The following is a 144179-nucleotide window of genomic DNA, read 5'->3' on the forward strand; positions in this document are numbered from 1 at the left end:
GAGGAAAGTCTTTCTGATGATTCTCTGTAAGTTCCAATAGAATGGTTTCTGTAATTTGTGTTATGTTGTTTCTCATAACATTCAGATTTTGTATTTCCTTTGTAAAAAATGAGAGAATCACAGTCAGGCCTCAGGCCTCTCCACCTCAACTGGTAGTGAGCTCTGTTTTCCTAAGTCATAAAAAAGAACGGAGCCAAAATTTGGGTTCCTTGCAAACTGTGGATTTATTTGGCAGACACTAATGGTTTCTTTCGGTGACTTAAAGTTTGTCTATATAAAATCATTGGTTATAATTTGTTTTTTCCTGCCTGGAGTGATAGACACACTAATTTTCTCTCACTCGTGTTTACATGCCTAAAAACTGCATTACTCTAAGAAGTTTATTTGAAATAAAAATTGCCCACAGGGTGGTGGGGTGGCTCAGTTGTTTAAGCATCCAACTCTTTTTTTTTTTTTTTTAATTTTTTTTAACGTTTATTTATTTTTGAGACAGAGAGAGACAGAGCATGAATGGGGGAGGGTCAGAGAGAGGGAGATACAGAATCCGAAATAGGTTCCAGGCTCCAAGCTGTCAGCACAGAGCCCGATGTGGGGCTCGAACTCACGGACTGCGAGATCACGACCTAAGCTGAAGTCGGCCACTCAACCGACTGAGCCACCCAGGCGCCCCAAGCATCCAACTCTTGATTTCGGCTCAGGTCATGATCTCGTGGTTCACAAGTTGGAGCCCTGCATAGGGCTCCATGTTGACAGTGTGGACTCTGCTTGGGTTTCTCTTTCTCTCTTTCTCTCTCTCTCTCTCTCTCTCTCTCTCTGTCTGTCTCTCAGGGTCAGAATAAATAAATAAACTTTAAAAAATTGCACATAGGTGGGGAGTGCTGACAAAAAAGAATATTTACTGAATATAGAAAGAAAAATAATTTTATAGATTTGAAGCGTTTTGGGAAAGAGATTTCAAAGCCTTGTTTATTGTTTGGTCCATTGTAACTCTCCAAATTAGGAAAGTATATGATTACTTTGAAAATAACTGTGGCCTTGGTTATTCTGTGGAGAGTCATAGCAACTCTGTTTTCATATCTCATCATGACAAAGCAGTAAATAACTCTGGCTACCATTGAATGTGTTCACTTTCAATGTAATTTACTCTTAGCTATACTGCATGTAAATAAAGTCTAGTTTTGCGATGTCTGCTTCTTTTGTTAGAACAAGTGCCTGAGTGTAAATTATGTTCAGGCCTCTTCCTGGAATAGTTCCTCCAAACCAGCTTCCCTACATCCTGCACTGACAATATGAGTACATGCTGAAGAGTGGATGATGAAAATCTCTGACCTGATTTTGCAGTCATGAGAGGTTTAGAGAACAGCGATCAAGATCCAAACATTGACCCTGATGTTTCCACGAAGAATTTCAACTTTCTGAGCCCCTTAACTAATATTAAGTTATTTTTATTTGCTTTCTTTTTCAGAGCTTTGCATACACTAACACAGTGTCATGTTTTTGTAACCTATCTCTTCACCTGCTATGTGGGTTCTGAGGAGGTGGGGAGCTCTCCTATGACCCTTTTTTTGTCCTTTGAGCCTTGCTCAGCAACTTGTGCACATTACTGTCTCTATTTATAAGATGGCTAAACATTATTACCACTTAAAAACCAGATACATACCAATGAAATGATCCTTGTTCTGGTCAGAAAGTACTTGCCTAAGATGAATATACCCTGATATGGAAATTAAACTTCTGGTTCTGGAAAGGGTAGGGTGGGACACGTGCACGAGGGAATTACATGGATGTAGATTTTAGCTCAGTCTGAGGAAGAGCTTGACAGTAACTAGCCATTGAACTCCTGCTTCATGATGGAGAAAGAATTTCCCATCTCTTGGATTTTAGGGGAGTCAAAGAAGAAATTTTTCTATTGTTTGACTCCTTCTTTCTTCTGTTTTCTCTGTCATCTATTATTTCTGCTTTTTCTCTTCCTCTCCTCTCGTCTTTACACTTATTCATCACACATGTATCCAATTCCTATGTTGTGTCAGATACTTTGCTTCTTAACCTAAAAGTCTGTAATTGATAAACTACAGTCAATTATGTGAGGAAAGCAGTGGTTGGTGCTCTGGGCTTCACCTATTTCTTTCACCCACTTGAGAATTTTAGAACACATTAAAGCTGATGAAACTAGAAATGCTTCTCCTACAACTATTTTTTTTTTTAAGGAAAATAGAGTCTTCTTTTTCCTTTAATTATACATCTTCATATGTTACTGGAAGTAACAAGGCACACACACAAAGAAGAAAATATGTACAATGAAGTTGGGGAAAAGCATTTAAACATGGGTACCCATGTCCAGTCGTCCCTTCCATTCCTATATTACAAAATAATGAAAGTAATAGGCAATTGTTCGTTTGTTTGTAGTGGGGACAGTCAATAAGATAAAAATGAAATACGTGATGTTATCACTTCACCTTCCTTAGGTAAAAAGGCCTCTGAAGCACAAACTACAATTGTGTCTCCCAACCCCCACCAACAATTTATCTTTCCTTTGGCCATGGTGACAAATTTCAGCCTAGCATATGGCCACTCAGAATGAAGACTACATATCCCAGACTTCCTTGCAGCAAAATGTCATGTGCCTAGGTTTTGGCCAATTACATGTAAGCTGATTATCCTATGGCAGTTTTGTGGAACCTTCCTTAACAAGCCACTAATGCACCCCTTTTGCAGATGCTGCTGTCTTCAACTTTGTGGACAAGTGTCATACTCCAGCTATGGCAGAATGGTGGCTGTAAAGAGTCTGTATGCCCCAAGAGATCATGAAACTGAACTTCCATAGCATCCTAGATTGCTTCCCTTTAGATGTTTCATGTCCTCCAGTAAGAGTAGTTTAAAAAAATCAGTTATAGTATGCAGAATCCCAACAATATTGACACTTTATAGGAAGGCTAAAGACAAATTACATCTATTTATAACTCTTAGATTTTTCATCTGTTCCTCAGCTTTCATAAGAGAAAGGAAACTAACTACTTTCCATCATGTTCTATAACTTTCATGTTGTAGGTATTTTATACTTGTTTTCTCATACTAATCTTCACAGATGGTACAGGGCTCAAACTATGGATGAGAATACTCAATCTCAGAGACATTATACAAACTAAATGTCAAGTCCAGAATTTAAACAGACCTTCTTTGACTCCAAACTTAAACTTTTTCTGATATTTTATATTGTCTCCCTGATCATCTGGTTTAGGGTCCTTCCTCAGTCACATGTTTTGGCTGAAAGACAGGCTGGGATCCATTCCGCCTGTATGCTTTGAGACAAGACTCTGGAATAGGTGAAGCTTCCCTTAGTACTTAAGAGCCAGTGAAGACTTATTTTTAACTTAAAGAGAAAAGATCACATGGGATTTCTACTTGAGAAAGATTTGAAAGGAAATACATCATCTGATTTTATGTATGTCTATAGATTAGTGATCTTAAACTAGTGGTACCAGGCTGATTTCAGACTCTATAAATATTTTGTTTGGGTCACAATATTAAAAAAAAAATGTTAATCAGTTGCTAACTTTAAAAGTCCAAATATTTTAAATAAAAATCTGGATTTCTGGCTTATTTTTAAAAAAATGAAAAATCCAGTAACACTAGCTGGCCTTCCCCCATGACAAAAACTAGCCAAAGCTGTATTAGGCTGCCTTGTGTTGATGGGCTCCCCATCTCCGGTTTGCCACACTTCCTACTTAGCCTACTCCACTCATTTACATTACTGACCTTTGCCTGTTAGGCATTTGTTTATGTCCTTTGTGTGGATGCTTTTCCTTGAACGTGATTAAACATAGAACAGATTGCCATCTGCATCCCTTAAAAAATGATAATTTTTTTGTTGTATATAATTTTCCTTATGTCTTTTATAAAAGAGATTTAAAACAGGCAGTAGGACAGGAAATCTAGATATAGCTGTATATGAGATGTGAAGAAAAAATAAAATTAGTCTTTTTTCTCTCTTCTGGGAGAGTACATCATCATTCCCTTGAAAGTCTAGAGGGAAAACTTCAGTAAATATTGATAATAATCATCATGAATTACACATTCTCTGGAATAGTCAGTTAACTGTAATATAATTAGAACAAAGCTCAAAGGCCTGTTAAAGGCATCCAGCTAGCCCTTTAAATCACTGTTGTGGGAGGAATTTTCTGGGTAGGTACGGTTAAGGATTCCTCTGTGCTCTAGGACTGCGATAAATATTAGTTTGTTGGCCTTCATCTGATGAACACATAAAGGTATGAACTTCCAAGTCTGTCATTATAATGATCAAGGCCAACAGTCCGATGCACTTTGGATTTCTTTCACAATCGCCAAAGACACGGTAATGCAACACCTAAAAATGACACCTTTTGTGCATTTCGAGCTCAGTCATATTTTATTCCATTAAATGGCCTTTTTCCACACCACTTTCACAGTTTAGACACTTTCTATCATTCTGTTAAGATGACCACTTTCAAACCATGATGCTCACAAGTGTCTGTGCTTTGATTTTATGCATCAAGTTGTTCTTTTTTTAAAAAGTTTTAAAATATTTTTATTTATTTTTGAAGGAGAGAGAAACAGAGCATGAGCAGGGGAAGACCAGAGAGAGAGGGAGACACAGAATTCAAAGCAGGCTCCAGGCTCTGAGCTGTCAGCATAGAGCCCTATGTGGGGCTCGAACTCACAAACTGTGAGATCATGACCTGAGCTGAAGTTCGTCGCTTAACCGACTGAGCCACCCAAGTGCCCCTAGTTGTTCTTCTTTTTAATAGATACCTCGGACTCCATGACCCACAAATGTATCATAGTCCTTGTCTCAAAAATTTTGGTCTCCTGTGAATGGAAATTCTTCCTTGATACTTGATCCAAGATCTCCTTGCCCTACTTCTCAGGTTGATGTGGATGACCCCAGCTACATAAAAAGAGAGGTGGCTCTTGACTAGTGGTCAAGTGCCTGGTCTCTGAAGTTGAACTTCCTAGTTTAGAATCCCATTTCCATCTGTGGTCAGCTGTTTGGCAAGTTAACCAATCAATATCAACCTTGGATTTTTCTTGGCAAAATAAAAATAATATCTATTTCGTAGGTTAGGTTTCTGATGAAGATTAAATGTGATAGTGAATGTAAAGAATCAAACATTATATCATGCCTTCAATAAATGTTAATTAGTATCATTGCAGAACCTACAATTTTATTTATTTAAAAATATAGTTTATTGTTAAGTTGGCTAACATACAGTGTGTACAGTGTGCTCTTGGTTTTTGGGGTAGATTCCAGTGGTTCATTACTTCCATACAACACCCAGTGCTCATCCCAACAAGTGCCCTCCTCAATGCCCATCACCCATTTTTCCCCTCTTCCTCACCCTCCCATCAACCCTCAGTTTGTTCTCTGTATGTAAGAGTCTTTTATGATTTGCTTTCTCTCTCTCTCTGTGTAGCTATTTTTCCCTCTACCCTTCCCCCATGGTCTTCTGTTAAGTTTCTCAACATCCACATATGAGTGAAAACATATGATATCTTTTTTTCTACGACTGACTTATTTCACTCAGCATGATACCTTCCAGTTCCATCCACGTTGCTGCAAATGGCATGATTTCGTTCTTTCTCATTGCCAAGTAGTATTCCATTGTATATATAAACCACAATTTCTTTATCCATTCATCAGTTGATGGACACTTAGGCTCTTTCCATAATTTGGCTATTGTTGAAAGTGCTGCTATAAATATTGGGGTATATGTGCCCCTATACATCAGCACTCCTGTATCCTTTGGATAAATTCCTAGTAGTGCTATTTCTGGGTGATAGAGTAGTTCCAATTTTAATTTTTTGAAGAACCTCCACACTTTTCCAGAGTGGCTGCACCAGTTTACATTCCCACCAACATTGCAAGAGGGTTACCTTTTCTCCACATCCTTGCCAGCATCTGTTGGTTCCTTAGTTGTTAATTTTAGCCACGCAGAGCCTGTAAGTTTATACTGTTCTATCAGTTAAGGTTATTGATTACAAGCAACAGAAACAGATTCTAGCTAATTTATTCAGAACTATATTGGGTAGCTCACAGAATCAGCAGCATATCTTGATAATAAGGCTAAATAAAAAATATATGTCAAAAGCAAAACAAGCTAGACAGCAGGAAGTACAGGCAGGGTCTTATAGGACATTTGGGTTAGAATATCATGGCCTGGACACTGTATGCTATCACCATTAGTGAATTCTCAGTCTCTCTTTCAGTCCCTCTTTCCCTCTCTTTTCTTCTCTCTCCCTCCCTCCCTCCCTCCTTCCCTCTGTCTCTGTCTCTGTCTCTCTCTCTCACACACACACATACCTCATGTTCAGTGTCAAAGTTCTGCATAGAGGTATCCAGTGAATTTCTGCCATGCTCCCAGGCCATACCTGCCTTCCAGAGGCTAAGGAGAGAGATCTGATCTCTTTGCCTCCTGCCAAGACTCAGAAAAAAAGGGGAGTCTCTCCCCCAATAGGACAGATGTTACATAGTACTCTAGTATTATAAGATACAATGATATCCTTTATTTTTTATAGATGCTTTTCATATTAGAGTATATAAATTCTAGGAAAACTGAAACTTAGTTTATCTCACACATCTCATGTAATACTTTCTTAACAAATACATGTCAACACACTTTCAAGTTTGATAAATTTGTTTTTAAGATTTATTACTTTTTATGCCCTAGTTAGAGTTTACCAAATCAATGAATTGTGAGAATTTCATTGTGGTATCAGACTGAAGTACAGTTGCCAAAAGGTGATTTCATAAGGATGAGGGAAAACTACAGTGTATTTTTAATATAAATAGATCATCTCTATTGAAATTAATCCCTATAAGGGTAGCGAGTCAAAATAAGAGGGTTGTAGCTTGTAGGAGAATTAAATCCTGCACTGTATAAAAGATTTTTCAGTGAAAGTTATGGTGGAAAATGGGAGTAGCAGAGAAGCAAGACCTATTGTTTTAAAAAAACATTTTTTTTTGGTATGTATGTATGTATGTATTTATTTATTTAGAGCACAAGTAGGGGAGGGGCAGAGAGGGAGGGAGAGAGAGAATTCCAAGAAGGCTCTGCATGCTGCCAGCACAAAGCTGTATGTGGGACGTGATCTCACAACCAAAAGATCATGACCTGAGCCAAAATCAAAAGTCAGATGCTTAACCAATGGAGCCACCCATGTGCCCCTGTCTAAAAAAATTCTTATCATAAAAGTAATATATGACTATTATAGCAAACTTTTAAAGTACAGAAAAACACAAACACAAAATTTTTTCCTAATGTTAACAGTTATTTGGCAGAGATTTATATATTCATGTGTGTGTTGGAGGGTGGTATACATGTGGTTAGTACCAAAAATTTATAACAAACTGGTAAATACTGTTACAAAAGTGTGGTCTTATACACAGAGTTTAGTAATGTGTTGGATATTTATTTTCTCAAAAATAACGATTATTGTTATAAAATAAATGCTTATTTATAAAAAATAGGAAATACAATACAAAAGAATATAAAACATGCAAATCTCAGCAACCCAGAAGTAACCATCATTAATATCTTGCTATATGATCATTAAAATAATTTTTTGTGGCCACCTGGTTGGCTCAGTCGTTTAATCGTCTTTTGGTTCAGGGTTCAGGTCATGATATCGTGATTTGTGAGTTTGAGACCCACATCAGGCTCTGTGCTGACAGCTCAGAGCCTGGAGTCTGCTTCAGATTTTATGTCTGTCTGTCTGTCTCTCTCTCTGCCCCTCCCCTGCTTGCACTTTGTCTCTCTCTCTGTCTCAAAAGTAAATAAACATTAAAAATTTTTTAAGTAAAAAATAAAATAATTTTTTGTATACACAGATTTTTTGAAACACAGTTATATATTTTATAGGATATTTTGTGACCTGCTTTTAAAGAATAACAGTATAATTACCCTTCCATGTCATTGGGTATAGTTCTGCACCATCACAATTACTAGCTTTGTGAAATTACCTTGTGGATATGCACAATTGATTTTCAAAAATACCACAATGTTGGACATTTATTTATTTATTTTTTTTACTTTTTGTTTTTACAAGCAGTCTTTCAGTGAACATCCTACTAGTTTTATTCTCAAACATATCCTTAATTACTTCCTTAGGACAAATTCTCAGAGGCATAGTTAATTCATGCAAAGATTGTGTGTGTGTGCATGTATGTGTGTGTGTGTGTATGTGTAAATTTGAGAGCGGGTGCTCATGTCTCCATGCGCATAGGCGGAGGAGAGGCAGAGAGAAGGAGAGAGAGAGAATCACAAGCAGGCTCCACACCCAGGGTGGAAAAAGCTGGGGCTTGATTCTACAATCCTGGGATCATGACCTGAGCTGAAATCATTAGTCAGACATTCAAACAGATGAGCCACACAGGCACCCCAAGGTTGTGTATATTTTTATGTCTTTGGATAACAAATTGCTTTCTAGGATATTGTACTGATTTGAAATTACAACACAGGATATGGGTATGTATTGTCACAAAATGAAATACTCTTTTTCTTTTTCTTTTTCTTTTTTTAATTTTATTTTTGAGAGAGAGACAGAGTGCGAGTGGGGGCAGAGAGAGGAGCAGGCACAGAAACTGAAGCAGGCTTCAGGCTCCCAGCTGTGGGCACAGAGCCTGACCGACGCACGGCTTAAACTAACTCACTGATTGTGAGATCATGACCTCACATGAGCAAAAGTCGGATGCTTAACTGACTGAGTGACCCACGTGTCCCTGAAATACTCTTCTAAATGAGATAAATATATAGGTTAATTATTTTCGCTCATGATGTAGTGTAAAATGTTCCCATGGGATCAAACATTTCTGTGACATAGTTTAACAGAGTTGTGCATGCCTTCTCTTAAGGAGCAGCGTAGTGAAAGCAGCATGTTGGTAAATCTCTGCATTCACTCATGAATATTTTTTTAGGAAAAAATCTAAGCAGTGATGTGTGTGGAAAGAATGTGCATTATTAACATATAGCACAATGACTTTGGTTAATTTGTAGGAAAGAAATAGTCATACCATAATAGGAAGAGTTCAAAAGAATATATAACCTTGTGTGTCCTTTTGTGGATTAAAAACATGTTTGATCTCTTTAGTCTTATCAAATTATAAATGGACTTTCATTACACATAAAATAAAGAGACATGTATTGTTGTTACCTATAAACCTCTATGATGTGGTCTCTACTTGTCTCTCTGATCCCAACCTTAATACCTTCTAGTCTTCTTCATTGTACTAATGACTTGTGCTCCAGCCTCAGCATCCTACTTCTCTTTTCCTCCAAACTTGTTTCCTCCTGAAACTTTGCACTTAACTGTTTGCTGATCTATTTATGACTCACTTCTCATCATTCAGGTTTTCATTTAAATGCCGTCACTTCAGAGAAGCATTCTGCCATAAGGCCGATTAAAATAGACTGTGATAACCATTATTGCCTTGGACCAATATTCCTAATTCTCCTCCTGCCAGGCATGCAGTAGGATTGCACGTTCCTTCTTCCTTAAAGCTAGTCATCAGCACGTGACTTGCTTTGACCAATGGAATGTGAGAATATACGGCCCGGAGGTGAAAGCCTCCAGACGCCGGAATATAATTTGCCACGTGTCATTACCCATATCACTGTACTTGGTGAGAATCAACAATAAGGCTACCCTCATCCTACCATTTGGACTTTGGGGTTGTTTGTTAGTACAAAAAACCCAGCTCACCCAGAACCATACATAGATTCTTCCTCCCTTTAGGCCATCTCCATATTTTCTTGGTTTACTCTTACTGTATGAAATCATTGCATAAAATCTTTTTTCATTTATGAGTTTTCCCCCCTCTATGAAAATATAAGTACCTTGAGAGCAGAGGCTTTGTCTGTCTTGTTCATTGGTGTATCCCCAGTGACTAGGATAGTGCTGAGTGCATAGTAGGTCCTTCTTAGCTATTTGTTGAAGAAAGAAATGAGTGGAAGATTTCAACTGTATGTGCGGAATCTAGACAAAGATAACTTTTTTTTTTCTTTTGCCAAATGATTGTTTCTAGATTGTTGGTATATATAAAAAAAAAAAAAAGAGGGAGAACACAGAGTTCTGATGGCCAAGAGAGGTTAAATATTTTCTCATTAAAATGTAAGAACTTTTAAATGCTTTAATCATTTAGTCTTTTTTTTCCCTCCTCTAGCAGTATGAACATCTCTTTTCATTTCTGTGGAGGAAAACAACCGTGAGTATAATTATTTTTTAATGCTTGGCTCTCATTAGAGATTTTTTTAAATGAAAAACGCTTTAGCGAGACTTACATATATTCGGTGAAGCGAGAAGTGTATTTTCCCTGGCCATCCAAAGGACAAGATGTGCATTATATTTATAGTGTCCAGATTCTCAAGGTATACTCTTTCAGTTTGTCACTTGCTCATTCTTTCTTTATAACCATTATGTGTCAGCTACCTTATGGTTTGCAGATGTGTATCAATTACAAAAATATTTTGAGTTAATAGTTCCTAAAAGCCTTGAAACAAGCGGAATAGATAGGTTTGTTATTGGGTAGTGGTCAACAGCATTTCCCAGCAAGAGGTAATCGACTTATAACTCATTTCCTCATCTGAAAGCATCTCAACACTTGAGCCAGATGACAATTTCTATTCTTTGGTCCTAACACACACTAATTAGGGTAACTATTTACAGCTGTATCTGTTGGTATCTTCTCAATCAGCATATGCCTTCTCTTGACCAGAAATAGAAAAGCACAGATGGCATTACTACACATTTGTATCTCCCATTTGGCTCTAAAGTCACTTGTTGTCTTTTCACATGCCAGGCAAAGGGAAAGAAAGGGGGGACAGCTCTTCTGCTGAACTGCGACGTGGCCATTTGTTTGCTTGGTAACTAGAAACATATCAACGTGCATCTGCCTTTAGATGATCCATATGCTTGAATTAGCCATCATGGCCCACGATCATCAGAGCTCATTTCTTAAAATAAAAAAGAGTTACCTGGTCCTTTTGTGTTTTGATTTTTTGTAACCTTCTAGAATTCCTTCCCCTTAAATGAACTCTTTCTGATCCTCTCAAACCTGTTTGATGTTTCGTTCTTTTACATTATTGCACTTTTAATTTACTTTGACACTTTGTTTTTAGTTGTTGTACTATGGATCAGGAATTTTCCATGTCTGCTTGACTGCTAAAAGGATACAGGGTAGCCATTGCATTTATAGTGTGGAATCAGTTTGTCCCATCTTTAAACTGCTTTGGCATCCAAAATAGTTCAAGTACTTTCAAGAGCATTATAAATCAGATAAACGTGTATAAATCCACAGTAATGCTTTTTCAGTTCCGATGTGAACTATAAGGAGGACTTTGTAAGTCTTTGGATTCAGACAGTCCTAGATGTGAGTACCAGCACATGCACTGACTATGGGTTTAAGTATGTTATTTAATCTCTCTGGACTCAGTTTCCTCAGATGTTAAGTTAGGAAATGAGTTTTCCCATCTCAGAGTTGAGGTGAGGATTCGATCAGATAAGGCATCTTAAATCCAGGGTCTGGCTTATACTGAAGGCTAAACAAATGGCAGTTATCATCTTACTGAGAGAAATAGCACATACCTAAAAGATGAGTGTCTCGAAGACTGCACTTTCACCAGTGCTGTGACCAAAGCTACTATTACACATGCTATGTTAGTTAGATTCCAATGCACAGTTAAATCAAATTCATTCTAAAGAAATTAGGAATAATACCGACAGATGTTTATTATGAAAATAATAATGGTAAAGAATGTTATATTTACTTAGTACCTTGTAGTTAATTAAACACTTGTACTTGCACATACTTATGTAACTCATATAAGCAGTATGGATTTTTTGGGAAAGAACATTCCAGGTGATGGGAACAGTTAGTACAGCGGTCCTAAGGGAAACCATGCCTGTCAGGTTCAGTAGACAGCTAGGAGGCACGCGTGGCCAGAGTAGAGTGACTGAAGGGAAGAAAATAGGAGACAGTGGTGAGAGAGTAAACCAGAGACTAGATTGTATAGGTCGTGGTTAGGTCCTTGGGCTTTGCTTGGTGTAAAATGGAGAGCCACCACAGGCACTGAGGCATAACAGATCTCTCATATATTTTATAGATGAGCAAGGGTTACTCTCACTGCTAGTTTTAGAGCAGACTGTAAGGGAGACAGGATGGAAGCAAGACCAGTTAAAAACCAAAAAATGGCCCAGATCTAAAATGGTCAGATTGTGGTTCTGTTTTGAAGATAAAGGCCACAGGATTTCCTGATAGACTGGATGTGGAACTATGACAAAAAGCAAGTCAGGACAGCAGTAGCTTTTTGGTCTGAGCAACTGCAGAATAGTGATGTTATTCTTTAGGCAAGTTGGGATGAGTTTCAGAGGAAACATCAGAAATTCGGAATATCTGTAAAGTGGAGTTTACAAGTTCTATCAGACATCCAAGAGTGTGGCTATGTGAATATTCAGCAAGTTTATTACTTGTCTTAGAAAGCAAATAAGTACAACCCCAGGAACAAATATTACCACCTCAAGGTTTTTTTTTGTGTGTGTGTGTTTATTTATTTTTGAGAGAGATAGACAAAGCATGAGCAGGGGTGGGACAGAGAGAGAAGGAGACACAGAATCTGAAGCAAGCTCCAGGCACTGAGCTGTCAGCACAGAGCCTGATGTGGGGCTTGAACTCACAAACTGCAGGATCACGACCTGAGCCAAAGTTGGATGCTTAACCAGCTGAGCCACCCAGGCGGCTCTGAAATATTACCACCTGAAGAAGACCAATTTCAACAGATCACTCATTAGTACTGAGTGATTAACATTCTAGAAAAATTAACAAAAAATACAGAATAATTCGCTTATTTTTCAAATTGGCTATCAATTATAGTACCGATTGCATTCTTGGGCAAAGAGGGAACTCTTTCTATCACTCAACAACAAAGAAGTAAGCGAACAGAACTATCACTGTGCATGGCAGTTCCAAAAGGTTTATAGATATGCCTATAAGAAACAGAAAAATTGCTTTTTAGAATAAGCACAGGTGGAAGATGGTCTTGAAGTAAGATAGTCCATAGGTTTCCCACATCACGGAAGACCTTCCAATTGACTAAAAACTTCTGATTAACAGAAGATAATCATAATAAAGTAATTGACTCTCTCTGCTCTTGACCTAGGGGATGGGAGGGTGATGCCAGTTCATATATACAACCCAAATGTTCAGGTTGAATGAGTCACTGTTACCTAAATGTATATAGTCACATAAAATAAATTAGGATCTTTCTGATAGTAAATGTTTATGTGCTATTTAGAATTTACAGCTTATAGTTTATAACCATTAAGATAGAAGACATAAGGGGCGTCTGGATGGCTCAGTTGGTTAAGCATCTGACTCTTGATTTCAGCTCAGGTCATGATCCCATGGTGGTGGGGTGGAGCCCAGTGCAGAGCATGCTTGGGATTCTCTCTCTCCCTCTCTCTGCCCCTCCCCAGCTCTTGTTCACTCTCTCTCTCTCTCAAATAAATGACTAAACATGAAAAAAAAAAAAGATAAAATACACAAGTAAGTAGTAGTATTACAAAATTTGTGTTTTATCATTACTGGAAAAAAGAAAGAATCTCAGATTTCTCCTTCATTTATTGCATGGCACATTCAGCCTGAGAGGAAAGCAGTGTGACCAGCTGAGGTATGAGTAAGGGCAAGGTAGGATGACTAGGTTTTAGTAGGTTAAATGCCGTGTTAACAAGTTTGAATATTATTTTGAAGACAATAGGAGTCATAGAAACTTTTAAGCTGAGAATTGGTAGGATTCATTTCAAGATCTTAGGAAAGTGCTTTTACACATAAATATTTTGGCAAAATTAAAAACTTAATACGCATGTAATTATAGTGATTTTTACAAACCATCCCATTGTATGTTGAAAAGGTAGTTTATTTATCTAGATACCATTATACAGAAAAGCTCAAATAATTACCTTCACTATCTGCGTCTGAAAATCCAGATTCATATCCTTAGATATTTATACTTAGATGTTTCATTTCCTTCAGCTATCTGAAACCAAACTGATTTTTTCCTACAAACGTACACTTTGTTTTCTGCCTCCATTTCTTTTAATAAGATCACTGTCCCAAGAAGATTGGTTAGAACAAGGAATTAATCTTGGGACATGGGGGTGGCTCAGTCAGTTAAGTGTCTGACTTTGGTTTAGGTCATGATCTCACAGCTTCTGGGCTCCAGCCCTGCTTTGGGCTCTTTGCTGACAGCTCAGAGCCTGGAGCCTGCCTCTGATTCTGTGTCTCTGTCTCTCTCTGCTCCTCCCCAGCTCATGCTCTGTCTCTCTCTCTCTCTCTCTCTCAAAAATAAATAAACATTAAAAAAAAATTAAAAAAGAGAAAAAGGAATTAATCTTTATGTTATCACTACTTCTTCATCACTATATCCTTCCCTGTTCATTCAGATATTAATCTTTCTTTAAAAATGTTTTCCATAAACAGTCATATATGTGAGTATTCTTTCTCCCTTCTTCATAAGTTTACTAAAGATTTATTACATCATATCCATAGAACTTCCAAACTTTCCTTGAAATAGACTTTATCTTTCTTTATGCTCCTACGAATGAATCTGTTTTTGGAAGTAACAGGATACTGTGGTGGAAAGAACACAGACTTAGAACTGGAAAGGTGGGTGAAATTCAAGTTCTTCCATTTACTAGCTATGCCATCTCAGGTATATTCTCTAATTTTTCTGATCCTTAGTTCCTTTATTTGTTAGGATGTAATGTTTGTGTCATAGGATTGTTATGAGGATTAAACAAGAGGCTGTGTTAGTGTCAGAGGCATTGAACAGACTCTTAGTGGAAGGTAGGCTGCACGTGACTACACCCTTGTCTAAGTAGTGGATGGCTCCCTTTGGTCTGTCAAGTGAAATCTAAATCCTCCTCTAGTTACCACCATGATTCTTGTCTTTGTGCACACCAGAGGATGACACTTTTTGTCTTCTTACAGTTAGCAAGACTGATTGGGTGTGTCACTGTTGAGCCATAGCATTTAACTGTCAAGATGAGACCCTCCAGTGCTCTCTTCCTCTGGTGAGAGAAGTTATTGAAGAGTCCTCTTGTTCAGATGGTAGGGCTGCAAGATCAAAGCAGACAAGACCGCTGAGTCATTGCATAGAGGGTTGCCCTGGGGTGTCTTCTGCACCTGCAGCACATTTTATATGAGCAATAAAAAAATTTTGTTATGTTAAGCCCCTGGAATTTCAGAATTTTTTTTTTTTTTTTACCACAACATAACTTTATCTATCTTATTAAAACTCTGGATTCTCTCCATCTTTGGCCTCAGCATAGCTATCTAATCTGATTTCCTCTTGGACTTTATGCCATCTGTCTTCTTGACTCATAAGAGATCTCATTTGTTTATGCCTTTGTATGTTTGCTTATGGTTTTCTTTCTTTACTACATCTCTCTAGACCAAATATCACCCATGTATTAGACCCAGGCTTTCTAGACCTCATAGTTATGGATCAAATAATTTTGCTTTTAAGTGTAAACTACTAAAAACATTTAATTTCCAGGTGCTTTGTCTTAATAAGCCTTAAGAGTTCTATCCAAGCTGCCTATGTCTTTTTTAAATTTTATTTAAATTATAGTTAGTTAAAATAGTGTAATGAGTAGTATTTAATGATTCATCACTTATATATAACACCCAGTGCTCATCACAACAAGTGCCCTCCTTAGTACCCATCACCCATCTAGCCCATCTTCCCCCAACCTCCCTCCATCAACCCCCAGAGAACACTTTGTTCTCTGTACTTGAGTCCCCTATGGTTTGCCTCCCTCTTTTTCTCCCTTTCCGTATGTTCATCTCTTTGGTTTCTTAAATTCCATATAAGAGTGAAATGGTATTTGGCTTTCTCTGGCTGATTTATTTCTCTTAGCATAATACTCTCTAGCTTGATCCGTGTCATTGCAAATGGGAAGATTTCTTTCTTTTTAATGGCTGAGTAATATTCCATTGTGTGTGTGTGTGCATGTGTGTATATTAAAAATATATGTGTATATATGTATATATATATATACATATATACATATAAATTTCTTTGCCTTTTATTATGCTTGTGTCATTGTGAGATAATGGACATTGTTACATAAAGTCAGTATGTGACTTGTGCAGAATTTACTGTAAAACCAGAGAGGGAATGTGTGCGTGTGTGTGTATATATATATATATATATATATACGCCACATCTTTAAAAAAATTGTTTTTACATACATAATTTATTGTCAAGTTAGCTAACATAGAGTATATATACAATGTGCTCTTGGTTTTGGGGGTAGATTCCCGTGATTCATCACTTACATACAACACCCAATGCTCACCTCAACAAGTGCCCTCCTCAATGCCTATCACTCATTTCCCCCCTTCCCTGCCTCCCCATCAACTCTCAGTTTGTTCTCTGTGTTTAAGAGTCTCTTATGGTTTGCCTCCCTCTCTGTTTGAAACTATTTTTTTCCCCTTCCCTTCCCCCATGGTCCTCTGTTAAGTTTCTCAATTTCCATATATGAATGAAAACATATGATATCTGTCTTTCTCTGACTTACTTATTTCAGTCAGCATAATACCTTCCAGTTCCATCCACGTTGCTGCAAATGGCATGATTTCATTCTTTTTCATTGCTAAGTAGTATTCCATTGTGTATATAAACCACATCTTCTTTATTCATTCATCAGTTGATGGATGTTTGTGCTCTTTCCATAATTTGACTATTGTTGAAAGTGAAGCTATAAACATTGGGGTACCTATGACCCTATGCATCAGCACTCCTGTATTCTTTGGATAAATTCCTAGTAGTGCTATTGCTGGGTTGTAGGGTAGTTTTATTTTTAATTTTTTGAGGAGCCTCCACACTATTTTCCACAGCGACTGCGCCAGTTTGCATTCCCACCAACAGTGCAAGAGGGTTCCCGTTTCTCCACATCCTCAACAGCTTCTGTTTTTTCCTAAGTTGTTAATTTTAGCCAGTCTGACTAGTGTTAGAAACTACATCTTTATCCATTCATCAGTTGATGAATATTTGGGCCCTTTCCATAATTTGGCTATTGTTGATAATGCTGCTATAAACATCGGGGTGCACGTGCCCCTTCTAATTGGTATTTTCATATCCTTTGGGTAAATACCTAGCAGTACAGTTGCTGGGTTGTAGGGTAGATCCTGTGTGTCTTCTGCCTTTTTCCAACTCTATGTGCTGGTTTCGTTGTCCCAAATGTCTCTTCCTTCTAATTATGACTCTCTAGGCTTTATCTCTTGAAAGCCTATCTTTTGATCATGGATCTTCCCAGCTCAGAACTTTTCCATGGCACTCCTGTTGGCAAAGAGCTAAAAGATAGAGTTCAAACATTTTAACTTGACATGTGAAGACTTTAGGACCAGTCCCAGAGTTTTCTTCTACTGCTTTTCTATGGAAACATAACTTGAGCATTCCTAGCTCCATGATTGTGTCTATGCCATTCACCAAACTGGAATGCCCTCATTGCAGGCTATAAAAATTCTGTTTCCAAAAAAACTCTAACCGGAATGGAAACGATTGGTAAATGAGACTATATTAAAATTAAGCTTATCTCATTACCAAAAGACTACATCAAGGGAGTGAAAAGTCAATCCACATAGGTCCTGAAAACATATGTGTAATACATATATCCAACAAGTATTGATTTTCATTCATTGTAAAGAACTAGAAATAAAGAAGAAAAAAAATGACAGACAACTCCAATACAGACAAAATACCCGAGCAGCCATTTCGCAAAGAAAAGAAGCCAAATGACCTATAAAAGTATGAAAAAGTATTTAAGCGGTCAAGGGAAGTATAAACAAAAACCACAATGAGAAACCATTACATACTCACCAGATTGTTTAAAATTAAATAATAGTATCTGACAATACTGAACATCAACAAGGAGGTAGAACTGTAGGAAAACATACCAGCAGGTAAGGAAGAACATTATATAGAGTTGCTTGGTAAAAGAAAATTGGCATTAACTTTTAAGGTTAAATATGCACATAAATGATGACCCAGCAATTAAATACTTAAGTGTGATTATGTGGCCATGATTAAAACTCAAAAATGTTCAAAGTAGCACTGTTTATAAGATCCAGAAATCTGGAAACAACTCAAAATCACATCAAAGAAAGAATGGATTAAAAAATAATCAGACAATGTAATACAACACTGAAAGTAAATGAGGAAGTTCCATGGATCTCATGGGTGAATATTAAAACCACAATGTTAAACAGAAGAAGTCAGACTTAGAAGAATGCATACTGCCAGTTTCCAATTTTATAAAATTCAAAAATAGGTAAAATTAAGCTATAATATTTAGGTATGCATACATAAATAGCAAAACTATAAAACAAAGCAAGGATATAATTACCATCGTATTTAGAAAAAAAGTTTTCTCTAAGGGGTGAAGGAATAAACATAGAGATTAATTCTGAGCAGGTAGGATGATGGTTACATGAATATTTGTTTTATAATTTTTCACTTTATGCAATTTCACGTTTCTTTGTTATATTTACCAGTAAGAAAAACAAAATCTTATGCCTATTTAAAGCCTGTTTCTCCTTGGAATTCATTCTGATCACCCTACTCTAAGTTTTTTTTTCTCTTCTGAATATTAAGAGTCATTGAAGGTGTAAATCAATTAAGCATTGCCTTTTGACTTTGCTTCGAAGTATTATGTACCTATTTTATAGTGGCTCAAATAGTATTTTATCAGAGGTCATCCCTCCCATCCACCTCTTAAACCCTATTGCAATGATTTACACATAAAAGATACACATTTTTTTTGTTTACAATAATAACTCTATATTTTGTGTTTAACACAAAATTATAGATCATAGATGTAAGGAATACATTATTCAAGTAGTTATTTCTGAAAAGTTCAGCTGGTATTATATCATGGAAATATTGTGACCTGCAAAGAGTATTATACTGGGGATCAAGAAGTCTGAGTTCGAGTTCTTCCTTTGCTAGATACTGTCTTAACTAATCCACCTAAAATTTGTAGGTATTGAGTTCTTCAATACCTGGGTGTGGTATTTGGGCTGAATTCTACTCTCTAGTTCTAATATTCCAAGAGTCTTTCACATAAAAGGACCCCAGGAAAAATGTTCAGACTCTCTTAAACAAATCATGTAAAAAAAAAAAAAATCCACAGGTTATAAGGGAGAAGTTTTGGAAAACAGGAGACCTGGTATTCTTGAACAGGTAAAAAAAAAAAAAAAAAAAAAAAAAAAAAAAAAAATTTGTAATTGAAGGAAAGTTTAGTATGTTTTAAATAAAAAGACGTATGGAAAATAGAGAAAACAATGTGATACACAACAAACCACTTTTGTTTTTTTCAAGAAGAATGAGGAGATGAGTCATCAACGGACTCTGTGACCAAAACATCACAGAGGAAATTCAGAAACAGAAGCTGGCTTAAGAGAACTGAAACAATCATGAAAGAAATAAAGATATATGTGTTTATTTTTCATGGACCAGGACCTTATGTTTTCAGTTGCCTCAGTTTTGTCATTTTATTTTACAAATTTGATTGGAAGAAACTAGTATATTCAAATTTAGGTGGTAATTATTGGAGATTGTTGATAAATTAAATGGTCATGAAATGATAGTCTCTCAAGAGATAGAAACTTTGAAGGTTGTTTATTCCTCATACCCAGCCATTAACTATGTTTCAATCAGTTTTTTAAAAGCCTGCTGAGTAGTCATTTAGAATATTCCTGAATGTATGAATGTAGTGAATTTCTAATATGTATTAACATTGAGACCTTAGTGACTTCTGTGGTTGCAGTGGCCATTTCAAAGACTATCGTCATCATCACTGTATACGGAGAGATTATTTCACAACTTACCCACAAATCATAGCATTCTTGTTTGTTTTACATCATAATATATACGTCTGACTCTCCTCCATTTTATTTTTTTTATTTTTTTTCTATGTTTATTTATTTTTGAGACAGAGAGAGACAGAGCATGAACAGGGGAGGGCCAGAGACAGAGGGAGACACAGAATCCGAAACAGGCTGCAGGCTCTGAGTGGTCAGCACAGAGCCCGACGCGGGGCTTGAACTCACGGGCCGTGAGATCATGACCTGAGCTAAAGTCCTGAAGTCGGACGCTTAACCGACCAAGCCACCCAGGCGCCCCCCTCCTCCATTTTATTTGCTGTTGCCAGTTACACTTTTATTTTTTATTTTTATTTTTATTATTTTTATTTTTATTTATTTTTTTAAACAATTTTTTTTTAACATTTATTCTTTTTTTGACACACAGAGACAGAGCATGAGCAGGGGAGGGGCAGAGAGAGAGGGAGACATTGAATCTGAAGCAGGCTCCACGCTCTGAGCTGTCAGCACAGACCCCGACGCGGGGCTCGAACTCACGGACTGTGAGATCAAGACCTGAGCTGAAGTCAGACGCTTAACCTACTAAGCCACCTAGGCACCCCAGAATATTTACTTTAGAAAGCTTGCGATTGTAAATTATTTCTCTGCACTTTTGAGATGTAAAATTTTTGGGTTTTTATCAGTTTTATTGTTTTAAAAATTTTTTAATGTTTTATTTACTTTAAGACAGAGAGGGACAGAGCATGAGTGGGGATGGGTCAGAGAGAGGGTGACACAGAATCTGAAGCAGGCTCCAGGCTCTGAGCTGTCAGCACAGAGCCCGACGCAGGGCTCACACTCACCAGCTGTGAGATCATGACCTGAACTGAAGTCAGACACTTAACCAACTGAGCCACCCAGGTGCCCCAAACCAGTTACACTTTTAAGAAGTAGTATTTTCTGAGGGTGGGATTTCATGCTTATATTTTAAAAATTAGCATGAATCCATGATTTTGAGCTCTCTAAACCCTATTTGGTGAGCTGAAATAAACAATTCCTATCCATCTGATTGTCATGGGATGATTCTATTTCATTTTAAATGACTGAATGCAGTTTGACCAAGTCATGGTAAACTTACTTGATGGTTGGTTCTCTAGACACAGGGACCCTTTTGTGTTCAAGGCTGAAATGAAGTTACCTAGAGACAAAGTTAAAGTGTTTCTTTAAAATTTTTAAGTGATTTTTTTTTTTAAATTTATTTTTGAGAGAGAGAGACAGAATGTGAGCAGGGGAGGGGCAGAGAGATTGGGAGACACAGAATCTGAAGCTGGATTCAGGCTCTGAGCTGTCAGCAGAGAGCCTGATGTGAGGCTCAAACTCACAAACCACAGATCATGACCTGAGCCGAAGTTGGATGCTTAACTGACTGAGCCACCCAGGTGCCCCAAAGTGTTTTTTTTTCTGTTGTTGTTGTTGTTAAAGTGAAATACATCTAGATACCACACAGAACACAGAGCTGATTTAAATTACTTCCTCTTTCTATTTTTTTTCTCCTTTGTTACACAGAGTTTCTCTGTAAAGTTGGACATTAGTATCCGAGAAAACATGTTACAACCTTAGGTGTTTTGCTATAAGAATTAGAACAATATTGGCTTGGATAAAATTAACTGTCATTTTGTTTGTCAATCGGTACTCGAAGAAATGCATGCAAGTTAGATGGTTTCTTAAATAGAATGACTGAAAACGAGCAAGAACGGGACAATTCTATTACGTTTATAGAAGTGAGTAACCAAAAGCGTAGTGTGAACACATTATGTGCTTTTAGATTCTGTTGAATCAGACACTCCAGTCCTGATACAATGAGTACCATCCATGCCTGAAGGATGGAGGATGTCCCTGCATTCGATGCACTCAGTATATTTTACTTAGATGTCCAATAGTGTCACATTCTCAGCTTTTTTGAGCTCTCAATCAAAAGGTAACTGGATTCTTTATGAGTCTCATAGTATGTACATTTCTTGCTGCCATAAGTCTTCTTTGCGAGGAATGCAACTTTACGTTATCTCCAGACTCAGGTTTTTGACAGTGACATTTCCTCGTTTAATAGGGCAATTCATCCTATATTATGGGTAGAATGCTTATGACTTTTATCTTTCGTGTATTATTTTGAACATAAACATTTATAGAATTAGTGATTGTTATTATAGCAAAAAGAAAAGTGCTCTCTTTGGAGAGGCTGTTGGACAGCTTCCTACTCAGAGACAACTTGACTGGAGGCTGGAGTTCTCTGTTCTAAGGGGATGATGTCAGTGGCACATCTGTGAAAACAAGACTATCACATTTTCATCGCCCAAGAAAGTCCTCAAATCTTGGCCTTAGACAAATCTTGATAATTTATTTGTCCTTATCTTCTTGATTTCCTCATCATGTAGGTCAATGAGTAGAAGTACTCTGTGTTTCAAGCAGGAAATCCGCAGGACACATAGTGTACCATGTGGAAATCTGTTACCATCGGATTTGTTTGAAGAGCCTATCACATGAATCACAATGCTAATAAAATAAAAATGTTACTGGCTTTGTGATGCAAAAAATTGGCCAACTGATTATGTTGGAAATATTTTTTTATCTCTACCACTTAATTATTTTGTTTGCTGAATTTGTGTTACCTCTGTAGCTTTCTAACAGAGATAAATTACCCATCTAATTTCAGCTTTGACTTCTAGTAAATAAATAGAATAAATTAGGAAATTATATAGTGCATAGGAGATAGGTGCCATGGAGAAAGGCAAATAGACGAGATACATGGCATTCAAGAGGCAGCATGGAGCAGTGTTAAAGTACTTGTAAACAGAATCATCAGGAAAGACATCATTGTAATTTGGCAATGAGATGCATCAAAAATAGTTAATTTTACAGTGTTCCAAATAAAGTATGAGCATATGTGTTTCTATGCAATACCTTTCACTTATAGACTCTGGTCAAGTGCATATGAAGGCCACGCTTGACTGGGAGAGTACTCAGTATTTCCTAAGTGATAACTTTGACATACCTTTCAATTACCTCTGGAAGTTAAAATGTTAAATTCATAATCATTTATCACTTTCATTCTAGCCAGTATGGGAGTTGAGTCAGAATATTAAGTTTTGGAAAAATGACCTGATTTCATTTTATCCTTCTTGTGGCAACTACTTTTTTTCTTCTGTAGATGTCAATAGTTAAGGTAAAACACATAAAAATCAATTAGCAGATGAAGGTTAAGAAACTAAATAATCATTGCTAGATACTGAAATTTTTACATTTAAGCCACATCATTTAAAATAAATTGTTTCTTGGGGCACCTGGGTGGCTCAGTCGGTTGAGCATCCTACTTTGGCTCAGGTCATGATCTCACAGTTTGTGGGTTCGAGCCCCGCATTGGGCTCTGTGCTGAAGGCTCGGAGCCTGGAGCCTGGAGCCTGCTTCAGATTGTGTGTCTCCTTCTCTCTCTGCCCCTCCCCTGCTCATGCTTTGTCTCACTCTGTTTCTCAAAAATAAATAAATGTAAAAAAATAAAAAAATAAAAAAAATGAATTGTTTCTTTAAAGTTCCACCATTTAAAATCCAAATTGAATTTCTTATTTGTATATTTGAGTGAATACTTCATTGTGCTGTTTTATTTTCTACAAGACATTTTTATAAACCTCATTCTTTTCACATATGCTATCCAACTAAAAAAAAAAAGCTAGCAGATTACCACACTGAAGCTAAACCAATAAAATATTTCAACACATGTCTCACAGCCATAAAAATACTAATTTTTTAAAAAATTTATCTTGACCACTTGAACACTTGAAGAGCCAACAAAAATGGACAGCTTACATTAAATAAAAGGGCATCTCATCTTTGTAACATGAACACATCACACACATTTTGAAATATAAGTGGGCATTCTTGGAATAGATTTAGTTTGCATACGGATTTATTTAGGTCATTGCCACTTAAACTCTTCCTGAAAGTGGAGTAGGATCCAGAGAGTAGGATGCAAATAAAATCTCACCTTGTTTGCTTTTAGTTGTTGAATAACGTTCCCTAAATCTGCTCACACGTGAAGTGGTCGTATTCACTCTATCTGAATGTGGGTCTGCTTTCCCTTTCTTTTTGTTTATCTTTAAAGACAGTATTATTTGAAATTGTTTTAAAAGCTTTTAGTGTTACTATGGTTCACTTCAGTAGTGTATAGAAGCAAACATCTGACAATGTGGCAAACAGAGTTATTTGCTCAGTCACTGTCTATTCTTTCAGACTTTCTTCTTTGCCAGTGGAACACCACATTGATTCAAGTATTTACCCCTTGGGGAATGTGATCCTCTTCTCCATTTTAGGGAGAAATTCTGATTTCTCTAAAATTTAAAGCAATTGCTTTCTCCTTAACACTCATTAGTTTAAGTCATCAAGTTCATGTGGTGAGGTATGAGGAGATACCTTTTGAGAGCCTTCTCTGAATTTTTTCCTGCTCTGTAAAGGGGCCACTTATTTTCTCCTTTAATCTACTTAGATGCATTATAAGAGTTTAAGTATTATTAATATTTTTGATACTAGAAAATCAGGGGAAAGAAGTTGCTACTCTAGGATAAAGCCAGTATTGAGGATGGCAGACTGGAGTGATGAAAGGGACCTGGATTTTGATAATATTCTGTAGCTATTGAATTAGGATTGCTTCTCCCCCATTTCTGGACTTGTTCGTCCATTGATCAAATATTCATGAGGGCCTACTATGCACTGAGAATTGTTCTCTTCTTTTTTTTTTTTTCCAATATATGAAATTTATTGTCAAATTGGTTTCCATACATCCCCCAGTGCTCATCCCAAAAGGTGCCCTCCTCAATACCCGTCACCCACCCTCCCTCCCTCCCACCCCCCATCACCCCTCGGTTTGTTCTCGGTTTTTAAGAGTCTCTTATGCTTTGGCTGAGAATTCTTCTAAGTGCTGGGGATACAGCTTTGAAAAAAAATTAATTAAAAATCTCAATGCAATGAAACTAACATTCAAGTAGGGAAAGCCAGACATTAAACACAATAAATTAGTAAACTCTATGTGTAAGAACGTTGTCTTAGCCCAAGCTACTGTAACAAAAATACTATCCAATGGGCAGATTATAAACAACAGAAATTTGTTTTTCACAGTTCTGGAAGCTGGAATCTAAAATACAGGCTCCCAGTATGGTTGGATTCTGGCAAGAGCCCTCTTTCAGGTGGGAAGCTGCCATCTTCTTTTATCTTCACCTGTCCTAGGGCAGACAGGAAGCAAGCTCTCCCCTGACTCTTATAAAGGCACTAATCCTATTTATAAGGGATCCGCCCTTATGACCTCATTTAATCCTAACTATCTCTCAAAGGCCCTACCTCCTAATACCATCGTATCAGGGAGTGGGGTTTCAAGATCTACATGTTGGGGAGACATTCAGCCTGCAGCAAAGGTGATGAGTACAATGGAAAACTAAGTCAGGTAGAGGATAGGTATGCTAGGAGGTGGGAGGGGTATTACAGTTGTACACAGAGTCATTGGAGAAGGCCTAAGTGAGAAGGTGGCATTATATCAAAGACAGCAAGGGAATATGAGAGAATAAAATTCCCTAGTGATCTTCTTCCCTCTGTTACTTGCAGAAGTGTGCTTAGTAATATTGAGATCGTGGATAGGTTACTCAGGTCTTCATAGGAACTCATAACACCCTGCCTGTCAATATGTGTGTATTTGCATTTTCTGAAATCTGGTATCGAGGTCATTCAAATGACTTCTGTGAATGTGTTATTTCTGCCTGATTATCTGCTCAGACAAACTCTCTGCTTTCTCTATTTCTGAGTCACTTTCTTACTACTACTGTTTATTTAGGTTCTAGTAAGGTAGAGAAAAAAGGATTTCCAGGTGGGCAATGAGGTGTATGGTTTTATGTGATCTCTGTCACTTCTACCATAATAACAACTGCCAATATTCATTAAGCATTTGCCGTACTCTGGGTAATATTCCAAACCCTTTGCATTTATTGTCTCCTTTAATCCACTCAGTAGCCCTATTAGAATTTGTATCTGTATTATTACCATTTTTCACATTAGAAAACCAAGAGGAAGAAAAGCTTCACTTTGCAAAAGTCAGAGTAAATGGTGGGACATTGACTCACAGCAAGAGATTGAACTCCAGAGCCCAAGGAATTAGACATAAGATAGAAATTGATGTTTTCAGATGAATACTGATAGCTATTAAACAGTTCATGAGAGAATGAATGACCCTGTTTCTGATGGGTTGACGAGTCAGTGTAAATCACGAGAACCCATGGTAAAAGTATACAGTGATAAAAATTGCTTACTAATTTATAGTCTTCCAAATTTAGATCAAAGCAAAGTTAGAAGCTACCCATATTGATGCACTTTGCAGCTGAATAACTTAAAATGCACTAAGTATTCTCTTATAACCTATTATAAAGAGGAATCATTACAACAATAAAACGGTGAAGCAGAATACATGCCATTAACATAGTACCTTCGAGTACTCGCATTCCTAGACTTCTGAATAAGAAATTCCATAGTGAATGTTTCCAAGAGAAAGCCAATGGTTAGGTTATGTCTGATACTGACTCTGGAGAAGAGAAGGAAAGGGTGGGAGAAAACTTCAGATAGGGGAAAGGGCAGAGGAAATGAGCTTCCATTCTGGTTCATGGGTGTCTAGGAATGGGAGCAAAGGAAGGTGTGGATGAACTCTAGGGTATGGTGAAAGATTTTCCAAAGTGTTGCAAAATGTTCATCCCCAGTATGATAATACGTTTTTGTTTAATAACCAAGTACAATTTTAGGTAATAAAACAGTTTTGTGAAGACCCAAAATAACAGATCTTTAATTTGCTAATTTGTATTATCAAGTTTGATGTATGAAGGAACATTTTATGCTATGTTTCCTAAAATTATTTATCCAAGGAGAAATTGTCCCTTTCCTGCCTTATTTAACAGGGAATCTTACAGGACTTAAATTTCGTGACATTTTGGGAAATGCTGCAGAGTGATAGACATGTATGAGTATATCTGGGAATTTTACTGAGTGCCCCAGAGAGTTTTCTAGGAACCAGGAAAAAAAAATGGCTGCTAAGGTAAGAGAAGGATGTGAGTTAAGTCATTCCCGTGCATGAGCCTAGCACTGGGACTAGAATTTTTTTCACACGAGTCAGCACCATTAAGAGAGTCTACTACTGAGCAAGGTGGCATTAAAGTAACCAGGATCTTAGGAATCGTGTAAAATTGTCACGTGTTGGTTGAATACCTGGCAACCTGATGATTGAAACTTTCATATAGAAATTCAGTGGAGAATATTCCCAATATACGTATGTCTAATATTTTCTAATTAAGCGTCATATTATTAAGTCATGACTTGTTTGTCCCTCCCACCTGTCTAAGTGCCCTCCCACCCTGTCTACTCTAAGCAGTACTTTGCCAGTTAACATTTTGGCTGTGAAACTTGAGCGTCCTGGCACTTTGGTAGAGTTGTGTACACATTTCACGTTTCGTGTTAATGCTAGCCATCAGGCAGGTAACCTAGAAGTGGGTATGTGTGGCACTGCACTTGTGTCAATATTTTCCTTTCTGCAAATTTCATCTTTTTTTTATACATTGCATTTCTTTTTTCAAGATAAAACTGTTTGGCCATATTCTTTTAAAAGTCTCTACTACATCAATGATATTTCATAGTATTACTACTACAAATTTTTAAAAATGGTCAATATTTTGCTTCACTTTTTAGCTCTATGTTATTATGGAAATGAGTTTTATTATCATAGTAAATAATAGTGTATCAGTGGGCTAATGGCTTTTTAAATAAAGTGTTGAGTCATTAGGAAGCAAACGAGGTAGGGGTGCCTGGGTGGCTCTGTCGGTTGAGTATCTGACTTCACTTTAGGTCATGATCTCACGGTTTGTGGGTTCGAGCCCCACATCTGGCTCAGTGCTGACACTCAGAGCCTGGAGGCTGCTTCAGATTCTGTGTCTCCCAGTCTCTCTGCCCCTCCCCTGCTTATGCTTTATCTCTGTCTCAAAAATAAATAAATTTTTAAAAATGAAACAAACTTGATATTTTAAAAATACATATTTTCATTTGTAAAGGAAATATATATATTTAGAAGGAATATGAGATTCTCAGCTATGGAAAATTTGTGAAGAACCTTACCCAATTAGAAGTAAAACATACACTGTACTGTGGATTGCCGTCAATACATTTTACTTACTGTGTGTGTACATACGTAGATTTTGTGCAAATATTTTTATCAAACCTGCCAAGTATATCCACTGATGCTACGTTAGGAACATAAGAATAGTTGACTCTCATGTCAATACGTTGGAGATTATTAGTCCAGGTGATGGTTCTTTGTCAGACCACTCAGGACAAAGGACTTCTTCAGGCATTTGTTCAGGCGTTTTTTCAATTATGGTTCAGATCAAGGGAATTGTATTGAAAATTTGTAGGTGTTTGTTTATGCATTTTCAAATGAGAATGTCCAGAGCGTTGGTGAGAGTCTCATTGCCGCTCAGTTCCCCAGGAGAAGTGAAGAATCACCGCTTTGGCAGAGCTGTGGCATCTTCAGTGTGTCCTTAGTATTCTGGACTGATGATTTGAAAAAAGCTTAGGTGACTTATCCTTAGTGTTATTTCAACCTTTATATAATCTTATAAATGAAAGCGATATGAACATTTATTATAATTTATTATCTTGGAGTCTGTGCTTTATCCATTATTCCCGATCCCACCTGAGCTGTGTGTGTGTGTGTGTGTGTGTGTGTGTGTGTGTGAAGCAATGACCCTCTCAACAGACACTTTGGTGCAGTGTGACAAACTAGATTTAGAAAGTAAGTCCTAAAACTCTTAGCTTTGCAGAGGCATGCTCCTGCTCATGCAAACTTGAGCATTTACAAACTGGAGTTTGTTTCTCTTTCAGGAATCAATTGAAAATTTACATTCATAGTTCTAAGATTATTCGGAGGAGGTATGTCAAAAGGTTTCAGGGTATTTTAGGCTGTCAGTCCTACACTATCACTGGTTCTCAAATTGAGAACGATTTTAGGGGCACCTGGGTGGCTCAGTCTGTTAAAGCGTCTTCAGCTCAGGTCATGATCTCACAGTTCGTGGGTTCGAGCTCCGTGTCAGGCTCTGTGCTGAAGGCTCAGAGCCTGGAACCTGCTTCAGATTCTGTGTCCCCCTCTCTCTCTGCCCCTTCCCCACTTGTGCTCTGTCTCTCAGAAATAAATAAATGTTAAAAAGATTAAAAAAAAAAAAGAACGATTTTACTTGAAATCCTGAAAAGTACTCAAAATATGTATATTCTGGCATTTTGACACACATATATACACACAATCATAAATAAGATAGTTTGCTGCATTTGCTCTTCTTAAGTATCTACTAACCATTGGACAAATTTATTACAGGAATACAGACCGTGACTCATGCTTGAATCATAATAGACTTCTTTGATTGCTAAAATGAGGAACTATAAAGTCCCCTTTTTTGGCCAGAGTCAGGGAGAAGATGACTGAATTGTCCTGTGAAGTCTTCTTTAGGTCTTTTGTAGTGTGGAGGGGATCAACACGATAGATGCAGCTAATTATTGTTTTTGTAACAATGAATATTCTCAAACAGGGAGTTGTTCTCTCAAATGATTGTCTTTCCATGGTTAGTTAGCTTAGGGGAGAGGAACAGTAAATGCAGAACTCCAAATATCTATACGATGTTGGGCTTACACATCCTCCTGGCTGCTGATCTAGCTTTTGTCATTCAGCAAACATTGCCTGCCACTTCCAGTGACTCTCATCATGAACTTTTTGACGGCTCATCACAGAGGAGTGGTAGAAAACAAAGCTGGACACCTGACGCTGAAATGGGCAGCTTTCCTTTGGTTTGGCTTTGTTAAAACAGCATATGTTCTCAGATGCCACCCCTCATCGTACTGGTCTTCTCAAGGCAGAGCAAACTGAGGATTTCTGAGGACTGTTTTAATACAGTTTCGTTTGCTTGAAATTAGGTACTAAGAGTTTGCACTTAAAAGCATACGAGAAAAATAAGAGAGCTCTGTTCACACATGGCCTCACACATTTTCATGGGAGAAAGTTAGGAGTTGCATAGTAATCCTTGTTGAAATACTTTGCTTTTAAAACAGTTGAATTCATGGGGGCTGGGTTGCCTGACACAGGAACTACTGTTGCCTGTAGCGAACTACCTGCTAGCTTGCTAAAGACCATCAGAGGGAACCACAGTGGCATACCACACTTGAGTACCTCTTAATCTACCGCTGTCTTAAGGGGCTAGAAAATACTGAGAATTTGTCTGTACGAGAGAACTAATTATAATAAAAAGACTTATTCCCAAGGCGCTGTGGACACTGAACTACTGGCTCCGTGCAGCATTCGTTGGGTGTGTACCTGGTACACATGCTATTCGAACTAACCCACTTTTTAGCAGCCGCTAATCTTGGTGCCTGGACAGGAGGCAGCTTAGAAGCACACCGGCACATAGATAAGCGTCCAAGCATCCAACGCAAATCGGGTTCTGGTACAACGTGAGGCGAGTGTATCCATTATGAAGGGATGTGATAATGGGTCACAGAAAACACAGTTTAGGGGAGGTGAAGTCATGGAAGAGTTTCCTTGTTTCCGTTTAGGATGAAATCTCTAATCCCCGCAGACACACAGGTTCCATCGCTTATCATCCCATCGCTTATCAGAGAGAGAGAGAGAGTTCAGGCCAGGCAAAAGGAAGCCAGCATGTTACTACTGCATTTATTCACTTATCACAAATACTTATTCTGCATCCACTATATTCCAGGTGCTGTTCTGTGTACTGGGGATACAGGAGTGGCCGGTAAGTTCTCATGGAGCTTACATTCTAGTGGCTTCTCTTCTAAGTCCTTCACATGACTTAACCACTTAATTCTCACAAAAATCTGTGTGGAAGGTGCTGTAATTCCCATTTTTTAGATGAGGAGACAGGTCTTGAGAATTGCATGACTTGAAGATTGAGAGCACATACCCATGCAATGGTTCTTAATCATTTTGCTGTCCTGCCTGTGAATACTTGGAAAGGAAATGTATATTTGTAAGGAAAGGTGGGGGCACAGGGAATTGAGAAGGTGGAAAAGAATTCACATTGCTTGCGAAATGTGCCAGGCCCTGGGCTAGGTGCCACACTCAGCTTATCTCATTTTGTCTTGTGACATCTTAAGAAAGTAAACAGTTTACTAGGGTTGCAGCCAGTTAAGTGGAGGGATCAGGAATTGTCAGATTCCAAGGGTTTATGATTTTTCCTTCATACCACAGAGCTTCAAAAGAGAACAAAACGAGGAGACAAACATTTGAAAAATCGTATTTTTCAGGTTTGTTTCAAAAGTCCTTGGAAAAAAATTATTTTTAATTTGTTCCCTTGTTTGTAAGTAAAATCATAATTACTTAGCATCTTGGACCTCGTATCAGACTTAGTGAATGAAATAAATAGGTATTTCTGCTTTTAAAAAGAAGTGCTTAAGATATGTCCTGCATGTGTTTGGGGAGGGTTTCTCACATCCTTTTTTATGTTTGAGAAAAAAAGAAAAACTGTGTGGCAATATTGTTTGAAAATTTTCACATCCTATTTCACAGAAAGTTTTGGTCTTTGAGAGGATAAAACATGAATTAAAAAAAAATAACAATCGGCTAATCATCTGACAGATAATACGGTTTTATAGTCTGAGTTTCTCTGCATTCCTCCCCAGCACCTAGTAACAGACATTGTCACATAAATGGGATGTACGTGGCTTTGACCCTACTTGCTGGTGTAAGACCTCAGCCCCCTAGATACAGTTCCTCTGGTTTTCTGGAGAACTTCCCTTTACCAGATTGTCCAACACGTGCTGATGAGCAGGTCTGCTTCCCGATCCTGGCCCGGGACCTTCAGGCTGCCTCAGTATCTGCCACACTCCTCCATCCCTCCCACCCCCTACCCTGGGGCTGCTGGGATGCTAGAGCCCTTTGAAGTATTAAAGCTGCTCAGGTTTCTGCTTTAAATGGGAAAAAACTTCATGGTGGCCATCAAAGAAGTGCTATTTCTCTTCCAGTGTCTTCACTAGGATGTTAGTAAAAATGCTCTTTTGATTTTTTTCTGTCTACCCGTCCCAAATGAGAGAGCAGCAGGGCTGGTGCAGTAGATAAATCCAAAGAAGAGGCTTCATGTTACTCAGAAGCCCCTCTCATCACTGGTGAGCAAGGCTTTCTGTTAAGCTCTTCACTCTGAGGTACCTTTTCTATCAGAACAATCACCCTTCTGGGAGTTGCCCAGTCCTATTGCAAAAGGGCTTCTGGAGGCTCCGCTCTGCCAGTTTCCTAAACATGCCCAGATCAGTCTAATGTACTTTTAGATTCAAGTTGGGATGCCCCACAACTGGAAATGAAAACCTCACAAACATTGTTGTGTTTTATCTTTACAACAACTCCCTCCATGAGGAAGGAGTATTATTTCCATGAGTCAGTTAAGGCTTCATGTGATGGAGTAACTTGTCTGAGCATATGGTGAGTGAATGTCAGAGATGAAACATTTGTGACTTGTGAACCCAAGTTCAAGACTCTTTCCACTATACCACAGTGTCTTCTGGTTAAGAAAAAGAAAACCAGCAAACTTTAGTTTTTTTTCAAAAACATGAAAGCCACAAATTCTCATCCTTATGCCTCATAGAATGATACCTATAACAAGGTGTATTTCAGCAACCCAGAGATCCCAAATCCAGGCAGAGGAGCACTTGATCATGTTGTTGAGACCAGTTGTTCTCATTTTCATTTTTGGATGGTCAGTAGCCGCATGGGGTAGACAAGGCATCAGATTTGAAAGAAAGCATTGATTTGATTGATTCCAACTGTGAATCTGGAATGCATCTTTCAGTTTATGGAGTCACAGTTATCCTTCTAGAACTCTGGATCGTAGTGCAATTTCCTGCACAAAATAGATTATTTACTGATGGATTTTTAAACTACAGATCTTAAAGAGTAGAAAGATTTGAATATATTTCCACTTCCTTTCCAGTGACCAATTAAAAATGGATTTCTACCATAGGGTTATTGAATTACACAAGCATTTATATTGCAATGAAGTAACAGTTCATAGCACATTACTGCTAAAAAGACAAAGCCAAGAAAACGCAGTACCTGTCTCCAATTACACATTGTGTATCATGTTGAGTATACCTCTTTGAGTGCTCGCAGACACGTGCACACCACGTGGGTTGTCAGACAAATGTTTTATGTGGGTGGTCTCAGACTACATAACATAAACCACTTATTCAAATAAACCTGTTGGTTGCTTCTCTCAGTCTGTGCCAGGTGGATAAGCTAAGAGCTAGCAGTGTTAGGAGTCTTTTCTTTCCTGATGCTTATCTGCCAAACAATAAGCTGTTCAAATACTTGAAATGATAGGACTATGGGGGAGACTGTGGTAAAAATGTAAAAAAACTTTTGCTAAAATGCTAAAATGGGGTCAGGACCATAAGCTTGATTTCAAAAATGAGAAATAGCATGTTATGGGTTAAAAGTCTGCAAAATATACTTAAACACATGTGAGCACACATAAGATAAATGCATGTCCTAGATATAGTAGCAAAACTGCGAACGTACCTCCTCGTGCCTTTTACCTCTCTGTGCTGCTTAGCCACATGCAGAAGACAGCTGGAGTTTCTCTGCATGGCATTTCCATTCTTTCCTGCCCTCCTCAGTTTCCAGAAATTTATACGTGACCCTTCCATTCCATAGAGAATGTCTGCAATAGAACAACCCATTAGATGTCTTCTGTCAGAAATTAGAGTTATTGTACAAATTTTGTCAACAGATAATCTACTCTGTAATCTACTAGCATTAGCATTTGTGTAAATTACCTTAGAGGCTGAGCTTGCATTTATGTAATAAAACACATAACATGAATTCTAGGATCCTCTATCAGAACTATTATAAAGATGAAACTAAAAACTTAATATTCATAAGTAATTTTAAAGTTTAAAAGAGGCTCACATATATTTTCATATGAATGAAATTAATACATATTAATCCCTGCCATTTAATACATCGTGTTGTTATGAAATCCTTGTTATATGCTTTATTATTCCTATTTTGTGAAAGAGCACCATTTTATTATTGTTTCCAGCTCACAGGTGGGAAAAGTAACTCTGGGCCTGGTACTCTTCTCTACTAGGTAGACAGTAATGCAAACACAAGCAGAAAGTAATATATATATGTTTGTATGTATATATATGTTCACATGTGTATATGTATATATTTGTATGTATATGAATATAAATATATGTGTCACATATAAAATAGATATATGATACACAATAATTTGAAATGAACAAACATCCAGAATTATATTGTAATATAGTTTATCTTTCTTTGCTTTATAAAATTATTTCAGCACAGGTCAGGGGTGGTTTGATCAATGTTCAACTCCATAATTTCATTTTAGAGAAATGAATTCTGAGGGAGAACAAGTAATTTTCTCAGTGTTGCACACAGGGTAAACCATGCAGTTCAGATTGCATTCACATACCAAAAATAATGTGTTTACTTAGCCTCTTGGCTACAGATATACAACATAAAATGAGATAAAAATGATTAATTCTGTGTAATAAAACAAAGGCAAGCAGATTATATGTCTTTTTTATAGTTACCTAGAGTTGTCAACTAGCACCAAAAGTCATGAGTGCCCTGCCCTAGTACTATGAGTAGTTGGGATGTAACTGCTGAGCCAACATTATAGCCCCCTTTACACTTACATTAAATGTGAGGGTAGGTCTCACTAGTGCAACATGAACAGAAACACGGTCACAGTGCTTTCTCTGAGCTTTCTTCCCTTCCTGCCAATTCAGAGGAAAATGAGGCCCAAGAGACAGAAGAGTCATAAGATAGAAGTCGCCTGAGTCTTTGAATCATCATGTGAAGGAAAGCATCCTGCCAGAAACACGCAGGTCAGACAAGTGTCCAACTGAGAGATAAATCTCTGCTGTAGCCACTGAAATTTTGGAGTTTATTATAGCAGCTAATGTTATCTGTTCAACACAATTGAACATACATTTCAATAAGGAATTAATATCATTATGCGATAGCTAAAAGTAAGCTCTAAATCAATTTTAAATGATGAAATTTGAAAAGCGAATTATATAAGAAGTTTAAATAGTGCATAAACTAGATGAATATTTCCTTTTTTGTTTTAGAGATGATGTGTAAAAGGTCCATTTTTACTGACACAATTTATAGTGAACTCTAGTTATATAGATACTGTCTCACATTTAATTTTTTTAATGTTTATTTTTAAGAGAGAGAAAAAAAAAAGAAAGAGCAGGGGAGGGGAAGAGAGAGAGGGAGACACAGAATTCAAAGCAGGCTCCAGGTTCTGAGCTGTCAGCCCAAAGTCGGACGCGGGGCTCAAACTCAGAGAGTGAGAGATCTTGACCTGAGTAGAAGTTGGACGCCTAACCCACTGAGCCACCCAGGTGCCCCAATATTGTCTCACATTTTCACATTTTAAAGAAATGGTAGATAACAAGGATACTTTTCTGGAAGCTGATAGAATTTACACATGGAAATTTCAATTAAATATACAAATACTATATCATTTTGCACAAAATACATTGCACAAACAGCCTATGGCCAGCACAACCAGAGAAGTGATCTTAAAGCAAACTGGAATTTGGAAAAATCTCTGTCATATTTAAACAGTGATCTCAGCCTGTGTCTGTGTGTAGATTTGTGTCACACATATCTTTTACACATTCGTAATCATGGTGGCCAGGGGCCCTGTCCAGAGGTGGAAATCTATTGAACCAATTCCTGTCTTTGAGACCTGGGCAGTTTATCTCCTTGAGTCTTAGTTTCCCCCTTTGTAATTGAGAACAATAATATCTAGGCCAAAGGATTTTTACGAAAGTAAAATGAGATAATATACTTGAAATTATCTTTTTATCTGAGAATTTAAAAAAGTGCATATATTTGTTGTCATTATTTATTGGATTGTATAACAAAAGTAGATAAAAACTCATAGGAAAGCTTGGCTTAAATTCAGCAGAAATTCACTTTTAGCAGTAGTTTCTAAATATGTGTATATTTAAAAATATTGATGTTTTTGTCTGCCCCTTTTGCTCCCTTGCAATGGGTTAAAAAAAGACAAATTAGTCATCTGAGCTTACCCATACAATCCACTCTTGTAGGTCAAGATGGAGACATCTTAATGGAGAAAAGATATCATTTATTTACAAACACTTTAGTTAACTGAAGTGACTCTATGTGTATTCAACTGAACTTAGAGCTTCTGGAGGGCATTGTGTATAGGAAAAAAATTAAGTAATCATCAGAATTAATCATACTGACGCCTGTTTGTCTGATATTCTTTAGAATATTGTGGGAAGCTAACAGCAGTAAAATTTGGCAAACAATTTGGAATGTGTGTGTATGTGTGTGTGTTTGTGTTTTATAAAATGTGCCTTTTAGATTTTTAGTTAAGCTTTGGCCCAAACCCCATTCTCTGGAGTTCTGGCCAAACCAAGGTTTCAAATACAAGAGATGTTGAATATCAATTTGCGGAAGGTGGTAATAGATTTAATGTTCACATATGTTGTGAAATTTCAGAAAATTATTGTCAGTTAAGGAATAATTGTCCTAGATAGTTTGTAAAAGGTGGGATTCAACACCAGAATTTAGATAGGAGAGAGATATTTTTACATGCTCTACGTAAATCTGTGATGTAATTTGTAATTTGACTTAATAATTGAACATTCCTATAAGTCTTATCTATAAGAACACTGTGTGTCTTCAGAAATTGGAAAATAAAATGAAGATTATAAACCATAGATAATAATACAGAATTTCTATATTTAGTCAAATAAAAAGTATAGTTTGCTGGGAGTAGGAAAAAATGATATTAGATTTATAGCCAGGAATGGAAATCACAAAGATTGTGGTACAGTGAGTCTTCACATTTGAACACATATTCAAGATATAAATGTGAATCCATTGTATGTCAGTTAAGTAAGAAAACAAAGAAGTCTCAAACTTTCCATGAATTATGACAGTTGTGTGGCATCTGTCTCTGTAGGGGCTCTAGAGTGAAGGATTAAAGTCTAATACTCAACAGGGACTGCCTTTTAGAAGAAAAATTTTGGATACTAAGTGATATGAATCTCACAATAACTTTTGTTTATTTCATAGCGCTTACCAGATACTTTGTATTGAAAAAGTCTGTCATTTTTAAAATGATTTTATTGCCTTCTTGTATGAAAATGCAAAGAATGACAAGCATTTACTGATCTTGTTCCTAGACACTGCAGGGCAATACAAGACTTGGGTCAAAGGCAATAGGAAACAGCTGCCCAGCAATCTTGGGTAATTTGCAGTTCATTAAGCCCTTATTTGTCTCCCTTTGTCTAAATGTTTCTTTTATCCTTATTATTAGATCCCATTTTTCAGTCTTTTAATCATTCTTACGGCTGTGCTCTAAATCCACTTCATAGTCTTAAATTTTCTTGGAAATTGTGCAGCTTCGAACTGAGCAGAAATTTCTCTTAGTCCTCTTGATTAAAGTAGGGTTTTGCTTTTATTTTGTTTCATTAATATTTATGTGAGTGTCCAAATAATTTGAGTATTTTTTTTAAGTTTGCACTGAAAGCCGGAAGTTTTGGCATTCTAATAGCAACCCAAGGCAAATATGTATGCTTTTCAGGACACAGTGATGAAATATCATTTTCCCCCAATTATATTAAGCAAGTGGCAGCTTGATTTGGACGGTAACTTACTCAAATGTGCTCAAAGACTATCTTCTAGCCATTTTTTTGTGTCAATATTTCTTTTTCTAAAAAGGTTTTAATGTAGTTCGACTGAATGATTCATTAAGAAGTCAAAACCGACTTCAGAATTTACCAGTGGAAACAAATAGCATCCCTGTCATGTCTCATTTAGTTTGAATCACTGACTTCTGTTGATGATACTCTTGTAAGCAGTGATGCATCCTCTGGGTCGTAAAAATAGGCAACTCAGTTCTTTGGGGCATGTTTTGTTAGAGCTCAAACGTATTCAATTTCTAAATTACGTTACATTTCTACTACATACCCAAAAGTTTATCTTTTGACTTTAAAGGTTGGCATTTTAAGTTTTGTATGAAATGCTACTGCCTTGCAGGAGAAAGAGAATAGAGTGGGGAGAGGTTGGAGTTGAATTTCAGACTTACTCTTAGAATTACTTGCCAATACAAACCTCCACACCTTCTTACTATAAGCCATTATTCATTACTAAGAATAGCAGATACTTCTACAAGATCCTTCCACACCTTGCAATGATGAATACTTAGAATGTACTCTTTTTGATTTTTCTAAGACCAACCCAATTGTGTATTCTAATTAAAGGTATTTAGATTCCAAATATCTACCGATGTTTACTAAACATGAATAATTCTAGAAGATAGGAAATTAATTTTCATAACTATTGTATTGATTAGGCAATAATTATAACCACTTGACTAAAGTTTGATACCTTTTTCAAACAACTTCAGATAACTGTGTGGCATTCTTTGTATAAAATGGGTTTTGAAGATCTGAATATTGTGAATTACACCTTATATTTCAATTTTTTTTTTTTTTTTTTTTTTTTTAGGATATGGTTTAAAGGAGAACACCTGTGGTTGGGATGGCCCAGGAGTAATGTTTAGATCTGTTAAGGTTTTTGGAGTTCCTGAGGACCAATTTAGATTTCCACTGGTTCTTGCTTGTAATAAATAGTTTTGTCACCTTGAAATGTGTATTTCAAATTGCATTTATGTTTAACAGCTGTCAGTAAATGTGTTTCAAGCATGTATCTGTTAGGTCCAGTTCTTACTAGAACATTGTTTGACTGTTGCTTAGAAAGTATATGGAAAGAACTTAAAAAAAGAATTTGTTCACATATTAATTCACCAAACATATTGTTTATGCTGATAAGGCCATATACATTTTTGTGATTAGCATTTCATCAGTGCCAAGAAAAGAAAGATGACATTATTTTTTTCCTATTTATAGAAAATGTGAATTGATGACACCAATTCAATGTGGTTTTGTTGCTGTTTTATTTGTTTTTTAGAGAGAGCACATGAGCAGGGGAGAGGGGTAGAGGGAGAGGGAGACAGAGAGAGAGAGAAAGAATCTTTTTAAATTTTTTTAAAAATGTTTACTTATTTTTGAGAGACAGAGAGAGAAAGGGCAGGTAGGGCAGGGGCAGAGAGAGAGGGAGATATAGAATCAGAAGCAGGATCTAGGCTCTGAGTTGTCAGCACAGAGACCAGGGCTTGAACCCACAAACTGTGAGATCATGACTTGAGCTGAAGTTGGGCACTCAACTGACTGAGCCACCAAGGCGCCTCAGAAAGAGGGAATCTTAAGCAGGCTCCATGTTCAGCATGGAGCTCGATGTGGTACTTGATCCCGCAACTCGGGGATCATGACCTGAGCCAAAATCAAGATTTGGATACTGAAAAAACTGAGTCACTCAGGTGCCCCTTAGTGTGGTTTTTATGAAGATAAATTTCTTGATCTGTCCAACAGTTGTCAGGTGGCAAAATCAGGATTAGAAATCCAGTCCTTCATTATTAGTTTACATTGAATGCTTTTATGAGGATTTCAAATAAAAATAAGACTTTAAAAAATGGTGACAGTTACTGATTTTTTTGCAAAATAATTTTTCCTTCTTTTTTTTCATTTAGATAAGGTTAATAGATACATAGGAAAAAATGTCAACTACAATTTTTACTATTAAAAAGGAAAAACCGGTTTCTGTTTCTACTTGTCTTCAAGTCGTTTTATTTCTTTCTTTAAAACATCACTTGATTGGATGTAGAATGCTCTCTCAATTTTGCTTCCGGACTCAGACTCTTAATATCCTGTCTAGTCTCTCATGGTGATGCTCTGACTACTCTCCCTCCTAGTCAATAATCTGGTGAACCACTTTATTCAAGGTTTCTTTCTTTCTTTTGTTTTCTTTCTTTCTTTCTTTTTCTTTCTTTCTTTCTTTCTTTCTTTCTTTCTTTCTTTCTTTCTTTCTTTCTCTCTTTCTTTCCATTTGAAATCACTGCTCTTTATTTCACAATATATTCTCCATTTCTATCATTTTGTCATTTCAGTAATGTTCTATAAATGGAATCATAGAGCATGTAACTGTTTAGAATTGTTTTCACTCATAATTCTCTGGAGATTTATCCAAATTGTTGCATGTATTCATAGTTTATTCCTGTTTCTGATGAGTAGCGTTCCATACAGTTTGTTTAATCATTTACCCATTGAAGGATAAGGGGGTTGTTTCCAGCTTGGGGCTATTACAAATAATGCTACTCTGGACCTTTCTGTATACATTTCTGCTCACATTTCCATGTGAATATGTCTTCATTTCTCTGGGATAAGTGCCCACATTGGTAGTTGCATGTTTATTTTTTTTAAGGAACTGTGAAATTGTTTTCCAGAGTGTCTGTACCATTTTACATTCCCACCAGAAATGCATAAGTGTTCCAGTTTCTCTGTATCCCCACTAGTATTTAATGTTGTCAGTATATTTTTAAATTTATTCATTTTGATAGGTGTATAGTAATATCTCACTGTGGTTTTAATTTGCACTTCCCTGATGGTTAATGATGTTGATCACTTTTTAATGTTCTTTCCTGCCATTTCTACATTCTTGTTGGTGAAATATCTGTTTCTTCTGCCAGTCTTTTAATTGGATTGTTTGAGGTTTTTGTTGCTTCATTTTGAGAGTTATTTGCATATGCTAGATACTAGTCCTTATGTTGGCTTAAGATTTGCAAATATTATCCCTCAGCCTCTACATGATCCTTTCATCTTCTTAATGGGATCTTACATAAAACAAAAGGTTTTAATGTTGATGAAGTTCAAATTTTTAAATTTCTTCTTTTCTGCATCATGCCTTTGGTTTCAAGTTTAAAAACTCTTCCCCTAACCCTAGATCCCAAAGATTGCCTGTGTTTTTTCTAAAAGTTTCATATTTTTTCAGTTTTACAGTTAAGTCTGTGACCTCCTTCAAATTAATTTCTATATAAAGGATAAGATTTTAGTACAAAGTTTATTTGCCGATTTCACGGATGTCCGGTTCCTCCAGCAATGTCTTTTGGAAAAATTATCCTTGCGTCATTGAATTGCTTTTGCACCTTTGTCATGAGAAAGTTTAGTATATTTGAGTAAGTTGTTGAGTAATAATTGAGTTGGATAAGTCATTGGGTATATTTGAGTAAGTTTCTTTGATTTCTTTCATTAGCAGTTTGTCGTAGTTTATAACATGGAAGTTTTGCACATATTTTGAGAGTAACATTTAACTATTTTATTTACTTAAGTGATTATAAATGATGTTATATTGTAAATTTCTGTTTCTCTATGTTCGTTGCAGGTATATAGAAATGCAATTGATTTTTTTAATGTTTACTTTGTATTTTGTGACCTTGTGACCTTGCTGAACTTATTAGTTCTAGGAGGTTCTTGTTTGTTTTCCTGTTTTTGTTTTTTGCTTATTGCTTGGGATTGTCTGTGTAGATAATTGTGTCATCTGCACGTGGTATAGTTTTAGCCCTTTCTTTCTAATCTGTATGCCTTTATTTCGTTTTCTTGCCTTGTCACACTGCCACAACTTTTAGCACTATGTTAAAAAGAGTGGTGAGAGCAGAAATCCTTGCCTCATTTCTAATTTTAGAGATACAGTCTCCAGTGTTTTACCACTACATATAATTTTAGCTGAAGACTTTATTAAGTTGAGGAATTTTCCCTCAATTCTTAATTTTTTGAGAAGTTTTTATTTTATCATGAGTGAGTGTTGAATTTTTTAAATTCTTCATAGATTGATACGATCAAGTAATTTTTCTTCTTTATTTTTTTAATGTTTATTTATTCTTGACAGAGAGAAAGAGATAGAGGAAGAGAGCAAGTGCATAAGCAGGGAGGGACAGAGAAAGAGTAAGACATAGAATCTGAAGCAGGCTCTAGGCTTTGAGCTGTGAGTACAGAGCCCCACATGGGCTTGAACTCATGAACCACCAGATCATGACATGAGCTGAAGTCAGACACTTAACCAACTGAGCCACCCAGGAGCCCCATAATTTTTCTTCTTTAGGTTGTTAATATAGTATAATAATTGGTTTTCAAATACTAAACTAGGCTTAAAATTCATGGTGTATAATTTGTTTTATACATGGCTGAATTACATTTGCTAATATTTGATAAAAGTTTTGCATCTATATTCATGAGGGGTATTGGTCTGAGGATTTTGTTTTGTTGTGTTTGGTATTGTCTTTGGTTTTGGTATTAGGGTGGTACCAGCTTCATAAAATGAATTCTGAAGTGTTTTTTCCTGTTTTCTTCAAGAGATTGTATATAATTGGTATTAACTTTTCTTTGAAAGTTTGGGGGAATTCTACAGAGAAACCATTTGGTATGAAGATTACTTTTTAGGGAGAGCTTTTAAAACATGAGTTCTATTTACCTTATTATAGGTCTATTCACATTGTCTATTTAGTGTTGGATGAATTGTGATCATTTTATGTTTTTTGAGGAGACACAGGTTGTCAATTTTAGCTTTGCTGCCAAATTTAGTTATGCAATCTTGCTTGTATTATCCGTTTATCCCTTTAGTATCAGCAAGGTCTATCTTATTCCTGACATGGGCCACTTGGATTATCTATTTTCCACTTTACAGTCTTTCTAAAGGTTAATCTATTAGTGACTTTTTTAAAGAAGTGGATCTTTGTGACATTGGTTTTCTCCATTATTTTTCAGTTTCAATTCTATTCCTATCTACTCTTATCTTTATTTTCTTCCTTATACTTGCTTTGTTAGCTTTGTTCTTTTTCTAGGTTCTTGAAAAGAGCATTTCCTCTTTTCTTATCTGAAAACTATAAATTTTCCTTTCACCCCTGCTTTACCTATGTCTCCCAAATTTTGATATGGTATATTTTCATTTTCATTCAGGTAAATATGTATTTTTTTCTCTTTGACCAATGAATTATTTAAAATGTATTGCTCAGTTACCAAGTGCGTGGGGAGTTTTTTGGTTCTCTTTCTATTACTGATTTACAACTTGATTCCATTTGGTCAGAGAACACCCTTTCTGTGGCTCAAATTCTTTCAAATTTGTTAGTCTTTTTATGGCCCAGGATGTGGTCTATCATAGTATATGTTCCACGGATGCTTAAAAAGAATGTGTTCTGTTTCTGTTACATGAAGTATTCTAAAAATGTTTTTTAGACATTTTTATTGTTGTTGATGATGGTGTTGTTCAGTTCTTCTCTCCCCTTGCTGATTATCTGTTTAGTTGTCCTATCAGTTGTTGAGATTGGGGTATTGAAGTCTCTAATTATAATGGTGGATTTAGGTATTTCTCCTTTTAGTCTATTGGTTATTATTTCATATATTTTGCATCTTGGTTGTTTGGTGTATATATTTATGATTGCTATGTCTTCTTGGTAGGTTGATCTTTATAATTATACAATAGCTGTCTCTGCCTCTGGTCATTTGATTATCTCTGAAGTTAACTTGATCTTATATTAGTATAATTAATGCAGCTTTATTTTGATCAATATTTGCATGCTATATCTTCTTCAACTTTTTCTTTCAATTTGACTATATAATTTTATTTGAAGAGAATTTCTTATAGAAAGCATATTAGGTCATAATTTCAAATCTACTTTGCTAGACTTTGTCTTGTGATTAATGTATTTAAACTACTTTTGTTTAATGTAGTTTCAATATTTTAGGGCTTAAGTCAGCCACATTATTTTTGTTTTCTCTTTGTTCTCTTTTTTCTGTTTCATTTTTCTTGTCTTCCTATGGGTTACTTAAACATTTTCTGTATTTACATTTTGATTTATCTATCACATTTTTAAGTTTATGTCATGGTATATATATATTTTTTAAAGTGATTGGTCTAAGTATCACATTATACATATAACACTTACAACTTGCTCATGGTGGTATTGTTTTACCAGTTTGAGTGAAGTTTGAAACCTTACTTTTCCTTACATTCCTTTACTGTTCTCCATTTATGATATAATTATCTTAAATATTTTCTCCATATATTTTCATAGAACCAGGTAAAACACTGCTATTTTTTGCTTCAATTATCAACCATAATTAGTATTTTGTCTATATTTTTGCACACCATGCTCTATTTTCCTTCCTGATGTTCCAAAATTCCTTCTTACATATTTTTTCCCCCTCTATTTGGAGGACTACCTATAGACCTTCTTTTAGATTAGGATTGCTAGGAACAAAGCCTGTTAGCATTCCTTCATTTCAGAACATCTTGACTTCCTCTTTATATCTGAAATATGTTTTTATTGGATATTAGAGTCTAGATCTTTTCTTTCAGTACTTGAAAACTGTAGTGCTACATTCTTCTGGCCTACATGGTTTCTGATGAGAAGTTTGCTACCATTCAAATATTTTTCCTCTCTGTGTAATGTGTTCTTTTTCTCTTGATTCCTTAAATTATTTTTTTGTTCTTTAGTCTTCCAGAGTTTGACTATGGTATATTTTGTCATGGAATTCTATGGATTTACCCTCTTCATTCTGTATGTTTATGTTTTTGGGGGTCAAATTTGGGAAGTTTTCAGTCTTATTTGATTTGTTATTACTTAATCACTTTCTCAGTTATTTCTTCTCCCCCCCACCCTTCACCTAATTTCAAGGATTCCAATGGCATGAATATTAGACATTTTGTTTTATGTCCCTGAGACTGTATTAATTTTTTTTAAGTCTATTTTTTCTGTTTTTTTTTTTCCAACTGGGTAATTTTTATTGTTCCATTTTCCAGTTCACTCATTCTTTCCTTTGTTCCTTTCATTCTGTTTTTGAACCTATTCACAGACTTTTAAAATGTATAATTAGTATATTTTTTTACTTCTAAATTTCAGTTTGGTCCTCTTTTATATCTTCTATTTCTTGACTGATATTTTCTATTTTTTTAACCCTTTTTATGTTTTCATTTGTTTCAAATTTGTTTGTAATTGTCTTTTGAATCATCTTTACAATAGCCTCTTTATAATCTTTGTCAGATAATTGTAATATCTCTCTCATTTCAGTGCTGCTATCTATTGATTGTCTCTTTTCATTCAATGTGAGATCTTCCTCATTCTTGATTTGACTAATGACTTTCTACTGAGACCTGAAAATGTGGGGTACTACGTTATACGATTCTGAATCTTATTTAAACCTTTTATTTTAACTGATTTTCTGTGACCTTCACTATCGTAGGTAAAGTTAGAGAGCGACACCTTATTACTGCCCAATGGAGATATAAGTCCAGCCTTCCCTTTTGGTTGCCATTGACACCTAAGAGGAAAGGTTCCATGTGACTCCAGGCTCAGAGTGGGACTTCTGACTTCTCACTAGGCTTCACTCCTACCTCCCATGCTAGGTGGTATAGGAGTTACTGCTTCCTATGGGGCATCCACTGATTTTACAAGGGGAGAGATGGCCTCTTTAGTACTCGGTAGTGGTGGAAGTCCTAGCTCTCCATTTGGCCTTCTCTAACATCATGCCAGTGGTCAGATGTTGGATAATTTAATATAGCCTGATGTGGGTGGATGTCTAGGCAACTAACTCAACCTTTGTTGGTGTGGGTTTGGATAAGGCCATAGTTTTTTCTGTTGGAAAGACATTGTTATCTAATAAGTATTTTTGTTTGTTTGTTTTGTCTGTGCCTGCTCATATTTCCAGGTTGCTAGCCTCTTTAACTGCACATCTGGAATATATGAGGCCTCCCTCTACCCCCCCCCCCTAAAAAAAAAAATCCAGGGATCTTACCACTATATCATAATTTAACTCCTTAGGTCTCAGAACCCTGGCCAATCTGCCTTCTTTTCTTCTTGTAGAGTTTTCTGATGTTTACTTTATGAATAAAGTCCAAGGTTTTAGTTGTACTTAGTGGAGAAAGAGAATAAGTACATTTATCTTTTCAGAAGCAGAACCTAGAGCTTGCACATTTTACCAGTAGGATATCTTGCTGTCATACCACAGAGTGAATTGCTGCTTAATACAAAATGCAGGACAAATCATCTGAATCTCCAAAACTGATTGAGTAATTTATTCCAGGCCTTAATGATTCTATTTAGCAAATTACATTAAAACAGAATGCATGCTAGTACCCATATCATAGTGGGTTATAAAATGTTGTTTTCTTCCTCTTACATAATTGCCAAGATATCCAAGAATTCTGCTATAAATGATAAATGGTATAGGCCCAAGAATGCAGAAAAATGAAAATATTTTCATTTGTTTATGAACCTGCTAGGGCCTTCCTATTGATAGGATGATGAGATATTTGTGATAGCAAATGAATTAGAGACTAAAAGTGCGTCCTTACGAGTTTTCTCACTACTTAGGCAGACAGTGGGAGTGTTTATTTTGTTCTTTAATCAACGCTTCTAACACCAAAAAATATTACAGAGTTCATAATTAGCTAAATAGCTATTTTCAAGCATTTTTGTAACAACACAAATAATGAACACATAGAACAAAATAATTATGAAAGAATAGTCAAAAAATCCATAGGAATTTTGCCCAAATCTGAACCCTAGAGTGTAGACCAATTTTTATTCAAAATTTTGAAGGTTATAAGATTTCTAGAATAAAAACAAAGTTACTCTTACTTACTGAAATCTCGTTGCCTTTCTTCATTTGAAAGGTTTGCCAAGCAAAATGAGCTAGAACTAAGATTATCTATCATATTTCTAATTTTGTGCTTAACACTTCACTTTCGCCAAATCATGAAGCTGATTCATGAAATTCAGCCAAACTTTGCCCATTTTGAAGATTTGACTAGTAATTTTTAAGAAAAAAAATTTTTTTTTAATTTTCCCTAAGGTAGTGTTATTTAAGCTTTGATCTGTGAATCTGTACCAGGCCATGAACAGTGAGTTACTGGTGCACAATTACATAATTCAGTACATGATTACAGAAAACAAAAAGTATGCCTTTAAAACTTCTTTAGAAAATTGGTATCACAACCACATCCAATCATAGGGCCAATTGATTTGTCTCATTCAACAGAGTCTGGGCCAGTGTAGGTGTTACCGAGCTTAAGTGGCTAATCCACATAGTGCAAACTGCTCCCTGGTCATGTGCATGTGGACCCCACATTGGTCCCTGGAACATTAGAGATAAAAAAAATAAATAAACTGGGGTCCTTCACCACAGATAGTCTTAGCAAACATGCACAGCACATATTTCATGAATCTTAATCATGTTAATTTCTTGAAATATATTTTATGGCTATCTTAGTAAATTTCCAGATTAACTCAAGTAAAATATTTTTTTTTTGTGTTGAAATATTGACTAGAATGAGAAGGCACAGTTAATCCCTTTAATGTTATTGTAAACAAAACTTATCACAAGATTGATAAGTGTTAAGGAAGAAATCATGAAACATTAGGTTATGTTAGATTTCATTATTCCTCAATTTCAAATATAAATTTACTGTCCCAGGGAAGTTTTCATCATTTCACTCATGAGACTTTTTGTGCACTGAAAATAAGAATATAGGAATACTCTGACCACCTTTCTCACCCTAGACCAGTGGTTTAGGTCAGGATTTACAGTGTTTTCCAAAGTGTGATCCCCGGAGTGGGAGCTTAGCAACAACTAGTTAGAAATACAAATATTTGTGCACCATTCTGGACCTGCTGAGTCATAATCTTGGGAACTGGGGCCCAGCAATCAATGTTTTAACAAACCCTCTGGGTGATGGTGATGCTCACTCAAGTTCCAGAGGCACTTTCCCAGACCAAACTGCCATCTTTCACCTTTGCGACAAACAAGAACTTCCCAACTCTCCATTCCTTTCTTTACTCCATGCCCAGATTGATACTTAATACATACACGCATAAACACAAATGCTCTCTGGCTAAAGACCACAACAGGCCCTTCTTTAAACATAGGCTCTCTCAAGTCTGTTGTCTACTTCCCCAGCATCACTTCATATCCATCTCTCTTTGACTTATCCCTTGCCCCACTGGCCTTCTTTCAAGCCTTTCTACTGGCTTAGTCCACTCCACTCGTAGATTAATTACCTCTAATATACCCGTTAAGAGAAGTCATGTACCAGGGAAACCTGTAGTTTACCAGGCTAAAATTCCCCTCTTCTGCTATTCAAAGGACCATGTTTTTCTCCTGGCATTTATCCCAGCTGCAATTTTATATTTGTATGCAATTGTTTGCTTATCCCTACAGGACAGAAAAGACCATGTCTGCTTTTGATCACCACTCTTTTCCCAGAGACTGGCATTGTGTTTACTCTTTGGTTGACATTCAGGAAATTCTGAATGACTTAATCAGTGGCTGGTTGCACATTCATGGATCTCTAACATAGGACTGACCACACTGCAACTATGCATCCATGTTGGAAGATGCTCTTGTCATAGGCCTAGCCAATACATTTATTGTATTTATTATATTATATATTATAATGTATTTATTACCCTTCTTATCCATTTCAGGAACAGATACTGTACTGTCTACCACTGTCTAAGGAGCAACCAACTTTAAAAACTAGGGCAATTTCTGCTTTTTTATTTGCTGCTAGAGTAGATCAAAGTATCAATCCACCATGCTGGAAGAATTCCCAACAAGGGTTAAAACTCAATACAAGTTTTTCAATACCAAGAATTGAACAAATTGGTGGTCAGCTTTCACAATGGCATTATTTCCATGGTCTATGGGGCTAAAATAAGAATTTACAATAATTTATATCAACTTTTTATGGAAATGTGAAATCTGGTTTCCAAAAAACTTGGGAAAAAAAACTTATAAACACACCTACTTCTTTTTTAAGGATTCAATATCTAAGCAGAAATTGGGTTGCTTGTTTTTCTCCTCAATCCCACTCAGAGTTCAAGTGCTTTTCACTGGTCATAACCTTCCTTCATCTCTCTAAAATTTAGGATAGAATCTAAAGTGAAATTAACCTTTCAAAAGCATGCTTATTAAAAATTATATGAGATGACTTTTTACTCTATTAACCATTCTTCCTTTGGTAATTCTTAAGCAGAAAGACTACTGACAATGTTGTTTAATTGGTGATGCTAGAAGAAACTCTGTATGGCAAACAGAGTAAAAATAACTGTTTAAACTCTAAAACAAACAGAATTTCCATCCATTTTTAAGGGCCTCAAAGACCTGTCTCTGCTTTCACTCTGAGGCACATCAGGCTGCCTCAGCCAACTGAATGTTTGTTTCCTTGGACCGAAGGATTCCAGTGATGAATTTACTTGTAGGAGTTAACTAAGGAATAACTCCCAGCCCCTCAGCCTAGGGCAAATCTCATGCAGCAAAGAACGCTAATCAAAGTGCTCAAAGTCTCAAATCAAGGGATATTTTTTAAATGTGGTTAACATAATGGATATGTGATTTGTCTTTTCAACATCCTCACAAAATAATCCTCATCTGTGCCATCATAGTCAAATATAAAGGTATCATCTTTGCATGTACCATATAATTAAACTTATAATTTTCATTTTATAAGATGCAATGAATGTGTGTGTATTTGGGAATAAACAGAGTATCGGTGTGTATATGAATGTATATCTTTCCATATGTCTATATTTATGCATACACATGTGTATATATGTGCACATGTGTGTATTTATAAATGTATACATATATATTTATATATGTTGTATATTTGTGTATATATGCATATATATATATATATATATATATATATATATATATATCTCCACATACCTATCTCTCAAGAGAAACACAATTTTCTTTGACTTCATGACAACTTTGTTGAGTAAGTTTTATCCTTTATTTTCCCAATAAAAATCAGTCAGCTTTCAAAGACCTCTCAGGGTGGAAATCTGACTGTGTCTGTGCATGAAACATTCTGCATGTGACATGTCATTATGTCCTTAGGAGGAAGTTATGAATAGTTCTAGAACACCTTTCATAGGCTCTCCCAATGTTTGTATAATAATTGTGTCATTGTTTTTATTTGAACTGAATTACATGTATCTCATGGTAACATAGTGTTTCTTAGAACAATGTGACTATTTTGAAGTCTAAAGCCTTTATAAGGAGAAATATTTCATCTTTCTGAATTGAGGAATCATACTTGGATTCTTTATTTCATTTTTAACTGTATTCTTTACTGAATAACCTAACATGTAAGTGTAAAATTAATTAAACAAAGAGGCCATTAGACTAAGGTGGCCTTCATGCCTTAGCACCCTACATAAGCAAACAAAAACTTGAGCCTACATGCTTCAAGGCTAAGAACTTGAGAGCTGAGAACAACCAATTAAAAACAGACAATGAGACTTTCCCAAATAATACAGCTGCTTAAGCTACAGCCAATCAAATAATTTCCTTGCTTTGCTTCCCCCTCTTCTGTAGAAGTCGCTCCCTGAGCTCCTGTCTCTGGAGTGCCTCTGGTTCGGTATTGCCCGATTCAAGTAGATTTTTTGCTCACACAAATTCTTAAAATGTTTAATATGCCTCAGTCTATCACTTACTATAAAAAATTCCAAATGTTTCCAGATAATACATCTAACAAACGTCTTAAGTCTTTTATTTAAGATACTATCATTGTAAAGCCAGCCAATTTGCAAACTGCAAATTTCTAGCTGAGCCCTAGCATGTTTATTAGCAAAAGATAAAGAATAAATTAGAGCCTGGGTGGCTCGGTTAGTTGAGCATCTGACCCTTGATTTTGTCTCATGTCATGATCTCACAGTTTGTGTTTTTGAGTCCCTGTGCTGACAAGGCAGAGCCTGCTTGGGATTCTTTGTCTTCCTCTCTCTCTCTGCCTTTCTCTCTCCCTCTCTCTCTCTCTCTCTCAAAAATCAATAAATAGACATTAAAAAAAAATAATAATAGGGCTACCTGGGTGACTTGGTTGAGTGCCCAATTTCAGCTTAGGTCATGATCTCGTGATTCGTGAGTTTGAGCCCCAAATCAGACTCTGTGCGATCACTGAGAGCGTGCAACCTACTTGGCATTCTATGTCTCCCTCTCTCTGCCCCTCCCATGCTTATTCTCTCTCTGTCTCTCTCTCAAAAATAAAAATTAAACATTAAAAAAAACTTAAAAATAAATAAAAAATTAATAATAAATTAAAGAAGTGGAGCTATAGAGTGGTAAATCATTCTGTACCTGAAACAGTAATGTCTGGAGACTGTTTATCACCTATCCAAGGGTCATTACCCCTGATTTTTCTAGATAACTGGCCATTTCAAATTGGTGGTCCTGTGCTTCAAGGAAAGCTAGGCTCCCTGGTTGCATCAGAGCATGAGCCATGAGTTTTGATTCTTCCAAGTAAAACATGATAGGTCTATCATCTTCCTAGTGATTTATTTAGGAATGGATGTGTGCAGTGATGAGGGCTCATCTGCTGGAATGCCTGGGAGATTTTCTTGGAAAAAAACAAAAAGACCTAAGTAAAGGGCTTTCTCCTTCTAGACCTTTGGACTGCCGTCCTGACAGGAAAGGCCAACAGCTGAAGGTGGCAAGCTAAATGGATGTCAAACACTTGTGTCCTTGATGATGGGATTGGTTTGCTGAGGAGACCAACGTGAGCTACTCTCTTTTGGACTTCTTGTCTTGTGAGATACTAAATTACCTTATTGTTGGTGCTGTTGCAGATAGAATTTTCTCCTATGTGCAGCCTACGTGGCTTAGCTGATACAAGAAAGTTCTGCAAAATTGGTTGTGTTAAAAAATGTACCTTAAGGGTGAAGATGGGGATGATAAATACTTTTCTACCAAAACTTCAGTTTTCTTTTTCCACTGGAAACGAATTTAATCATGTAAATGCAATCTCTACTTCCTATTTTAAAATTTAACCATCTTTGAAAATGTGATATAAACATGGAAAAATATTAAATTTAAACAATGAGTGAGTAGTAGGTGGGAATGAGACCAGGGTAAGAGAGGCTTAGCTGGCAGTTTCTGGCAGTTCTTTCAAAACATAAGAGCAAATCTTATATCTTGAAATCCATTAGGTAAATTTTACTTGAATGTCTAGGTTATCAAAATATATATTACAGGCAATGAGAAGTTCATTTTTTAGTTATGCTCTATTATATGGTACCCCAATAAGCCAAATGGAACTGTATCAAAACTACACAAAGAATAATTAGCACATCATTGTAGGACAGAATCCAGGTAGGCCAGAAGTATTCAATATGTCATTTTAATAATAATAAAAAATAGACCTCAGGCACAGGGACTATAGGTGGGAGAAGCCAGATCTTAGAACATTAAGGGAATTAATTTTTCTAGAGCATATCCAAAATTTTTCTAAACTCAGGCAGTTTGCTTCAGTCTGAAAATAACCTGAAAGAGCTGTCCAAAACATCATTTGAAATGTATAGTCTGACGACTGATCAGACTAGGTGGACTCTAAAGAATCCTCCTTTTACTTAAGTGGGTTGATGTTCCTAAAATGGGCTGAAATCTTTATATAATGGTAATCCACAGGTTATAAGAGAAAGATCTCTTATTTCTGAACACGAAATTTGTCTTAGATGCAAAGTATTGGTGTTGGTGTAATACTGATGTCATCTGTCTAGTATTTATCTTATCTCCAGAAAAAAAATAATGACCCTATCTTAAAATGCATAGTCATAAAGTGAAGTTATTAGCCAAAATGGTCAAAAATCTCTATGAATTAGTGAGAAAAGTAGAAATCCTTTTCTATGGGGGACATAAAGCATAGTTCATCTTCAAAAACTATATCTACCCAGATTTTTAAATGTTTTAATGTTTTGTTTTTTTTTTTTATTTTTGAGAGAAGAGAGAGAGAGAGGATGAGTGGGGGAGGGGCAGAGAGAGGAAGACATAGAATCTGAAGCAGGCTCCAGGCCCTAAGCTGTCAGCACAGAGCCAGATGCTGGGTTCAAACTCACGAATCGTGAGATGATGACCTCAGCCGAAATCGGACGATTAACTGACTGAGCCACCCAGGTGTCCCTAGATCTACCCAGATTTAAAAAAAAAATTTTTTTTTTGAATGTTTCTTTATTTTTGAGACAGAGACAGAGCATGGGTCAGGGAGGGGCAGAGGGAAAGGGAGACACAGAATCTGAAACAGGCTCCAGACATGGGGCTTGAACTCAGAAGCTCTGAGATCATGACCTGAGCTGAAGTCAGATGCTTGACCGAATGAGCCACCCAGGTGCCCCTCATCTACCCAGATTTTTAAAAAATCATCCCCTTAATGCAGTATTCTAAATGTATGATCCATGCAGTGGTGAACGTGTTAATACAAGGCCATATGGTACTGTGTTAACACATAATACCATAGAGAGAGATTCTTTTCACATGATAGCTAATGCTTATCTATGGCAGATTTCTTTTTATATAAAAATTCTTTAATAAACATATTTTACAGTATTAATATATATTAATGCAACTTGGTTTGTTAGGTGATTCAAATTGATAAATGTTATGTAATCTGGTTGCCCTAAATATATTAGGTTGGTTGTAAGGCAATCTAATTGGTAGCTTTTCGGTATGTCTTCACATGCTTCCCTAGGTGGTGATGGAGTAGCAAAATTTGGTTCTAGTACCAAGTAGTGGCAGAATCCAGTTAAAACCCTGACCTTGTCTGAATTTACATTTTCACATCTACCCTTTGAGTAATTTGGCCCATATTGTTAAATTGCATACTTTTATCTATTACCCATCACTAAAATAGGAAATCAAATGTTCTTTGATTGTACTACCTATTTTGTATATATTTTCACTGTGGAAGATATTTCAGAGTTTATAAAATATGTTTAAAAATGTGATAATAGCTACTTGGATGTCATCTCCCTTATACATTGAAAGCTTTAAGTACTTTAAAGAGGAAATCTGTGACTAGATTGTGAATCTCATTAAAAAACATGTAGGTATTCTTGAAACTTTGACACATTTCAGCAAGTGGCAGATAGTCTACTTCAGCCCTTGGCTAAAATTCAGATGATGTGTGTTCCAGTTTACCAGCTGGAAACCTTGGATGGGTGACTTAACCTCTGTAGTCTTATTTTCTCATCTCATACCTTCTTCAAGTTATTGTAGAGCTATATTTTAAGGATTAAAATGACAAGTGAGGGAAGCAGGTTAAGAATTTTGTAAAAAGAAAAATGTATGGCATTTGGAAAGAGCAGTGTTAACATGGTGGCTGCTAATTTTTATCATTTAATTGTAGTCCTTTTAGGGGCACCGAGTGTCTCAGAGGGTTAAGTATCAGATTTCGGCTCAGGTCATGATCTCATGGTTCATGAGTTCGAGCCCCACATCCGCCTTTGATCTGATGGCACAGAGCCTGCTTCGGATTCTCTATCTCCCTCTCTCTCTGTGCCTCCTCCCCCTCTCTGAAAGATAAATAAAATAAAACATTTAAAAATAAATGTTTAATTGTAGTCCTTTTAATGGTGTGTTTATAAGGATAGATTGGACTGACTAGGATTGGGGAAAAAAAAAAAACCTAAGTAATGGTGGCACATACAATTTCTTTTTCTCTCTCAAAAAAATTTCAGAGGTAGCAATCTAGAGCTGGTATGGCCCCATGAGGCCATTAGTGCGCCAGACTCTTGTGTCTAATCTTTGTTATCTTTATGTGGCTTCCACCCTTAACATTATCTATGAGAGTTCTAGACATTGCATCTGTCTTTTCTTGAAAGAAAGAGAAGGAAGGTGGAAAGGTTAAAAAGTGTTCCTCTCCCAGCTGAGTCAACCTACTGCAAAGGGCATTCTTGGAAGAAACACACAAGGACTTCTGCTTCTCCCAAGGGAGTCCATTATTTTAGCTGAAGTCAGTAGTTTTCTGTGGTCTACAAAACAAAACATCAAACTTCTGCTTTTTTGTTACCAAATAGAAAAAAAAAATACTTGTATAAGACAACTGTGTATCCCTTTCTTGAGTCATACCCTATCCCTAAGTTTCCCATGTCGCCATCTCCTGCATCATCACTGGCTTGGGATGGGATGAAGCTAAAAAATGGGGCAATGTTCAAAGATGGAATGAAGGATGGGCTGATGTTCAGAGATACTTCAGGCATAGGTGCTCGAAATAAAAACCATATTTTTCAATTGTAATGTAGCTTTGACAATTTAAAAACATTAAATGTTCATTTGTTCATTAATTTTTTAGCAAGTATTTATTGGGCACCTAGTACATGGTGAGTATGACGGAAAATGTCCTCGTTTACTTGGACTGACTTGGAATGGCAGACAGTAAGGAAGTAAACAAAAAATACAGAAAATTACTTTAAAATATAAGTGATCTGGAGGTAATAAAACAGGGTAAACTAAGAACAAGAATAGATTGTGTAGAACAGATAGTGAAGGAAGGCTCCTGTAAAGAGAGACAATTTGGGCTGAGATCAAGAATCAGTTTTGTAGAGGGGCACCTGGGGGGCTCAGTCGGTTGAGTGACTGCCTCTTGCTTTCGGCTCAGGTCATGATCTCATAGTCTGTGAGACTGAGCCCTGTATATGGCTCTGTGCTGACAGCACAGAGCCTACTTGGGACTCTCTCTCCCTCTGTCACTGCCCCTTCCCTGCTCGCATGTTCTCTTTCTCTCTCTCTCTCTCTCAAATAAATAAACTGTAAGAAAAGAGTCCGTTTGTAGGAAATTAAAAAAATAATATTCTTACTATTCATTAATGCTAATTTGCAACCCTTACAACTAAGGTGGACACAATTGCCTGTGAGGTGTGGCCCTGTCTTCCTATTTCTTTTCTATCCACGAGTCACCTCATAGAACCAAAAAAGGATTTCCACTGGTGGGTCATGCAGGGGGGAAAAGGAATGATGAGAACCAGGCCCACACAGACATTTCCTCCTTTAGTCTATTAATTTCTAACCCACTGAACTGATTATCACTTCATGTGATAACCTGATGTGATTAACCCATATTAAAACATCATTGCTAATATCCCATGAGAAACTTAATAACACAATAGATTTATGCAGTAAGGGAGAATGTCAAGCATAATCATCTTGTTCTAAATTATGTATAAGTATAGTTATAATTTTATTCACCAGCAACCATTTGCCTTTTCTGAAGCTGATAATTTTTTTTTCTTTTTTTTTTAGTTTGAGGATTTGGATTCCATTTAAGTCTTGTTAGCCATGATGATATAATTGTTTATCCAACAGCAGTTATTGGACATGTGACAGTATGCAACATACTGTAGCAGCACAAGATGAAGCAAAAAATAAAGTATTGGGAAAATGGCCAGATTTCCTATATACACTTGCCCACCTCACTGTGTCATATTTATGGCCCTATGGTCACACATTGCCTAAACTTATTGAACCAACATTAAATTTTCTGTTTCAAGCTATGTTGATGTATTATCAATGGCTCCTTTTCTAAGAGAAGAATCTGGGTGCATTTGCTTTAGATAATTATCTGTGTTTGTGGAATCAACTTGGATGTGTGTTGGCCTATGGTCTAAGCTAAGAAGAGGCAGTTTATTACTTGAGCTCAGGGCTCTTGATTCATCTCCTTGTATGAGCAGCCTGCCTGCCTGCCCTGTACGAAGAGGAAGCTCCTGGGACTGGAAGCATGTGGTTTGGCAGGGCCTGGTGTGAACATGTAAGTGCCAGTAACCAGTGCTGGGTCCCAGCACTGCACACTCTTTGTGAGGACGGCCTGTGTCTGGCAGGGCCATCCTGCCAGGCTGTGTGATTCAGCCTTGCATTATTCCTTTAAAGGAAGAGAGGGCAGATTCGGTCTCAGACATTGCAACATCATTACTGTTGAAGGATATTGGGAAATTTCTGCTTCAGATAACATTTTATATAAATGAGTATGCATTTATTGTATTATTACTGTGTACAAAACACCATGGGTGATCATAAAGATGTAAAAGACAAACATCTTGACCTTTGATAAGCTGCCGTTTCATTGGGGAAACAAGATAAATATATGTGAAAGAGGGAGGAAAACCATGAGACGGTTTTTGATTAAGAGCTAAATAACTAATGTGGTTCGTACTATAATTACTTTGGGAGCTCAGGCAAGGTTTTTGTTTTTTGTTTCTTACAAGTTCACAGTGTAACTGTTTCATGTTCTTGATCAGCAGGGAAGCACCCCTGAATGTTTCCACACGTCGGTAAAAGTCAATGTGTCATATTCATTCAACAAACACTTGGTGATAACCAAATGATATCATGTTCACTCAGAGATAGATTCCACTGAGGTAGGACCTATGATATAATCTAGTGTGACACACATCACGTCAGATATGCCAGGGTTTCATTTTGCAAATTAAAATTCTTATGAGGCCAGCCAAACTGAAGGACTGAATGTGAGGTCATGTGAATGGTGAGAAGGGTTCAACAAGCCCTCACTAAAGAGGCAGCCGCTAATTAGCTCTAGTCCATCGTCTTCAAGGATGGATGCAGGCTTAGTGCAACTTGCGTGAAGCTTCTGGATGTCACAAATGCAAGCAGACTTTCAGTTTTCTGGACTGTGGAGCAGATGTAAATGTTGAGTAACAAAACTTTATCTCATCTTTCTCTGCCTCTGCTTTAAATGGGAGAACTCAGGAGCCTTAAAAAATAGACTTCCCTTACTTTTCTCTTTCCATGGTTTTTCATGCCCCAGAGGAGAGTGAGATGGAATGCTTGGGAGTGGAGGCCATGAAAACTCTGGTCACTCTTCATTGTTCCTCCCCATTCTGGGAAGGACAGTCTGTAAAATCAGAGTCTGTGTCCACATAGTGGCGATGTTCAATATTGATTTCTCTCAACACTCTTGAGGTATCACATTCTGACTAACTGCCAAATCGGCTCTCTACTTTCATTGCCTTCTTTATCTCATAAGCAAATTATGTGGAGATTTTTAAAAATGCACCTTTTGAGTTGGGGCACCTGGATGGCTCAGTTGGTTGAGCACCTGACTCTTGTTTTCAGCTCAGGTCATGATATCACAGTTTTGTGAGTTCAAGCCCCAGGTCGCATTCTGTGCTGACAGCATGGAGCCTGCTTGGGATTCTCTCTCTCTCCCTCTTTCTCTTTGCCCCTCCCTTACTCGCTCTGTCTCTGTCTCTCTCTCAAAAATAAATAAACTTTAAAAAATGCACATTTGGGGTAAATTAATAGTATATTCTCCATAGAACTTTAAGGCCATTTTTAGTTTCTGATGATCTTTATAATTTTACCCAAGTAATATGTGTGTTTTCAAATGGGACCTGACCTTTCATTGAAAAAAAAAAAAAGTTTTGTAACTACTTTTTTTTTTAATGTGTCTAAATAATTAACAAAAATTATTTTAGGCTCACTGTTGCTTCTTTTCCAGATTTCTGAAATATTTCAGCATGTTGTTTGCAAGCTATTTGTTTTAACTTTCAATTGTTCAAAATATACTTAATTTCTGTTTTCCCCCCTGTCATCCTTAAAATGTGATTTACTTATACCTCATGCAGTACTGAATTTTCCTGAGCACAACAATGAGCCTTTTATTAGACTTGGAAAGGATGGGGCAGAAGCATATTGTTAACCAGTCTTGACTGCTGTTGCTTGTCCAAAGTCAGTTTTAACTCACCATTGAAAGGATTATTGGATGATTTATCCCATAAGTTGTTGTACCTGGTGACCCTCTTTAAAGCTAACCTGTGTTTAGTTCAGGGTTCAGACATGGGGTATAACTGTGGGACAATCCTGAGATATATTTATCTAAGAGATCAAGAAGTTATCTAGAGAAAAATTAGTAACATAAGGGATTTGAAGTGAACATGTTTGGCCCAAATATACAATGCCCCAGTATCAGCTGAAGGTTAATTCTGGATATACAGTTCAATATGTGTCTATACTCTACAACACTACCTTCATCCCCCCCTTTCTCATTTTGTCCTGAACATGTATGTAATCAAAGACCTGCTAGTGTATTGTGTATAAAGTCAATTTTGAAAGCACTTTAAAAGTTTGGCTATATCAAGATTGTTCTAGATTGTTCAGTATTCTCTCTTATGTCTTAAAGGAATAGAAAAAAATTGTCAAAGAAAGTGCCAAATTGACAGAATATCTGATAATTTCTATAAAGTTCAATAATGTCATTTAGGAAAAACAATCTTTCATACATCCATGAAGAAAAAACATGAAATAAGAGTCAAATTTTAAGCAAACACAGGTGAATTTATTTAATGTCACTTAATGTTATAAAAATTAACTGCCTAAAAAACCAGATCAAATTGTTCTTTTAGATTAGTCAATAGTTATTACCTTTGTTTTTTGTTTGCTATCAAAGCCTGCATTTTATGCTGTAATAAGTATACGGAAGGAAAGAGAAAGATCAAGACGTTTATCCAAAATTTATTTAGATTCCAAATATTCAGTCTGTATGAACAAAGAAAATGTCATGCATAATGTTTTAAAGATATATTGAATGTATTTATTTTTAACTTCAGGCATTGTCTTACTGGGCATTTTGAAACTTATTTTTTATATTTTTATATTCATTCATTCAACAAATATTGCTAAGTTCCTTAATATGCTAGGTTCTTAGCTGTTTGGGGTACAGACCAACTTCTGCCCTCATAAAGTTCTCATTATCATTGAAGAAATGGTAACAAAGAGCAAGTGATCATTTGTTAGGCATGTTAATTGCCTTGGAGAAAAAAATAAAGCATAGAACCACAGGTGCCTAAGGGGTGGGTATGTGATTTGCAGTTTTAAAGTGGGTGTGCACGGAAGGCCTCACTGAAAAAGTAACATTTAAAGGACTGAAGGGAAGTAAAACAAAATATGAATAATATTTAATTTTCATCTTCTTTTCAAGAGAAATTAAACTAAATTTATAAGCATTTAAAAATGACAATATTGGATTTATTTATTCCATTAATCGTTACATGAGAAAGAGGTATACAGACCACTATAGACCTCTGATCATCTCAGAAGGTGGCCTGAGATATTCTGCAAGATAATAACAACTTCCCTTCTATTAAAGGCAATTTTGGGATTCAGTGTAACTTTGTTCCATCGTTTTTGAAAATTAGAAATGTGATCATTTTATAGACCTAGCTTTAACCGTTTCATATCTTTTCTTTATTAAACAAGAACATCCCATTCTCTGACCAGGATGGTAACATATGAACAGCATCAGGAGCCCTGAAGTAGAACCAAGATCTGAGTTAGAGGCTGAGTGCTCACTAAGTAGCCTTGTGAATCTAGATAACACGTTTAATTTCTTGGGGTCTCAGTTTATTCCCGTGCTAAGCGGTAAGTGTGCATACCATGGTTTCTCAAGTTTTCCGTATACTGTAAATGTTCATCTTTTAAAAAATCCTGTGATTTCACCCGCATTCCTATGCCTCTTACTAGAATAGAGGGCAGCAGGCTAGTAACCATTTTGTGGCAAGTTCTGTGGATGACTCAGCAGATGAAGGTAGGAATCGTGAACACACCTTTCTACCGGTGCCCGTGGGAATCCTTTTCTCAAAGTTCCAGCTGTAGTCGCTTCTTGCAGAATTTAGTAGTGTCCTTGCCAAAGGCCTTACCCTGTTGCTCAATCCACATGCTAAGCTGCTTCATCTCCTGCTATTGTTTCCAGAAGTTACAGCTGCCCTACATTGCTGGAAGCGGTGCTTTGAAGTGCCCTTACACGTGTGGTTGTCTGGGTTCATCTCACTGTCCCCAGGTTCCGGGAATCCTAGAGTAATCCTTTCTTCACATATAGTCACTCTGTCCAAATGGGCTGCAGTGTTTTGTAATGAAGAACGATGGGAAGACGTGCACTATTCTGGCGCTGGGATGGCTTGACCTTCCTTCTTTCTTTCCTTCCTTCCTTCCTTCCTTCCAATTTGTTTAGATATTTTGGAGGGAAACAGTATTTTACTGCTCATCAGAGCTCAAAAGTCCAAAGTCCAATTTCACTTTTTGGTTTTATTCCTTCCTACTTCTACAAAGACTACTGAGTACTTGAACCCACATTAGTCTTCTTCCGTTTCTTGTCTGAGAGGAAGAGGCAGGTTGTGGTATAGTAGAGAGAACACAGGTATATTTGGGGCATAAACTGGATTTGAAATCAACTCCACATCTTACTTGACTGGATATTTGGAAAAGTACTACAACTACTGAGAATTGATTATAATGATTATATATATGACACATATATGTAATCACTACTCATTACTAACTGATATGATTTCAATTTAAAAAATATCAGCTGTAATATTCATATCACAATCTGTATGAAAATAAAAATAATATGTGTAAAATGTTCAATCTTTCTAAAGTATCCAACATTTGAAACATGTTAAATTTCTTCCTTTGAACTCTTTTATTCGGTATCTTTAAGCTGAACACAATTATTTTATAATTATTTCATGTGTATCAATTTTGTCTTATTAATCTTCTCATAAACTTTCTGACAAAAGGATAGTGCCAAATATTTCTTTAGGGCCCCCAGTGCACTGTCTAGACTACTTGAGGGCTTCAGGGAGTTAGTAATTGTAGATGTAGCATTTAGCACTGTTCCAGGCACATAATAATTGCTCAGTAAGTACTTTATGAGTGAGTGGGCTTCCTCAGTTATCAAATATACTAACATGTAACATATATCAAAATATTTTGAAGGAAGGGGTGCCTGGGTGACTAGTTGGGTGAATGTCCAACTCTCGATTTCGGCTCAGGTCATGGTCCCAGGGTTGTGGGATCCAGCACCGTATCGGCCTCCAAGCTAAGCATGGAGCCTGCTTAAGATTCTCTCCCTTCTCTCTCTCTCTGTCTCTCTCTGTCTCTCTCCCCCTCCCCCTCTGCCCCTCCCCCACTCTTTTTCTCTCTCTCTCTAAAATAAAAAAAGAGAAAAACTTTTATTTTTTTTATTGTTGGAGAAAAACTTCTACTAAAATTTGGTTTGTGCATCCCAGGGTCATAATGTGAATAGTGATTGTAAAATGGTTTGCCATTGGGAATCTTTAAATAATATTTGTATTCCCTGCACAGGAAAAGAAGAGAGGTAGGCCAAGTGCCTGTCATCTCAGTAAAAACACTGAGCTAAATTTAAAAGTATTGAGTAATTATGAAAGAAATATGTTTAATTGAGACAGTGGTCTTAAGTTTTCACTTGGGGTAAGAATCATTTGAGCAATTTGTTAAATTACAGTTGCTCTGGAGTGGAAATCAGGGCTTTTAACAGTCAGCCCAGGTGATTCTGAGACTTGTAGTCTATTGCTCTCAGTAAGAGAAACTTTGTCTTAGACTCTAGAATATATTTCTATGTAGGGAAAAGCATGTGGTTTTTATAGCCACGGAGAACTCAGTTCAAATTTAAGAACTGCCATTTGCTATCTTTGTGACTATGGTCAATTATGTAACCTCTTTGAACCTGAGTTTCCAGCTATATAGCTGAATAATTCTTACTGCATAGGTAAAGTTAAATGAGCTATTACACCCATTTTGTACATCAAAGTATCACTGAATAGGAGTTTTATATTTATACATTTACAATATGTGTGTTTCTTTAGCTTTTGTGCCCTTCAAAATATAAGAACTATTAATTCTAATAGGGAAATCTATGGTGAATGCATTGGTATAATGTCCTCAGAGAAATTCATCTCCTTAATTCTTCTGTGGTTACTCAGAGATGGAAACCTTGAGAACTTCCAGCTAGTGGGAACATTATAGCTAAATGTGTCATTCACTCTTGAATCTGATCAAAGGATTTCTTGAATGGTGTGCTAGACAAAAGTTGTGGAGAAAAGATGTAATTTAATATACTCCATTGCCCTGAATTATAAGAAAAAAAACTCCCCTATTTCTGGCTCCATTTAAGCCCCATTTAAGTCACACTGTTATTTCCCATAAGAGTGAACTGAGCTGTTTATTCAGGCACGTAATACCTGTAAATTAATCTGTCTTGAGGCCTTCTGGAATTCTGCTGCAGATACAGGTAGAGATGGGAAATTTTGATAATCAGGTTGTTCTGGGAGCCAGCCCCAGGGGTCTGAGTGCACTTCGTTGCCCTCAGAAAGTCTCTGAGAATAGTGAGGGGCACACAAATCCTAGGTCAAACTCCTTGAGATTTCCATCAGTTGGAGTTACACTCTGAGAGGATTCCCTCATATCCCCGGGGTTTATGTTTGTCACATCATCCCACTGCACTTTATATCTGCACAACCACAGTATGTGTTAATGTACTAGACTTCATTATTTGCACATCTGTCTCCCAAGATTGTAGGTGACTCATTTTTATTTCTATATAGAGGACAATATGTGTTGAATGGGTGAGTTAATAAATGGCTATCCTTAGTTATATACCCTCTTCCTGGGCTGAGTACTCCTGTCCACAGGGGGGTTCTTTATGGAACTGCACAGATATTTTGCATAAATTAAGGCTGTACATGGTTCCCTTTGTACGTGTAATTCCTTTACAGTTAGTGAAATATTTTATATACTAACACTTCAGCATTATAGAGAAGAAAATAATTGCCTTTATGATTTGTTAAAATAAACAGATACAAAGAGATAATTTATTATTTTCTACTTGACACCTAAGTGCCTCAGAAATGGTTGTAACAGGTGTATCTTTATTTTATTTTTATTTTTTTAACACATGTATTTTTAAAAACAGTTTTCAAATCACGAAAAGCCAAGAAAATATTTTATCATTTCAGATTTACTCATATAAGATTTAAGGTTAACTCATCCCATTACTACCACACACACGCACACACACCCACACACACACACACACACACGCACACACATACACACACACAACTTTCGGTGCCTTTTACTAACCAATTATACCCAAAATATGTAGAAAAGAGCTCTTGCAATGTTGGAATCTTTTTATAGAATAAGTAAAATGTTGAAACATTTTCTAAAATGTTATCTTGGGATTTATCTGTTTTGTAAAGATGTTACAAGATGCTGAAAACCTCAATCTGAATTCAACTTGGAACCAAGTAGTGACATACAAAAAGAAATTCTCATCATTCTAGAGAACAATCTTGCTCATTCTGAGCTACCTGTCCTTATGCACTAGGCTTGAAATAGTGTCAGGTGGGACTTCCCCCTAGATTAGCAAGGTGCTTCAACTGTAACTACTTGCTTTGATGTCTTATTGTCTCTCAACCAAAAGGTATAGGCAGGGGCACCTGGGTAGCTCAGTTGGTTAAGCAGCCGACTCCTGGTTTTGGCTCAGGTCATGATCTCACAGTTTTGTGGGTTCAAGCCCCATGTAGGGCTCTGAGCTGACAGTGTGGAGCCTGCTTGGGATTCTCTCTCTCTCTCTCTCTCTCTCTCTCTCTCTCTCTCTCTCTCTCTCTCTCTCTCTCTCTCTCTCTCTGTGCCAGCCCTGCTCATGCTGTCTCTGGCTCCCTCAAAAATAAATAAATAAACTTTAAAAAGTATATTCAATTTAAAAATGTAAACTCAATCATAGATATAACTAAAAGAATTTTGATGGCTCCCTTTAAAAAACTATTGGCTGAACACCTCATTCTGCCATTTTTATTTAAAATAGATTAAAAAAAATCCTGTTATGCTTTTAAGCCTCTCCTATATAGCTCCAGATAATAAATATACCAGTAAAATAAAGAAGCAAGGCATATTTTTATCAATTCTAAAACTATGAAGAGTTGTATTAGTAAGCATTGAAAAACCATCCGTGGAAAGAGGGCGGCAGAAACATGAAACACTCAGAACAGCTGTGATAGTAAAGGATGATCTCTCTCCAAGGAATCTAGTCATTGTAAATCAGAGTGCTAAGTATGCTTCAGGCATGCATGTGCACTTATCCATTTCCATTTAGGAAATGGTAATGCAAAGGTCAATGTTGAGACCTTCAAATAAGAAATAATACTCTGGATTTCACCAATGCTTCTAGTCCCTTATCATTCAGTTATACTGAATTCACATGTGGACTGGTAGTTTATTTTCATTGTGGTATATTTGGCCAAAAATAATGCTTACAGCAAGAATTGTTTCTGTTCCTCATTGAAAGTGAGGATATTTCCAAAACATTTTCCAAAAGAAATATTTAACTGTGAATCACTGTGAATGTCAGTATTTAGAATCATTCAAATATGAATCTTTGGAAAATACCTTGAAGTTAACTTATTATTAGAGTGTAAAATACATATAGGAAAGTAAATACAAATCATAAGTGCAGATCGATTATTTTCACAAAATGATCACTTCTATGTGGAACCTGCACCCAGATGAGGAAACAAACCGTTATTTGCACCCAGAAGATTCCTTCTTTCTCTCTTCCAAGCATTACCTTTCAGGGATAACCGCTATGCTGATTTTTTTTTTTTTTTACTTGATGTAAGTGGAATCATACAGCAAGGATCATTTCATCTCTGATTCTTTCACTCCAAGTCTATCTGTGACATCCATCCGTGTTGTGGCTTTAGTTATCTTTTTATTCTCACCACTGTGTAGTAATTTATTGTGTCAACATGCCACAATTTATTCATGTATCTACTGTTATAAGCGTTGGATATTCCCAATTGGGAGCTATTACAAATAATGTAGCCATGAACACTATCATTGTCTTTTGGTGAACACATGTGTGCCTTTCTGTTGGGTACATGTCTAATAATGGAATCGCAGGATATTTGCATATGCATCTTGAATAGCTCTAGTAATTTCTGCCAAGCAATAAAAACACCGTTTGCTTAATATCCTCTCCAACATTTGACATTGCCTGTATTTTCAAGATTTATTATATTGGTGAGTGCAAAGTGTATCTCTTTTCAGTTATTTATTTATTTATTTATTTATTTATTTTTTTGTGTGTGAGAGAGTTAAAGAGAGAGAGAGAGAGAGAGAGAACACACGGGGGACGGGCAGAGGGAGAGAGAAACTTAAGCTTTTCATGCTGAGCTTGGAGCCCTAGGTGGGGCTAGATCTCACCTGAGAGGAAATCAAGAGTGTGGCACTTAACTGACTGAGTCACCTAGATGCCCCTTTTCAGATTTAATATGTATTTCTATGATAACTATTAAAGCTCCTTTTTCTCTAGTTAGAGGCCAAATATTTTCTTTTGTGACTTTTTCTTTTGCCCATCTTTCTATTGCAGTGTTTATATCTTTCTTACTGATTTGTAAGAGTTACTTATATTTTCTTTATATACATTCTTTGTAAAAACGTCTATTTTTATATGTGCTATATAGGTTACTCTTTTCAAATTGTAATGATTTATTTTCTTTTGAATAATAGTAATTGTTTTGGCATGGTTCCATTTATCATTTTTTCTTTTTCTTTAGCCTTTTTAGAATCTTATTTAAGACATACGTACATTAGGTACGAAGATATTTTCATTTTCCTATGAAAGCTTTGGTGTTTTCAGTTTCACATTTAGATGGACAATCCAGCTGAGTTTGATTGTTGTGTATGGTGTGAGACTGAGTTAAAAAAATTTGTTTTCATATGGGTATCCAATTGACCCAGCACACATATTGAAAATTTCTTTTTTTTTTTCTGAAGAACTCTATCGTTCCCCCCTCCTCTACAATGTCATTTTGTCATTAAATCAGATGACTATATCTATCTATATTGATATTCGTGTCGATATAGATAGATATTCATAGATAGAAAATTAATGGATGGATGGATGGATAGTAAGATCGATCTATGTATCTGTTTCCAGATTTGCAAATCTGCCCCTGTGGTCTATTTGTCTTTGTTCCAAAAGTACAGTATTTTATTCATACAGCTTTTTAATGTCCAGCATCTGTTAGTATAATTTTTCTAGCTTTGTTCTTCTTCTAGTTTTTCTCAGTTATTCTCAGCTTTTTTCATTTTCATGTAAGTTTTAGAATAAATTGTTAAACATACACCAAGAAAGTAGTAAAATTTGTATTGATGAATCAGTTTGGAAAGAATTTACATTCTTACAATATTGAAGTTTCCAATCCATGACCATGGTATGTCCTTGCATCTGTTTACATCCACTTTGATTTCTCTCAGTTATGCTTTGTACATTCACTTATTTTCTTTTAGATTTATTACTAGCAAAGTTGTTTTTTAGATGTTATTATAATTGGTTTTGTTTTAAAAATTGTATGTTCTAGTTTTCATTTGGAAGCTAAAACAATTGATTTTGGACACTCAGCTTATATCTAGGGATCTTGTTCAGTCTCCTTTTTAATTTGAATGATTTGAGTGTACTTTTGTTTGGTTTTGTTTTACCATTTCCTGTGTGTACTACCAAGTCATCTGCAAATCATGACATTTTTATATCTGGCTTTTTAATTCTTTTCCTTTTATTTTAATGCCTTAAATTGGTAATGCTTGGTATGGTTTTGAATAAAAGTGGGAGTAGCAGATAAGTAATAAAAACAAGTACTACTAATAAGTACTACTAATGTCAGAGGAAATTTTTCAGCATTTCAGTATAATGTGTTAATTTTGTTATAAAAAAGTTCATAAATACTGTATCCCATTAAGAAAGGCCCTGTTTAAGAGTTCTTGCTGTAAATTGATATTGAATTTGAAATAGTCTCTTTACATGTGTGAAGATGACTGTGCAAGTTTTTTTCTTTACTTCTGTTGATGTGTATCCACACTAATTGATTTTTTGGTGTTCAGATACCTCTTCACTCCTAGAATAAATCTGGTTGTGGATGCTCTCTTTTCACCAATTATACTTTTATGTAGCAATTGACTCATGAGTGTGAGATACACTGGGTCATGGTTTTGTCACCTTTTAAAATAGATTGGATTTTGTTGACTTCTTGCTTCTTTCGCTGTTTTTGACATTATAACTCTTTGGAGAAGTAAAATGTTACAGTATTCGTTCACCCCGTTTATTGTTGTAGGTAATACCTACATGCTGTTGTAGGTAATACCTTAGAATGACTGTGTTCCAAGCACCACTGTCTGATATTGTGTAGATAGAACAGACTCTTGTGTTGGCACACGTAGGATAAAAGGATTTTCCCAACGTTGCCAGACATCACAAGTCACACTTTTTATGAATACCCAAATCGTGACATTCCAAATCACACACTCTCTGCCTACAGAATGTAGTCTTTAATGAGATTTTTCACCAAGAATATATGTTTGTTGCAAAATTTTCCCTTAGCTAATTCCCACCCCCAACGTTTTCTTAGAGTGTCACTCCATAATAAAATTTGTACTTTACCCTTTGTATAACCAAATGTCCCATTTAAATGTTTTTCTCTTATTAGAGGCATAATTTGTTCTCAAAGGTAAATCCAAACTTCTACTTCTGTAGAAAACTTAAAAAATAAAATAAACCTAGATTTTTATTATACTTGTCTATTCTATTTAATCGCTATTTCTGTCGTTTATATATTTTATTGTTTTTTTCTATTTATATTAAGTATTTTTACATTAAAAGACTTCATTTACATTATAAAAATAGGATACAATTGGCAGAAACTTCAAGTATAATTGAGAAAAGTGCCTGAGTCATTAAACGTGAAATTTGCTATGTGTGATGGCATTACAACAAAATAGTGGATATAAGATAACCATAATCTAGAATCTTCTGAAAAGGTTTGGTAATTACATTTCATGGATGTCAGTTTATTTCTGCTGTTTCCTCCTCCCCCTCCCCTTCCTCCTCCTCCTCCTCTTCTTCTTCTTCTTCTTCTTCTTCTTCTCTCTCTCTCTCTCTCTCTCTCTCTCTCTATGTTGTGATTATGGATTGTACAATTGCAAGGAGTGTGAATTCATTTCAGGAATTTCATTTCTGAAATTCATTCCTGAATTTCATTTCAGGAGAAAAGAGCAAGTTATGGTAAGGGTACAATAGGCAAATTTAGTCACCCAGAAACAAGGAATAAAGTACTGGCAGGCCATAGTAGAACTGGAAACCAAATATTCAGAAGTAAGTTTACTATCTTGAACAGGCTTATCTCTGTTTTTTTTGAAACTCGTTTCTGTTTGACTTTATAGGTTTTTACACAGCCTAACGTGGCTACCCCTCCTTCTCATGTTTATATGGTTTTAGGATTTACAGGTACACTGTGATTCAAGTATTAAGGGGGAAAGACTCTATCACTTACTTTTTATGTTTCCAATTGAGGACCCTCAGCTAAAATAACCCTTCTGTCTTCTTCTCTCACTCCTTCCTGACTCCAAATCTTGGAATGAGTAAGGATACTTTTGACTGTTGAGTTTAAGAGAGATTGTAGAGCTTGCTTTAATAAGCAACATCTTCACTGCTCTCTTAGGATCTGCCTCCTTGTGGAGGGGGTGTGTTCCTATCTGCCCTCCTTCACACGGGTCTGCTACTTAAGTAGGATGCCAATAGGGTCGCATCTGTGTCCGTGGCTAGGTCAATAACTGTTTTAGTTTGTTTAGGCTGCTCTAACAAACCATAAATGAAGTGGCTTATAAACAAGAGAAATTTATTTCTCATAGTTCTGGGCTCTGGGAAGTCCAAGATCAAGGCACCTGTGGGTTTGGTGTCTGGTGAGAACCTGTCTCCTTGTTCACAGATAGCTGTGCTCTCACTGTGTGCTCACGGGGTAGAAGGGAGCCAGGTGGCGCTCTTTTGTAAGGGCACTAATCCCTTTTATGAATTTAGGCCTTTGTGACCTAATCAGTTTCCAAAGGCCCCACCTCCTAATACCATCATGTTAAGGCATTAGAATTTCAACAGATGAATTTTGGAGGGACACAAACATTCAGAATGTAGCAATAACTATACCTAACCTAGCACTAAATTCTTAGCAAGCCCTTCTGGCTTCAGATATAAAATCATAACCTCCTATCACCTTTTTTCCAGTAGTAAAGATGATATTCTGTGTTCTATTTATCTGACTTCTGCTTCTATTTCTCAATTTGCTCCAGAAGAACAGAAAAACTTATTAGTAATGTACATGAATCCCACATAAAAAGAAAATAAGGTCTGTATTTCACACTATATAAAAATAAATTTAAAATGTTAGTATCTAAATGAGAAAAGTAATTCTTTGAGTAAATAGATGAAAATATAGGACAGTATTTTCGTGTACTTGAATATGGAAGGATGTTAGAAGCAAGCAAATAAAAAAGCACAAATATAAAAACTGGCTTCATACCTGATCATATTCAAATGAAAATACCTGGGTCTCAAAAAAGCATACAATAAATGAAATACAAAAATAAACCTCACACTTAAACAGACGTTTGTAGCACATATCTCTGATAAGAAATCAAAAAGAAAAAACAACCCAATAGAAAAATGGTAAAGGAGAGAAAATCTCATAAATAGGAAAGGGAAAACTTGCCCCATAATGAAATCCTAATTTTACAGTGAGATACTGTAAAATTTAGTGGTAACACTAACTATTGCAAAGAATGAGGGGCAGTAAGAATGCTTATCCACTGGAGTGCCTGCCTGGGTGGCTCAGTGGTTGAGTTGGTCCAACTCCTGATTTCGGCTCAGGTCATGATTCCAGGGTCTTGACACCGAGCCCCACATCAGGCTCCGTGCTGAGTGTGGAGCCTGCTTAGAATTCTCTCTCTCTATTCCTTTCCCCTATCTGTGGTCTCTCTCTCTCAAATAGAAAAAAAAAATTAATTAAAAAAATTTTTAAAAAGAATACTTACACACTGATGGCAGGAGTAAGAATTGGCATAATCACTTTAGATGACAATTTGGCCATATTGAGTAGAGCTGTAAATATGCATATCAAGTGACCGAGAAATTTCATTTCTATACCCTCTCTCCCACATATAGACAAAGAAACATGTAATGGGATCTCATAATGGCAGCATTTAGAATGGTTAAGCTGGAAATAAAGTATATATTTAATAGGAGAAAACTAAAGTGCAGTATATCAACAGAGTAAAACACTACGTATCAGCGAAAGTGGATGCATTTGTAGGAACGATATCACAAGCATGATAGTAATGATAGCAAGGCACAGAAGAAAATATCCAGGTGCTTATACGTGTGTACATTATATGCAGTAAACATGGGGAAAATAAAGGATGGATTGATAAACACTATGTTCAGGAGAAAGGTTTTATCCGAGGAGAGAGTAATGGAAACTGTTGAAATATTTCTTAAGCTGGGAGGAACATACAGAGATCATCATTCTGTTGCACTCTATACTTTATGTCTAAGAGGGTTTATACATTTTTGAAGGAAAGGTTGCCTTATTTTGAAATTATAGGAGGTAAAGACTTGTGAAAGATGGATTATAGTAGAGTATGTACAAGCATCATGCTAGAGTTACCAACCGTCGCTGGTTCTTTCTTTTTAAGTTTATTTATTTATTTTTAGAGAGAGAATGAGAAAGAGAGAGAGCGAGAAAGAGAAAAAACATGAGTGGGGGAGGGGCAGGGAGAGAGGGAGAGAATCGCAAGCAGGCCCTGCCCTATCAGTGTGGAGCCCAATGCGGGGCTCGAATCCACAAACCATGAGATCATGACCTGAGCAAAACCAAGAGTCATATGCTTAACAAACTGAATCATCCAGCCAACTCCCTCCATTTTTTTAGATTTTTTTTTTTATGTTTATTTATTTATTTTTGAGAGAGAGAGATCGAGTGAGCAGGGGAGGGGCAGAGAGAGGGGGAGGGGCAGAGAGAGAGAGAGAGGCAGAGAGAGAGAGAGAGAGAGAGAGAGAATCCCAAACAGGCTCTGAGCTGCTAGCTCAGACCCTGACACAGGGCTCGAACCCATGGCCCATGAGATCAGGACCTGAGCCGAAAACAAGAGACCGATGTCTAACCTCCCGAGCCACCCTGGCACCCCACCACTTGCTGGGTTCTTATTGTCTACTGGATAGAACTTGAATTTCCTGGTGTGCCAAAGAAGGTCTTTTACGGTCAGGATCCTACTTTCCTTTCTGCACTTATTTCTCCTATTCTCTTCTTCCTGCTTATAACACATGAACTAAGTAACCAGTAAGTCAATCTCAGTTTCTGGACTGTGCCATTTTTTAATGCCTTTACCTGAAATGTCTTATCCCTCTTTAACTTCTAATCTTCTTTCAAAGCACAGTTACTATACTTACTTTGTGAAAATATCCCTAATTCTCACACTGTATTATTCATGTACTTCAAAATATTGTAGTGGGTTTATATTATCCATATTTTTTATTAAAGGCAAATGATGGAAAGTAGTGCCTTGTCTTGTTTTCATCACCCAGTGTCTGGTATAGTAAGTGCTTAATATTTATTAGAAGAATAAATTATTGGGGCACCTGGGTGGCTCAGTCAGTTAAGCATCCAACTTCAGCTCAGGTCATGATCTCACAGTTCACAGGTTGGAGCCCTGCATCGGGTTCTGTGCTGACAGCTCAGAGCCTGGAGCCTGCCTCAGATTCTGTGACTCCCTTTCTCTCTCTGCCCCTCCCCTGCTCATGCTCTGTCTCTCTCTGTCTCTCAAAAAATAAATACACGTTAAAAAGTTTTAAAAAAAGAAAAAATTATTAGAAGAGATGTTAAAATGTCACAATATTGAGGGATCAGTTGCTGAATTAATGACACAAACAATAAACAGCATTAAACTTCAGAGAATACCACTGGGGGCTCGAGTGATATGGAAAGATTGCATGAAAGCTTGTGGCCTTAAGGTTGGTCTAATAGGATGGGTAAGATTTACTGTCATTGAGGAGAGAGGTAAGCTTTCCTGGCTGAACCACGAATGAGAACAAAATGTTAAGTAAGAGGAAGGCTTTCTTCGCTCTCAGTGCATATGCTACCTCTTTGGGGGGAAATCTACTGTCTTTCTTCTGCTCATATTTCCTCATTATTTATGGTGGTTTCTCTAGATGCAGAGACTATGTTAGGGCTTCAGCCACCTGGAGGGAAAAAAGAGAATGGGATAATGTAAAAGATGGAGTTAAGCAAGGATATGCAGCCTCAGTTAGAAAGTAGCTTTAGCCTGATCCCATAGGGAGGTCTGGCATGGGAACAGCACCAGAATTGATGCAACCTCAAGGCAAGCAGGGCAACCTTTTTATATCCCAGGTCAGTCAGTGTGGACAGCACTCTGTGTTCTAGAGGGATGCCATCTCCTGGTCAAGAGAACTCCCATTTGGCTGGAGACACTTCTCTAGATAGGGGCCAGCTATGAACATCGAGCAGCTAACGTGCCCCACAGCTGGGGGATGGCCTTGCCTACCAAGGTGGATCTGAGCAAGGTACTACCAGAAAGTCTGCTCAGTTACCCTGTATTAAGAATACACTTTCAGGGCGCCTGGGTGGCTTGGTCGGTTGGGCGTCCGACTTCGGCTCAGGTCATGATCTCACGGTCCATGAGTTCAAGCCCTGCGTCGGGCTCTGTGCTGACAGCTCAGAGCCTGGAGCCTGTTTCAGATTCTGTGTCTTCCTCTCTCTCTGCCCCTCCCCTGTTCATGCTCTGTCTCTCTCTGTCTCAAAAATAAATAAACGTTAAATTTTTTTTTTTTTAAAAAAAGAATACACTTTCTTACTCTTCTACTTTGGCCCCATTCTGTATCCTGTTGTTGTATCACTGTCCCCACATGCTGGGCCACTGTACTGCTTTTATTGGGCACTACCACTTTCAAAGTGGTCCTAAGCCTCTAGGCACCACTGTGTCTCCTGGTCACTGGCATGACTGCTTGGCACTATGGCCGCTTCTACTGGGTATCACCATTTATTGCCAGGCATCGTTAGCTACTGATGCTGACTCTTCAGCTTTCTTCCTGTCAATTTCTGTTGAAGATCAAAGCTTGTGAAAGACCCCCTTGCATTGTATTACATTGTATTTGCTAAATGGGTACCCAAAGTAGAGAAAATTGGACCCCATGCCTTTAGGAGTTAAGAGTGGACCAGCTCTTTCATTTGCTCTAAGTAAAAGCACCACTCACCCAACACTACTTGGACTTCCCTCTTCTCCAATCACTAATCTGTTATTGGAACACTTTAATCTTAACTCTCTTCCCTTAGGGTCCTCTCAACACTAATCTCTCCATTACTCTTGCACATGGACTTTTGGTAGGCCCATGCCACCAAAGTTCCAGGCTTCCCCGACACATGTGAATTCCAACAGTGGCACAGCCAAGACCCCAGGTACAAACATAAAACCCAGATTAAGACTAAATTATTTGCTTAGTTGAAATTGAAGTCAATTTAATATGCAGTGACTATTATGGGGAAATCATTGTGTTAGGTTCCATCAGAATCCCATGGTAAACATTTCTAGTATTTCACCAATGCCTGGATCTCCTATCCTTCTAGGCAAACAAAACAGCCCCATGAGCTGCGAGTGGAATGACTTAGGGGATGAGACATTCAATTGCCAGTGTCATTTCTGGGCTGAAGCATCTAACCACGCACATGAGATCCTCGTCTTCTTATCCTCCTGCTGCAGCAAATACGGAGGGGGCTTTGTGGGCAGATGGTATACGAATGGTTGAAGCAGTACCGATTCTCAAACTGGAACCTGTATAGGGAGGGCATGGGGAGACCACAGAAAAGGGCAGAGCGGTCCAGATTGGTAGGTGGCAGTTTGAATAAGCAAGGGAACATACGTGAGAGGTTTATCTTGGATAGCCACAAGAGGAGTAGAGCTCTGTACCTGCCCACCAGAACTAAAAAAATAAAAATAATAATGTTTTACTCATTTTTTGAGAGAGAGAGAGAGAGAGAGCCTAAGCAGTGGAGTTACAGAGAAAGAGGGGGAACAGAGGATTCAAAGTGGGCTCTGTGCTGACAGCAGTGAGCCTGATTCAGGGCTTAAACTCCCAAACCACAAGATCATGACCTGAGCTGAAGTCAGACCCTCAACTGACTGAACCACCCAGGTACCTCTTGCCCACCAGAATTGTAAAAGTTTATATAAAGACCTTAACAGGTATTGGCCATATATACCATCCAGATGATCTCAATAACACCTTACTCTCACTTATGTCCTTGGAACAGCTCCCACTGTGCAAACAGTAGGCAGAATGTACATTTCAAGGACAGGAGAAGATGAGGAGGCTCTGATTGCCCAAGTCCAGCTTGAGGGTCAAACAGCAGTCATGTCCTCTCTATTACCTCCTACAGCAAGCAGTGTACATCATAGAATTCACAGAGGATGTTGCGTAATTGAGAAAAATAAGCAATAGTCTTTTCTTGAGTTAAGCCACTGAGATTTGGGTATTGTTTGTTAGTACAGCATAAACTTAGCCTATCCTCACTAATAGAAACAATCCTTTTCATTCCCTTCCTATTGCCCATTTAACTAAAAAGTATGATCTCCATAATGAAGGAGATTTTGGTGAAGACTCTAAGTTAAAAAAATCCATGCTAATAATTTTTTTTCAACTCCCTTTTTCCTTTTCCTGCCCTCTTTGTCTTTGTTGAATCATCTGATATGTTATTCAGGATCTTTGTGTTTGAGTAAAATGGTTTAGTAAAAAAAATACTGGATATGCGTAGATTACAGATGACTTAACTGCCACAGTTGTTAAAATAAGTGAAATATCTGAGTTACGCAATGATTGGTCCATATAATTTCAGAAGTCAGTAATTAGATCAATTGCATGATACTAGAAAAGACAAACCATTCAGCCATTTCAAATTCTATATTCCTCCTCCTCTCCTTCTTCTCTTTCTCCTTTACCTTCTTCTCCTTCCCATTCCCCTTCTCCTTTTCCTCCTCCTCCTCCTCCTTCTTCCTTTGGGTGAAGTTGGTCACAAGTATGTTTTCAATCAACCTGTCCATTTTGGGAAGTCTGATAACTGTTAGTAAGAATTTTATAGATGGATGGTAAAATAAGTTTTCTCACTGGAATCCCTCTAAATAAATATACCTCAAAAATACCTTTATCTACATCCTGTACTTGGTGTACTGGAACAAAAAAGAAAGATGGAATTGGACATATTGACATTACAACATAAAACTTGGCTTCTGGAATATTATTACTGGCAAGATAATTGAATATCTTAACATACAACATTCTAAATGCAGGGTATGAGCAATTGGCATATTTAATATTTACCTGAACACATCTATTATTTAGAAAATAGTTAAAGAGTAAAACTCACTTCTTTCAAATCCACTGGCTAAGATCTGCATCTGTTTTATATGCATGGATCTTGTTCCCCCATTCCACTTTTTAACAATTTAGAAAACAAAGCTGGAGGCCAGCTTTTCAGAATCTCTAATTCCTTTGTTATTTTTAAGAAATGTTCTCATCAAAGCATGCTCTGTTCTTAGAACGAGCAACAACAGGTCAAGGCCTGTATCTCATAAGCTTTATTTATTCATGAAAGTTGTCTGTAGTAAAAACAGCTACTATCAGTAAATTAATCTATTCTGATTTTTTAATGTAAAAAATTTAAGCCATGAAATACATCTGATGATTTGCATGATAAAGGAGAACTGATAAAAGAGCTACCAAGAAAGACATGTTAGATCCCAGAGTCAAACAGAGAATACATTGATGGCCAGAAGTATTAGCAGTCCTTCTGATATTTTTTCCCTGTAGGCACTTTATGATGTCATATAGCAAATCGGCATTTTTTTTTTTACAGAAAGAGAGACCCTTCATAGAGTCTTTCTATTGAAAGATATTTCATTGTAGTGGTAAACACGTCTACTTGTTTAACGTTGGATTTTAGACCATCTGGAAATTTTTTTTAAAAACTTAGAAAATGAAACATTTTCATGACCACTTATAATTATAGGATATTGGTAATTAATGCAATATTTTTCAAAAATCTATATCACAACAACAGCCTGGTATTTACTGAATATGAATTATGTGTCAGGCATTGTGTTCGACATGGATTATTTCATTTAATCCTCAAAACAGTCTTTTAAATTAAATACTATTATCATTTCCATTCTATAACATGGAAAGCACACATAGGCTAAGTCCCTTATTAAGGTCATACATTTAGTCATGTATTATACACTGGTTAAACAAATATTTGTCTGGTACTAGGGTTACAGAAATGAGTAAACATGGGTCCAGCTCTGAGGAACTCTGTGGGAGAGATCAACACACAATTAGCTGTTCGGTATGACACGAAAATAACTGTACGCTTGAAACAGACCAGAAACCGTGATTTGATACAGGGAAAATAACATGTGGACCAAGAGTAAGATTTCTTCAGAAGGGGAAGATCATTCATCTAAGAATGATCATAATCATTCTACATTATAATCTGTATGTACAGAGACAGAGGGAAATGCAGAGAAGTTGCTGTAGCTGGAGTAGAATGTTTGGAGAGGAGAAAGAGAAGCTCTCATTGCCCAACTGAAAGAGGCAGACAATTCAATCAATCTTTCATTTAAACACTTTTGCCATTTGCTTCCTTCTTTTTTCCATCACCTTTCTTTTTTACTCTTTGAATGGTGTTTTCACAGAATCTTTAGAGTTGCTATATTTTGTTAAAAACAAAATGTGGTCACTGAGATGAATAAATATTAGCATATGCTATACAGTAGATTCAGGGACTTGACAGGGTAAGAAGAAAAAGAAAAGGGATATTCCATTAATTAGGCCAAAGGCTATTTCTAAAATTAAGTATCAAATAAAGCCCTGAACATCTTAGATGATCTAGAAAATAGAAAAGAAAACAAGATATTGAGTGCCACACATAATAAAATTTTTAATTTCTGAGTATCAGACCCACTCATGAGGTTGGAAAATCCCTAAGGTTATATAGGGCGTTTGAATATACCGCAGACCGTGGGGAAATCCCTAAAGAAAGGTAAATTTATTTTAGAAGAACAAGGATTTCCTGAGATGACGTTTAAAGATGCCAATGTAATTTTTAGGTTGAGAGGCTAACAATTTATTTCAGAAGGCAATGTGCTGATACATAAAGTCTAAAATAGAATACAAAAGAAAATGCTAAGATTGTCTAGAACATGTAGGGTGATTCAGAACGTCATACATACATTTACTACAAATAGAAGTATGAAACATAAGTCATGAGATGTGTTTTCTACCAAACAATAGCAAAATAGTAATGGAACAAATATTAATTTTATCTAGCTCTTTCTAACAAGAGCAGAACCTACTACAGACACAAGAAGGCTAAAACATGAAAGGTAATTATGTCTAGCACAACAGGTCAAGGCCTGCAGGAATACTGCAAGTAAATGCTTGCTTCACGTGTTTATCATTCAAGAACAAAACCATTTAGGGAAATAAGTTGACATAGTATGTGGTGGCAAAGGCTGATAAAAATACTATTTCATACTTGGAAAATTGTGATCATAAATGATGGCATGAGTTAGAAGTTATATATGACATACAGATTTTTACAGAGGCCCAAATGCCTAATATTTTCAGGGAACATAATGGAAATGGAAAAAAAGAGAGGGGGGGTGAGGAAGAAGGCAGAAGAGATGTAGCAGATGTTATTTTTTTCCGAAAATGGCTACAATAGTGTTTCTCGTCCCTTCAGTTCTTTGCTACTCCTCCCATTGAGAGATGAGGCCTATCATTCTGTTTCAGTCTGTGGGGCATGTGTCTATGCTAGAAGTGCTTAACTCTGTGCAGGCCCATGTCTACAGTGGAAATGTGTTAATATGGGTGGGCCAGTGACTGTGGTCAAAGGAATGTCATGTGGCCTCTGAGAGTAGATCACCAAAAAAAAAAAAAAAAAAAAAAATGGTAAGGTTTCCACATGGTCCTCTCAGCACAATCTGCTGTGGGACTCGGAGCCTCCATAGCAGGTGGTTGAGGCCACCATGCTGTGAGGAAGCCCAGGCCAAATGAAGACACCACATTTAGATTATCTAAAGAGCTCCAGCTGAGGTTCCTGATAACAGCCAGCATTAACTATCAGGCATGTGAATAAAGATATTTCCAGATGATTTCCACTAGGCTTAAATTCCTTCCAGCTGAGGCCTCATCATGGTGCAGATACAGCTGTCCCCACCATTTGTTTTCTCAATCACTGATCCATAGGATTCATGATGATTATAAAATGGCTATCTTTAGCCACTAATTTTTGGGGTAAATTTGCTATGCATTCATACATAACAAAAACAAGAGAAAATAGAAAGTAACTTTTATTGTTAAAAGTATTGAGCTTGTACATTCTTGTACTCTGGTCCTTGTCAACCTATACCTAGGAGTGGTATTGCTAGATCATGGGATCTAAGTATCTCGAATTTGACTAAGTCTTGCCAAGCTCCCACCAGCAATGTATAACAGTTACCACCAATACTTAGATTTTTCCTTATAGTAAATGTTATCAACCTGATGAATATGAGAAAATATCTCAATACTACTATAATTTGTACAACGATGTTTAATGCAGTGTGTTTTAATACAGTAAAATCTACATGTCCTTGGGGGAAACAGATTATATGCTGTTTATTCATAAAATGGAATACCACATAGCAGTTAAGATGATTGAACTAGATTTACACATATCAATATGATTGATCTCAACAATATAATGTTGGAAAAGAGCAAATTGCAAGAGAATACATAATGTGATAATGTTTATATTCATTTAAGAATGTGAACAACATTTCTGTAGTTTAATCATTCAAAAAATCTATAGAGTTCCCCCCAGGTGTTAGGCTCTGTTCTAGGCATGGGGGACACAACAGTGAAAAGTAAACATAAACATAGATCTCAGCCTTCCAGAATATGCATCGTTGATAGACATCATGCATACATCATGCATACATCATACATCATGCATGTATATGTATATGAGAGAAAAAAAATGTGCACAGCGATGTTATCAGCTTCAGAACAGTGGTTCCATCTGAGAAGGGAGGAATAAAGATGGAATAGACAGAGGCTGGTAAGTTAGAGCATAGCTTTATTTGTTTCATTGGGGTGCCTGGTTGGCTCAGTCCGTGGAGCATGTGACTTCTGATGTCAGGGTCTTGAGTTGAAGCCCCATGTTGGGTGTGAGGCCTACCTAGTGAAAAACAAAAATTGAAACAAATATGGCAAAATGCTCACACCTGTAAAATTTTGGTACCAGTTTGATATTATCTTTTGTGCTCTTCTGTTTGAAATGTTACGTGATTTAACATACGAATTTAAATCTGTTTATAGGGCATAATGAAGTTTAATATGTATCAGGATAGCTAGGTATTGAACTGAAAGAAAGCAGTATGAAATATTAGAAAGAGTTTAAATAGGCTTTGGCTCCAGGTAAACCTGAATAAAAATTCTGTTTTCTCCACTTCCTAGTGTCATTTGGTGAAATACTTGACCTTCTGGAAGCTCAGTTTCCTAATCTCAAGATAGTTGTAATAAAACTTAAACTTACCTCTTAAGTTGTTTGAATCAGGGAAAAAATTGACAAGTGGCCAACATTTGTTGAATGCTGGTAAGTGCCAGGCACTGTTCTACATGCTTTAAATAAATTAGCTCTGTGATTTCCAAACTTTGTACCAGTGGATCGTTGTAGCAAACTGACTGGGGCTCTGAGGAATTTCAAATGCTTAAGAGAGATGTTGGAGTACTTGATATGTGTTGGATACTGTGGTAACTTCTAGTTCAAACTATTTTGCAGATTCAAACTTGGATCACATATATGTCTTGCAATAATGTTTTATCTTTGCACTACCATTTAAAAAATGTAATATGCTCTATGTTTTCCAGTGGCTATTGCTGTAAGTTGCTAGGACACAAATACTTGTTGGTTGTTTGGACGTAGTTACTTAAGAAGTAGAACTATTCACTATGTCATTTGGCCTGGGGACACAGCAAAAAGAATTATGAAGACATAAATAGACCTCTTACAGAGGTCTGGGAACAGAGAAGGTTTGGGCCTCTCTAAATTAGCTTATTTAATCTTGATATCAACCAAACGACATAAGTCCTATTATCTCCACTTCACAGAAACTAATACCCAAAGAGGTTTACTACTTTGCCCACACAGCTGAAAAGAGTATTTTGCAGGATTTGAACCGAGTCAGAGTGACTTCAAATCTCACACCGGAAGCCAGTGCACTCTACTGTTTCTACGTAACTATGTAAATAGCATGACGGTGTCAAATACACTGTTCTGAGAAGAAATGTTCTGAGAAGAAATGAAATTTTGATCGGAACATTAGAAGTATGTATTTCAAGCTGGAGCTGGAAGGGACTTGGTAGATTTTCGTATAAGGAGAAAACTAAAGCCCTGATGAGTCTTCAAGACAAACACACCTAGTCACTGGGAGAGTTGGAACAAGAACCTCTGTCTCCTTGTTCCCAGTGGTGGTGTACCTGTGTAAAAGTGACGATGTTTCGTCCAGGAATGGCCATCAAAAATAGGATATGCTTGGGGTGCCTGGGTGCTTCAGTCGGTTAAGCGTCCGACTTCAGCTCAGGTCGTGTTTGAGCCCTGCGTTGGGCTGTGTGCTGACAGCTCGCAGCTGCGAGCCTGGAACCTGCTTTGGATTCTCTGTCTTTCTGTCCCTCCCCTGCTCAAGCTTTCCCTCCCACCCCCACCCCGCCCTCTCAAATATAAATAAACATTAAAAAAATTAAAAAAAAAAAAGGATATGCTTATAATGCCACAAGAAGACACAGAAAAATAAACACCCAAATTTGGAGAATAGTGGCATGGCGGGTACCTTTGTAGCCAGTAAGAATCAACTGATAAAAGTCAGGTGTTTTTCTATTGAACTCAGGGGATTTACAATGTTTATTTCAAGCATTTACTAGAGCAAGTGTTCCCACTGGACAGTCATGTAACTCTCACTACAGAGCTCTAATCTGAGCTCTGTGCTTCCACAATCTGTGAAATACTTCCTTCCTTTGTGGTCCACAGCAGACGATGTAATACTCATTTGTTTTCTTGTTGTCTGGTTTCCTCAGCAGCTGAGGGCTATCAAAGGCAGGGACCATGTCTTTTGCCCCAGTCAGTATTTCCAGTGTCAGTCAAGCGTAGTGCCTAGTATATAGTAGGTACTTAAAAGATGTTTGCTGAGTGAATTTATAAGATATATACGTTGGTAGAAAGCTATATATGAGCTATGATGCCATTTCTTTAATCAACCCCAACACAAATTTTCTCCAGTCAGAAACACCTGGTTTGGATTGCCTGTACGTAAGAAATAAATGTTTATTATTTATTTATGTATTTATTTATTTATTATTATTATTTTTTGTTTTACATTTATTTATTTTTTGAGAGACATAGAGAGACAGAGCACAAGTTGGGGAGGGGCACAGAGAGAAGGAGACACAGAATCCAAACCAGGCTCCAGGCTCCAAGCTGTCAGCACAGAGACTGACGCGGGACTCGAACTCACAAACTGTGAGATCATGACCTGAGCCAAAGTCGGACGCTTAACTGACTGAGCCACCCAGGCACCCCAAGAAATAAATGTTTATTATGTCAAACTACTAAGATTATGGGTTTTTTCTGAAACATGGGGTCCTGTTATCCTAATACATCTGTTCATTAGCCTAAAGTAGCCTTCTATTTTCTCCAAACCAAAATTTTATCAAGAGCCAGGCCTCTCCTTGTATATTTCAGCTCACTTGTAACCACTATGCAGATTCCCTCTCCTTTGGCAACATGGTGACATACACACGTTTTCTTAGTGTGATCTCACTATCATCCTCCTCATGTCTTTGCATGTCTTTGCCTTTATTCGTCCTATTCATGTTGCTTGGAATGCGTGTCCTTTTTCTTTTTACCTATCTGAATCTTTCTTGTCTTCCTTACCTAGTTTTGGCTGGTCTATTGTGTTATATACCTTTTCTGTAGACTCCATTGACACTCTTCCTTTGAACCTTTCTAGCACGGCAACTCTGGACTGCACGCTTTGGCTCATGACTAGGCTGTCTTGCCTTCTCCTCTTATGTGTTTGTTAGTCTATTCTCCTCAGATTCCAAGCTGAGTACAGGGATCATTCATAGCAGCATCACCAGATCTAATAGGGTCCTAAACAAATGGTAGTCATTCAGTATTTCACGATTCATTTGCTCCATTGCCCCCACCTTCACATACTGCTTAATTTCATTTTGTTCAACAGACTCCAAATCTGATCAGATTGTAGTATCTCATGAAGCATTAAGCAGAAGTTGGTGATACTAAAGAGGAAGGGAGGAATCATTTACTGGGTACTAGGATTTAGACCATGCGTCAAAATGCAGGAAGAAAAGGAATTTGAGTGGGTGGAAGTTCAGTCTTAGTTCATTGTCAAGTGGGGGAAGGTCAATAGTTTTAAGGAACTAAAAGAGCCAAAACATCAGAGCAAAAGGAGCTGAAGTTTGCATTGAATTGAATTAAATTGTTTGTGTCCCACTGATGCCCATTTGAATACTTCTAGGCCTTATTTTTGGTTTTTTGTTTTATCCAGTTTCAGCATTAGAGGAGGAATATATATAGTAGTGCCTGCTTGCATGGTAGATCTTTCCACATGCATGCTATAGTTGCAATCCTGGCATGAATGCAATATGTGCAGTGACAATGAAGGTTGGGTCTCCCTGGGATTATGAGACATGTATGGGTTTGGGTATGGTTGCAGTATGATAGTGACATTCTGTTGATTTTGTTTCTTAACATCCTGGAATCTACCACCCGGATGCAATTTTATGTGGCTCTTTAGTTCTTGACTTTTTGCAGTGTACAAGGCCTCTGATGACATAGGGACTAAATAAGGCATAAATTCTAGAAAACTTTTTGACCATTGTCTATGGAATGCCAAGGAACAATTTTATCTGAATACATCTTTCTAGGTAAAGAGAGTTAAACAAATGTCCTTTCTTTTCCATAGAATGAATCTAAATTGTCTTGAAAGAATCAGCATTTAGGATGTCTTGGAAAAGTGTGAATGGTGATATTTGTTGTGTTGTATTTTTGGAGATAGCATTCAATTTGTGCTGTGAGAAGAGATCATCGGATTAAGGACATAGTATGGAAAATAAACAAAACCAGATATTAAATTGCAAATCTGTTAAAACACTCTCTGTTTTCAACTTTTTTTTTTCTTGCTTTGTTCCTCTATTGGGTAAAAGAGATGTTTCTCTTCATGGTCAACCTCTTGCTTCACCATAGGCTTAAACTTCACCTTCTGCCCCTCACCCAAGGTAATATATGTCAATCTATGTGGGGGGCTGTGCTAGTCTTCCCCAAAGAGGGGGAATTATGTCTATTTGCTAGAAACAAACTGAATTATTGAATTCATTCTTGGAGAACTAATGCTTTTAATTTTCTGGGATAGGTCTCATAATTTGATATTAAATATCTCTGATAATATTAATAATTTCATCCAATCAATAGAACCAAAGAAATATGGAGAGAGCAATTTGTCCATTTGTTTGTCTTCAGGTATACTTAAGCCACACAGTTGTTTCACTTTGTTGTGTAAAAGTTTAGGCCATTTTCACTTGCACCGTTCTCAAGGGCAGTGCAACAACACGTATACCTTGGAACAAAAATCAAGTCATCTAAATGGGTGCTGTAGAGGCTGCTTTTGGGCAACAGGCTTGAGCAATGGAAACTTGAGCAAGGCAAAAGTGACCAGCAAGCTGAATACAAACAGGTGCATGAAGTGACCTACCTTGAAATGACCATAGACCCAAACTAACCAGTGGCCTACTTACAATCAGGTACAGTTACCAAAAAAGGGAAAATTCCGTTTATCTCCATACTCCCTCACTCCACCCTGTAACTAGAGCCCCTCACTACTGCCTTGTGGCAGACAGTCTCTCCTTTGCTGTCCTGCCTGATTCTCCCTTGCAGCATATTCAATAAACTTCTATATCTCCTTTGTTCTGCATTGGGTGAATTCTTTCACTACCCATGCTGCCAGCTTCCCCCTGATTGGAATGGCACCACAGGTGCAAATCTCAGAGGAATGGGAAAATGTCAGAACCATGAATGAAGATGATGGCTAGAAAGGAATGATAAAATTGATCTCTTCCTGCTATGTTGTTGGCCAGCAAGGCATTTCTTGGAGGACTGCACCTCAGAAAAAACAGATTTATGTGAGTAAAGAATACAGATAGATATCTTGAAACTGCTTGATTATTGCAATTATACTAAAGATTTTTGTTAGATCTTCAGAGGAATATAGATTATTGGGGAAAAAAACTGTTGGAGGGGTTTTATTTATTTATTTTTTTTTAACGTTTATTCATTTTTCAGAGAGAGAGAGCGTGAGCAGGGAAGAGACAGACAGAGAGGGGGATAGAGGATCCAAAGTGGGCTCTGCACTGACAGCAGTGAGCCCGATGAAGGGCTCGAACTCATGAACTATGAGATCATGACCTGAACTGAAGTCAGATGCTCCAACGACTGAGCCACCCAGGTGCCCTTGGATGCATTTCATTTAAATAATAGTTACATGTATGAAGAATATTGACATCACAAAGCACCTTCAGTAAAATGGCTATTGATAATTTTTGTTGTCACTTCCCAACCACCGTAGCTGAGGCACAGGAGTGCAAGAACTTCTGTCTCCAGGGGTCCCAAACAGACCAGGTTTGGCCACTCACCACTAAGAAAATACAAAGGCAGGAAAACCAGCTGGTGGTGAAACCAGAAAGGAATTTATATCAGTGGGGCCAACAAGGGTAAGACAGAGGACTAACTTCTCGCAGACTGTCTCCAAAGTGCCAAAATACCTCGCGGTTTATATAAGGAAAATGTGTCACAAAAGTCGGTGGGTATAGGCAGGTAAGCAGCAAATGTCAAAATGATCATTGTCGTGGGGTCAGTCACGGGGGTCTTGCTGGTTCAGGGCAGTCCTTACACTTAATGGTGTAGTTTTGGTTCCCATCAAGAGATGCTTTATCCATAGGGTCTTTTGCCTGAGTTAAGAGATGAGCTGGAAAGAAGAACTTCATCTATTAGATGGTATAGACTGAGGTCAAACTGGTGGTAGTCGAAGTCCTCTTTCACCACCTCTAAATATTTCAGTTATTTTGTAACTTTATTGTGAAGTTTTTAATGATTGATTTAAAAAATGGGAGTCTTTCCCCAGGTTGGTTCCCTACATCAAGCTCCATCAAGATGTGTTTAAGCTTCTGGAATGTGCCTACACTATGAATCTTTGAACAACAGCTAAGAGAAACTGAGCGTCCTTTACATATTTTGCCTTGAAGTAAAAGATGGTTTCAAGGTGTCTAGCCTGGGAAGAATGATGGTAAAAGTGACAAAAAACAGTTACGCAGAAACAAACTAATGAGAGGAAAAATAGCTACTTCACTTTGTGGACCATGGAGGTGATAGGACTACAGACGTTTAAGAGCAGCCAGGAGAATATATTCAAACACCTTAAACATTAGGGATGGAGATGCCAAATTCACAGGCATCTGTGTGCTGTTAAAGGTTTGTGGTAGGTAAGTTTACTATGTGATCTTTGTCTTCTCTTCTCTAATCACTACCCAGCTCTGCCCAATCAATTTCATCTTTTGAGATTTTATTTTTTTTTTCTTTCTAATAAGCTACATGACACTTTTTATGGCTGTATGTCATGTGAAGGGTGGGGTCATGAGGAGACAGAAAGTTTTCCACTACTCCTCTGTGAATCAGAAGAAAAGAAAAGAAAAGAGACGGGAAGGAAGAGAAGAAAAGAGAAGAGAAGAGAAGAAAGAGAAAGAAAAGAAAAAGGAAAAGAACAGGGGAAAAAGGATGCCTGCTGAGGTGTATGAATTACAAAGCCTTGATCAATTGTTGTGTAAACAGAATCATTTTGGTTAACAGGAGCTAAGTCTCCTTGTTAAACTGTGCCTGATGTTTGACACCCTCTGTTGCTACTGTTTTATCACAGCTTGTTCAACATTCAGAATTCCTTTATGAGCTCTGTGAGAAGCCACTAAAAGCATTCTTTGATGATACAGTCACCTCTGGGAAACACATCTGAGCTTTAACCAAGAAATGTATGTGGGAGAACATTTCTGGTATCTTGTTTAATAGGCAAGACTATCATGTCCTCCTTTCAAATACACTTTAAAGTTGTTTTTTGTTTTTTTTGTTTTTTTTTAATGTTTATTTTTGAGACAGAGACAGAGCATGAACAGGGGAGGGTCAGAGAGAGGGAGACACAGAATCTGAAACAGGCTCCAGGCTCTGAGCTGTCAGCACAGAGCCTGACGCGGGGCTCAAACTCACGGACCGTGAGATCATGACCTGAGCCGAAGTCGGACGCTCAACCGACTGAGCCACCCAGACGCCCCTCAAATACACTTTAAATGACATCGAGTAGATTTAGAGAGATTTATAACAAAATGGGATTGGAGTGACAATAGACTTCCTTCACCCATCCTTTTATGGAGATCTTTATGTAGTAAAATGTCCAATTATGGGCTCAGCCCAATCATTTTTTGGAACATGACCCTATATTTCAGAGTACCTCATTATTTAAAAAGTATCTCTGTTTTAATCCTTCCTGATACAAATGTAATTCACTCCGGTGCTCAAGGGAGTGCTTGCCTCCCAAAGCTTCCAGCAGAAACCAGTCAAGAGAGATTTCTTTAGTCTTCACAGTAGGCAGATAAGTTTGAATGAAATGTATGAACATCTTTCCACAAATGGACATCTGTACTGGATTTGTTAATCTTTGAGTAGGTATGTGTGATGAAAACGGTAAGTCATTGTGGAGTTTTCTGAGTGGAGGGCTATCAGTTTGTACAAACAAGGATTGTGCTCTCCTTTGGGGAGTTAATACCTTGTTGCATTGCCATTTATATAGCTTTGATTATGGCATCTTCCTTTTCAAAGTGGCAGGAGTCACTTCTTGCCTAAAGGAACTGTGGTCAGTTCGAGAATAAAGCAGTTCCTAATTCATTTGTCTTTTATTTCTTTTACTTGTAATGTATACTACAAACTGTCCTCTCTCCAAAAATTTCAACATCTCAAGTTCAACGCCTCCTTTGCTTCAATCCGTAATTCCTTAGTGAGTTCCTAATCTTGCCACTGAACTACAAAGGTATATATCACAACTAGAATACGAGCAAGTAGGTCTCAAATTAAAAGCTGATAGCAATTTACTTTAGGAGACTGTGTTAAAATAAGGATTGTGGACTGTGCCTTCAAGTCTTCATGTTTGATTTTGTGTTGAGGCTAGCATGATATATGTACACGGATGGTAATCCAAATGAGAGATGGGTTCTCTAATCCAAACTTTTATCTCTATGACACTCAAATACGCCACAGACATTTGGTAACAGTGGTTACTTTTTTGTGTCCACTTGGCTGGGCTAAGGGATGTTCAGAGAACAGGTAAAATATTATTTCTGGGTGTGTCTGTGCATGTTGTCTGGAAGAGATTAGCATTTGAATTGGTAGACTGAATAAAGACCCACCCTCACCAATGTGGGTGGGCATCATCCAGTCCATGGAGGGCCTGACTAGAACAAAAAGGTGTTGGGTTAATTTCCTCTCTGCTTAAGTTGGGACATCATCTTCTCCTGCCCTCAGACTTTAGTGCTCCAATTTCTTTGGCCTTCAGGTTTGCTTTGGAATTTATACCACTGGCTCCTCCGGTTCTCAGGCCTTTGGGTTTGGATTGGATCTACACCACTAGTTGTCCTAGACTTCCAGCATGCTGGCAGCATATCATGGGACTACTCAACCTTCATAAGTGTGAGCCAATCCCTCATAATAAATCTCTTTCTGTATTCTACATATCCTATTGGCTCTATTTCTCTGGAGAATCCCAATTCAAGGACTTACTAAGACAACACTTTAAGATCCTATAGCCATAGGAAGCTCCCTTAAGAACATTAAACTATTGGCCATTTAATTTTTATATCCAGTTAAACACATATTAGTATAATAGGTCAAATGGAGACCTGTGTAGAATATTGGAAGACACAGCTTCTCCCTTTGAATTTAAGACTCCAGTTTGGCTCAAAAGCTGAGTAGGAAAAACTCTTTTTAGTATGTCTCCTGGAAGTTTTCTGTGTACTCTTGTTTCCACTTGGGTAAAATGCTCAATGCTTAATACTTAATGATTAATACACTGCTTCATGTAGAGCAGCTAAGAAAGGGCTCTCAATAACATGGTGAATCACCATGTTGTACACTTGAAATTAATATAACATTATATATAAACTATACTTCAATAAAAAAGGAGGGCTGTCAGTACACAATGTGTATTGTGGTAGGAGGAATTATGTCCCTCTCCCCTCGAAGATGCCGATTTCCTAATCCCTGGAACTTTTGATTCTGTTGCTTTACATGGTTTAAGGGATTTTACAGAGGTGTTTAATTTGAAGGATCCTGAAACAATGAGAGTAATCTGGGTTTCCCAGGTGGAACCAATCTAATCACTTGTGTCTTTCAAAGCAGAGAAATTTTCCTGGCTCCAGGCAGAGGGAGATGTGCCCACAGAAGGACAATCAGAGAGATGCAGGTTGAGGATCCCACCTGATGTTCCTGGCTTTCCTGGCTTTCCTGGCTTTGAAGATAAAAAGAGGTCAACAGCTGAGAAATGTGGACAGACTAGAGAAGCTGGAAATGGAACAGAGTATTGGTGAGTTGAAATTGGTTTAATAATTTCCTAATGTTAATGTGTACAGCTCATGGGCTACTTGTTTAGAATTCATATCGGCAGACCTAACCTCAGGCATTCTGATGCATTTTATCTAGTGTGGGATTATATCTAATGCCTGATTCATTATATCTAGTCAGAAAGTTAACTTCATTTGGACAACCATTAATCAAGATGAGCTCAAAAATCCATCGTAGCCTGATTTTATTAAAGGTAAATTGCCATAATGAGAAAGAATGAAATCATGACATTTGCAACAACGTGGATGGAACTGGAAGGTATTATGCTGAGTGAAATAAGTCAGTCGGAGAAAGACAGATACCATATGTTTTCGCTCATATGTGCATCTTGAGAAACTTAACAGAAGACCTTGAGGGAAGGGAAGGGGAAAAAAAATAGTTACAGAGAGGGAGGAAGACAAACTATAAGAGATTCTTAAATACAGAGAACAATCTGAGGGTTGATGGGGGATTGGGGGAGAGAGGAAAAGGGGTGATGGGCATAGAGGAGGCCACTTGTTGGGATGAACACTGGGTGTTGCATGCGAGCGATGAACCACGGGAATCTACCCCCCAAAACCAAGAGCACACTTTACACATTGTATGTTAGCCAATTTGACAATAAATTATATTTTAAAAAAAGTAAATTGCCATATTTACCTCATAATTTAGTCCTTTTTTTCCATATTTATATTACAGAATCAGACATACCCGCATAGGTACTTTTGACTGCATTTTAGTCAGCTTGTGCTTACTTCAGCAGCACATGTACTAAAATTAGAACAACACGGAGATTAGCATGGTCCCTGCACAAGGGTGAGATGCAAATTTGTGACGTTAGTCATCTAGATGGCCTCTTTCTAGAAAATTTGGAAATTTTTAACCTCAAGTTTTGAAAACTTCACCAGGGGAACTTGACCAGAAGGATCAGGAATGTCCTCCTCTGGAACATTTACTATGCATGTTTATTTGTTTAATGCGTGTCTGCCAGGCTTGTCTGTAAATTCCATCAAGGCAGAAATCAGTAGCTCCACCAAATGGCAACAGGCCCGACCCCATTAATCAAGAAGCACTTTGTTTTCAGGTACTACCATTTTGAGGTAATGGTAGGAGAGGTGCAGGGCAGGGATAGATTGAAGACATATTCAGGAAATAAAATGAGCAGATCTAACAATCTGCTGAAGGATTGCAGAAAAATATTCTCGAGCTTCAAGCTTAAGTTGTTGGATGGGCATATCCCCAGTCAAGGAAGAAATGCATTTGGTGGGAGATTAGTTTGGGAGATCATATGTTTTGGGATGTCTGTGGGAGCTAATCATCCATGAGTAAGTGCAGATACATGGGAATCTGCACTTCTCTGGCGGGGCAGATGCCCCCAAAGATGCCTGTGCTCTCATTCTCAGAGATGTTGTTTTCCATGACAAAGAGACTTTGCACATGTGTTTGAAGTTAGGAATCTTAAAATGGTGAGTGTACCCTGCATTACCTAGGTGGGTCCAATCCAATCACAGGCGTTCTTTAAAGCAGATCTTCCCCAGCTGCAGAGAATCCCGGAGGGCAGCGTGGAAAACCCTCAGCCTACTGTTTGTTGCTGGTTTTGACGCAGAAAGGCAGCCTTGAGCCACGAATGCAGCATGCTAGCCTTCAAGACGCTAGAAAGGTAAGGAAATGCTTTGTCACAGAGTCTCTAGAAAGAACTCAGGTTTGCCAACACCTTGTTTGTAGCCCAGTGAACTCTGAAACTGATTTTGGACTTGTGACCTTTCAAACTGTAAGAGAGTAAACTTATGTTGTTCTAAGCTTACACCCATTTGTGTTAATTTTTAACAACAACACTATAAAATGAATAAAGCCACTATCCTGTTTCCCCAAACAAAACAAGTAAGTTTATGAAACTTGATAACGTAATTCTCTGGGGCCACATTCTCTAAAGCCAAGAAAAGGAGCAAATTCTCCCCCTCAATTCCCTTTCCTTTTGAGAGACATTTGCTTAGTTGTTGATCTCTGAACTGGGTTTTCACGGACAAATTCTTATGATGCTGCTGAGGAAGCTGGCAGGTGAGGCATGCTGTGACATCCAACAGACAACACAGGGCTGACTCTCTACCAATCACAGGGTCAAAGCCAGATTTTGAAAGAGAAAATTTCACACTCTGCCCCAGTTCTCATTCTCAGTATCTGTCAGTTTGGATTTGCTCCATCACTAGTGAAACTCATGCTTTCCTGAGAAGCGGTGGCTGAGCTGTGTTTAGGGAGGGAAGCATGGGTATCTGAGCATGGCTACACTTAGAAGCAACAACGTAAATTGGACACCTGTCTTCCATAATCTCTGATCCTTCTTGTTGAATGTTACAATGCAGTCTCAGGAGAATCCGTTGATCACCTGGCTGAGACAGTGGTGGTCAGTTTTCCCTGCTGTAAGATTACTCTTTTTTGGAACTTTTTTTTTTTTTTTTTTTTACATATTCTTGTCTTTGGAAGAAACCGACGATGTGCAACCCAAGCATGAGGAGTGGAGGGTTAGGTTCTCCCTCCTTGAATATGGAAAATATGCATAAGTTATTTGGAATTCTGTGCATATTTGTCTAGTCTCCACTTTTTTGAGTAAAGTCTTTATAGCGGTATGGACTTGTGACTCCTATATTCTGATTTATAATGCACTACGACTTTATTTTGTTGATAACTTCTTCTGCCTTCAGTCACTGGGAGTTCTTTACGTTTGTTGCTGTGTCCTGTTGACCTATTCATATTACTATGGGTTTTTTTTTGTTTGTTTGTTTTGTTTTTCTTTGTTTTTGAGTGCCACCTTACTTTCTGGCAATACAAGATCTCAAGATTCATCATGTATTTTTCCTGCCCCAGTCCTGGAATCAGCTTTTTTTTTTTTTTTTTTTTATATCCCCCAGGAATCCGTGGTTATTTTCATTGGTGAATGGTACTATAAACCAAGATCTGAGTATTAAGTGAGCTCATTGCTACCAGGAAGTTACTGCGTTTAGGTCCCCTTAGGTGGCAGAGTAAGGAAATATATATATATGCATACATACTCTAGCCTGTGTATATATGCATACCTATAAATATCTTTATATGTGACAGTATTCACTGATACTAAGCTGAAAGTGAGTTCATGTGGAGGTCTCCAACTCTAATCCATTACCACATGGATTATTCTAGTCTCTCCCCCTTGCTTTTCTGTAGCCACCTACTCCAACTGTGAGAAAACTTGGTCCCACCATCCGTTTTCATTTAATTAATTGTTTGATCCCAAGAGAGATGTGTTTCAAGTGTTAACACATATCCCCAGGAGATGCAACTTTGTTAACTGGAATACAGTTCTTATGTGTAGTTCCAATTAACTTTAGAGATCTTATTTCCTGCATTACTTAGGTTAGCAACTTTTCCTCCACCCTCTTTAATGACATTGTTTCAGATATTTGTAACTCTGTTAGATTCTTTGTCCCATTCTGTGTTTGGTCTTGAGATCCCATAACTTCTTAAAGGATATATTTTTAAGTGCATATATAAAGGTTCATTTTTGTGCTGTAAGGTTCAGCAGGTTTTAATAAGTGCACAGTACCATATATCCACCCTTGGATTTTTCTATAGAATAGTTTAATGATACTAAAAGCTTCTGTGCTCCACCAATTTAACATCTCTCTAACCTCTAGCCACCTGTCCATTCATTATCTTCACAGTTTTACCTTTTCTGGAATGTCTTATAAATGGCATCATACAGTTTGTAGCTTTTGCAAACTGCTTTTTTTCATTTATTACAATGCATTTCAGATTCATGTGTCTGCACGATTTGATAGCTCATGACTTTTTATCACTAAATAGTATTCTATTGAATGGATACACAACTTTTTTCCCCCTCCATTCACCTGTTGAAGGGCATTTTTGCCACTTCCCCTTTTTTTACATTTATGAATAAAGTGGCTGGCTATAATGATTCACATGCAAGTGTTTGTGTGGACTTGAGTTTTCAACTAAAGAAGGTAAATGTTCAAGTCCTTGCCCGTTTTTTATCAGATTATTTTTCTTTTGAGTCATAGGAGTGCCTTATATATATTGGAAATTCACTCCTTATCATATTGATGGTTTTCAAATATTTTTTCCCATTCTGTAGGTGGCCTTTTCATGCCAGTGATTATTTCCTTTCTTGCAAGAACTATTTTAGTTGGTACTCACACATGTCTATTTTTGCTTCTGTTGTCTGCCCTTTTACTGTTCCATTTACCAAAAAACCCATTGCTGAGACTAATGTCAAGACGCTTTTCTCTTAGGTTCTAAGAGTTCTGCAGTTTCAGGTCTTATGTTGAAATCTTTAATCCATTTGAGTTGACTTTTGCATATGTGTAAGGTAGGGCATAATTGCATTTCTTTTCTTCCTTTCTTTCTTCCTCTCTCCATCCCTCCCTTCCCTTGTTTTTTTGTACACATGGATAGCCCGTTTTCCCAGCACCATTTGTTGAAGAGACTGTCCGTTCCCCATTCTGTGTCCTTGGCATCCTTGTCTAGGATGAGTTGACTGTATGGGGTAGGGTTATTTGTGGGCTCTGATTTTATTTCTTTGTCTATATGTCTGCATTTATGCCAGTACCATGCTATTTGAATGACTGTAGCTGTAGTGTATACACGTTGTACTGTATGTTTTAAAATTAAGAAGTATGATGCCTCCAGCTTTGTTATTTAAGACGAGTTTCACCATTGGTGGGCTTCTATAGTTCCATACAAATTTGAAATTTTTTTTTTCTATTTCTATAAAAAATTTTGATGGGTATAGTATCAAATCTATAGATCACTTTAAATAGTATGAACATTTTAACAATATTAAGTCTTCAAATTTATAAACACAGGATGTCTTTCCATGTATTTGTGTGTCTTCTTATTTCTGTCATCAATGTTTTCTAGATTTTAACATACAAATCTTACACCTTCTTGGTAAATTTAATCCTAAGTATTGTATTCTTTCTGATGCTGTTGTCAATAGAATTGTTTCTTTTATTTTCTTTTCAGATATTTTGTTGTTAGTGTATAGAAATGCACCTGGTTTTTATATGTCTATTTATATTTCCTGCAACTTCACTGAATTTGTTGATTAGCTCTAACGGTTTTTGGTGGAGTCTTACGGTATTCTACTTACAGGATCATGTTACCTGCCAACAGGTAATTTTATCTGACTTTTTTTCTGATTTGGTTACCTTTTATTTCTTCCCTGATAGCTCTGGCTAGGACTTCCAGTACTAGGTTGGATAGAAGTGGTGAGTGGACACTTTGTCTCGTTCCTGATTTTAGAGGAAAAAATTTCAACACTGCACCATTGAGTATGATGTTAGCTATGGGCTTGGTATATGTGGCCTATTTTATGTTGAGTAATGTTCTTTCCATTCCTTGATGCTTGAGGTTTTGTTTTTTTTTTTATCATGAAACACTGTTGAATTTGTGAAATGTTTTTCTACATCTGTTGATATGATCATGTTATTTTTATCCTTCGTTATGTTAGTGTAATATGTCACACTGATTTGCATAGGTTGAAATATCCTTGCATCCCAAGGATAAATATCACTTGGTCATGGTGTATGATCCTTTTAATGTGCTCTTGAATTTGGTTTGCTAGTATTTGGTGAGGATTTTTACACAATCATAAAATGATTTGGGCAGTTTTTCTCCTCAATGTTTTGCAAAGAGTTTGACAAAGATTCATATTCATCAACAGAATGAACAGGCGATATGTGAAATGGGAGAAAATATTTACAAACCATACATCTGATAAAGTGTTGGTTTCCAAGATAAGTAAGGGACTCTTTTTTTTTTTTTTTCATTAAGGATATTTTATTTAGGGAATAACCTATGTAAATAAAGTTTTGATATCATAATAAAGTTCAGAGGCATGAATTACAGGCTAATCCTGCAGGAAACCTCCCTGTGTCTACATTAGATTTATTTTTATTTTTTATTTTTGTAATATGAAATTTATTGTCAAATTGGTTTCCATACAACATCCAGTGCTCATCCCAACAGGTGCCTTCCTCAATGCCCATCACCTACCCTCTCCTTCCTCCCACCCCCCATCAACCCTCAGTTTATTCTGTTCTTAAGAGTCTCTTATGGTTTGGCTCTCTCCCTCTCTAACTTCTTTTTAGTACAAAAAAAATCTGATTTAAAAAAAATGGGCAAGAAACTTAAATAGTCATTTACATAATGTATTTGAAAACTTATGTACACATAGACACCTGTACATGAATTATTATAGCAGCTTTATTCATAATTGGCCCAAACAGGAAACAACAAAGATGTTCTCCAGTAGGTGAATGGCCAAGTAAAGGTGTCGAACATCATTAATTATTGGGAAGTTCAAATCGAAATTACAATGCAGTATCACTTCACATCTGTTAGAGTTATTATCTAAAAAACAAATGATAACAAAGGTTGAGCTTGTAGAGGAATTGGAATCCTTGTATACTATCATTGGGCACACAAAATGCTACAGCAGCTATGGAAAGAGCATCGAGATTCCTCAAAACATTAAAAATAGAAATACTATATAATTCAGTAATCTTACTTCTGAGTGTTGGCCCAACTGAATCAAAATAAGAATCTTGAAGAGATATCTTCACTCCTATGTTCATTTCACTACTAACAACAGTAGCTATGACATGGAAACAACCTGTATCCATGGACAGATGGATGGTAAAGATAGTATGATATTTAAATATAATGCAGTATTCTTCAGCCTTCAAAAATAAGGAAATCCTGCCATCTGTGAAGCATGGATGAACCTGGAGGACATAGCACTAAGCGAAGTAAGCCAGTCACAGAAGGACAAATACTGTGTGATTCAGCTGCAGGTACCCAGAGTAGTCAGAATCATAGGAGTTTAATCAGTAGCGTTTGCCAGGGCCTCGGCATGGGGCAAATATTATTCGCTTGTTATAAAGTTTGAGTTACACTAGGTGAATATGTTCTAGGTGTCTGCTGTACAACATAGTGCCTATAGTTAATAATAAGGTATATGCACTTCATAGTTTAAGGAGGTAAATATCTATTAAATATTACAACACACATGAAAACCTCAAAGGAACACAAGGAAATCCTGGAAGGTGTCCAATATATCTCTTATCTTGATGGTGGTGGTGGTATCATGGATGTTTGCATATGTCCAAACTCATCAAATTATATATAATATGTGCAGTTTTTAAAATCAGCCATGCCTCAATAAGGCTGTATAAAAAAGAAAAATAAGAGTAGTTCATGGGTACAACTTATAGGAAAAAGTAAGTTAGGTAAATACCTAAAGAGCATGATTCTACAATTCTAATACATTTCTTCTTTATTGTCTGTAATTTCTGGTTCTCCTCAGCATGGGCCCATTTATTTATTCTCTCACCCTTATTTATTTCTCTCCACATTAAAAAGACACTCAAAACTTTCACTCAACATGAAAAACAGGTATTCTTATTCCAATTCATTAGAAAAGAAGGCTAATTATAAACTTTATTAAAAAGAATATAAGGTTTTCAAACTGTGTTAAGGAACATGTTATCAACAGAGTGTCTAAGGATTTATCAACATGTCTTTTTTTTTTTTCTTTTCATCACTCTGGTTTCCTTACCCACCCTCCTTTCATGTATCTATTTTATAGCAAGATTCATAGCATCATATACATCAGAAAGGAAGTAGAAATCTGTACTAGAGTATACCTACCAATATTTAAGTTGATCAGAAAATAGTAGGAATGCAAACATCCCTAAATGGCATCTGATGATGAGGTGATGGGAATTAAAAAAAGAAAGAAAGAAAGAAAAATAAATTGCTAAGCAAAATTTACACTCAAGATCTACACACCGGAGATGCAGAATACTTGATACACCGTTAGTACTTAATTTCAGCAGAAGAGAGATGATTTCCCCTAAGACCAAGGACTAAAAGAACATGAAATGTTTCACATGTGAGGTGAACAAATACTGAGTATAAACTGTAAGAAGACATTTTTTTTTATCTGGAGGATTTTACAATTCTTAATACAAGGTAAGCTATCACTAACATAAATATAAAGAGTTTGAGGAATTCAGAAGGAGAAGGAATGTGTCTAATTAGGAAAACCTTGTTAGGCTTTAAGGAGGAGGGAGCACTTGACAGATAAGAATTTGACAAATGGGAACAGAATGGGCAAACCTAGCGGTGGAAAAAGATCGTGAATATTTAAGAAACATGAAATAATCCTGCGTAGCTTTTGGGTAGGCTAACAGTGAACAATAAGTTAGAAATTGAACAAGGCTTATATTTTTGGAAATCCCTAAAAGTCCTACAAAATTGTATTTAATTCACTTGACAATAAGATGCCACTGAAGATGTTCAGGACCATTACTTTGCAAAAATAATTAAGGCAAATTAGATGAAATAACAAAAATGAGAATGAAGAGGTCATTGGTGTTTTCCCTCTAAGTCTGGATTTCAGACACAAGCGTGCAAGACAATAGTGTGGAGAGTAAACTAAAAAGCCAGTGACTGGTCCCAGCCCCTGAGACAATGATCCAGGTACCTTAACAAGCAGTTGAGGCAGTTCTGTGCATATTAAAGTCTGAGTGTCTAAGTGACAGATGAGAACCTGACCTTGAATATGGCAGAAGAAATGGCTCCTAGGGTACAGATCAGACAGATGTGGCACCCTAGCTGCACAATCTGAATTTTTATAGATGAGTCATTTTCAAATCTGAGGCTCACTTAACCAAAGCATCAAAAACAATGGATGTTTAAGCTCTGCATCACTAATTCTCAGAACTACATTCTGAAGGTGACCGTAAAACTGAGCACTGCCTTAACACACACGGTTTGTGGTTGGATCTAGCAAGTTGAGACTTATCAGACTAATAGAATCGTGTCATCACTACTTCTCCAATTTCTTCAAAGCATGGTTGGGGTGCTGAGAGAGATTATGGAAAACAGGGAGATGAGATTGAGTTCTTCCAGGTCAGAGATACTAACTCCTTCATCTGTCAAAGCAGGGTCAATGTTAGTGGAATGAAGTAAGAAATGAATGAATGAAGTGAAATGAATGAAGAGGAACCTGGCCGATTTTTAATGAAGGTTTACAGGACAGTAGTTCAAATAGTTGCAGGAAAAATACTATCAGTATTGGCCCAGTGACAAAGATTTTTCAAGATGATAAAACATTGTTTCAAGAAGTCTCTGTGGCTTTCTACCCCACCTAGGAACACACGTAAGCCGAAATCTGAAATCTATTAGTCTTTCTCGTGGGGCCTTTACGTCCTATTCCCAGAAATCCTTCTGCTGGAATTCTGTACACAGTAACAGTCGCTGGTAGAGAGGTTTCTCAGATGAGGACATTCCTGATAGAATATCTGTTTGAGCGTCTCTCGGGCAATATGAATTTCTGGTACCAGATTCTCCTCCTTATCCTTAGAAAATTCAGCAAAGAATCACATAAAGCACAGAAGAGAGCCCCAAAGAAAAATTGGTCTTACACAGCAGACTTGACTTGCTCTAAAGAAATGCAGTTGTGAATAAACTGTTTGAATAGTATTTATAAATACTTAATAGAAAAAGGTCTCAAGTGATGATAATAGTATGTCTGCTTGAACAAGGTGTGAAATTCTGGAAAGCAACTATTTTCTAGGCCGTCTATTGGAGCATAATTATTTAAAATTAACATTAAAAATAAAACCAAAATTATTATAATTAATCATGGAATATTTTCAGAGCAGTGAGAGCAGTGGGAATTCCTTCAATTTAATAGCTACTGAAGTCATCCCTTCTGCAGAAAGGACAAAAGGCCAGGAATAAAGAACATGACTTTAAATTGATATCCATATGTTATTTATTATTATAGGTTATAGTGTTATTTATAATATGTTTGGTTCTTGAGCTCTGACTCTTGAGCTTTGTCACTTAGAAGAAAAATATATTCCCTACAAGTTTGACTAAGTGATGTTTCATCTTCTAAAATATTATGTATGGTACAGTGTTTTTTATTTTTTTTGCTTAATTTTTTTAAATATTTTATTTATTTTTGAGAGAGAGACAGAGCCTGAGCTGGGGAGGGGCCAAGAGAGGGAGATACAGAATCTGAAGCAGGCTCCAGGCTCTGAGCTGTCAGCACAGAGCCCAATGTGGGGCTTGAACTCAGAAGTTGTGAGATCATAAACTGAGTTGAAGTCGGACGCTCGACCTACTGAGCCACCAAGTGCCTCTGTACAGTACAATGTTTTAAGTTGAAAACTTCAGATAGGAATCCGAAGTTTTTTGATTTATTGACAAAGTTGTATGATTACTTTTTTTTTTTCGCTGCAAAATATTAACATTACTCTTAGATGACTTGAAATCGATCTTATTTCTTTCATTTGGCTTTTCCTAGGATTATAAGAGTGACAATACTCTGCTCCAGAAGAGATTTGCCTTCTCTCATAGAACAGAGGTTCTTCTAGCCACACTGTATCTTAACATACATTTCATCCCACATAGTAAGCTGCTATTTAATGGAAACAATGAGCCCATTGATGCAGACAAAGTAGCTATTGTCTGAGGGCCCGTGAGTCATTCTCAAGTCATAGAAAGTATAGTTATTAACTTCAGTCATAATCATAGGCATTTAGAAATCTTAGTAACTAACTCCAGTATATAGAAATCTGTAACTGATCCTAAACTTAGACCTAAATTTCACATTGACTGGCATGGTCAAATTTACCTTGCAGAATAAGGAAATAGCAGACTAGGAACCATGTACTTGATGGCCTTCTTTATGAAATTAGCATCATATACAATTTTTATAACATTCAGTAGTCATTATTCCATTAAAGATTAATTTTAGATGCAAAAGTATTTCAAATCAAACTGTTGTTTCCTTTCAGGTGTAATACTGCTACTATATTCTTAGATTATATCTTTAATTATAATTTGCAAGAGTCTGTCTAAAAATGAACAAGTACAAATGATTTTTTCATGAGATAACCACTTTTACCCTATGTTTATCATCCAAGTATACATTAAACCATTGTGTGTGTGCAATAAATATTTAACAATAAGAATAGACTTTAAATATATTTCTTTATTGGATTTGTTTAGAAATGTTCTCAGGATTTACTGAAATTTTGAAGACAGGAATAATGAAAATAAACATAAAATTGAGTAGTGTCTAATTGTAGGCCCGAATCCTGTGACTAAAGCTCAGAAGACAGCATCCCCGACCAGGAAAAAACATGCTGGTCTGATGGGAGGAATAACATTTAAACGAGAAGCTTAAAACCCTTTTTAAACATTGAATTTACTTGAGTAGCAACTTACTTTTCACATTTAAATGTTTTGCCGGATATTTTATAACTTCAGTTGAGTATTTCAAGCAATATCTTGAAGGACTGTGAGAAAAGTTAAATGTGTGGCCCATCCTGCATAAAACAAGACAAATTGGAACTTCCAGGAGTAAGAGGATTCTTTAAATTACTTCTTCTGAATGGAACTTGTATACTAACTTTACAGGGAGGTACCAAAATACTGTATGTGGACCTAATCAAAATATTAGTGTCTTAAGAAGAAAGAGAGTAGTCACTGATTGTTTAAAACATGAGTGGCCATTTTAATTTCCATCAATACGTGTTGATGAAATGTCAAAATTACACTAAATTTTATGGGAGGAAAAATTTTTGAAGAGCTGCCAGCATTTGAGGACACATTCACATCATGGATTTTATGAGTATATTCTGGAATTCATTCATTCATTTCATCATTGATTTATTTTTTTCTAGATTTATTAAATGTGTGCTGAACCTGGGATATTCAAAGAGAATCTTCATTCTCTAGTCCAATGGAAATCCATACAGTGCTTCTTTGTGCCTCAATGCTTTGCAGAGTTGCCAGTGAACCTAATTCCTTCTGTTTTTACCTTCAGCCTCCTCTCTCCTAATATTTGGAAGTATTTTTTTTTTAACATTTATTTATTTTTGAGAGAGAAAAACAGAGCTTGACTGGGGGAGGGGCAGAGAAAGAGGGAGACACAGAATCCGAAGCAGGCTCCAGGCTCTGAGCTGCCAGTATAGACCCTGATGCAGGGCTCAAACCCAGGAACCTTGAGATCATGACCTGAGCTGAAGTTGGGACTTAACCGACTGAGCCACTCAGGTGCCCCTGGAAGTAAATTCAGGCTGAGACCAAGACTAACAAATAGTAGGATGCCAAACTGAGATAGTGTCATTTTGCCAATTTATTTGCCCGACAGACCCTTTTTTTGGAAGGAAATCCTTCTGGGGAACCTGGATGAAAGATGTAAATTGGTTCCTAACAAGCTGTCCCACCGGGGCACTTCAGAAGTGCAGACAAGTCAGCACTGGGTACAGTATAGGGTCTAATGGAGATCCCCTTTTAAGGTTAAATGGCATTAAGGTTGGGAAATATTTTTTCTTTGTTGCCAAGCAGTGGCTTGGATGTTCTCTTGTAGGGAATGGGAAAATGTCCTATACAAGGATGGAAAGATGAATAGGGCTTAAGTGGGTGCTTGGGTGAATTAACTGATCAGCTGAAAATGAATTATAGAAATGTACCTTTAAGCATCTTTCTGTCCTGGGAATTTTGAAATTGGTTAAGCATTGACCTTGAAATCATGCAACTTGGTTCACACTATAATTCACAATTGTTATCAGATAACAATTGTTGTTGTTTTTTAAAATGAGAAACATCATTTGGATGTACAGCAGTGTTGGGTAAGAGTTACTGGGAAATGGCATACGAGAAGTGTGGTTGATGGGTAATGGGAAAAAACTCCCCCTTCGTTACCATTATGAATTTTTTCTGTCTTCCTTATGTCCCATTAACGTGTTGTTATCATTTTGCAATAAGCACTTCTGGATGTAAAAGAAGACATGTGGCTTTATCTTTGTACATTTACTCTTTGAGGAAAATCTGGGTGTTGAAGGAGTTAGTGGAATACAAATTTGAGGCCCAAACATTTATATTTGCACTAAAACCAACTTTCTCATATAAACCAGTTTGATCACATAACACTATATATTACAGAGCGCACATAAAAATTTGAGCTGGCCCTGGGATGCAAATGGGATATAGAATTAATCAGAATTTACCATAGTGATGGCAACAATTTATTTTTATAGTAACAAAATCAGAATGTTACTCATTTCTGTTTCTCAGAATTCACTCACAGGGTTTGCCCAGATCTTAAGGGTTCTGTTCCCACGTTCAGCCCTGGGAAATAGCCCTGCCTTGTTGTCTCTCCCTCTTTATCAAACCCTAAGGTGGAAAGGTTGGAGTAGGGCCTCCCTTGAGAACCTGTGAAATTGCCTTAACTGCTTTCAAAACCACTATTTTTTCCTGCAAAGACAGAATACTTGATAAGTTCAAGATAATTATAATTTCAATAATAATACCAAAACAGTGTTTTCCCAGCAGGTTCTTGCACTGAGTTTTAAGTGTCAAAATCGTAATTTACACTTGGCTTCAAACCTAGAAACTGAGATACTAAAACCGTCAGACTCTCCTTTGGAACCTGAATGAGACTAATTTCATAACTCAGTCTTATCTTGGCTACCAAAAGATCTTGGTAGAGAATTAAGCTCATAAAGTAGAAGTAACATTTATTTTGATCTTCAGATGTAATAGTAACTGTATCAATTATATTATTAAAATAATTCTGCTAAAATTTTCCGTTTCCATCTTGTACCCTCTTTCCCCATCCATATTTCCCAAAAAATGTTTGTCTTTTTAAAATACACTTCTTTCCTTCACACTCATATTAGATTTCAGCAGAACAATAAGGGGGGGGGGGAGAGAAATGAGGATAACAAAAACAAGGGAAAATCATCTTCTGTTTCCTTAGCTACATTCCCCTCGTCCTGTGTTCCAAAACCTTCCCAATACCCACCCCCACCAACTAAGGCATTTCAGAAAAAGCTCAGGAGCATGTAAATTTGATATGAGGAGAGAGATTATTCCCAGGGAGTTAGGGAGAATATTGGTTCTTGGTGGGGAGGGCGTATGCAAAATCTTAGATACTTAGAATGGCTTGTGGCTTTCCAAACAGTATATGTACTATGAATCTGGAGATAAAGATGTGTACAGTGTGTCTGAGGTATTAAAATTTCATAGGGGCTGCATTTAGGAAGAAAAAAAACTAAAAAAAAAAAAAACACTTGATAGGTAGGGGAGGTGATGATAATCATAAAATGGTTGGGAAATGATGCTGTTCTCTTATAAAATGACTTACTCATGTATAAACAGTCGCTCGTCCAGCTCTTGCATTGTTGTAACTACAAACCTAACCCGGAAGGAAACATTTTAGCTGCCTCTCAGTTTCCAAATACTGTCTCTGTGTCATTGTTTTAATATTAGTTATGGAGATTTGATAGATGATTTGCCTATACTTACAAGAATCTTTTTAGTAGTACTTTTCTCTTTGGTAAGTCATTAGTAAAGACTGTATCTCAGGTTTGTCTCATTTTTAAATATCCTGTTGACTCAACCACCCCCTTCTTTATCATTAATAGCACATCATTCTTTTTTTCCTAAAGCCTTTATAATGATGTTGTTACATCAAATTTGCATGGCCTTAGAAATGTTACATACTGGTAACTCCCAAATGTATTTCTCTCATTCCGCCCTCTCTGTCGGACTCTAAACTGTTAGTTAGCAAACTATGGCCCTCAGATCAAATTTGGCTGTAGCCAAATAAAGTTTAATTCAGACACACCCACGTTCATACTTTCACATATTGTCTGTAGCTGCCCAGTGAAGAACAGCTGTTGCAGAGAGCATTTGGCCTACAAAATCTAATAAAATATTTACTACCTGGCCCTTTACAAAAGGCCCTTTACAAAACCGAAAACTAAACAAAACCTTTTCTAGACATATCTATGTACCTCTCTCTTTTATTTCCGTTTAGATGTCCAAAAAATCTACCAAACTGAAAAGGTTTAAAACCAAACTCTGATCTTTTCTCTGAAATCTGCTCCACATCCCAGTTGATGGTAACTTCATCTTTCTGGTTATAAAGCCAAAAGTTACGAAGTTACTTCTTCACTTCTTGGTCTCTCTCACACCCCACTTCCAACCAGGCCATCCCCTAGGCTCTCTTTTCAAGATGTACTCAGAATCGAATTTCTTCTCCAGCACCTCCACTAATGCTTTGGCCTGACGCAGTGCCATGTTTTAACTGAGCCACTGACATTGCTGCCTCGTTTCTCAGCTTTTGTCTATGGCCTCTACGATCTCTTCGTCTCTTTTCAACACCCCATCGGGAGTAATCATGATGAAATGGAAGTCACTCTATGGCCTTTCTCTTCTCCGAAGTATATGGTGGCTCTCAGGGTTCCTTAGAGTCCCAGCCAAAGTATCCATAATGACTCACAAAGCCCTAAGTGAGCTAGCTTTGCTTTATTACCACCTGACCCTCTCCCTCACCAGTGTCCCTGTTGCTCCCTTCAATCAAGCCACCTTAGTTAGCCTTCTTGGTCTTTCTCAAAACACTACTCTTGCTTCAGGCCTTCGCATTAGCTACATTTTCTGCCTCATACTTTTCATCCTTCTGATATCCACATAGCTCATTCCTTCGTTTTCTGAAATCTTTTCTTATTGCTTTTTAACTGTTTGTTTATTTTTGAGAGAGCACAAGTGGGGGAGGGGAAGAGAGAGGGAAACAAAGGATTGGAAGTGGGCTTTGCTCTGACAGGCTGACAGCAGCAGGCCTGATGTGGGGCTTGAACTCAAGAACCATGAGATCATGACTTGAGTTGAAGTTGGATGCTCAACTGACTGAGCCACCCTTGGGCTCCTTTTCTTGTTTTCAATTATTCTATGCCAACAAGAGTCTTGATCTCTGTTTTTCCCACAGCACTTACTGCCTTTAACATACAGAATTTACTTATTTTCTCTACTGTTTATTTTCTACTTTTTCTCTTAGAATATAAGTTCTGTAGCAGGGTGCTTGGGTGGCTTAGTTGGTTAAGCATCTGACTTCGGCTCAGCTCATGATCTCGTGGTTGGTGAATTCAAGCCCCATATCAGGCTTCATGCTCACAGGTAAGAGCCTGGAGCCTCCTTTGGATTCTGCATCTTCCTCTCTCTCTGCCCCTACTCTGCTCACACTCTGCCTGTCAAAAAAAATTCTGTAAGGCAGAGTTCAGGGGATATTTTCTTTACCTATTTATCTTAAGTACTTTATAAGAGTACCTGTTCATGGAGTGCCTGGTGGCTCAGTTGGTTGAGTGCTGTACTTTGGCTCAGGTCATGATCTCACGGCTCCCATGTCGGGCTCTTGCTTCCAATTCTGTCTCCATTTCTCTCTGCCCCTCGCCCATTTTTTCTCTGTCTCAAATATAAATACAAATTTTTAAAAAATTGAAAAAAAAAGAGTGCCTGTTCCATAATGGGTCTAAGTAAATGTTTGATGAATAAAAATGAAGTTCGTTTTAAATTACTCAGTAAAAGACAAAACAGTAAACTTGTGCTCTTAAAGGGGTACTTGGGTGGTTCAGTCAGTTCATCACCCAACTCTTGGTTTTGGCTCAAGTCATGATCTCACAGTTCATGAGTTCAAGCCCCTTGTCCGACTCTGCTCTGAGTGTGGAGCCTGCTTGGTATTCTCTCCCTCGCTCCCTGTCCCTCTCCCACTCACTATCTCTCTCTCTCTCTCTCAGAATAAATACTTAAAAAAAAAGTGCTTGAAGACATGTCTATGTGTGATTGTATGGGTATATGCATATGTTCTTTTGAGTAAATTTCTTTGTCCCATAATTCTGTAAATAATTTAAATATCTTCAATCTAGGATTGTACTTTTTTAACTAAGACCACTTGAACCCTGTCTCTGAGAGCACTATTTTTTAAGCCTTTCTTCTAAAGTCTCAATAACATACTTCGATGTCATATTGTTCAAGAGTTGCTAATGCTCGATGGCTATCTGTAAGTCACCTTATTCTTCTAGGTTGTCCATTTCTTCTACCTTACTCCAAATTTGATTAATAAAATTTCCATGTGATTAATAGAACTCTTCTACATTTTGATCCTATCCACATTTATGATGATATTCCCCCCATCAAAATTTTGTCTCTTAACCTAGGTTCTATTAAAGCAAGGATCATAATGCCTTTTACTGATAATGTGGAAGCATAGGGCAATGATACAGTGAGAAAATGATAGTAAGGGAAGGAGAGCTGCAAAGCTGTGAAATATAGTGAGCGATTGCCCTAACTTCCCTTCTCACCCAGCTGCAAAAAGAAATAGAAGGGTATTCAGTAGGTATGCTCTTCCATGCAGGATTTTTTTTGCAAAGGTTATAAAGAAAGGCTGTCATTTGAAATGTCAACCAAAGAGACAAAGAAAAGGAAATGTATCTGCCTGGCACCCTTTGACTCTCACTTCCCATCGGTCAGAGTTCCCACATAGCGAGTTGACTTTGCTTCACTTTTATGTTGTATTGTCTGGCTGTGCGGGAAGCAGCTAGTGTGGCGTTTTATTGAAATCCAGAAATGGCTTGGCAAAGATGAATTCAGCGTGTGGGAAATGAGAACAACTTAGGCTCAGTATTTTTAAATGTGACTCAAGCCTCCTCTGAGAAGTAGATGTGGACACCAGCAAGATGACCAGTGGTCTACAAAGAAGGCGTAATTCTTCAAAAAGAAAAAGGCCATTGAAGGAATCTGAGGAAGTGTACAAAACCACCAACTCCATTTGTCATAAACTTTACTTAACCTCTGCCATCCTCAGAGAAAAGCACCTTTTGTATCTCACTTAATTCTTCCGAGTTCTCCATCACTGGTCCCAGGCTCGCCCCATGCTCCTAACTCTGCCCCTAATCACGAGCATTTAGTACCTCCATACTCTCACTCTGCATCAGCTCCCTCTTATCCTTTCTTGCTCCACCATCCACAGCAGGTCAATCTGGGGCTGATTTTGTGTGTAACTCCATCTTACTACTCAGGAAAATCTCCAGTCCTTGACTTCTTACTCCCTCTCTACTTTTGGGTTGCTTTGTAATGCTCGATGGTGTGACAAAAGCACATAAATGTCAGACAAATTCCTACTGTTTTAAAATTAGTCAGATCTTCACCAATGTCTATTTTTATTCATCTCAAATGGACTCTAACAGTTTTCACCACCATCTATTGAAATGTTACCTTTGTTCAGCCTCTAAATTATAATTTTTCAACTCACTTCTTACAGATTATTAAATGCACTGATTTACTAGTTTAAGAACATTCAAAATTGGCTTATCCCCATGTGAAAATCTTCTCTGAGTGCTTTCTAAGGTTAATACTTTTACTGATGCCATGATTCCATCCTGAATTACTTCCTCTAGAACCTTGCTTCAATGGTTAGCCACTTTATTTTGCTTCTGTCCCACCTTTCTTGATATATCTTCTCAAGTCTCTAACTAGGGTTTCTTCTCTCTTGAAATTGAAACACACAAGAGGGAAGTGAAATAAATCAATTAGTGACTCTTTAATTTCATTTTTTTTTTCTTAGGTATAGCCTAATGCAAATTGAATTATATGGCAAAGACGGTCTTTCCAGGAATATTATCTGTTTTTAGAGATACCTAGATAAGATATGAAGATAAAAATATACAAATAGGGAAGTACTAACTTCAGCTTTTACTGTATGAAGCCATTCACATGGCTAAACCCAAAGTGGCATATTCAGGCTTTAGCCGTAAAAATGATTTGAATAAGTGTACTTATTCACACAACTCCGTTAGTCAAGATGAAGTCTTAGTAGTATATAATTTGTAGTATTCCTTTCCTTATACTTCATTTACTAGTTTTCATCTTGGTAACTTAAAAATAACTGTAGTTCCTGACTGATAATCAGTGCTATAAAAAATAATCATGGAAGCACTTCAGGAAAACTCCCATAGGGAGTTCTATGGTCCCACTCTCCAGTGAAACAGTTACTATTGGTGAAACTTATGAAAAAAATAACCATTTAAAAGGTCTAGAAATTGTTCTAGGGCGTTCATACAGCTAAAGAGTGCTTGGAGGAAAATCAATAAATGCCTTTATTTAAAATGAAGAAAGATATCACATAACTTTCCACATTAGAAACTGGGGGGGGGGGGGGGAGCAAACTATATCCACAGAAAGGAGAAGTAGAGAAAAAATAAAGACCAAATGGAGAATAGAAAATCAATGAAACCAAAAGTTGTTTCTTTGAAAAGATAAAAAACAATTAGTAAATCATTAGTTAGCCTAATGAGCGCGTGCACGCACACGCACACACACAAGAATGACTGAATTACTAACATCAGGAAGAAGAGAGGAGATATCATTACTACCTTACCATAGGTAGGTAGATAGATAGATATACACACACATACACACACATATACGTATATGTGTATATACATATATATATAAGGAAGTACTATGAACAATTATACACCAACAAATGAAATAACTTAGTTGAAATGTTCAAATTTGTAGAAAGATACACATGACTGAAACTGGCTTAAAAAGTAGAATATGGAAATATATTATGTAAAAAGATGGAATTGGTAATTTCAAAGTTGTAGACAAAGAAAAACCTAGGCCTAAATGGCTTTACAGGTTAATTCTACCAAACTTTTAAAAAGAATTAATACAAAGGCTTCACAAATTCTTGTAAAAAGTAGAAGACATATTTTCTAACTTGGTCTGTGAAGGCCAGTATTAACCTAATACCAAAACCAAAGAAGATATCATTAGAAAAGGAATTTCTAATTCTGTAGATCAGTATTGCTTCTAGAGATACAAAATCCTCAACAAAATGCTATCAAATGGAATCCAGCAATATACACACAAAAGGATTCTATGTCAAGACCAAGTGGAATTTATTGCAGTAATTCATAGTTGGCTTAACATCCAAAAATAAGTTAAAAACTAGACCTCATCAATAGAATATAGAACAAAAATTACATTATTATGTCAATAGGCACAGAAGAAGCATTGGATAAACCACTCTTTCATGATACAGGCACAGAGCAAACTAAACAGAACTTCTTAAACTTGGAAAAGCCATGTATGAAAATACCACAGCTAACATCATACTTAATGTTGAGAGAAAACTCTCCTCATAGGATAAGGTATACACTCTCCTCACTTCTATCCAACATTGTACTGGATATTCTATCCAAGGCAAGAAGAGTAATAAAAGGCATCTAGGTAGGAAAAAAAATCTATCTTTATTAACAGATGACATGATCTTATGTATAAACAATCTTAAGGAATTAAAACATCTCTAAGAACCAGTAAACAAGTTCAGCAAGTTTGTAGGATTCAAGAACAGTATACAAAAATCAGTTGTATTTACATATACAATAAATAATTTTAAAATAAAACGATTGAATTCACAGTAACATCCAAAAGAATATACCTATGATTAAGTGTAACAAAAGAAATTCAAGACTTGCAAAGAAATTCAAGACTTGTAAGGTGAAAACTATAAAGTATTGTTCAACTTAAAGAATATAGATAAATAAATGAAAAGACATTCCATATATATCAATAGGAAGAAAATACTGTTAACGTGGTGGTACCCTCTGCTTTAGTTTTCTATGGCTGACCAAAGAAATTACCACAAACCTGGTGACTTAAAACTAGAGACATTTGGGACACCTAGGTGGCTCAGTTGGTTAAGCATCCAACTCTTACTTCTGGCTCAGGTCATGATCTCACTGTTTCTTGAGTTAGAGCCACACATCAGACTCTGCACTCTGCACTAGTGGAGCCTGCTTAGGATCCTTTCTCCCTCTCCCTCTTTCTGTCTCTGTCTCTCTCTCTGCCACTCCCCTACTCATGCTGTCTCTGTCTCTCTCAAAATAAATAAATACACTTAAAACATTAAAAAAAAAACTACAGAAATTTATTTTCTGAAAATTTTAGGGGCCAGCAGTCCAAAATCAAAGTATTGACAAGGCAGTATTCCATTTGAAGTCAGTAGAGGACAATCCTTCCTTGCCTCTTCCAGCCTCTGGTATAGCTTCAGACCATTTTAGCTCATGGCTGTATAACTTCAATGTCTATCCCAGTCTTCATATGTATTTCTCTTCTGAATGGCTGTCTTCTTTTTCTCTGGATCTTCTAAGAATCCTTATTAACTGGGTTGTATAATCCAGGGTGATCTTATTTCAAGATCCTTAATTACATTTGCAAAGACTATCACTTCAAGTAAGGTCTTGTTCACAGATTCTGGGTTTAGACTGTGGACATAATTTTTAAGAATCATCATGTATTTACCTGTAACACTCTCCAAGTGGATCTATAGACGGAATATATCCCCATCTATCTAGCTTTTTGTTGTTTTTGAGAAATTGACGTAATCATTCTAAACTTCATGTAGAAAGCCAGGAACTTTGAGCAGCCCAAACAATCTTAAAATAGAATAAAGTTGAGAGACCTATGCTTCCTGATTGCAAACCTTATTGTGATGATGTAGTAAGCAAGATGTTGTGGTCCAGGCATAAAGACGGACCTACAGATGAATGGAATAGGGTTAAGAGTCTAGAAATAAATCTACATGTTTGCAGCTGATTTTGTTTTCAACAATGGGCTACCACAGCAATTCATTGGGGGGAATAAGAATCTTTCAGCAACCCATGTAGGAACAATGGGATAGCCACATGTAAAGAATGAAGTTAGACCCTTCATTCACACGGTAAACAAAAATGACTCAAAATGGATCAGAGACTAAATGTAAGAGCTAAAATGGAGTCTCTTAGAAAAAAAAGTGAAGTGAATTTTCATGATTTGGGGTTAGGCAGTGGTTTCTTACTTATGTCAACAAATGTACAAGAAACAATAAAAATAATTGTACATCAAAATTGAACCTTATGCTTCAAAGGGACACCACTTAGAAAAAAGATAACCCACATGATGTAGAAAAATACTTGCTTATAAATAGTTGATAAGGAACTTGTATTTAAAAATAGATAAAACCTTTTATAACTCCACAACAAAGACTCTAACTAAAAATGGGCAAAGCATCTGAATAGAAATCTCTGTAATAAAAATATACACAGCTAATAAGCACGTGAAAAGCTGTTCAACATCGTTAGCCATTAAGGCAATGCAAATCAAGATTACTATGAGATATCACCTCAGTCCGGTTGGATTGCCATAATCATATTAACAATGATTAGTGCTGGCAAGAATGCGAAGAAATGAGGCCTTTCATATGTTGTTGTAAGACTGTTAAATAATATAGCCCCTTTGGGAAACAATTTTTCATTTCCTCAAATTGTTAAAAACAGCATTTCTGTGTAACCCAGCAGTTACACAGGTATATATCCAAGAAAAATGAAGACATAAGTTCCCACAAGAACTTGTAGGTAAATGTTTATAGTAGCATTATTCATAATAGACAAGAAGTGGAAACAATCTAAATGACTGTCAAATGATGAATGGATAAACTGTTTGAATCATAACCATCTAGGGGCGCTTGGGTGGCTCAGTGGGTTAAACGTCTGACTTTAGCTCAGGTCATGATCTCATAGTTCGTGGGTTCGAGCCCCACATTGGGCTCTGTGCTGACACCTCAGAGCCTGGAGCCTGCTTTGGATTCTATGTCTCCCTCTCTCTCTGTCCCTCCCTTTCCCGCACACCCACTCTCTCTCTGTCTCAAAAATAAACATGAAAAAAAATTAAAAACATCACAACCATACAAAGGAATATTACTCAAGCATAAAAATGAATGAAGAAATGGTACATGCTACAATGTGCTTGAACTTATCTCATTATGCTGTGAAAATTTAGAGCACTTAGCCACAAAATATCATAAATTGTGTGATTCTATTCGTATGGAATATCAGTAAGCAAATCCGAAGAGACAGAACATAGTTTAGTGTTTTCCTAAGAATATGGGTATAAGGGATGGGATGTGAGTTCTTATGGATACAGAGCTTCTTTGTGAGGTGATACACATGAGCTAACCTTAGATTGTGGCACAACCAACTATACTAAATATCAATGAGTTGTGTGCTTTAAGGGGGTGATTTTTATGATATGTAAATCTATCTCAATAAAGCTATTATTTTTTTAAAAATACGGTAGGAGTGTCTGGGTGGCTCTGTCAGTTAAGCATATGCTTCTAGATTTCATCTCCGGTCATGATCTCCCCCTTGTAAGATCAAACCCCACTTCAAGCTCTGTGCTGGGAGTGAGGCATGCTTGGGATTCTCTCTCTCCTTCTACCTGTCCCTCCCATGCTTGCACTCACTCCCTCTCAATAAAAATAAAAATAAATAAAAACAAACAAAAAAGATAGGGCAAGCGCTAATACCCCTGAATAATAGATATATAATTTCCAAACTTCATGCAATAGAAATCAAAAGGTAGCAAAAATAAACAGCAGAAAGCTGGGAAATAAAATGTATGAAATAGGATAGTAGAAATAAATATAAATCCACTAATAATTATAGTAGAAGCAAATGGACTAAACTCAATAAAGAAATAGTATACTGGATTTCATTTAAAAACATTATGAGTATAGTTGACATACTATGTTATATTAGTTTCAGGTGTACAACTCAGGTTTTTAATTTTTTTTCTTTAAAAAAGGTTTTTTTTCCCCATTTATTTATTTATTTTGAGAGAGAGCATGAGTGGGGAGGGACAGAGAGAGGGGGAGACAGAGAATCCCAAGCAGGCTCTGCACTGTCAGCACGGAGCCTGATGTGGGACTTGAACCCACGAAACTTCTAGACCATGGCTTGAGCTGAAATAGAGTCAGACGCTTAACCGACTGAGCTACCCAGGTGTATCACTTAGTGATTCAGTATCTCTGTACATTATGCTGTGCTCACCGTACGTGCAGCTGCCATCTGTTATTATACAACACTATTACAATATCGCTGACTGTATTCCCTCTGTGGTACCTTTTATTTCCATCACTTATCCATTCCATAACTGGAAACCTGTATCTAACCACGTCCCTTCACCTATTTTGCCCTCTCCCATCCCATTTCTTGTGGCAGCTGTCAGTTTGTTCTCTGCATTTATAGGTCTGGTGGTGCTTTTTGTTCGTTTTGTTTTTAAAAATCCACATTTTATAAACATTGGGGTACAAGTGCCCCTATGCATCAGTACTCCTGTATCCCTTGGGTAAATTCCTAGCAGTGCTATTGCTGGGTCATAGGGTAGGTCTATTTTTAATTTTCTGAGGAACCTCCACACTGCTTTCCAGAGTGGCTGCACCAATTTGCATTCCCACCAACAGTGCAAGAGGGTTCCCGTTTCTCCACATCCTCTCCAGCATCTATAGTCTCCTGATTTGTTCATTTTGGCCACTCTGACTGGCGTGAGGTAATATCTGAGTGTGGTTTTGATTTGTATTTCCCTGATAAGGAGCGACGTTGAACATCTTTTCATGTGCCTGTTGGCCATCCGGATGTCTTCTTTAGAGAAGTGTCTATTCATGTTTTCTGCCCATTTCTTCACTGGGTTATTTGTTTTTTGGGTGTGGAGTTTGGTGAGCTCTTTATAGATTTTGGATACTAGCCCTTTGTCCGATATGTCATTTGCAAATATCTTTTCCCATTCCGTTGGTTGCCTTTTAGTTTTGTTGGTTGTTTCCTTTCCTGTGCAGATAGCAGCACTCTCAACAATAGCCAAATTATGGAAAGAGCCTAAATGTCCATCAACTGATGAATGGATAAAGAAATTGTGGTTTATATACACAATGGAGTACTACATGGCAATGAGAAAGACAAAATATGGCCCTTTGTAGCAACGTGGATGGAACTGGAGAGTGTGATGCTAAGTGAAATAAGCCATACAGAGAAAGACAGATACCATATGGTTTCACTCTTATGTGGATCCTGAGAAACTTAACAGAAACCCATGGAGGAGGGGAAGGAAAAAAAAAAAAAAGAGGTTAGAGTGGGAGTGAGCCAAAGCATAAGAGACTCTTACAAACTGAGAACAAACTGAGGTTGATGGGGGGTGGGAGGCAGGGGAGGGTGGGTGATGGGTATTGAGGAGGGCACCTTTTGGGATGAGCACTGGGTGTTGTATGGAAACCAATTTGACAATAAATTTCATATATTGAAAAAAAAAAAAAAAGAATGGGCAAATGTGTGTAGTCCTACTCTATAAGCAGTTCATATACAGTTCCTTCCTCTCTCCCTTCTCTTTATATAAACCCTGAATAATCACCGCCAAAATGAAGAGTTAACATTACAGCATTTGATTTAAACTCTTGGCTGCAGTTTAAGTCCAGAAGAATATGAGAGCTCACTTTACCAATATTGTGTGAACGTTAAGATGCTGTGCTTAAAGGTGGAGATGATCTCGTCTGTAAGGGATGGTACACAAAAGGAGCAGAAAATCTGAAGGGCAAGTTTGAAGAGACAGTGTTTAGCTTTCTTGGAAACAGTGGGTATGTTTTAGAGCTGAGGTACAATGACATTTAGTCAGGCTCTGGGATTTAAATATGATCTTATATGATCATATATTTCATCAACCCTATGACAAAGGTACAGTTTCATTGCACATTCTATAAATGAGAAAACTACGACTCAGAGAACTTAGGCAACTTCACCTGATACTTCACTGATAATAGGTAGTAGAGCAGAAATAGATGACCAGAAGTGCATGTGATAATGGCGTCCACCATAATGCCTCAAAATTTGTGAATATGTTCTAATAATAAAAACATTGTTTCATAAGAGCAAATCTACAAACTATATATTAGTCACTTTTTTTTTCCTTCTGGTCCAAATTCCTATTTTCATGTCAATCAGCTAAACTCTTGCACAACTTTGAACTTCAGCAGTTCCTTTTTTGGGGGGTGACTATGACCAAGATGCATATAAAAATTGATAATTGCCCGGTTTGCTGGAGAAATTCCAGTTTTTTACTCTTCAAGTATGTGGTCCACAAATGTAGGATTAGAGAAAAACTCTGTCCAAATGAGGGAATTTGGGAAGAGCTAGAAAGCCAAAGTTGAGGAAGACTGATGCCTAGAGAGACCAAGGTAAGTAGATAAAAGTCGGATGCAAAAAAGAGGGGATTTAGAGCTGGGCCAACAGACTGAGTATTGACCAGCACTGAAAATTTATCATATAGAATAAATGGAAGGATTTTAATCTCACTTGTGTCCCAATGCTTCCTGCCTCTGTCTTCTCAAATTTCAAAAACGAAAGGGCAAGTATATTGTGCTGTAGGGGAAATATGAAAGAATTAGTCCTGTGAGAAGTGTCCATTATGTTCAGAGTGTGTTCTAGCTGATCTTTAGTCATATCTGTAGGACACAGAGGACATCCTATTGGGTACCTGTAGCCCAGTTTTGTTTTTTTTTTCTTTTCCAGACTCTTTACCCAGGGACTACATATTACAAGAATACTAGCTATGAAAAATTCCAAGTTTCCCCTTATTTATATATTTGAGGTAAAACATGATACAGTTTTTATATGCAAAGAAAATCCTTCTCCGATCTCAAATATTTAGCCTGACACATGTGTGATGGTTTCTCAAACAACAACAGTCTAATTGCAATGTAGTCTATGGGATTAAAAATCGAAAGGACCCAGACAAATGCTGCTTAAATCAAAAAGGGTTTCATTTTATTCTTTTATCTTTTTTGGTAAAAAAATGCAAAAGAAATCATCGAATTATTTTTTGGGACCAGTTTTCATTTTTTGAGATGTGTTTGCTATTTATCAAAGGTTAAAAAGTACAGCATTGTAAAGAATAATTAGAAAAAATAACCTATCATTGGTAAGCGAAAGAAATAACATTAAAAGAGACTTTGAAGCTCCCACTCCAGATGTATTGATTGACATTTTCCACAACGCCCAGAGTAATGAATTTCACATAGTTAGTGCTCATTAAATAGTTGATTTTATTTCCACTTCGTTCCCAAACCTTAGTGAGCCCAAGTTCAGTCTATTACAAGTGGGAATCCCCAGTTGTAACTGCAGGGTTGCTGGGTGCTTGTGTGTTGATGTCAGTATCTCAAATATCTTCATGTTTTACCATGCCAGACATGGGGGTGGTTTCTGTTTTATTCTAGAGAGAACAGTTTTTCTCACTTGGTTTCACAATGACTTTGCAGACGGAGAGAGTGAAAGGTGCTTTATTCTTACTGCTGCCTCTCAAATTTGCAGTAAGTCACGTGGTTTCTTTCTTAGAAACAGAAATTTTGAGCTGGAAAGAACCTTAGAAATCAGTCCTGTGATTTTATGGGCTGGGAAACATAACACCAAGGTTAAATGGCTTTCTAAGGTGACAGATTCAGTTAGTGGCTGAGCCTTATTTCATTTGCCGTGTTTTTCCACTACACACATCCTATTTTACATCACATCAAAATCATTGGTCAATTCACACACACACACAATATAAAACTTCCTTAGGTATTTGACCTATTGGCTTATGATGAGGGCTGCTAACACCCCATTTTGTGTATTACACATAGGTGATACTGTTATGTATTACATTACTTGGCGTCCACTTGAAGACAATGAGGAAAACATGACTTTGTAGTCTTTGTATCAGAATATGTTGTGTTTTATTTTATTTTTTATTTTTATTTTATTTTTTTATTTTTTTTTTTTGTTGTTGTGTTTTATTTTAAACAAGGTGATTCTCCACTGGGAACACTGAATTCTGTAATGTATCAGTTTTTCCTTTTCTCACTCTCTGCATCTCTACACAAAAGCTCAGAACAAATGTGTACCTTATTTTAGTAGAGTAGAGGGCACTGTGTGAGTCATTCTCTTGTCTTGAGTTCTGGCTCTATTTTACATCTGTATCCTTGACGGTTTCTTCTTTGACACTTATCTCTATACCGTGTTCTACTGTTCTCTGGCTGTTGTAACTTAATCCTCTTTGTGGCAAGACAGACAAACCAGCAGAGTTGAATTATGTTGCACTGTAGTGCACACAGGTTTGCTATGCAACTATTTTATGATAGATCGTTTCAGAACGTATTCCATAGTCGATTTTGCATATATTTACGAAGACTTTTCTAACTCCGTTTGACTGGTTTATTCTCTTCAACCTTGGGCTTGCCTCATTTTGGTAAGTTCAGATCATGGAGCTGACATGAGGAAATTAAATTATTTTGTAACTTGTTGACCTAATTTGATTTTCCTGAACTATATCTGGACCCAAACTTGAATTTACAGGAGATAAATAGCAGATTTTCTATAAACAGTACCTCATATAAATGTGGAGAGATTAATGATCTGTACTTAAAATAAATCTTTTCACCAGGCTAAATGTTAGCTTTATTGGGGTTTTCCGCGGAGTTGAAAAGCTGTTGGGTGTAGCAGATGAATTGCTGAGAGGAGATCCTTGATACTGGCTTCAACTTGGAAGAGTGCTCCTTTCCAAGTCTTTCACATTATTAGCAGTGAGGAATACTATAAAGGGGTAGAGCTATATGGCAGATTACAGAGCAGGTCAGAATTCCTCGGACACTCCTAATTCATGTTTTCAGTTTGTTCAGGGCCTCATAATACGGTTTTGCTTGAAAGTTGTTTTACTTTTGTAAAGGAACATTTACTGTTTCTGTTGAGGCTATTCGCAAGACCACATGACCTAACAAGCAAAATATCTGACTGGTCCTATCTGAGCTTCTGCTCCCGGCTTTCCTAAGTATTCAGCCCTGCGAGCCCTTACTTGTCTGTTACATGTGGCAATATTGTAAGTTAAGAATCAGCAAATGCTTTGAGGAAACAGTGGCACAAGACTCCAGGCTGACTTCTCTGTGGTTTTCTTTGCTCCTTGATTTGGCATCTTACCTTCTGGCTGTCCTAATTGCTGTCTGACAACTTCAAAGAGTGTTCCTACTAGTGTTCCTACTTTATCCAGGTTACATAGTTAGCCTCATCAGGAAGATGAATCTGATGCAAGGTGCATTACCGTACATCATAGAATTTCTCTTGTAAAACAATACTTGGGTTTCCTGTCTCAGTGACAATAAATGTCCCCTCTTCTCTTTCCTTAACTTAGGATGAGCTAGCCCCGAGTTCAAAGCTAATGGCAAAAGTTGATTTCTCTAAGCTTGGGAAATCTAAGTAGTAAAATGTAAACTCTATTGACCTCTAAGTGACCTCTGTCCTGTTGTCTTGCAGTCAGTTGACTGGATGCTTCCAATTTTTTAAAAAAAATGTTTTTTTATAATGTTTATTTATTTTTGAGACAGAGACAGAGCATGAGTGGGGTAGGGGCAGAGAGAGAGGGAGACAAAGAAGCCGAGGCAGGCTCCAGGCTCTGAGCCATCAGCACAGAGCCCCACACGGAGCTTGAACTCGTCAACCGAGAGATCATGACCTGAGCGAAAGTCAGAAGCTCAACTGACTGAGCCACCCAGGCACCCTTGGATGCTTCCAGTTTACCACAGCACCTCTCAAGCTGCACCCTCTGCCTGAGGTCTTTTGAAGCTGGCTTTTCCTTCTTCAAAACTCAGTAGTCTGTGGCTCTTATTCTTGACTCTAGTTCCTTTTTCTATCCTCTGAAAGCTTAAATGCCCCTCCTTATTAAAGCAGAGTTAGCTATGAAGTATCCTCACACTCTAAATTCTAGTCTTTTCCCCCTTCTTTGTTTTCTGTGCTCTGAGTAACTTTCTGAAATTCAGACCTTATGATGTTACCTCATTGCTCCGTACCTCTCGGGCTTTCCTTATTACCCCTAAGAAAAAGCCCAGAGTTCTTGGCATGGAATCTAAGGCCTTTCGAGTGCTGGTCATGTCTTACTTTTGCAGCTGCTTTTTTGGCTTCCATCTTCATGCATCCGAAGGTCCAGTTTTTCCAGATTGTCTCGTGGAAACAGAGATGTAATTTTTTTTTTTTTGGTTTTAAACCAGAACATGTCCTATCTTTCATGCCTCTCTGTTTTGGTTATCGCTCTACTTTCTTCCTTAAATGCTCTTCCTTCTTCCTTTCCCAGAAGAAATTCTGCTGACCCTTCACGTTCCCTGAAGTGTCATGTCTGCTGTGAGACCTTATCTTCTCCTCTCCACCAACCTGTAGAGGCTCTGGTGCCCGGACAAGTGGCAATTGCTTTACAAATGTTGGTTATCTAGACCTTTATTGCCATGAATACCAGGGTTTGGCCTGGGCTTGGGTGGATTGTTTACACAGAACCATTTTAGGCCCTGCATGGAAGTCCCAGGGGAGACTAGTTTGTTGTTGTTGTTGTTGTTTTTGGTCACTTGGATCTTTCAGACTATATAGCATATTAGTAGCTGCCAGCTTTCCCTTCCATCTTGGGCTAACCCTAGTATTAATATAAGGGACATTGTCATTTTGAAGCACACATTTTTTTTTCTAATCCCTTCAAAGAAACTAAGTTTTCTATAGGTGAAAGTGGGGAAAAGACTGTATAGAATACAAATACCTTATAATTGGAGTCAGAAGCTCCATCCAGATATGTAAATTTAGTTCCGAATTGTCATCAGGGTATAATCCCCAGTGGCTCCATGACTTCTTAGCAAGTCAGCTGGCTGTCAGTTGGGGGTGAATATTATTTTGCCATCAAGCTCAAGGTATTTGGGTTGCTTTTTAGATTGACGTTATTTTGGGGCTTATGCTTTGACGAACTAAACTATAATGTAAACTTAGAATGTGAAACAGGCATCTGTTTGTGCCTGAAGCATTGGAAAAATGAGATCTTAGGACCCTTTTTGTGAAGTTTCCCAAATGTATGCTGTGCTATAAACTTGAAGAAATCAAGAAGGGAAAATGAAGTAAGGGAAAACACACAGGCACACCCTAGGGTAACTTAATAAGGTCAGAATGGAAAGAAAAAAATAACAATATTGCAGTTATACCTGGAAGAATCATAGAAAAAGGATGTTTGATGTCCCTCTGAAAAGCTGCAGGGGTCGAAGTCGTTATCTGCATTTGGAACAGGAATAGTGTTTGCACTGTGGTGATGGATGCAGAGGAATGAAGAAAACATCTGTTAGGCCATAGAAATTTGAAGAGGAGTGTATTTCCATGGGGAGAGTCACTGAGATCGGCTAAATCAGAAAGGAAGCCAGGACTTGCTATAGGAGTGACCCACACTTGGGTGTGGGCAGATTGGTGGACTTAAAGTTCTCTATCTGTCCTGTAACAATGGAGAAAGCAACAGAGAATCTTTCCCAACCCCTACCTTACTCATAAAGACCATTCAAAAAGGAAGCTGATCCAATGTGGCCTACATCAGACTCAAGCATTGAATTGCCAGGGATGGATGTACCTTTGCTCACCTGGGAGCTGCAGCTCTTACCGCCTTCTGTGTGAAAAGTGCGAAATCAGATAGATCAATACATTCTGGGTTCCCAAGGCTCAATAGTAGGAACACAAGGAATTGTGGGACTGTATAAAAATAGGAAAGACTTTGGGGGACTGTGAAGGTAGCATTTGTACATCATAACATATAAGCTACTGAGCAGCAAACATATATTCCAAAGGGGAAAGGACAGGATGCAGAAAATCTTAACGGGAATAGACATGGGGCGATTGGGAGCATTCGGAGTCTTGTAAAGGAAAGATTTTTTTTGAACAATTAGGGTCTACCTCACACCTCCACACCAAGAAATCATGATTACTCTTCTCAGGAAGCTAGAAGTCCCTGTTCACATCTTCCATTGGGGTTCACAATTATTTCTAATTACTTCCAAATTCAGTGAATGTGTTTTTTCAATGCCTATGTTACTTTCTCCTGAGGCATATCACACAGAAAAGAAATTACGTGAAAAAATATCACGCACAGGATTATATCATACTGTCAGGATGTTTTCACAAAATTCCACAAATGGTGCTTAATCTACCAGGATGAACTTTACGCTTTGAAATTGGCAATGCATGGCTAAGCGCTGACTACAATTCGTATGTCTCTTTGGTTCCCTTTGAGACTCTTGTCCCTGAGGTTCACTGGCCTTAAATGTCTGATAAGGTGGCAGCACACCCTCAATTTTTCAATTTTAGAAAAAGGACACATTTCACTATTGATGAGCAATGTATCTTATCTCAGATGGCGGCTGGTACTGAATGAGCTAGAAATGAATGATGAATGCTTCAAGATTTTCTACCCTGATGGGGATTTCCAGAGCTTTACTAAGGAGGAGGGAAAAAATGTTAGCTCTTGGCCCGTGTATTGAGTTGTAAAAGATACTCTTCTAAATTAACATATTTCTCTAAATGGTCTCCATATGCTGTTTGACTTTCAGAAGTGTGGATTAGATTACAGATACTGTTAGAGCCTTATCTGGGCTAATATTGATAGCTGTCAAGGTAGAAACTTCCTCCTGGAAAACAGATTTAGTCACTTGACAAAAACCGTCACAGAAGGAAAATCCAAGTCATCAAGTGTTAATTCCCCCCCACCCTCAACAAATGTTATCCCACCAAAAAATTTATTCCCCAGAGGACTAACATAACCTAAATTTGTTTTGTCACTTATTTATTATATGGAGAAATATATAAATAAATACAAATACAAATTTATAAATATATATTTAAACCTTTAGATTTCACCCAGGCCTTAAAGAGAGCTGAGTTTTTTTGAGATGCTTAATCTGATGCAAACATTCCACCCTGGCTGATTAAATGAAAAGCAACATGAACTAACACTCTATCTATAGCACATTTTTCATTCATTGCACAGAGCTGGCCTGAGGCTTGTATTAAAAAGCACCAGATGTTTGGGGTTTTCTTTTTTCCTTTTTTGAGAAATATATTTGTCTTTGTATGATGACACATGCTCTTTGAAATGGCAAAGTATGTAATAGCACAGTTTGCCATTGGAAATCAAATTCCATCCCCAAGTCACATCTAAAGAATGAAGCTCACTGTGAGGGTCTTTAATATGATCACATTACAGTCTTGCCACTTTGAGTTTTGTGCCTCAGCCAAGAAGACTTACTCTAAAAAGCAAAATTTTTCCCTGAACCGTTTCCTGTTTGATTAAGGTGTTAAGTGGGATTAACATAGTTTATTACGAGGTGCCATAGTCGAAGGTCTAAGCCATGTTCTCTCTGTTCCTTGTAACTAAGAATAACAGGAGGATGTGACACACTTTTCACTTTACAGACATAAGGCAAGTTAAAATTCCTAAGAGGGAGAGGTCTCTGTGCTGCAGAAGTAGTTATTGGGCTCCTGAGAGGATGTCACTGATGATAGTGATTACCAAGGTGAATAAATAGGCCATAAAATTATAAAATATATTCCACTGGTTGACAAAGATAAGGGAAAAACTGATAGTATAGTCAATGAGTCTCTATGGAAATTAACATTCTTACACTTGGTTAGTAGGAACATAAGTGGTGACAAACTTTAAGTGGGATCATTTGCTATGAAAAATAGCAATGAAAAAGCTGTGAAAAATAGTTTTGAGCCAGTAAGTCCACTTCTGGGAATTCATGATACAAATATATTTACAAGGACCTGAATATTCATCACAATGCTGTTGTGATAGAAAAAGTAATAGAGGTATTTAATCAATAGAGGATTGGTAAAATTAGTAATTGTAGTGGAGTTACATAAGATAATGGGTGCCATGCTACCACTTGAATAAAAATAGGAATATGTATATATACACACACACCGACTTACATACATACATAAACACATTGATGCAAAGTCATTTATATGATTTTTTTTTTTAGTTTTTAAATTTTTATTTATTTTGAGAGAGAGAAAGGGGGGGAGCGGAGCACGAGTGGGAGAGGGGCCGAGAGACAGGGAGAGAGAGAATCCCAAGCAGGCTCCATACTGGCAGCACAGAGCCTGATGCAGGACTTGATCCTACAAACCATGAGATCATGACCTGAGCCGAAATCAAGAGTCAGACACTCAACCGACTGAGCCACCCAGGGGTCCTGGTTTGTATGATTCCCTGTGCAGTACATCCATGAAACACTTCTGGAAGGGCACATAAGAAATTGTTAAACTGTTTATTTCAAGAAGAGGAACTGAAACCTGGAATGGGAAAATAAAATACTTTTTATTGTATTTATTATTATTTTATATTGTCAAAGTTTCTCTATGTCTGTGAATTGTTTTTCACAGTTAATTGAGTAAATATTTTAAGAAAATACTTTTTTCAGATAATTTTATTTTGGGATAAATCCTATCTTCTTTCTTTCTTACATTATATATTACTAAGGATAAAATCTCCCAATAGGCTAGTTAGAAAAAAAAAAAAAAAGATTGTAGCCAGCTTTTAGTATAGGACAAGTCATGTTATTAAGAATATTCATGCTATTCATGCCATACTTTTATGGCTTCTCTTCTTGGACTGGTAGATAAAAGCACTGGGGTTGGGCAGAAGTGCATTTACCTTGTCATGTACTGTCTGCCTTGCACCTTTGTTGCCTTCTAGAAATATCATCATCTTTTTTTTGAAAGTTTCTCTTCCCTGCCTTCAACCACCTGTGTCCACAAGTGTTGGTTTGATTTGTTTTTTGTTTTGTTTTGTTTTTTATGAAACTATGTATGCCTCCTTGGTCAGGGTTCCCATGAGGACACTACATTTAAGCTTGGCCAATCAGGTGCTGCCCCGAGAGCTTCTAATCAAGTTAACATGAAGTTAACACACACACACACACAGACACACACACACACTCACACACTCTCATGTTTAAAGAAGAGTTTCACATTAGAATGCAGTAAAACCTTGGACTGCAAATAACTTATTCTGTGAGTGTTCCACAAAAGAAGCAAACATTTCTAATAAATTTTAACTTGATAAATGAGTGATGTCTTGTAACATGAATAGTACATGACGCTGAATGTCACATGATCACAACTGAGCCAATGGTTCTTGAAATTCTCTTTGATACACGAGTGCTTTGGATTACAAGCATGTTTCTGGAATGAATTACGTTCACAAACCAAGGTTTTATTGTATTAGAAATAAGGTTATTTTGAAAATTGAGTGTGTGTGTGTGCGTGTGTGTGTGTGTGTGTGTGTGTGTGTGTGTGTGTTAAACATACCATAAACAGCACAGGATGCCAAAACTCTGCAAATTTTATTTCATGAGGCAAAAATTTTGACATTTGTTTGAAATTTTGTTTTAATTTTCTGGATTTCTTTGTAAAAATTTTTTCCTTTAAAGATTCCAGGGATGCCAAAATAAAAACTATGACTGTAACCACATTGGAAAAATATCAAAATGACAAAACTATAAAAAAAGCGATGGGAGTCATTGTTACATATTTGTTTTTTCTTTTTATTAATGACAATATGTTTTATATCATAACATGACCTCCTCCTGGAACATGCTCTAAGAACTCACTAAATACGATTTGACAGTTTATTATTTGTTTTCACATTGCATCTACTAAGAATGAATGATCGTAGATATTTTGGGGTATCCATAAAATACGATAGGCCTAAATATTTTTATTGACTAGGACTGCTGATCTTACCTACTCCCTTGCCCCTCTAAGAAGCTTTTTTTTTTTTTTCAGATTGAAAGTTTTCTTTTAAAAAGAATAAAACTACCATGGGCCACCTCGGTGGCTCAGTCAGTTAAGAATCTGAATCTTGATTTGGGCTCAGGTCATGATCTCACGGTTTGTGGATTCAGGTCCCCCCTTGGGCTCTGTGCTGCTGGCAGTGCAGAGCCTGCTTGAGATTCTCCCTCTCTCTCTCTGTTCCTCGCCTGCTCATTTTCCCTCTCTGTGTCTACACAAACAAACTTTAAAAAGAAGCCACCATGATGTGTTCTAAATCCAAACTTAATTGTAATAGTATTAATTAAAATAACATGGAAATGACAGAACATCCCCCAGTAGAGGATTTTTTGGAGAGTAGAGGGGGGGATGAATTGTTTCTGGATGATTGTCCCGAGAAAAGAGAAAGCCTAGAAATGTTGGTAGGATCTAAGTAGGTGTGGGAAAGGGCAGTTTCAAATAGGCTGATCAAAACCTGGGCTCTGTTGCCTTGCCCAAATTCAGAGACCTATTGGAGGGGGAAGTGAACAGAGAGACCATCTAGACTGGAACTGAACAGATGGTCCCAGCTGCAAAGTCCTGAGAGATGCTTTTGGAGTTGCATGTTTGGACCAAATTTAGAAGGAGCCATCAATGACATGATGATGATAGCAGTGTTTCAGCAAGAGAGATCTGGTGACTTGGTGGAAAATGAAATGAACTGGGGAGAAAGCTGTTTTACATAACCTAGACTTACAGTTCACAGGGGCATATAAATGGGGGTAGTGACAGAAATTTGTGACTAATTAGTTAATGTAAAAATTACGATGACGGTGATGATGACTTAACATTTATTTGTTCAGTATTTACTCTGGGAGCAATTCTGAGTTGTAGAGCAAAATGTATTATTTTGTTTTCATAGTAACATGAGAAAACTCTTATTTGCCCCTACTTTGTACAGGTAAGGGAACAGAGGTTCAGAGTATTTACGCAACTTGTCCAAGATGCCCAGCTGTGAATAGAGGCACCAGGGTTTCATACTAGGCTGTCTGGCTTTCCCATGCTGTGCTGTCTAGTAGGATTTGGTGGCTTGACCCCCTTCTCATTCCTTCTTTCCCAGCCATCCCCTACCACTTGACTCCTTGTTAACTCTTCTCTAAATAGGCTGCCTCTTTGCTGTTCTGAACGTTTTCCTAATTTAGCTTTTTCTGCTCTTACTCCTTCTGGCAAGGATGCCCTTCCCTCAGAGAGCCACAGAGATTTTCCTTCACTTTCTTCAGGGACCTTCTGGAGCCATCTCATCAATGAGCCATTTTTTTACTTTCTCAGGCAAAATAGCTTCCCCATTCTCCTCATACCTTCATCCTGCTTTAGTTTTCACTGCAGAATTTATCCAACCTGACAATGTATTCAAGGATTTGTTGAATCAGCCCCATAAGAATTTAAGGCCCGTAGGAGTAGCAGATTCAGTTGCTTGGGTGGCTTAGTTGGTTAAATGTCAGACTCTTAACTTCAGCTCAGGTCATGATGTCACCATATTAAGATCGAGCCCAGCATTGGGCTCCACGCTGAGCATGGAACTTGCTTAAGATATTCATTCATTCTCTCTCTCTCTCTCTCTCTCTCTCTCTCTCTCTCTCAAAAAATAAGAGTAGGAGATGGTATTTTTCTCATTCTAGTATGCATGTGAATATCAGACTCAGAGCAGACATTTAGGAAATATTTGTTCAAAAAATGAACAAGGGGAACAGACAAAATTTTTGGACATCTGATTTAAGGAGATGTTTAAACCTAGACCTCTCCATTAGACAGTCAATTCCGTGATGGCATCAGTCACATCTCTTCAGTTTTTTATCTTTAGTGCCTGAAACGGCACCACAATAGAATTACATGTTCTGTTAATAAAACCAATGACTTTTCCCGGGCATGATAATGATACCACAGCACACATGTATGTAAGCTTTGCCTCCACCTACCTCAGATGGTCCCTCCCTCAGAGTTATCCTTTTCCCGTCTGCTCACACTTTTTAGTTTGATGATCCAACAAATTGGCACTCTAAGATCCTGGGTCCCTCATTTATTTCTTAGATGAATTACTTTCCTGTCTTTGCACCATGTATTGGCATTCCTTTATTATTATTTTATCTTTAATTTTTTGGAGCATTCATATCTCGTCTTTGTACTTTGATGTGTTCATTCATGATTTATACCACTCTAAGTTTTCTTTGTATCATTTCCAAGAATATGCACGTGAATGAAAAGAAAATGAATAGTGCATCCAAAGGTGAAAAAACTTTGGTGACAAGAAGGGAAAATGAAGATAAAACATCTGTGTTTCAAGAGACAGTGTGAGCCAACTGAAGATTTAACTAACTGAAATGGGAGTAACGTAATAGACCCCTCACTCCAAATACTAAAAGCCCTTTGTACTAGAAAAGGTTTGAAATGTATAGAATCTTCTAAGTGAAGAAAGTGAATAAGAGAATTCCCGTAAGATTTTCCTGAGTGTAACTTTGATTATTCTTTACTTGACTAGCTTTCATTGAGGAAAAAAAAAATTTAGACAAAATATCTCAACTATAAAATCACATAGAATACTGCATAAACATGACTTATTAATGTGTATGCTTTAGATAGCACTTCCTTTTTGTGTCTCTGAAATTATTTGCTATTCTCTGTCAGGGTACATGATACTAAGGAGTAGGAGCCGTAATTACAGTATTTGATTGCCTTAAGAAATGCTTCCCCTCTCTCATGAATAGGCATCTCCCATATACGTTCTATCAGAGGGAGTGACTGTAGACACCGAGAAGCCTAGAAAAGGAGGCTTCATGGAAAGATGAGGTGTTCACTTTTGCTGATGAGAAAACAGAGACAGCTGTGGTCCAGTCTGGAGCTCGTGCCGGTGCACATGAGAGATGTACATCCTTTGAGAGATGATACACTGCCTCTTAAGATCTAAAAGGGTCTTTTAAAAATGCTCAGTAAATCACTAAGAGAATGCATGTGGCAAACTAGATGAACACAAGCTGTTCACTCAAGATGAATGGTTTGGTGTGTTAACCTAATTGCTTATGTCCAATCCGTTGGAATAGCTTCCTACCTAGAGAGAGTGACAGATCCAATCTCAAAGTGATCTGAGCAGGCCTTTAGAGTAGACGCTTCCTGTTCACAATTCACTTTCTGAGTCCTATAAATTTATTTAAGTCTCTCCGGGTAGATTTTGGCCCACCACATTGTACTCTGGCAACTCGGGATCGCTATCCATTTTATGTATCTCTTGAGAGAAAAGCTCACCCACAGCAGACATCTGTTTGCTCTTGGCGCTGTGGTTTCTTCCTGGGCTTGCCAACTTTATCCGTTTAAACATGGCATTTAAACTATCCCTTCAGTATGACAGCCTAAGTTGGCAAGTGATGAAATACAATAATCGAAGTAAAGCTGAGCAAAAAATAATGTTTGAGAATAAGAAAGCAGGTCAAAATGGTGTGGATATACATGTCACACTCGGAAAGACATTAGACCTGTGAGTCCTTGCAGTTTTGTTTGATAAAAGTCTTCATGATAAGAACGATGTAAGTTAATAAAAAATGTGTTAAACAGGAAATCCCTATGCTAAAAGAAAGAATATACTGCTTGTTGATTTAATGTAATTCATCACTAAAATAAGAGACTCTAAATACAGAATAAAAAGCAAATACTAATGAATTTTTAAAGGTGAACTGAGAAGGTAAACAAGTTTTCCTATGAAACATTAAAATTAAAAAAAAATTACACTTCCTAGATTCACTAAAAGTTAACCTAAAGCCACTTTATAAGTATAATTTCAGGGGCGCCTGGGTGGCTCAGATAGTTAGGCGTCTGACTTCTGCTCAGGTCATGATCTTGCGGTTCATGAGGTTCATGGATTTAAGCCCCCCATTGGGCTCTATGCTGACAGCTCGGAGCCTGGAGTCTGCTTCAGATTCTGTGTCTCCCTCTCTCTGCCCCTTTCTCTGTCTCTCTCTCAAAAACATTAAAAAAAAAATATATATATATACACACACACACACACATATATATATAATTTCATCTATTTTACAGAAGTTCTAATGTGTATTAGACAATTAATTTGGGAATAAAAATAACAGGGACAACCACAAGAAAAAAAAGGAGATCTGAAACTTCTTCTTCTAAGTGATAAAGATTTCTAACAATATAAAATCATTAAGTTGTTTTGATAAACAGAAGTAATTAACACCTACACTTGACTGGTGTCCTAAAGTAGGTGGGAACTAAGTTTCTCCATTAAGACACTAGAGTTTCTTATGAGAAATGCCACGTTGTCCTTGTTGTGGCCATGGGGACTCAAAGAGGCAACATTTGGAAGTCTCATCGTAGCACATTATTTTCAAATATTCTGAAAAATGACCTTTAGCTTGAAATTACTTTTTAGCTTAAGAATATCAAAGCCTCAGGGGCATGGGTGGCTCAGTCAGTTACCCGTCAGACTTTAGCTCAGGTCATAATCTCATGGTTCATGAGTTTGAGTCTCGCGTCGGGCTCTGTGCTGACAGCTTGGAGCTTGGAGCCTGCTTCAGATTCTGTGTCTCCCTCTCTCTGCCCCTTCCCTGCTCACGCTCTGTCTCTCTCTTTCAAAAAATGAAAAAAATAAACATTAAAAAATTAAAAAAATGAAAAGAATATCAAAGCCTCAAACTACCTAGTCAGGAATTTCTGTGCATGTGTGTGCACGTGCCTCTGTGCGTGTGCATGCGTGGGTAGGAGTGATGTAAAGCAACAAATTAAATCTTTTTCCCTTTCTAGAGTAACACAGCTGCCATTGAAAACTCCCTTCGCATCACTTTCAGGGATGGCTTAAAATGAGAAAGAAAGCTAGTGGGAATTAAACCTGAATTCACAGAGAGCACATCGGCCAGCATAAGTGAAAAAGCTTTGTTTAGGAAGGAAACAAGGAGAGACCTAAAATGGATTGTTTATTTCTATTGTGCACAGAAAAGAATTGCGATTTGGAATTCTAAATGCCATCGGAAATAACCACCTTTCGGGTACTGATACATAAGGAAAAGGCCTAAATATCTAAAAATTAAATCCCATTGTCAGATGCATAACAATAAACAATGAGAAAGTTAAAAATGACTAGAATTTTCAAAGCGCTGAATCTCTGCCATGACCAATAAATGAGATGACTCACTTTAAAACTATAATTGTCTAATGTTGCAGGAACTGACCATTTGCTTATAAAAAGAGTACTAGTTAGAACAGGGTAGCAATGTCTTCTGGACTAAATTATTGGAATGACATTCAGGCTTCCTGAATACAGATTTGATAGTTCCAGCCTTGCCAGGTTTTTCGGAGTTGTTTAGTTCTTTGGTTTAAAAAACAAACAAACAAACAAACAAACGAAGAAACCTCAACTTCGACGTCTCTCTATGCCTTCAGTATTCGGAAGTACATCTCGAGCACCTTATGTTGTCTCTTTGGTCACTTGTGGCCTGTCTTTAAGAAAGAATTATCTGCTAACCTTCTCTTACATAATTTCTGAGCTTCTTTTCAAGACAGCTGTCAGCTTCACATTCAGGGCAAAGCTACTGGAACATTAATGCCCCCGTTTAATGCTGCTGACGGCCCCCTCTCCCCCCACCTCCAACCGCCTAATTCAACTGCTCTGGCTCACGCTTCTCTTCACACTTCCCCTTCTTAGGAGCAAAATTCATCTCTTTGAGGAATTAGAAACGAATGGCCTATTTAAAATGAAGCTGCTTTGGAGGTAACGCATTAAGACCAAACTTTAGATTGCAATCTATTATTCAACCGAATAGATCAATGGCAGGCTTTTAAATCTCATCCTGTGTTACGGCTCACTACAGAAACAAGGGAATTTTAAATAACTGTACTGGAGAGGAGAAATCGCAGCATAAATGGGAGACTGAGAAGACAAACTTTCTAGACCTCACAGCTGTGCCATGAGCTGGCCTGGCTGGCTTTCTAACCAGGTGGGGAAAAAAAATAGAAAAGCTTGTCAATAACTTTCTGCCTTGAAGCTGCAAAATGTGACAAGATTGGTAAGTTTTTTACGGAGTTACACTTTGAAAGGAAGGTAGAATCTGTAAAAAGAGGTCCCATTTATCAGACGTGGTATTGAAGTCACTGCCGTATTTGGCCTGCCTGTATCTCTAGGTCCTCATCCTCTTAACCCAGGAGTCATCCCTCCTAAGCCCTTATGTGCCTGCTCAGGCTTTGCCTTCATGTTCTGTCTCAGGCTGACCTGGGTTTGGAGGACTGGGGGTCTATGGAGAGTGTATGCACTATGTCCCACATGCAGCTTTCCAGAAATCTCTCTAGAGGTCCAGCTGTGATCCTGTTGACACCCAAGTCCCCAGGCCTGGATCCCTGTTTTGGTCCAGCTTTTGCTGTTATCTGGTTCTTAGTCCTGAGCTTGGGTCCTGACTTCCACAGCTCTGCAGCAGTTGATAAAAACTTCTTTTTTGTCTCTCTGACAGCACTGCCTGCTCATTTAGACTTGGTTTTATCTCATGTTCCAAACATGAATAACTTTATATTCTGAGTCTCGGACGTCCTCACAAGAATCTGTCAATTTGGGATCTGCTTTCTGGAAACTTTGGCTCCGTACCTCCCACCACTTAGCTTCTTCTTTGTCTATCCTTTAATTTTCATCAGATTCAAGGGCTTCCCTGTCCAGCATCACACTGCTAACATATGGGAATTTTTGACACCTTGTTTTATTCAGGGAAAATGTAAGCCAATAGGTTTGTTAAATAGTTGATTGTTGAATTTCCATTATATATGCATTGCTATAGTTGGCCCTAAGCCTAAGTCATAAGTCTTCAACAAAGACAGTAGAAAAATCAAGTCATAACGATAGAACAGTATCATTTTGTAGCGTTTGGACCTAACTGGTTTATATATGTTTAGTATGTTTTAATTTAGCTCTAGATCATTGGCTTTAGCCATGTTTCTGACAGGAGAAAAGGAATTTCTCATGTATTACACAGTATAAGCTCACATTGTCACCAAATATAAGTTGCCTAATTGGCTCTTGCTAAATAAATCATAAGGACTTATTAGGAGCACCCTGCCTGCAATTACATGAAGAGGGACAGGGGAACTGAGCCAAACACTGCACAAGTTGTAAACATTTGTCTTCATTAAGATCTAGATACAGAGCCAAAGGAAAAAGAAAGATAATTGCTATAGAGCAAAAACCCATGGACTATGAAAAGGGTGTTGGGAGAGAGGATAGGGGTGTTTTTGAACAATTACTAGAAAACGTAATTCATGACACTAAAGGGAATTGGTCAATAATTAGTTGTCAGACAATAAATTATGGCCCTAAGTAGTTTGTATATTCCTGTTAGAAGTATGATTGTGGACTGGAGAATCTTTGAATGCAAGAATATTAATTGACTTCATTATGAAGCAAAGCTGGGGATTTTCACATCTTCACAACAATGTCTCAAAGTTAAATAAACTGATAGATTCTTGATTACAAGTCAAAACTACAATGAATCAAAACTTGGAAGATATTCACATCAATTTCCTCATGTAATTGAATGTATGATAAACAAAACCCTAAGGTTTTATAACTTGGATGGCATATTTATACACTTAAACTTCAAACATGAAGATCAACAATTAGGTTCTTCCAGTAAAATAACTTGTCATAGCATGAGGAAGTACATTTTATTGTGGTTTCATTTTTATTTAACCAAGTTACTACTGATCAGTTATCAAGAAAACCTACATTTGTTAACAGAGAGGCTAGGCTACAAATTAAAATGCTTAGTAAAAAATTATATTTATTTAGAGGCACCTGGATGGCTTAGTTCGTTGAGCATCCAACTCTTGATTTTGGCTCAGGTCATGATCTCAAGGTTTCATGAGTTTGAGCACCACATCGGGCTTTGTGCTGACAGCATGGAGCCTGCCTGGGATTCTTTCCCTTTCTTTCTCTCTGCCCCTCCTCCACTCACGACGTCTGTCTCTCTCTCAAAGCAAAGCGAAACAAACAAAAACCTTAAAAAATTTTCTATTTATTTTTAGCCCAGCTAATTTCTATCTGAAGTTATATTTAAAAATTTGATGAGAAAAATTACTTTCTTAAGCTTTAATTTTTAATATTGAGAACAAGAAAGAATAGGGAAAAGTAGAATTGAATATTGAGAACCACCACATGTATATCTTTTCCTTCTAGTTTGATGCCCATAATAAATTTCAGCTAAGTTTTCCATTAGAAAATCTTAACTTTTTTGATGGGACATTTATTCTTTATTGGGAAATGAAATGTATTTTAATGAAGCATTAGTTACCAACAAACTGGTGAATCTCCAATTGATGACAGGAAACCCTAACTGTGAAAGTAACCAGTACTTAGGCAAACACGACAGGGCAAAATAAATTTACCAATTGGTTCTCTTCCTCTTCACCAGGAGATGAAACAGGCAAATGTAGGGCAATCAGAACATACTATTTTCCAGGGTGCCTGGGTGGCTCAGTCAGTTAAACTTCATAAACTTGGCTCATATCATCTCGCGGTCTGTGGATTCGAGCCCCACGAGGGGAACTGTGCTGACAGCTCAGAGACTGGAGCCTACTTCTGTTTCTCTCCTTCTCTGCCCCTCCCTCTCCCTCTCCCACTCACACTCTCTTTTAAAAATAAACATTAAAAAACAAAAAAGTCTAAATTTGAAATTAAGTGAAATCCTAACAGGTATTCCAGCTTGGTTTTTCTTATTTAGCAAAAACAAACAAAAAACAAACAAACAAACAAAAAACCCAAAATGTTATTGTTTCAAAATAGTGTCAGTAAATGTTCAAATTTTCTAATTCCTTAAGAGACTATAACATTTTAACCAATGTATATGACCAGGGTCATCTTTATTTAAATGTCTAAAAATTTAACAAATTAGTTTCTAATTGATACATTTTAGAAGTTAAGACTGAATTAGTATTGTTTTTTGGTCAGTAGGGCAATCTGGTTGCAAAATCTATCACATAAACAGCGTCTTGTCAGCTTACTTAGCTGACCAGGCAATTATACCCAAGAGTTAAGTTAAATTCAGTCTAATTAAGAGTTGACAGATAATGAAAATCCGTAATAAGCTGTAATATACAGACATTTAAAATGTTGAATTGCACTGTCATTGGGCCATTAACAAGGATAAATACATTCTATACAGTGTTTTCTCTCTTCATTTTTAGATATATACAACATCAGTAGTCTTTAGATCTGAATATATATATATATATTTTTAATTTTTAATGTTTATTAATTTTTGAGAGACAGAGACAGAGCAGGGAAGGGGCAGAGAGAGGAAGACGCCAAATCCAAAGCATGCTCCAGGCTCCGAGCTGTCGGCACAGAGCCCAACGTGGGGCTCGAACTCACGAGCCATGAGATGGTGACCTGAGCTGAAGTCGGATGCTCAACCGACTGAGCCACCCAGATGCCCCCTGAATATATATTTTAAAATAAATTTTTTTAAGTGCTAAAATTTGAATATGTGAATTAAATATTTGTTTCAAATTGGTGTATAATAATAAAAAGTAATGCCTAAAGAAAGAACTGGAACATGTGCATTGGACTCAGAAAATATATGATCCAGTCTCTGCCCTTGCGAATTTAATACTAATGTAGAAAACCCACAGCTAGACCTTACACACATTATCTCAGAGGTCTATGAGGCAAGAACTATGGATGTTTTGTAATTTCCATGACTTTCCACAGAACTTGGTATAGAGCAGGCCATTAAATATTTGTTGATTTAGTTAATGATGAGGGAGAGCTTTGTTTAGCAGAGGATTTTAAGTGCCAGCATTAAGTTTGGATTTGATATTTTGAGCAATAGGGAACCATTTGACCTGGAGAGTATTTAAGCAATATTTAAAATAAGTTTCATGCCTATTTCTTACTGCTTTATTTCATCCTATCGGTTCTACCTCCAGAGTTATCAGTTCTGTTTGATTTTCTGAGTTCTTACTGTTTCACCCTAGTTTCTGCCAATTATCACCTTTAAGCAGAACAAGAGAGACTGTGTTAAAACCAGATTGCTTAGATTTCAGTTCTGGTTTTATCACAGATTGTTATATGACCTTGACCATATCACCTTATCTCAGTTTTCTCATCTGTGAAAGGGGCAGTTCCTACCTCACAGGTTTGTTGTGAGGATTAAATGTGTTAATAAATGCAAAGCCCTTGGAACTGTGCCTGGCTCACTGGCAGCTGCTGCAGCTGCTGTTGATTAGCCTTCTAACTAGTCTAGCAGCCCCTAGTTTTGTTCCCTTCTAATACATTCTCTCTCTCTTTTAAGGACTCCCCTTTGCCTTCAAAGTAAGTGTAAACTTTTAAACATGACTATTAGATCTTTCACTGCAAGTGGCTCCAGTCCCTTGCCACTTAGCCCTAAACCCCCACACTTGCACCCTTATGCCAGTCATAATGAAATTTTTAGTGTTCCTCACCTAAGACCAGTTCCCTGTTGTCTCTACGCCTTTGAAGAAGCAATTTCTTCTGACTGCACTCCACTTTCCCATGCCATCTCCTGTGGACTTCACTTGTCTAACTCCAGCTCATCCTCCTCATACTAACCGCCATTATTCCAAGTCATGTATCTTGGCCCCTTAGCCTAGATTGGGCTTCCTGCTCCATCACATTTTTATCCTATCTTCTTTAATAGTGTCTCACCTCCATTAGATTGGACACTATCTTGATCGATAATATCTCCACAGGATCTATCACAGAGATTGACATATAGTACATGTTCAAGAATACTCTGTATATGCATGAAAAAATGGATGAATAAGGGTTTTTCATAAGCTTCAAAAGTTCATGCCGAATCTAAATTGTAAACACCTCTGCAGCCCAAGCTTCTGGAGCTCTCTCCATTTCGCTTTATCCCTTAGAAATGGGCGGCTGCTTCTGTTTCCCTAAATACAGTACACTGTTGCATGGCTTTACAAATGGCTTCATGCTATTCCTTCTGTCTAGAATGTTCTTCTTCATTTGGCACTTGTGGCAAGGTCCTATGTGTCCATGAATGAACAGCTCCAAGGCCAACTCCTCTGTGAAACCAACATTACATTTCCCCCACCTCCCTTCTCTGAGCTCTACTTTGACTTCATGCATGCTTCTGTGATTTCATTGCATAACACCCTGTTATACACACAGCCTGCTTGGATTGTGTGAATCTTGAGGGGATGATTTAAGCCTTCTTATTCTTTGTTTCCCAGAGCCTATAGAGTACCTGACACACATCAGTATTTCAACAAGTAGAAGCTGAACTGGAAGTTGAATGTCATGGTAGCCCAAAGAGGTGATGTTAAGGAGACGCTGTTGTGTAGTTCCAGATGTGATGGGTTAATCCAGAGAAGCCAGAGTTCATGTGGAGAGTTGTATTATATAGGAAATAAATTGCTGATGTCAGATGTAAGGAAATTAAGAGAGAAGAGACTATATGATAAGTGAGTGGAATATATAACAGTATTTTCTATTCAGCATAGAACATCTACCCCACAGTAAGAATTGCTTTATTGTTAGTAGCAAGTCTGACATGTGAATGTCTAATAGCAAATATATGTTGTATGTGGACATTTTCCTTCTCTCCAGGATCCTACCCTTATTTTAAAACTCTCATTAGCATTGTTTTGAATATTGACATGTGAGGATTGTGAATTATAATTTTAATTGGTTCTGATCACCACGGAATAGAATCATTTCCTCAAATACTGTGGATTTGATCCTGTAGCATGGCTATTATGGAAGAGAGTCCCTAAAGTCAAACTTGTTTAAAAAAAATATGCTTATCTCATGAAAGAATGGCATTAGGCAGGACAGTTTAACATGTTAGTTCTGTTTGTAATTCAAAAAATGAGCATGAAGTCTTATGAAAATACAATGAAATTTATTTTAAAAAATTTTAATGTTTTTATTTGTTTTTGAGAGAGAGAGAGAGACAGACAGACAGACAGACATAGCATGAGTGGGGTAGGGGCAGAGAGAGAGAGAGAGAGAGAGACACACACACACACACACACACACACACACACACACACACAGAATCCGAAGCAGGCTCCAGGTTCCGAGCTGTCAGCACAGAGCCCATCACGGGGCTTGAACTCGTGAACCACCAGATCATGACCTGAGCTGAAGTCAGACACTTAATCAACTGAGCCACCCAGGCATCCCAAAATACAATGAAATTTAATGTGAACGTTTAACCCCAAATACCCTCATGCCAACATCCAATTGACACGTGTTTGGCAAATGTGCCAGACTCAAAACCTTGAACCCAAACATTTTGCAAAAGCATATGTATATGTTTTATTAAAAAACATTACAGATGTATTGGACAAACTCTACAATTGAATCTGTAAACAGAACAAGTAGGAGATCAACATGGTGGTTAAGATCATGGGCTCTGGCATCAAACATTTTGAGTTCAAAGTTCCACCCCTTGTTTCTAGGGGACTTTGGGCAAGTTGCATAATGTGTTTTCTCATCTGTAAAAGTGGAGAGAACAACAATACCAAACTTCAAAGAGCAATTGCTAGGTTGATAAAATAATGCTTTGAACTGTGTCTGGCACATTGTAAGGCATCAATAAATATTTGCTGTTGTTGATATTATTTCTACATGAAGGACCATTAATAACCATAAAATCAAGTCATAAAATGCAAAGCAAATTTGTTAAGGTGAATGTTATTAAAATAATGGTTCTCTCTTTTATTCATTCGGTGCTAGATGCTGAGGGTAATGCTCCAAGTGAACCCTTTGATTTAGTTTCACAGTAACACTGTGTATGAGTACTAGCAACTCTCTATTATAAAAGAGGAGAGTAAGACTTGGGAAGGTTTACAACACTTGCTCAAGTTCACATGGCTTGTCAGTACACAACCAGATTGCAAACTCGGGTATGTTGGACTCCTAAATCAGCACTCTTTGCATACTTTGCCGCAATTCAGAGTCCATCGGAAGGGAAGTCGAGAAAATATACTTTTACTGAGAGCTGGTTAATTTCAGTGTCCCATGCTTTCCATTAATATACGTTCCATTCTCAACTTTTGATCAAGCAGATTTCTTTAATTTTTTTTAATGTTTATTTATTTTGAGAGAGAAAGAGAGACAGAAAGCAAGCAGGGGTGGGACAGAGAGAGAGGGAGACACAGAATTCAAAGCAGGCTCCAGGCTCTGAGCTGTCAGCACAGAGCCGGAGGCTGGGCTAGAACTCAAAATCTGCAACATCATGACCTGAGCCGAAGTCTGAAGCTTAACTGCCTGAGCCACCAGGTGCCCCTAATCAAGGTAATTGTGGGCAAGAATTGAGTGGGGGAGGGGAAAGGATCTACTCTTTATGGTTTTTCTGTAAACTAGCCCTGGCTTCCCAAAAGGAACAAGTGACCTTTGTGCAAAAGTTGAAAAGATGCCCTTAGTTCATTGTTACATGTCTTCATAAAAAGTCTGGGGCTCAGGACCTTTGCATAGCAAACTGCTTTTATGTCAGGAAACTTCTTCCTCTGTTTCATGAGATTGTGAATGATATTAAATTGAGGAGGAAGAAAAAGGCATGTAAACCAAAATGAGAGGCAAGGCAATGTCGAGAAATTAAAGAACTAAGATAAAGAAATCTCTGCAAGGCCAGAGGACACAGCAGAGTCTATTGGATATTATTCTATCTTTAAATTGATATTATCTTCAGGGAAACATTGAGCCACACCCTAAACAGAAGCTCTCTGGTGAACATACTCTGCTCCTAACAGCAAACTGATACACCATGGTCCACAGTCTCTGTTCTGTGCCCCTGCCCGCCCCCCCCAATGCCCCATCCCCCCAAAGTCCAGCAATGTCAGGACTTTTCATGGCTATGGTTTTCATGGCTGCTCAGCTCTAATTTAATGTCTCTGGTTTTTAAACCTAATACCCAACCTCTCCCCTGACCGTCTATGAGAAAAAAACCTTGGTTCCCACTCCATCCCTCTTCTTTCTTGTGCCAATAAAATTTATTTAGATAATTGCCAATGTTTCTCCAAGATAGACCTCCCAGTTTGTTCATGTATATGTTTATGCTCACTTTCTTTCCCTCTGCCACACTGCTTCCTCCCCTGGCCAAACACAAAACCTGGAAGGTTGTGGGGAAAAAATAGCTTTCAGTTCTTGGAAAAGAAATGGAGCTTGCTCCATGCATGAGACAGGCAGGTGATGGACTGATCTAAATATGTAGGGAAATAATAATCAAAATAAATTATATGAGTAACTATCTAAGATAGTTCATATTGATTATTTCCTTTAATCCTTACAGTGTTTAAAATTGGTGCTCATATTTTCCCGATTTTACAGATGAAGGAACTGAGGCTCAGGAAGGCTAAGAACAGGGTCATAGAATCTATGGTGTGTGATGTGGTGGGCGTTCCCTTTCAGAGTAGTACCACTGGACATGTGTGGGAGGGACTGGCCATGTCTTCTTTTTGGATCTGAGTGCCGATTACATAGTGGTGTTGACTCTGTGAAATTTCATCAAGGTTTGTATGCCTTATATGTATATTATATGCCACTAAATATTTACACTTAATAAAGTAATAATTTTTAAAATAACTTGGTCAAGGTCTCCGTGGAAGAGGTGAACTAGCATCTATCTCCAGATAGAATCTTTCTGTATCAAGAACCCCAAGATTTAAACTGAACAACACCGCTTTCTACTTGATAGCTGCAAGGCACACTGGATAATATACAGAGTATGGGCCCGAATCCCCTGAAGAGCTGGGGTTTTGCCATCCGGTTAATGTCCTCATGGAAGTGGACAGCTCCCTGATACAATGGGAAAAAGTTAGGCACACAGTCACTGCGGGAGAAATATTTATTGTGCATTTGGGAAAAGAGGATGTAGAAGTTCAAATAGTCTCCGCAGTTGCTGCCATAGGAAGCAAGACATGGTTTCTAGGGGCTCAGAGACTCTTAGAGCATCATGACTCGGCACCCAAAATTGAGGTCAGATTTTCTTCTTTCCTGAATCTGGTTCCAATGTACTCAGTTGGGCTATACTTCTATGACCCTGGACTGGACGGTAGATCAGAAGTGAGGCTAACCTTTGGGTCTGTGCTAAATTGTCCCTCCCCAAACCCCCCACCCACTCCAGAAAGCAAGAAAGCAAGAAAGAGCAAAAGAGAGAAAGAAAGAGAGAAAAAGAGAGAGAGAGAAAAGAGAGAGAGAGAGAAATAGGAAGAGAGAAAAGTGAAAGGAAACAATATCTAAAACAAGGTGCAATAATAAAAAAAAAAAAAAATCAGAGAAGCTTCAAACCAAAAGTGCTAGTCACAGAGGGGAAAACCTATAGGGTGCAGTAGACCAGTAGACTTGAAATCAAAGAAGACAAAACAAATCAAGCAGCTCTCGTTTTTACAGGCAATGTTGGTAGAGACTTTTGGGGTGCTATGATTTTATCCCTGAGTGACAGCCAACAGCATAGGTCACCATTTGATTTGGGCGACTCTAAGGCAGCCTCTCATGGGAGGTGTGTTTCCTCTACTTCCTGATTCTGTAAGTGCTGCTTGTCTTGCAAGGGAAAAAAAATGGGTCATAGAAATAAGGGTTTTTTCCCCCTTAAAATTCCTAATAAAATGTTCTTACAAGTTCTTTCTGCCCAACCACAGTGACTTAAAGCACACAGGTTCCACTGAAGCCTTTACAAAGTCTCTGACACCTGCACACGGCTCTGTTTTCACTGTGGACAAATACCGGAAAATAGGGGCGCTCCACTGATCCCTTTCCCATAAATGCTTTCCAAGTTGCACAAATAACCTTCATTTTTGTCTGCTGAAATATTTATTTCAGTGTCCCTCTGAGTCTGGCAGGTCTGAGCTCAGCCAGGTCACGTTTTCCTTCCCTTCTGCAGAAGCTGCATAAAACCTCAGGTCAGAGAAGGCCACTGCACTGGGGGATCGCGACAGCCCTGCCTTCTACTGCAGTGGCCTGAAATACTCCATCGAAGACTCTACAGGGCTCATCTTGTGTCTGTTACTATAGATACACAGGAAGTGCTAACACCAGTTCATTTTTCTACCTAAAGGGAGAGGCCCCAGCACTTAAGGATGACCCATTGAGACTCCGTCTAGGAAGTTAACATAAACCACATGTTAGTAAGTGAAACTCTCAAATTGATGCTGAAGAAATCTAAAAAAATAAAATAAAGGAAAGCCATAAGACAAAATTATTGTGGTTACCAAATGTGATCAGAACAGAGACGAATAAAGAGGAATAGCAAAAACAAAGAATGTTAACTAAATCTAAAAATCGGTGTTGTGAAAGGCTTAATGAGACATTTTGAATGTGCTAAAATGAGGACAATGATCTTTTTCTCCCCCTCTTAAAGTGCTGTCATAAAGTTGAAAAAAGTTGTACGTAAAGTGAGCAGTGTCAACATATGCCAGAGAAGGTTCTAAGCATTTTTCTTAGATGATTTATTTCCCTTCTGTTTTATTCCTCACAACCACCTGTAAGGTAGGGACTCGACCCCACTTTGCATATAAGGAAATTGAAGTAAAAGGAAGTGAAAATTTCTTGTCCATAGTAAGTTAACATTTCTCCTCATTCCAAGTCAGGATTAGAGCTCAGCCATTCTAGCTCCAGAGATACAGCGTGAACCATTACTTTTCACAGTTAGCTTCACTGCCCAGAGGAGTCCCGAGCAAGATCTAAACTGGTGGGATTTGACCAGGTGGGGGCAGCAGGAGCTGTTCAATGCTTGGGCCACAGCGATCTCTCTAACATGCAAATCCACTTGTTTATGCTCCCGCTTAAAACCCCGTAAGAATAAAGTCCAAACTTCCTTGTAAATGTCATAAAGCCCTTCACGGTCTCTGCCCATCTCTCTGACTTATAGTATTGTTGTGTTTCCTTTGCTATTGTCTGATTTCTGTTTGTTGTTTCTCTAATACATTATACTTAATTTAGCCATACTCTGTTTTAGCTGCTTGTACGCATGTCTCTCCGTTAGAAACTCTAGAAGCCTGTGAGGCGAGGGTCCCTGTTTGTCTTCTCTCTGTCACACTCCCAGCGCTAGAGAGTAATATTCAAAATATTAAATTAAAGGAAGGCATAGGCATCAATCATCAGAATAGACATCTCAAGCAAACAGCCATGTCATTGCATAGCCACCGAGCTGATTGCCAGATCAATGATAGTTACTATTTCTGAATGAATGAATGAGTGAATGAATGAATGACATGAAAACTTGTAGTACTTGGCATTTTTTTTTTTTTTTTTTTTTTTTTTTTTTTTTTTTGCCTTTTGTTTCCTTCTCAGTCTTGGCTCCATTTTATGTCCTTTTTTTTTTTTTTTTCATTTCTAAATTATATATTTTAAAATATATTTTGTGGATCCTTAAAAGTAGACTTAAATATCTTCTGTGATAGGATGGGAATAAATTAGTATGTAAAACTGTTGGTAGCATATTAACTACCATTCAGAGTGATCACTCCAAGGAACATCAAAATCAGAGCTGGCCGGAAGGACAGTCTATGGGGTATAAATCTTCTTTTCTCCAAATATCAACCCATCTGGTTGTTTTGGTGCCTAAAAGTCTATTGAAGAGATTTATTTCTTCGAATTAAAAGTTGGGCCATTTGCAGATTAACTGCTAGATTGCAAATTATCCTGGAATGAGTAAATATTGAGGAATTAAATTACTACTAGAACCTTAGCATTGCTTAGTTTTATTGAGTTTCTCTCCATGTGATATCTTGAAAATTAACAAGTAAAATTAAAAAAAAAACCACAAATTAAAAAGCTACCCAATACAAATGCTGCATTTTCTTTGGAGTGAAGAGGGAGAGATTAGTCTACAGCTCTGTTCTAAATGCTGGGTGCAAGATTTGACTGCACCAAATGTATACGGCCCTGTATTTGACACGTGTTCCCATGCCTGGTTATTTAATTTTTAATAAGTTTCCAATTTATTTCAATGTGCAGCAGCTAGATGTGGAGAACTACTGGTAAAGCATGAGCTCATGTGGTAAAATGACATCTGGATAGGGCATCCCAGGGCTTCCTCTTTGCATTGAGTTCCAGGGATGAGAAGGCACATTCCACCAGACAAAGAAGAACATTAAAGGACATGGCAAGGCACAAAAATTAAAAGGGTTCTAGCTTCAGAAGTAGGGAAATTATTTGTTGAGATACAACAGAGTCTTCTTCTAAATGCCAGAAAGTACCCTAGCTTCTTGAAGAAAACCTTTCCGCCATGAAGAGTTGAAACAAATGCTGTTTTTGGTCAAAAGTTAGTTAGCCAAAATACTCTAATTTTAGGGCATTCCAATTGAGAGTTTGTGGCACAAATAGATTTCAAGCCTGAAGTTTTCTTGAACTTTATCTTCTCCTCTTCAAGATACTGTAAACAATGACTTTGATGTTGATTGGTGCCAAAGTAGTGTGTACCTTTACATTAAAATTTTTCCTTCTGGGTACCTGGGTGGCTCAGTCGGTTGAGCATCTGACTCTTGATTTCAGATCAAGATCCATGGGTCATGGGATTGAGCTCTGCACTGGCCTCTCACTGAGCATGGAGCCTGCTTAAGATTCTCCCTCTCTCCCTCTGGAGTTCTCCCCTGCTCATACACATACACACTCTCTCTCAAAAATAAAGTAAAAAAAAAATTTCCCTTTTACCAAGTCAATGCTAATTCATGTCATGACCTTAGCAAGCTTTTTAACTTTTCTAGCCTTCACTTTAATTGAGAGAGAGAGAGAGAGAGAGAGAGAGAGAGAGAGAGAAAAGTGGAGAGAGAGGTTGTTTCAAATTTTCTTCTGACAGAAATATTTTAAGATTTCTGAATGCATCAGTTTTAGGTACAAAATTTGGCAGGCTGAATTTGAGGATATGCCCTGGTGGAAATACTTGTCTTCAGAATTAAAGACACTGTTGACCTTAAATGAACTCACATCGAGTTGTTAAATTTCATCTTGGACTCACAGCTATGCATGTCATTGTTGATTTGCAGCTATAAGGCTGGCCTTTTTACAACTATTTTCCCAAACAAGTTTCCCAATTATGTAGCATATGGCTTGGTTGATATTAATCAGGGATGACTGAAGAAGTAATTCTTCAATCTGAGTATGTGTAAGTATGTGTGTGCGCAAGGGCAAGGCATAACTCTTTGTGGAAGTACACTTGAAATTCCAATTCCGTTCTGAGTACATTTATGGCAAACATTTTACCATGAAGGTGGAATATTTTCAAAGTGCTCTCTCCTGCGAGTGTGAGAGTAGGTGTAGGAAGTTTCCTTGGTCTTCTAAACTGGCAGGGAATTCTGTATTCCAACTTAGGGTTTCCATATTCTCAGGTAAATAATCACCAGCCCACTATCAATTGGTGGTGTCTTAACAAATTCTTTCTGTCATCACTGTTCAGTAGCCATTGTAATAGAAGTGATTCACTTTGTTGGCATATCCAAAAGAAGCTTCATCCAGGCTTTTATGCTTTTACCTATTTTTAGTTTCCCACTAAGAAATCTCATCCATATTTGAACTTTCTTAAATAAAATGGTCTTTTTAATAATTGAGTTTTTTGGGTATTCCAAATATTTTATTTTGAGCCT

At 37.3% G+C, this 144179-nt stretch overlaps 1 non-coding gene across 1 annotated transcript; it reads left to right on the forward strand.

The window, feature by feature from the left end:
- The first annotated feature begins 89964 nt into the window (after positions 1-89964).
- LOC128775757 (U6 spliceosomal RNA) lies at positions 89965-90068 on the forward strand. Its single transcript, XR_008420736.1, has one exon. It is a non-coding gene; the product is annotated as a U6 spliceosomal RNA (small nuclear RNA).
- Positions 90069-144179: the final 54111 nt, after the last annotated feature.

Source organism: Panthera pardus, unplaced genomic scaffold (assembly GCF_024362965.1).
Source record: "Panthera pardus isolate Hobbes unplaced genomic scaffold, ASM2436296v1 HiC_scaffold_8, whole genome shotgun sequence".
In the NCBI taxonomy this organism is placed as follows: Eukaryota; Metazoa; Chordata; class Mammalia; order Carnivora; family Felidae; genus Panthera; species Panthera pardus.